The 144,179-nt window shown below is 39.5% G+C and overlaps 3 protein-coding genes across 3 annotated transcripts; all 3 read left to right on the top strand.

The window, feature by feature from the left end:
- The first annotated feature begins 44,276 nt into the window (after nucleotides 1-44,276).
- On the top strand, nucleotides 44,277-112,702 carry LOC139462295 (vesicular glutamate transporter 2-like). Its single transcript, XM_071243920.1, has 12 exons — nucleotides 44,277-44,597; nucleotides 80,891-81,173; nucleotides 81,796-81,914; nucleotides 82,504-82,618; nucleotides 82,758-82,845; nucleotides 84,493-84,579; nucleotides 86,543-86,679; nucleotides 87,764-87,913; nucleotides 89,598-89,727; nucleotides 99,586-99,696; nucleotides 108,268-108,413; nucleotides 110,038-112,702. Exons 1-12 carry the CDS (start codon nucleotides 44,509-44,511, stop codon nucleotides 110,377-110,379), a joined length of 1,797 nt encoding a protein of 598 aa, XP_071100021.1. The 5' UTR covers nucleotides 44,277-44,508; the 3' UTR covers nucleotides 110,380-112,702.
- Nucleotides 112,703-127,398: 14,696 nt separating this feature from the next.
- Nucleotides 127,399-127,965, top strand: LOC139461528 (cilia- and flagella-associated protein 251-like). The gene has a single exon (XM_071243011.1). It carries the CDS (start codon nucleotides 127,399-127,401, stop codon nucleotides 127,963-127,965), a length of 567 nt encoding a protein of 188 aa, XP_071099112.1.
- Nucleotides 127,966-128,029: 64 nt separating this feature from the next.
- LOC139461527 (ctenidin-3-like) lies at nucleotides 128,030-128,635 on the top strand. The gene has a single exon (XM_071243010.1). The coding sequence runs from the start codon at nucleotides 128,030-128,032 to the stop codon at nucleotides 128,633-128,635; it is 606 nt and encodes a 201-aa protein (XP_071099111.1).
- Nucleotides 128,636-144,179: the final 15,544 nt, after the last annotated feature.

The following is a 144,179-nucleotide window of genomic DNA, read 5'->3' as shown; positions in this document are numbered from 1 at the left end:
CCGAAGAAAGGCAGCTGTGCTTGTAAGAGGCGACTAACGGAATCTAGTGGTCATGCTCGCTGACTATGCATGGTCGCTGCATATCATCGTATCCTAATTACGTGGATTGATACTCATGATGTCAATCACTGGATTGTCTGGTCCAGACTCAATTATTTACAGACCGCCGTCATATAACCGTAATATTTCTAAGTGCCGCGTTAAACAACAAACAAACATAAAATACAATTCTTTTACGAGTTGCGTCCTCTATAGAGCATTCTTTAGTCATGCCGGCATCTTATCAGTGTGTTCGAATCCAAAAAACATACCCGTTCTCGTGGGTTTCACCAAAGTGCCAAACGTCAATGACCTGAACTCTACGTACTTCCCTTTCACATCAGGCCAACACGCCGTGGCATAACTGAAATACTGTTGAAAGCGTAGCTGAATCCGACTCACTCACTCACTACTGTGAAATCAACGGTAAATGCCTCAGGGGTGGTGGGGTAGCCTTGTGTTTGAAATGTTGTATCATAACTCTGAAGAACCGTAATCGTTTCCCAACGTGTATGCAATGTGTGAAGCCAATTGTTGGTGTCCCCCGCCTTGCTATGTAATGGGTGATTGTATATCTCAATTCACTCACTGCATATAATCTGCAAAGAGTTCAATAACCTTGTGTCATGATATGACTGAAATATTGCCGATTGGACTTTAAATGTTAACTCACTCACTCCATAGCCTTGTCTATGTCGAAACGACCGCCCAATAGGTTCTTCGCGTGCTTCAATATCAGCATGTGGAATTTAAATATTTGCATTGAAAACTCGTAATTCTTCAGTTACCGAAGTAAAGCCTTTTGACTAACATCAATACGTTTTGCTAAAAGAATCAAATTTTGATGTAAATTTGCATTGTAATATATCCAGTTTCAGACCACGAGTGTTGACATCTTGTCTGACTGTGAATCCTTTTCACACGTCAACTCATCGATCGTAGATATAACAATACAATGCCAGCTACACACGAACGGCTGTTTACTCTGCTGCAAGTCAATCGGATGTTCGGTGGAATGTAGATGAAATAAATTGCGAAAACAATCCATTTTCATTAAAATTTATTAGATTTTTCACTTTCCCCCAAACTACAGTGGACATGTTGAGTGTCAGGTTGCGTTTATTCAATGCCTCACTTATTTGCCATATTCCTGTTATCGGCGGCCATGTTAGAAGATGAAGTATTGGATCATGCCAGGTATATTAAGTGAGACAGGTTGAATTAAGTCACATGTCACGATTCAAGTCGAGTCAAGTATAGAGGGTTAATACACAACGAGTATCACAGACACACAAGCCATATAGATTTCACATTCTGAATTATTTACACAGTAACGTTTCGAAGCCACTTCCTGCTCCTTCATCGGGGAAGCTATACAAATCAGGCAAAGCTCTACAGATACATACGGGCAGACAGTTAACCAGATAACATGCAACAGAATACACTGTTTGGGTACAGTATTGTTAAAGTGGTAGTGGTGATTAACCATGTGTAGTTACAGATGAGTTCATCCTTTTTTAAGTCCGAGGCATTAGGCAGGATCATTCCTGGAGCTATGTTAATGAGTGCGTGGTTCATCTGATCTGGTTGATGGCTCCTTCCCCAGCTGTGGATGTTGGTCTGAGTGAGTGAGTGTGTATGGTTTTACGCCGCTTTTAGCAATATTCCAGTCATATCCCGGCGGGGCACACCAGAAATGGGCTGCTTTCATTGTACCCATGTCGGGAATCGAAAACGGGTCTTCTGCGTGACGAGCGAACGCTTTAACCACTTGGCTTCCCGACCGCCCCAGATGTTGCTCTGAAGACGGTCGATGGAATACTAGTACATGCCCATATCCTATGTCTCTTTGAATCATTAACTTTTAATGCCTTTCAGGCAAATATCAGTTCTGCACAAACGTTCTAACCTTCTTCAGAATCGTATATTATTATGAAAAAGCCAAATTTACATCAAATGATATTTTAAGGCAACTACGATAGATTACGTTTACTTCCTTATATGGTTTCACGCAATATTGACGGTGGTATTTACATAAGTTTATACCAGACAAACGAGAGTGAGTGAGTGAGTGAGTGAGTGAGTGAGCCCGTCCCCCTCGTAAATGTTTAGGATTACAGAGGACGCATGTTCGTAGAGAGTGGCTGTTTATCGATCTAGATATTGCTATTTAGTATTGGGTTACACAGTTAAAATATCAGGCCCAATTCCAATAAGCGATCTCAACGATACGACAGTCATAATCTGGGTTAAATTAAGAGAGTTACAGAGATAAAATCGATTTGTCGATGGGGGTCCATACCTGAATGCGTATCTATATAACCCGTCGGCGTGAGAAGCTCCTCACAATTTGACAAAACACTTTCCACAAGATGTATAACAAGAGGGATGATTTCAACCTTCCAATCGTCAACTTTCCCTTCATGTTGAGCAATATTCCAGCAGCTCCAGCCTTTGGTGTTCACATTTCACAACTTTTGAGATACAGTCGGGCATGCTCTTTCTACCAAGATTTCAATTTGTTTGATCAAGGTTACAACATTCAAGGCCTCAGTAAAGCTTTCAAAAGGTTTCATTGAATACATGTAGAGGTCATTTTCAAATTTGGCGCATTAGTGATAAAAATTATGTCCGAGGCAATTCTTCTTTTGACTTGTACCAAATGCTCCTGTGTTTTTCCAATCCTGTGAATAATTGACTTGCCCTTGCGTGTGTTTGTGACGGATGTCATCGGTGGGGCAGGATACGCTCACCCTTTCGCAAACACCTCATAGCATCACTATTTGATAGTGATTCATAAACATGTGCTTATGACATAGTCGGAATCGACTCTGCTTTATGCAGAGATTTCTATTGGATATGGGAAGGTTTTGTAGCTTTATGTACAAAATAGATAATCAACTCTCACCCGAATATCTTTGTATGCTTATTCGTAATACAGTTTCGGAAAACACAAATCATTACTTAAGGATAAATCTAAACTTCAAACAGTAAAGTGTAAAACAAAAAGCTTTCGCAGGTTTATTTATACCAGCCACAACACAACTTTGGAATATGCTACCAGAAAACCTGACGGGGACGGCGGCCGTTACACAATTACACAATTTAAGAACTTGCTACATGGAAGGGGAGGTAATGTTATACACTGGGATTTAATAATGGACACAGGTTGTCTCAAATTATTCACTGTCGCCTCAGGCTTGACTGCAGTGATCTTAACGCAATTCAGTATAATAGACATATATTGGATGCTACAACTTGTTCCTGCTTTACATTTCTTTTGTGTGTGTTCAAATTACTACATTCTTCGAAATGAAATATATTTTTACCAACCTGGTTACAAACAGTGCTATACGGTAACTCGTATTTGAGTAAGGAATATCAAATCAATATATTAAATTATATACAATATAATATATGGCAGATTCTCAATGAAGTAAAGGCATTAGTTAATATAAACAGCAGAAATATTTATCATATATACGACCCGTGAAGATCCGGGGTAGAATAGGTTTTCAGCAATCCATGCTTGCCGTAAAAGGTGACTATGCTTGTCGTAAGAGGCGACTAACGGGATCGGGTGGCCAGGCTCGCTGACTTGGTTGATGCATGTCATCGTTATCCCACTTGCGTAGATCAATGCTCATGATGTCAATCACTGAATAGTCTGGTCCAGACTCGGTTATTTACAGACCGCCGTCATATAGCTGGAATATTGCTGAGTGTGGCGTAAAACAACAAACAAACAATGTGTTCTTTGATAGGCATTTGAAGTTGGAGTACTTAGTAAGGATACTTCCAGGAATACAGCCCTTCTGTTTAACTAGGTAATGCAGAAGACTGCAGTGTTTGGGAGAATTCACGTTCTCCTTAAAGTTGTAGGTGGGTTGACAAGGCAGCGCAGGGAAACCCCATTCACTGTCTTGGCTGCGTGTTGAGGGTGAGCTGAGCCCTGAGCTGATTAACCTAACCAGCCTGTGCTAGGACCACCAAAACCCACTTTGCTGCATTTTTATTTTAATCTATAAATAATAATGATAGTAGTGGTAGTTTCAGTTGTAGTATTTCTCTCTTCTCGTACAGATGGTGTTGTCATCGATAAGGCTGCCGGAGACAGCGCTATCTTAGATTTCTGGGGTTATTTTTGTTTCCGTGTAAAGTTTCACTGTAGTCATTCATCCCAGAAATGCGGGGCTTACCGTGCAATACTCTAATGACATTTGCAGGTGTCTTTTGCGTGTGCCTAAGTACGGAATGAGTGCATTCCTAAGTCGTATGTTAATATCACGTTCATCAACGTTAATCGATAAAATGAGATTAAGGTTCTCGCGGTGCGGTTTTATCGTGCGGTTGGAGCTGCGACTGATACGTTACGTTCAGAGTGGCTAATGATGTTTTATCATCAACGACTGCGACAACCTCGTCGACCCATGTGTGCAGCAAGTATTTGTACGGTAGCTCCAAAGCCGGCTTAACATTTATATTTGCGTTTTTATGTTTTCTTTTCTTATTAATTTGATAATTATAATACAGGTCGAGCTATCATTAAAGAAGTTCGTAATTAAGATCATTTATGTAAAGGGCAGCTTGTTATGACAAAATTCGCAAAAGGTGAATGAGCATCTCCTCTGTTTTTATTTATGTCAGCGCTTTTAAACACATAAATGTTTTCTCTGGTGAGTGAAGCCATCGACTAAGGGTTTATGTTTACATAGTTGCAGGCCATATGGACTCATCCACCTGATTTAATTGCTTATCTGTGAAGATCCGGGGAAGAATTGGTCTTCTACAACCCATGCTTGCCGTAAAAGGCGACTATGCTTGTCGTAAGACGCGATTAACGGGATCGGGTGGTCAGGCTCGCTTACTTGGTTGATGCATGTCATCGTATCCCAATTGCAGGGATCGATGCTCATGATGCTAATTGCTGGATTGTCTGGTCCAAACTCGATTATTTACAGACCGCCGTCATATAGCTGGAATATTGCTGAGTGCGGCTTAAAACAACAAACTTTATGTTTTTGATTTAGAAGTTGGAGAACTAAGTAAGGATACACTCGTTGATAAAAATCGAAAAAAACACCTCGGCAAGTCTCGGAGTTTGTCCACTTTTATCAACTCGTGTTGATATATTTGATATCAAAAGACACTCGGATGAGATTCTATGTGTCTAATAGCATACAAAGTATAAGGGTGTACGAGTTGCATTTGCAGTTTCTAACGCCTTGTGTACATGGTGCAGTGGTAGCAGTGTCAGCCGTAGGTCTGTACGATGGACATATCATTGGTTTGAATCTCCTGCCAGTGGTGCTCGTACCCTTGTAAAGATATTAGCCCCTCCTGCCTCGCCATGACATCATTCTTGACTGTAGCGTTTAAACCCAAACAAATAAATCAAAACAATATCTACTTTTGATATATGCAGTCAGTGTAGTGTGTGATATTCTTCCCACGTATACTTATTATTATGCATATTTATAAGCGTGATCATATTGGGTATTTTACCATCTTTACTGTTAGTATGATACTTATATACTTATACTGAAAATGTGATAAACATTATTGATTAGTGTGTTAACATGGTAAATTCTTTATCGTATCTGAAAAAGCTGTATATGAAGAATTTTCTTGTCCTCTATATCCATCAATGTATACATGTAGGTGCCATTTGCAGAATAACCTCGAGTGATACATCTCCCAGTACAAGATGTGTGTCACTGACACATTCCATTAGATTTGTTTAGAGTCAGTCCACACTTTTACACATAACATATATAATGGGGTAACATCTCTGAATATTCACAAAAGTTGATAATTTGAAGATTGGTATTTTTATGTGCTTGAATATTGTCATCATCTTTGTCACTTTGAACCACTTCATCACTGTCTATGTCATTCGGAACATACTCATTCTCTCCATTTTCATCTTCATCAGAAGTACAATTATTTTCTATCAAAATTTTACTTCCTACCGATGCATGTAGAGTCCGTTTGGCTCGATGAAATGCAAAATTGGGAATATTCAAACAATGCATACCCTGTACACAACAATGTTGCAAATTGCACTTGGAGTAATTCCTGCTTTGCTGACAAAATAAATTGTAAAAATATCTACAGTATCTGCCGCTAAATGACATATATATTCTTATATTCTGTTGGATATCTTTATAACATTTGATATATTTCTTCAAAGTACATGTATTTCGTAAGACAACGGAAAATATATGTAAAGTAAGTAGTCTCCGACTGTGTTTCCAAAGCGTTGCCACAGTAACACCAGGTTAAAGTTTTATTTCAAAAAGACAAAGGGAGTTCTGAGATGAAGCATCAGTGTTATTAAGTATTGGTACGTGTGAGAGTAAACATCTATCTCTCTATAAGACTGAGGGGACACGATGGACAGTAATAATCAGTAACACGCCTCTGAAGGCTTCTCATATGACGCTCGCCAAGTCAAATGTCTTCTTTTCAAACTTGGTTGGCAAAGCTTCTTTCTACAATTAGTTAGTTTCCTTACCAAGTTCCTTTAGTTTGTCTGGATCTCTGCCATAGGCAGATGTACACACAGGCAAGGGACACAATACGGCATGCCTAGTAGGATTCTATTTCCTTTCTCCACACTGACATCGCTGTATCCAAACTCGCTAAATCGCTCTTTGCGCTTGGAAATCTGGAGAAATGACACTTTTGTACTTTTGTTTGATGAACTGGTACACACACACACGCACGCACGCACGCACGCACGCACGCACGCACGCACGCACACACGCACGCACGCACAGGACAGAATATCCAAGTTTGTGTCTTCAGCGAGAATAATGGAAATGACATCACCGTCATGTAGATTATGCACTGTACAAAACACAAAACAAATGGTGTACGTCTCTCCACGACAACATCACAGCTGCAGCTCGTCGATGTATAAGAGCTGGTTGAGGAATCAGGGTAGTTGTTGCGTTTTAGTTCATAAAGAAATCACATATGACTTTTAGGAGTGTAAATGTGAACTTTTTGTGGCTAATCAACATATCTTAGGTGTCCCCATCCGTATCATCCGGAGCTGTTCTGCTGTCAGTTTGGACATTCCTTTGTTGATGATGCGTATGCATGAGGGTACCCCCCGGTTCATGCGCAAATAAAACCTTTTGTGGTCCCTAGTTTAAATATGTCGTTCCCCGCGTACAAAGACGTTGTCACGGTTACTACAGTCCGGTTGTGTTCAGGTTATGGTTCTAGTATTGGTGAGGACGAATGGTCAAAGCAAAACTGGTCGGAAGAGCCGACTAATAATCATGAAGATTGTGTGACCTTGATAATTGTGTGTCATAGTGCCCCGGGGGCGGTCGGGTAGCCTAGTGGTTAAAGCGTTCGCTCGTCACGCCGAAGACCCGGGTTCGATTCCCGACATGGGTACAATGTGTGGAGCACATTTCTGGTGTCTCCCGCCGTGATATTGCTGGAAAATTGCTAAAAGCGGCGTAAAACCATACTCACTCACTCACTTATAGTGCCCCGAAGCCGTTGGGCGTTGTTCATGTTACCAACCGTTGGTTCACCCTGACATGGACAATCGGACGTCACATAGTTTATCCCAGTCGTCTAAGGCGCTGCGATTCGCTGTTCACAGTTGCGTCCCTTGGCCACGCCAGAAACTTATGATTGTGGGTTCGAATCCTGGTTCGCTCCGATTATGTTTCTAGGTTTGTCAGCACCATACCCGTGCTCGTGGGTTTCACCGAAGTGGTAAACGTCTGAGATCTGCATCACTTCGGGCCTTCCTCCCACATTAAGCTGATACGCCGTGATATAACTGGAATACCGTTAAAAGCAGCGTTAAACCCAACTCACTCACTCACTCACACACATAGATCTATTATGCTAACTTCGGTATAAAACACCCACGTACATTTCAACATATCTATTTGGGGATGACACGCGATGCAGGATCGGTAACACTGAGCAGTGCCTATTTTTGCAGGCTATGTTACATGACCAATTGTCAGTGTCATTGCCAACAAAATGTCTTTCTCCTCAGTATTTCTAATTGAATGACTGATGATATCACTGGTGAACGGTACTGTAATAACATACTTGTGCGGCAAGGGACGTGACAGACACGACATCTACTCCTGGGAACGACGTAAGCTCAGATAGTCGCCGTGGTCAACTATATCGACGTACGTATCACAGAACGTTTCACCTTCACTACCAGAGTTTCAGGGATAACATATACATCATCATAAATATCGATCTCGCAAGCTTTCTTCATGATACATTGCCTTGATGGAGACAAGGATTATATACGTACAGATTGTCCCTCGTTAATTTCCATATCTTGCCAGTTATCTTCCAGACACACAAGTTTTTGGCCGAGGTAAGACATAGTGCAGAAACAAAACATAGCAAGACTAATTATGGTGGTAATGATAACATGTATTAGTATAAATATATTTATCCATAATTCAAAGAATACTTGCTCAAAAATCCCTTCTGTTAAACGAAAAACCTACATGGACATTGTTCGTGTCGATTTCAAAATTGAAACAGTATGTTGACCAAGAAATCTGTACGTGAAAGAATTTAGTGTGAATCCAACAAACAACCAACAAATGGCATACAATCAACAATAGCATTACACAATTATCTAGGTTTACAAATCAATACATGCACAGCACTTACAATGGCAGTACACAATAGAATATATATATTCAATGGCAGTATCAAATGCAAAATATGATGGCAGTGGTTAGGCCAAAAGGTTCAGCGATAATGATGTTCACCTATCCGCAACAGTGGTCAAGTGTGCGAGACAGGCCTTGGCTGGGAATCTTCACACAAAAGCTGATCTTGATGTAATGTCTGATGTAATATGAGATTAAATGTGAGATGCGAGAGGCACGCTCTTGTCCACTTAGATACAGTCTAACTAGCTTCTGGAAATGTTCACACAGTGCAAGACCAGTGTAGCGGCACTAGCACATTACAGAATATTCCTCATTTCTAAAACGCTTTACATCCACTCATACTATTCCGAAAGTTTACAGATAATTCGAGCATCAAAATATAATAATTTCCTCACCACTGCTTACATTAAATAGTACTACATTAGTGACAAATAATCATTGCCCAAATACAATGCAATGAACCTCTACTGAGTTACAATCATTGTTTAACAATAATTTACAATGCCACACAATACGGTCAACAATATGCACATGAGTAGTGTTGCTACATGCTTGTGACGGGTGCCACTGGTGCAGGATACCCTCACCTTTTCACGAACACCTGGCGTCATAATTGATAGAGATTCATAAACGTTTTTGATTAGTCGGAATTGTTTAATGGACTCTGCTTTTAGGGTTTTGTCACTTTTGGATGGGGGCGAATTAGAACCCCTTGTCTTCAAATATGTGGATGAAGAATTGCGAATTAAACTACTGATGGTAAATGTCTGCTATCTAGAGTCTGTATCGAAACAAGAACAGCGTGGTTTATGAAATGTCACGATCACGCTAGTTACTTCTCAACAAAATAATTTCTTCTCACGGAGCATTCATAGGCACAATACCAAAGTCCTTTCTGCGCACAACGTTTCTCTATGGGTGTGTACTGAAATGGGTTCTTACATTCATCGGATCCCTGTTCGTGTCACAACAAAAGACGTTAAAAGATGGTACGTGTTGTTACCTTGCCTAGCGCCCGGCATGAAAGGAGTGTAAAAGGACTGGCCGGCTTGGAGCAATAAGTCTGCGTTTAGCATACATTGTTAAGCTGTTGCATGGTATCTCGGTGGGCTAACACTATAAAACAGTCCTTATTCGTACACGCAGCAACACAAACGTGCTTTCACGCAGCTATATATGTACAATAATCTTGGACGCTACGTTAAACCCCATTTCACCTCATCTCACCACGTGAATTGTACACGCAAGCACACACACGTTGCATTCACGTCGCTATAAAAGTACAATAATCTTGAACGCAACCAATTTCATATCACCTCACGTTATATTCATCACTGCTGAGCAACGTAATAAATATATTATATTTCCCTGCAAAATACGTTTTCATGAACTATGATATATAGATTCATTATGTAGGCGGATACATATTTGCAGCGGATGATAAAATAGATAAGAGGCCTCGCACATGTACACTGGGAGAAAACACAAAAAAGCTTGACGACCTTCACCTCCAGTTTCTTACATCCTTTTTTCGTGCGAGTTCAATCTTCCCCTGGAATCCCAATTCTCAGGAGTTTTCTTAATTTGACACCAACTCAAGTTAAAAACGTGCTCGGAGTTGATGTGTTGAAAGAAAAAAATCCACATGAAATGATTGAAAACCGCGATGGGCAATCAGACAAAGGTTTTGGCATTTTCCTTTCTAGACGATGACACCTTAGTGATTGTCTGAAGGTGGCAACTGCCCATATTCTCTTTATTCTGGCTTCTTATTACATTAGGAAATGGTCGTGATTACGTCTAGTTCCTTATACTAGGATACCCGCGTTATATACATCACGGTTTCTCAGGTCACTTCACACGTGGCGGAGACTAAATGTCTTCGACAAGTCATAAGTGCATGCTATTTTACAGTTCTATTACCCCAACGATACTGACGCCTTTTAGAGACAGCTCGTTGGCGTTTTAAACTTATTTACTTCCATATTTACATGCTTCTTTTATCCACTGTTCACAGGAATACAGTCAAACATGGCGAATCTTGGGTATAAATAGAGTTCTGAAACAATGGTAAATGTGTGATGTCGTTGGACGAACGCCAGATTCGGGTTCTTTTGATATGTTCTGTCTCCGTTGGCCAGGCGGTTCCGGTTCTTTTTAGATGAGTTTCCCTAAACACGTGGCGCCATTGGCATACACTCATCTCAAGACGTCCACGATTACATTTCAGACTTGTTACCATTTGTTTAAATTTGTTAAAATAAAGAAACTGTTGGATCACTAAGGACTCGATCACTAAAAACACTTCTCGTCCGCTTGACATCATCGCTTCATTTGCGGGTCGTTTACATGATAAGAAACGAAAAACAGAAAATAGACATGACTGCAAACTCAATATCAGACACGTTCCGTTTGAAAATACAGATCATGGACATGAAATATGTCGGCTTTAGGGGATTTGATATTCGTTGGGATATAACCAAAAATAACCAACACACACACACACACACACACAGATACATTACATTATTATTTTCCTTAATAACTCAAATGAACCATTTTGATGGCTGAAATTCAAATTCAAAATGTAAAGTTTGATTATGCCAAGTTGATATTTTGTCACTCCTAGTCGTGGGCGAATTGAAAATAATAGCAACATATTACTCAGTTACCCCAATTATGTAAATGTTCATTGAACCTCGGTAACGGCTGTTGAGTGGGAAAGAGCATACAGAAAGTAACTGGAATTTTGCCCACTTGTGAAATCAACACTCTGTCTAGCCAATCAGTTGCTCTTTAATGATTATTCTGAAAATTAACTCCAGTCAGACAAGATAGTGTGTTCTATGTCATTTAAATGGGAACCACGTGTCTACTGTAACCTGAACTAAACGTTTTTGTGCGTAGTTCAAAGCTATACATTGGCTACAGAACTATTGACCGCAAAATTCAATTAACAGAATACCTTGCGGGGGTCGGAAACAGACGGAGCGTGATTTTTCCATGGGGCGTTATATGCATGACATTTTTGCATAATTGTCGACAGAAATGGTCATGTTACAGGCAAGGGTTGTTTAAATATATTTCCACATTTAGATGTTACTTTATGTGTATAGTTTGTTTGTTGTTTAACGCCGCACTCAGCAATATTCCAGCTATATGACGGCGGTCTGTAAAATAACCGAGTCTGGGCCAGACAATCCAGTAATTGACATTATGAGCATCGATCTACGCAACTGGGATAACGATGACATGCATCAACCAAGTCAGCGAGCCTGACCACCTGATCCCGTTAGTCGCCTTTTACGACAAGCATAGTCGCCTTTTACGGCAAGTATGGGGTGCTGAAGACCTATAGGCTGAAATCAGTTTTCAGCCATAATTCGAGTTTCAAATCAATGACATAGTTTTAAGATTGTGACCGAAATGTTCACGTATCGGGAAACATTATTGGGAATATATTTATTTTATTTCGATTTTAAGTGACTACAAAATTGGTCGAACCTTCACAGCTGAGATCTTTTGGAAATCGACTCTCAAATATCTGTAACGTCGCCATTAAACAGGTTTTTTGACATTATTTTCCCTTGTTCGTTGGCTTCCAATTCCGTGGCTCGGGGTTTGGCGGGCAATGAAGAGGAGGCGGTATAGGGACCTTCGTCGAAATGCAGGAACAGCCAGAGAAATATTGACAAATGTTATATTTTAATTAGTATCTCGTACTTTTTTGGGTTGAGCCACATCCCGGATTCGAACCCACACCGCCAGAGTGGGGCACCTACTCCCCAGCACACAAAGTTAGCTATCTAACTCACGCAGGCACCGAGGCTTCTACAAAAGAGTCTAGTTCACGTGCTTTGTGTGTCCCTCTGACAAGTGTAAATTTACACTTGTCAGAGGGCTACACGAAGTACGATTAGGTGCCTCACTCTGGCGGTATAGGTTCGAATCCCGGACGGGACCCAAAAAAGTACGAGAATCTGTACTTTACAAAGAAAGCGTTATCCCCGATGTAACATTTGTTACATTTGACCATTTTCTAAATGGCATTGTGTGTTCACCTAGCACTACTGGCCGAAGGCCTCATTTAATAATTACACTGTTTTAAGTGAGCGAGTTGGAATCGACATCAGGCCTTCGGTGAGACTACCTCACTGCCGTTAAAGGTTTTCGCGTAATTCAGCGTAAAACACAGTTACAGCTTTGTCGGACGAAATGAGCAAATAAAGGATGATAACTTATCGGGGATCATAAAAAAATAGTCGGACTTCTAATAAAATCAGTTTTCTGTGTTCTGTTGTGGCGGCAAGGTGTCCCACAACCGCGTCATGCGACCCTCTAATCATCGGTTCGAATCCTCAATCCTAGGTTTCCATTTCCTTGCTCGTAACTTTCCATTCCCTTCCTCGTGGGTTTCCATTCCCTTGCTCGTGGGTTCGTTTCCTGGTTCGCGTGTATGGCGGTATAAGTGTCAAGCGCAGTAAACGTCTACGACCTGCGTCACTAAAGGATTTTCCCTAATATTAATCTGACACGCTCATATATAACGAGAATAATGTTCATGTAGCTTGAAACTCACATTGTTGCAGGTCAAATTCAACAATTGTTTTGTTTGTTTGTTTGTTGTTTAACGCCGAACACAGCAATATCCCAGCTATATGACGGCGGTCTGTAAATAATCGAGTTTGGACCAGACAATCCAGCATTTAGCATCATGAGCATCGATCCCTGCAATTGGGATACGATAACATGCATCAACCAAGTCAGCGAGCCTGACCACCCGATCCCGTTAATCGCGTCTTACGACAGGCATAGTCGCCTTTTACGGCAAGCATGGGTTGTGGAAGACCAATTCTTCCCCGGATCTTCACGGGTAAGCAATTAAATCAGGTGGATGAGTCCATATGGCCTGCAACTATGTAAACATAAACCCTTAGTCGATGGCTTCACTCACCAGAGAAAACATTTATGTGTTTAAAAGCGCTGACATAAATATAAACAGAGGAGATGCTCATTCACCTTTTGCGAATTTTGTCATAACAAGTTGCCCTTTACATAAATGATCTTAATTACGAACTTCTTTATGATAGCTCGACCTGTATTATAATTATCAAATTAATAAGAAAAGAAAACATAAAAACGCAAATATAAATGTTATGCCCGCTTTGGAGCTACCGTACAAATACCTGCCGCACACATGGGTCGACGAGGTTGTCGCAGTCGTTGATGATAAAACATCATTAGCCACTCTGAACGTAACGTATCAGTCGCAGCTCCAACCGCACGATAAAACCGCACCGCGAGAACCTAAATCTCATTTTATCGATCAACGTTGATGAACGTGATATTAACATACGACTTAGGAATGCACTCATTCCGTACTTAGGCACACGCAAAAGACACCTGCAAATGTCATTAGAGTAGTGCACGGTAAGCCCCGTATTTCTGGGATGAATGATTACAGTGAAACTTTACACGAAAAAGAAATAACCCCAGAAATCTAAGATAGCGCTGTCTCCGGCAGCCATTACCGGTGACAACACCATCTGTAAGTCACATACACTAGGAAGAGAGAAATACTACTGCTGCAACTACCACTACTATCATTATCATTTACAGATTAAAATTTAAAAAAAACCTCAGCAAAGTGGGTTTAGGTGGTCCTGGCACAGGCTGGTTATGTTCATCAGTAATACGAAAAATCCACCTTTTTCACTCATTATTACCATACTTGTTTATTTGATCATTTGATTATGTCACTTGGGTATATTATCACCCAAGTGTCAGAAAAAGCTGAACATATGTAACAATTTTGAGACTTTTATTTCCGAGTTCCCCTGTAGCTTATAATGGTATATGTTCAGTTCCAAATGCTTTTTACTTTCACGTCCTTTGAAGACAATATATTATATGTATCTTTGCAATAAGCCAAAATACCTTACATAATCTATTTCTGTATTCTGGCATCGTATTGTATTGTATTGTATTGTATTGTATTGTATTGTATTGTATTGTATTGTATTGTATTGTATTAATTTAGCCCAATTTAAAACCCGGGGCGATGATATGCTGAAACAGAAACTGAGATAAGAAAGTGGAAGACATGAGATAAATTGCTTTATATGTTACGATATACGAGAATTTCACAGAGTCCATGTACGATGTGTTCCTGAAATGTGTTCAGCATATGATAGTAGCAACTTCAAAGAGAGATTTCCCAATGACTTCGTGATACTAAGAACATCCTATTCATGTTTATTATAATACCAATGGGACTTATGTTAACATATAGAACACATTTGTGAGGAAATGTGTAGATTAACGGAAACCGTATACATTTATCAATGTTGAATATTTATACTACTTTTATTAAATTTTACCATTATGTCAGGTCCCAAATTAGTAAACGTATCTTGACATTGACATATGCTCAGAGTAACGGTGGTCGTGTTCTTATTAACATACTGTGATCGTTTAGAACTCCACAACTCAAACAAGATCATGAGCACAACACAATTAGCACCATGTATACCTATCAGTCTGTATAATACGCAATTGTAATCGCACAGAGGTCACAATTTGTCGGGGCGGTCGGGTAGCCTAATGGTTAAAGCGTTCGCTCGTCACGCCAAAGACCTGGGTTCGATTCCCGACAGGGGTACAATGTGTGAAGCCCATTTCTGGTGTCCCCTGCCGTGGTATTGCTGGAATACTGCTAAAAACGGCGTAAAACCATACTCACTCACTCACTCACTAACAATTTGTCACCGGTCATATATACGCCACCGTGTACGATACATTATAAACGTACTTAGGCAGTGCGTTTTTCTCTGATGACCAGCATATGTCTTCTGAATTGGTCCATGCTCTTCGAAACAACTTAAAAGTATATGATAATAAATGTTCCAGGAAGTTCCACGCAAACCACAACTGCTGTGAACCAATAATGGTCGACATAAATAGAAGGACGTCTTTGTCATGAAATTATGATCATTAAAACCTCTTATTTTGGAACAACTGAACCGTATACACAAGACTTAAAAAGATTTATGTTTAAAATATTACCTACACAATCAGCAGTGGATATTTCACACGGATCTCATTAGTTTCAATGCACGTGAACCATCTTATCTTAAATGTCACGATACAGATTGCGCTCGTTGAGACATTTATTATTCGACGTAATACATATTATCATAACCTTGTTCTTATGGTATACACGCAGAAGAACCTTGAGTACCGCTAAATATATTTATGCTTGTAATATGAAACTGTTTTTTGTTATTAACTTCCTGAAGTTCTTCCATTTATGGGATAAAAACTGATTGTGCGTCCCTCATATAACGTCCTGGTGCGGCTTCTAAAGATAACATGCATTTCTAGACAATTCATGGCTTTGTTGAAGAATATAAATGAAAAATAAAAGGAATTATTATTCCTTAATTGGTTTTGACATGCGTGTCTTTTGAAGTATTACATGGTTTATCATTCACGGCAACTCTTGTTTCCTGTGCCTGGAAACATTTCCGTGTAGTGTCTGATAACATCTTTGCATTGTGTCTCATGAACTGCTGCACGTGCTACTGCCTAACCTCATTTGTTTGAAGAAGTTGACGGCGATGGCGAGAATGATGATGATGATTATATGAATGTTTAATGTTGTGTGCTTGATGACCCTGCGGATAATATTGTGTTTCGTGCATGATAACAAGTGTGTCTAGTGCATGGTGACTGGATATTTGTTTTAGATTTATGTTGCTGGCAGCAGTGTTTGATACTATGACATCTTTGTGGTGCTTGGTTATTTCATTGTTTTGTGCTTGATGACATTATTGTATTGTGCTTGATGACTTTATTGTTTTGTGCTTGATCGGTTTATCGTTTTGTGCATGAGGACTTATTATTTTGTGTTTGATGACTTATTGTTTTGTGCTTGACGACTTATTGTTTTGTGCTTGATGACTTATTGTTTTGTACATGATCGGTTTCTTGTTTTGCGCATGAAGACTTATTGTTTTGTGTTCGAAGACGTTATTGTTTTTTGCTTGATGCCTTCCTTGTTTTGTTCACGATGGCTTTGCTGTTTTGTACACGAGGACTTTATTGTGTAGACCATGGCTGGCTATATTGTGAAGGGCTTGATGACCTTATAGTTTTGTGCATAATCACTATATTATTCAGTGCATGATAACTTTATTTTTCAGTGCATGGTAACTTTATTGTTCAGTGCATGATGACTTTATTGTTTAATGCTTGATGTCTTGACTGTTTTGTGCGTGACAACGTTATTGTTTAGTGCATGATGACTCAATATTTGTGTCTATCTGGTACCTGGAATTCCGTTTCCTGAATGTGTGGAAATTTCTTTTTTAACAATTCATTGCTCAGTGTTCTGCCCCCCTGCTGCTGCTGAAATACCCGAAGTCTGTCGTAAGGATTACGCGGGTGTCGATCCATCACTTCATTGTCTGGTTTGGCCGCATGGCAGGAGTACTATGCGTAGGCAGGCAACACACTTACTTTTTTGTACAAATGGGATGAGTGAAGGGTGCTCCCAATAAGGCAGGACACGGCTATTTGGCCACTTACGCACAACGGAAACTGTTTCGACGGACAATCGAGACTGGTTATTCTCTGGGTTTACGTGTTATATTTAGCGAGTAACCAAAGAGCAATAACATTACGGATTATCTGTCCCGAGTGAGCAAATAAATTCTCATTGACATTTTGAGAGAGAAATTTTTTAAAAAACATACGAAATGCAGAACTTGTAGTTTCATAGTAATACTGGATGGATGGTCCGACGAAGAAGACGTGTGCTGTTCACCCTGTCAACCACTAGATCAGATTCGATTGATCAAGGATCTACTTCAAGTGGCTGAACTATTCTTGGCTACGGTTTAGAACCTCATTGGCTCCATTACTCCATATATTTCTCAATAAATAAGAGAGTCAACAATCTAACGCCTTCCTTTCTCAAACAACTGGGTATCGTATAGCTTTCGCATGAATACCAGGTATAGAGGCTGAAAGGGTACTCACATCTGGTTCGATTTTCTCCCACATACTCATCTGTGCCCCTCGCTTTCATACATAAGGTATTGACTTACCTAATACGCTTAAAACCCTGTGTATTGATTGAATGGTGTTGCAGCTAGGTTAAAGATGAGGCACATTTTGCTTGTCTATTTTCAGTCTTATCTAGACTCACATTGCGTCCATCGAATCCTTTGTTATTTCAGATCATACAGGCTAACAACAAGTGCTTATTAAACATGGGTTGGGGGCGGATCACTTTACTAAATGTTCTGAATAAACAGGCATCAGAGTTTGATCAATTACAGCTAATTGATGTTGTGCACGAACGGTAAGACAGAAGGGAAGATTTGTGATATGACCACCTATTGATTTCACGATGCAGATACAACATCAGGGATATACCGGGATTGTATTTACCTCTCACGTTCAATCGTTAAGTACTAAAACTGAATTTCCTATGCGTGAGCGGGCATTTAAACAGAAGCAATTTGGTTATGGTCATGTCCGAGAAATCACAAAGCATTGTGATAAAGAATGACTTTACAGTCAGACTTTAATTACTCATTTTGCATTTTTAGTAAACAGATTTTCACTTTTGGAATGTACATATATATTTTGATGTTTTGGAAATGTTTCTATTGAGATAAGGTGGCTGTGTTTGCATGTGCGTGCGTGTGCGTGCGTTGGTGCGTGACTTCGTGCAAACGCTCGCATGTGTTTTCCCTCGTGTTATGTAAAGGGGATTCAGTGTGTATATGGATGTGTGTGTCGCAGTACGCATCCGTGAGTTTGGGGGTATCAGTCTGTGTACGGATATGTGTGTGTGTCTATGTGTTAGTGAGTGAGTGAGTGTGTGTGTGTATATATATGTGTGAGTGCGGGTGTGCCCGCGCGATCGTGCCCTATGCGGCCATACTGGTCATATTTCCATATTCTATTTGCAAATAAACAAGATAAAGGTATTTCCTCCCATCATAAATTTCCCTTACTTTAGTCAAGTATTCGTATTTCTTCAAAAGAGAAAAAGCAACGACTAGAAATCTCTGTACACTTAATTTTTTCCAATGTTCATTTTAATAATGTTATTAATATTATCTCTCAAAAAGAGGAACGACGAAGATCTTAATAACCTTGTACGTATATGTAAACACGCTGGTGTGTTGGAATATATACTTTGTTATCTACATGAAATTTCTTATTGCTGTATATGTATATGTATAGGGGAAATAGAACAATATATCTTTCGGCCATGGCGTACCATCTCGTAGTTGAAGCCTGGCTGGAGTGTTGTGTCATCTTACCCAGTCAATTCACATGTCATCATCAAGGTTCATGATTACATTATCCAATGGGAAGTGACATAAAAACACTGATGCTTCTGCGCTTAACAAATATCATCGTCATCGATAGAAAACAACTACTACAGTCGAATCTCTTTGTGTCGAACTTGGATGTATCGAATTCCCTGTTGTCCCGAACTTATTTTGAATCTCAAGTACCTGACTTAAGAATACAATTCCCCTGATGTCTCGAACCACGAATAACTACAACGAGGTTCGACTGTATATGAGTGTAGTAGTCTAAAAATTCTGTTCATTACGTACCTTCATTAATGTTGGTCAGAGCTGACTTACGATTAACTCTCTTCATAGTCCATTACTCAGGATTGTAACAGCAGTGGGTATATCGTTTGCGTTGAAACGGCTACAAAGCGTCGCCGCATGGAGTTATATCCCTTGGAAAGTGATTTGGACGTTAGGATATCGATATGTATGTTCCTCCATATGGTCTCAAGGACTGGGCCAACATCATGTGATGCTAAGTAGCCGAGGAATGCAACTGAAAAAGTAGCAAAATAAGTACTGGCATGCATTTGATTTTCGTCTCTGTGTCAAAATTTTCAAATGAGCAAGCGTTTCGTCAGAAAAGAACAGGAATCGATTTTTTAAATGTCTGCTTCACATGGAAATATACTGTAGGCTGTGCTTAGTGCTTTTAACTGGTGTACCGTCTATGTACAATCAATGTGTAAAGTCAGTCAAAATGTAAAATGACTGAAAGTTTACACTGATCTTTCCATTTAGTATAATATGATAACGAATACAAAAAAATATTTATTCTCTATGTCTGTACCCTGTGGCTAAAAATGATAGGATTAAAAGAAAACGAAAGTCAATTTTTTTGTTGTAATTTTTTTATAATTCTTTTTTCTTTTCTTTTTTCTTTTTTTTGGGGGGGGTCTTCATATCCCAGCATAACTAGTCAAATTTGACGTTTTCAGGTTCTTTGAAATTTTATAATTTTCAGTCAATCTGACGGGAAAATAATTGTAAAATGACTAAATTATGTTGGCATTTTCTAAATTTCTAAAGTGAAATTTCAGTCATTTTACACATTTACTGTAACACATACACTCTTCAAAATAGAATCGCACAGGTAGATGTTTAGTAAATGCATTTTACCTAATGAAGTCGATGTACTTGATTCAATATCATAGATACAAATATGAAATTTTGGAGCTCGATAGTCACATGATGTCGTTGTACAAAGGCAGTGAAAACTGTTCATTGTCATGTCACATAACTCAGTATCTCGTGTGACCGCGCTGGGCAGCAATCACGGCTCTGCGCGGCGTTCGGGTAGTCTAGTGTTTAAAGCGTTCGCTCGTCACGCCGACGACCCGGGGTCGATTCCCGACATGGGTGCAATGTGTAATGTTCATTTCTGGTGTCCCCCGCTGCGATATTGCTGGAATATTGCTAAAAGCGGCGTAAAACCATACTAACTCACTCTGCGCCATTCTGCTTGTAATGCATTGGTCAGTTGGTAGGAGTGTCTGTGGCGTGTTCTGACGTTGACGTACACGTCGATCGATCCCAGTGGTGTTCGATTGGGTTGAGATTTGGAGATCTCGACGGCCAGGGCAAGGCGTTAATGTTAACGTTATGAAGGTAGTCTACGGTGACACGAGCTGTGTACGGTAGAGCGTTGTCCTGTTGAAAGAAGGTTGACTTTGATTTATGTAGCGATTTACTGTCAAATTTCCCTGAACCACAACCAAGTCAGATCTCATGGTGTAGGACACTACCGCCACCGAAATTGTCGAATTCACGTACGTACACAATGTCATTTCGACGACGTTGTCTTCCATCTCGCCGGCGAAGAAGAAATCGTGATTCATCGCTAAACCACACTCGTCTCTATTGTCTCAAATTCGAAGGCTGTAACGTATGGCACTAACGCAAGCGTCGCTGTCGATTGATCTGTTGCAAAACAGGGACGATAACTGTTCTTCACGGTCGGATTCCAGCTTCGCGAAGAAGGTTCCTGAAGGTCTGGTTCGATATCCTCTTCAAACCAGGGATGCGTCCTGCATCATCCGTAGTTATGGCATTCCGATAACGTTGGTGGAACAGTCGAATGTAACGATCCTGTGCAGAGGTGGTAACTCTTGGTCGGCCGGTTCTCGGAAATGAACTGTGTGTATCGGTCCCAAAAATGGTGCTGTGATGGACGTTGAAGTGGTGTGCTAAAGAAGACTGCGATTCCCTTCTTTGGATACGTCATATAGCGATGATCCGATCGGCAGCGCTGAGTCTCGGCATTTTCGAACTTGCAATATGTTGACAATTGAATGACAAATTATTGGCTTATGCTTGCCCTTTTCTAGACACTATCTCGAGTTACGAATGCCATAACTTGCATAACGTGCATTTAGTTTTACTGTTTTACTCCATGACATTTTCAAACTAGTGTGAAAACAATGCCGTTTAAGACATTGCAAATCGACAATGGCTGCGTTTTGACATACGGTTTGTCGAATATCAGGCCACCATCATTTTCCAATAACATATATCCAGTTTATATACCGGATTTTTTGTGTAGTCAGGTTCAATAACTACATACTACCTGTGTGTTTCTTTTTTTTTGGAAGAGCGCATGTGACCTAGTCCCTGTGAACTTATATGTGTTCATTCGGATTGCAACACACAAAACTGCATTTCAATTACAATGTACTGTCATGAGAACTGCTTCTAGAACCCAATATCGCTTAAACAACTCCCGTTTATTTATGGTCTTGTTGTTGCATTGCTCGGTTGCAGTGGACATGTATCAAATGAAGACGTCTTTGATGCAAGGCGGTGTGGGTTGGTGTAAGGGAAACAGAGTAATACCATCGACTGTGCGTTGATTTCACCTTCACGAAAACATGTTACCAATTGTAAGAGCAGCTATAAGCGTGAGCTTCGTGACGTGATACCTGCCTTGAAGCCTTTCTGTTGTCAACATGAGAGAGGTCGTTCTAACGTGAAATTTAATATGATTGTAAGCCATGATCTCGAATTAGGAAACGTTTCTAAATTAATCTGGGGCACTAATAGATGCGTCGTTAGCTTTAACATCAATAGCTTATTAGTGTATATGTGTTAGACGTAAAGTTCAGAATAGTCACCTCCACGGATTGATACAAGCTGTGATATTAGTGATGGTTTTAGTAGTGTTTTGTCGTTGTAGAGGTTTTGGTCTTGAATCATTGATAACAACATTATTGTGAGAAGTCGTTGTTTCACCAGAAGAAAGTATCGTTATAGTAATATGAACTGTACAGCGTCATAGTTATACCATGGCCTGTCATCTGTATATTGGAGGAAAATCACCCACGTGTTACAAGTCCTAAACATTTACTCGCGAAGATCGGGAATAGTGTTGCCAAACCTGGAAACCTAGAACACACGCGCCTCAGTAGTAGTAGTAGTTTTATGAGAAGTAGTAGTGGTGGTGGTGGTGGTGGTAGTATTAGTAGAAGTGGGACATCAGGAACAGATAGAATAAATAAATTGAAGCGGCAAAACACTTTTCACATTCACACGAAATATCTGCTAAAGGAAGATTCGATTGTACGATTCTGACTATATCATGAGCATGTTTTTATGAATCACGATTCCATAGTGATGATACTAGGTGTTCGCGAAACATCCAACATCGACACAAATATATAAACCCTCACCCCCATAATAATGTTGACTGCTGTATACAACGCCATCGGCACACTCGTCTTTCAGAACAGATTCAGCTTGATGTCTTCCCCCAGGTACAACATTCTTCTTCAAACCAAATTTAGAACACGGTCACAAAACAAGGTTCAACATTCAACATCCTATAATGAGATAAATATCGGAAATATTCAATCATAAAACAAGAATGTAAATTATTGTGACCAAATGCAAATATCCTTCTTTTCCGGGAACGTTAAAAAAGGATGACATTATCAAACAGTAGCATATAATCATGTCCCGATTCCTTTTCAAAACTGTAAAAAGTTCACTGTAATTACAGGCAGATGGCTTTTCTAAATGGAGTCATTAAACATGAAGATGAAACAAAAACAGTAGCTCGCGACCATCTGCGGATAAAGCATTGTTTGTCCCCAGGCCAGGATCCGATATCAGTGCAATACATTAGAACATCAGTCTAAAGTGTAGGCTGGTATTTGTATCCGAATCAATAGATGAAGATGATTTCCTTGCATATTACCAGTATATATGAATATTAAATCAAATTGTTTATAAATTTCAAACATATTTAAGCGTGTACTGTAAAATGGTTGGGTTTCGCAAATACTTTTATATTAAATATTTAAATGTTCCCTGAATGGAATCCAAATGCCGTAGCAGGTAAAATGTTATGAATATTTTATCATAGAATCAATGTGATACACATTTTGAAGCATTCAAAAGCAATTACTCTATCTGAGAACCCTGCGAATCCGTTGTCTTGAAGCTGATGTTAATTCGTGTAGGTAGAAATAGAATGAAAATCACAAGAAATCATTGTATTTACAAATTTGATACATGTGAATTTCAATAGGTGAAAACTGAGGCGAGCATTGTCGGTTTCAGGTAAACATCTCTGACACTTTATACACAAAAATCCCCGTTCAGAAATAACGAGGCTACAATAAACCAGACTCCCTCTTTCTGAAAATACAGAGTAGGTATTATGCGACCAGAAAGGGTCAGCCTACATGTGTATCTCATAGCGCTCTATTCGTGTCCATTATACAAGCTGGTACGTTGCAACCGAAATGTACCTCACTCACTCACACACAGACTGATTTGGTGAAAACCGTCTTGATTAAGTTTAATCCAGCTTTTGATAGCACTGGTATGCTTAGCCCAGCAGACGACACTTCACGAGTTTGCATTTTGATCTGAATTATTTTTCCCACTTATCTTACATTCAATTACTCTGCACAACTGCAATGTCTATGTCCTAAATCTGTTGGACAACAAAAATGTCTTACCATTGTGCCATATTATTTGTGCAATTGAGGTAGAAAATGAGTAACTAATGTTAACAGTCTGTACAGGAAGTACTCCATTTTGTGCTACTTACCGAACAACTCATTTGCCTCCATACGGCCCTCTGCTGGCGCTTGAGATTCCAAGGGTATATTTTAAAACACTTTTTAATTAAAATTCTCAAGGGTGCCAATTTGGCATCCAGTTATTTCTTAAACGTATGAAATCAGCAATAAAACACTGTGGGACCTCAAATGCAAGGTCAGCATTGAAAATTGCTTTTAGCTACTAGACTGTTAAGGAGGTTATTTTCTTCCCTGTAAATTGTGTGAGTGTCGGCTACCGGTAGGGAAGGACATGCTTACCCTTTTCACGAACACCATTGACTTTCCGTGATCCATTCATATCATTTTCACCGCTATTTGCCTTTAACGAACAATTGAATCTAGGCGGATAATCGAGACTGGCGTTGACGTCTTAGTTTTAGGGGGAAAACAACGAGCAACAAGATAACGGATTATCTGTCCCGAGTCAACAAAACAAATGCTCATTGACAACTGAAGAGAGAAAATTCAAACATAAACGTACAAAATGTCAACTCCACGGATAAGCTTCACTTAAGGCAGCCTATTGCTTAGATGACGTCATGTCATCAATGTGTGACGTCACGAACAATGGATGACATCATATCGCATTTTGCTCAACAGTTAAGCATATGCATTATGATGTATTATGGCTTCAATTGACCAATCAGCTTTGAGAGTCTCTAAAATGCACACGTGCAACTATCGGAAAGTTATGACACATATTTCTACCCTGAGGATAATATAACATAGATTCCCATTTTCTTGTACCTAATCTACGCCCAAACTTTCCCACCATCCGGTAATGCTTACTAAGGGGGCGTGATGGAAGTCGTTAACTGGAATCTGTTCTCATTCAAAGGACAATCACATCCTGAGTTGTCTTGTTTCACGTGTGTAAAGTATATAAAACCAGATATTTAACAAATACATTGTATTTTGTATTGGCTGATAGTGTTTTCATAATGGGGGTGGTCACCTTCATCAGACACTGAAACGGACAAAGTCTGCTTGTTGAATGATGTACAATGGAGTGTTACATTTGTTCCAAAGGAGGACGTATCTATGCCCCTACACAACGGAGACATTGTATCTTGTTAGTATTGCTCCAAAAATGCAGTTTTACGTATACGAGAAATATAATTCCTTTTCTTTCAAGGTACAAAATTAAAATTTAAAACAAAGACAAAGAAACAGCATGCTAATATTACAGTGATAATAGTGATAAAACACTTCGTTTATTATTATTATTAATATTATTGTTGTTGTTGTTGTTGTGATAATTATCATTGTGATTATTTTTAGAGATTAAAATATAAAATGCCGCAAAGAGGGTTTGGGTGATCCTGGCACAGTCAGGCTGGTTAGGCTCATCATCAGCTCAGGGCCCTTGCCCCCTCTACACGCAGCCCCGACAGCCAATGGGACTTCTCCCAGGAAGCGCTGCCTAGTCAAACCCAACCATTACTTTTCGGAGAATGTGAAGACTCCCCAACACTGCAGCCTTCTGCATTACCCAAAATTGTCAGAAGGGCTGTATTCCTGGAAGCAAACCCGGGTACTCTACCAATGTCTGTCAACAGATCATTATTCACGTATACATACATGATTAAAAAACATTTTTTTTTTTAAATTTGTTGATGTTTGAAATCGATTTTTGATGCTTTGGCCTTTGAATGAACCGTCTTGCCCTACCACTGTTGCTGTTGCCATTGCTACACACAATTCAGACTTATCCTTGGATCATCGATATCAGTACAATGTAGGGCAACTTGATTACCACGCGTTGAACTTATAATATTACTTCAACAGGATTGACATTTATACAGCTAGCCTCGTAATGATGTGTTGCTACATCTAGTTTAACGACATCTAATGCCTGATATATAATATCAGACGAGAGTATTGAGCCTTCCAGGCTTTTAAGCCCACGTTTCAATTCTGAAATTGGCCTTTTGCTCTGTTTTTCTTTGTCAGACGCAATATAAGCTGCTAGGAGCTTGTCCAGCTATTTCGCCAACACCTGATGTCATCGTATTTAGATTATTGAAAATACTGCTTTGGAGTTTACATGTTCGATGAGTAAAGATGTTGATGGCAAATGTACACGAGAATGATGATGCTTCATGCCGTGTACAGTATATTAATTGTGAGATTGAATGCCGGATGAAACAGATTTGTTTGTTTGCTGTTTAACGCTCAATCGCCATTATTCCAGCAAAATGACGGCGGTCTGTAAATAATCGAGTCTGGACCAGACAATACAGTGATTTACATCATGAGCATCGATACGATGACAAATGGATGACGATGGGATACGATGACATGCATCCACCAAGTCAGTGAGTCTGACCACCCGATCCACAAGCAGAGCCAAAGTAACTGAGGTGAGGTGAGGTGAAATGGGGTTTAACGTCGCGTCCAAGATTATTGCACTTATATAGCGACGTGCATGTACGTGTGTGTGTGTTTGTGTGGCTACTTGTACTAGTCTGGACTGATGACGATTTATAGTGCTAGCTCACTGAGATGACAAATGGATGACAAATGGATGACGATGGGATACGATGACATGCATCCACCAAGTCAGTGAGTCTGACCACCCGATCCACAAGCAGAGCCAAAGTAACTGAGGTGAGGTGAGGTGAAATGGGGTTTAACGTCGCGTCCAAGATTATTGCACTTATATAGCGACGTGCATGTACGTGTGTGATGCTAGACGGTATGAGTTAATTTAACGCATCCTCGATAATCAAGGGTATGATAATTCCATTCTGTTAAGGGTCTGTTAGGACCCTGGACCCATTCGCTACTGTAGCTTCGTTTTGAGCTTCAAAGGGAGAGATGCGACAACTAATTGTCCAATCAAGTTACTAACATGACCGAAGTCAGAGCTGTGTCGGAGGTGGAAATGGTGACGCCAATGAAACGAATCTATTGTGGGGAATGGGTTACCGTATTTATCATTATAGAATGGAGATAACAATGCTTTGAACAGTATTTCGGTTATAAAACGGCGTGCCGGTTTTTCTTGGTGAAACGACTAACACGTACACGTTGTACACGATCACTGCGTCAATGAAACCTACGAGTATAGAGCAAGCGTCGTGGCAGCGTCTACTTTACATCGGGTTGTTTTTGGATTTGACACGGGGACCCGTGTGAGGATTACGGGTCCACACCGAGACCAAGGACGTTGAGTCAACTAAACTGGTCATTATTGGCTGTTTGTGTCGTCGTACCCTTACGCCCATATCGTCTCTCGTGTCGATGGTTTGCCTGGTCCATGAACATGCTGTCGAACATAGCCGGAATACACAAGAGATGTTACTGAACTTTCACCCACTCAAGGTTTATATAATACTGAAGCTGATATTTTCTCTAGGAGCAGATATGGTTTCAGCTACCAAATTACAGAGCCCGCTTCATATAATTAATGCAGAAATGATCACTGAAGTAATGATAACAAGTATACATTTGGGGTTTTACTGCAATGTTCGGTTGTTCCTGAATTATTTATGATATTCACCAGTGGGAATTACAATTCGGAGACTAGTTGTATTTCACATTCTTCATTATTCAGAAATATTTTGCAAATCAGCAAATACCTAATCGACTACAATTGAATTAAAAAGAACCAAGAAAAACCCACATGAAAGCGCATTTTCCTTAAGGGACGAACTGCAACATTTTATGATAAGCTTCTCTAAACGTTTCTGACAAAACCTGTTTTGCACTGTGGACTCAAGTGTCTAGATCATCCTAATTCTTATCATCAGATGGCAGGGTATGGCAAGGTACATGTAATTACATATCCTACTGTTTTGTAAATTAGACGTGTATTTTCATCTGACTACACGAACTGTCTAGCTCTGGTATTCCTCATAACTTGTTTGTATCATCGTAATGTCCAATCTGTGAGTGTGCCTTCAGGGTCCGATCTGGGCGGTGGGGTAGCCCAGTGGTTAAAGTGTTCGCTAGTCACGCCGAAAATCCGGGTTCGATTCCCCACATGGGTACAGTGTGTAAAGCCCATTACTGCCCATTACTGGTGTCCCCCGCCGTGATATTGCTGGAATATTGCTAAAAGCGGCGTAAAACCATGCTAACTAACTCACCCTGGGACCAATCAAATGAAAATACGAGTTTAGGAACAATGTTAGCTCACAACGACAATGGATTTCAATGAACTAGTCATCGGGCGTACCTACGTATGATTTTAGGGAACCGTCTGTGGCGTCTGGTTTAAAGTGGATAACTTGGGCACAAAATGAGCTCTTTAGAAAACTTTATGAAGATTAAACGATAGGGTTATGGAAATTAAGCTTGGACTTTGTTGCATAAATTCTACCAAAACCAACACGAAGTGTTGAAAACATGTCAAACGTGATTTTGTGTTTTTTAGAAAACATTTTAAGATATGTGATCGGCTGAGTGTGTGAGATGTGTTTTTGCTGTTATATCACGCCGTGTCAGCTTCATGTGGGAGGAAAAAGCCCGAGGTGATACCTCTCTCAGACGTTTACTACTTTTGTGAAACCCACGATCAAACACGACAAACAGGGATTAGACCAAACACTTATAGGTTTCTGGCACGCCTAATGGATGTAACTCTACATAACGAACTGCAGCGCTTAAGACGGTTGGACGACCTATGCCCCTTTATATCTGAGAAAGACCCTTTGACAGAGTTTGGTTTTCCTATAAGGTAAGGAAATTGGGCTTAAGGCAGTTTGGAAGAGTATTTCAGACCGAAGAGAACCGTTTCTTTGCTTTATGACGGTCATATGTAAATAATCGAGTCTTGACTGATATACTGAGTGAAGCCAAAACCAAAGCAATTGGGATACGAGGACATGCATCACCCAAACTAGGGAATCTGACCACCCGATCCCGTTAGTCGCCTCTTACGACAAGCATGGGTTGTTGAAGACCAATTCTGACTCGGATCTTCACGGGTCGAATAATCATTAGAGGAGACAGGTCACTATAATGTAAAACTTCATGAACCTGAACAGATAAAACTGATATTTCACTTTGCTCTCTGAAGCTTGCTTCAAGGATTTACAGACTATGATTAGTAATCAAAACCATAAAGAAACCATTAATGCCGACACCATTGTTGACGTGATGTGCAATGAATGGTTAAAGTTGAGAACACAGTTTTCATAATAGGATGCTTACATTCGTGTTTATACTAATCAGGGCGAATCAGAAATTCGGACCAACAGTCAAAGGATTTTGTCACGGCTAAGGGATGCAACTCTGAACAGCAATTTTGGGTACAAGGCTTCCCGTCCCCTGAGCATTCCCGTTGCAATACAAACATAACATACATGTACCTAAAACGTTTGACATTAAACAATACGTTTTCAGTCATTCTAATAGAATGAATCATAATATCTTTGATGTTAGAAAAGGTATTTTGGTGCAGTATTGATTGTTTTGTGTGGGTAGACAGTGCATTTTTTATCCCATGTAATCACAACACCTAATAACCCATAGTATACATTACTCATACGATAAGGAGTTAACAGTTTATGTAACGCCTACTCTGTCCAGGAGGATATAAAAGGCATCATATCATGAAGGGCATGAAAATAAAATCGTCCAGTGAGTGAGTGAGTGAGTGAAATTGTCCAAATTGTACCAATGTGGGGAATCGAATCGGGCCTTCAACGTGACAAGAGAACACTTTAACATCTAGACTACCCCACTGCCCTCACTTATTTCACCTATCACCTGAGCGGAGCTACCCACGGTCCCACCAACCATACGGTTTTTAATCTGGATACTGCTAATTATGCGATGTGTTTGTATTTCCGGAGATTTTGATATGTTCAAAATACCAGAGACTAAGTTTGACGTAATTCGTCAATCATTGTGCGCATTCACATTTTCTAACTGATCGAAATTTTTAGATCTATATATAATACCGAATGTATATTTTTAAAACAAACAAACAAACATATTTTTAGAGTTGACCTGCATAACATCTATAGCTCTTTTTAAAAACAAATTGAAACTTCCCGGGTTCGGTGTCTCTTCGGACTTTTGAACTGATCATCTCAGTAACGACAAGACCAACATTGAAAAAAGACACTAGACTGTGGCGTCTTGAGGCCATTTAAAGCAATAAAAGTTAGAGAAAATAATGGCAAACTTCTGAATTATATATAAACTTTCAGTCGTTTTCAGTTCCGTTTCTATGTATCATATATCGCTCAGTCATTGTGAGGACAAATTCGATTTGTAAATTAGGTTATATTCAAACCCTGTAGTGACTCGCTATTGGATAGATTACCTTGTCGCTATGATTGTATTAACATGTTCATAACTATCAATAGTCAATAACGTACATGCAGATATAATACCAAGATCAATTAAATGTATTGGAGCGTGAATGGATTAATTGTTTAAGTTATTGTAGACATGGCACTAGATACTGTTTATCAGACGCACTGTGACGACGGATTTCATTGACAAAACAATGACATGCATGTACATGTATATGTGCAGTTAGATTCAAATACCCGGTTATCACCGGTTGGACAGAATACGTTCACCTTTTCGCGAACACCTGGCATCGTCTCTATTTGACAGGGGGGCACGGGTGGCCCAATTGTCTAAGGCTCCGCGATTCGCACTGCAGAGTTGCGTCCCTTGGGTACGCCAGAAACTTATGATTGTGGGTTTAAATCCCGGTTCGCCCCGATTATGATTCTAGGTTTGTTAGCAACATACCCGTGCTCGTGGGTTTCACCGAAGTGGTAAACGTCTGAGACCTGCATCACTTCGGGCTTTCCTCCCACACTAACCTGACACGCCGTGATATATCTAGAATACTGTTAAAAGCGGCGTTAAACCAAACTCACTGACTCACTCTATTTGACAGTGATTCATAAACACATGCTCATGATTTGGTCGGAATCTGAAGTCGACTCTGCAGAGATTTCTTAAGAATATGGAAAGGATTTTGCCGCTTCTATTCTTTTCAATATATGTGTATAACTAACAAATGCGGCGTGATCGTTGGTATTTTATCAGACAGATGTAAAGGAGCACAGGTTTATTAAAATCTATTTCTCTTCTCTTAGGAAATATTTTATGTTATATTCGTCTTCAATCAGCAACTCATATCAGAGATTTAATTTGGTTTCTTCTTTCATAGTCTGGGACATAGGTGGGCAGGATATGCTCGCCTTTTTGCGAACACGTGGTGTCATCACTATTTGATAGTGATTCACAAACACGCTCATGATATAGTCAGAATCGTGCAGTCGACACTGCTTTTAGCAGAGACTTCTTATCCACAGAAAGGGTTTTATCGCTTTTATTCTCCATTTAACCGATGATCAATCGGTTTCTACCTTACATAGAGGTACATATGAAGGTGTATATACTGTATCTAAATCAATTTAACAATAAGCTGCGTGTATCTCAAAGGGGTAGGTGTGATACTGGGTCAGACGCACGTTTAGCAATGCACCTGTGCTGTAAGCCTCTCATTATGTGCAATATTGATTCCAAGCCGATACCAGAAGCTGTAAACCTGTTCTTCCTAAGCTCACGGGCAGTAATGGATGGCAGTAGGCCATCACGGTCGCGCAGTACACACAGTCTAGATCACCTTACACGTATACATGTGCATACAATGATTCCATTCTCAGCATCCAGGATGTTAAAGACTTGCCATGTGAAACATTTGTATGAAACGCATAGTTAGGGACGTACCATTTAACAATCGTGTGGGCTAGGTACAGACTGGGATGTTCGTTTGAGACAGACATACATTTTTAAGTAGGACACATTTGTTGGAACACTCAGCATATGAAGGGGTTGATGTATTTAATTCTATTGGGTACAAAACTGAAGACAGATATTTTTCAAAAATGTCAACCTGCTTCACAACCCAACCCACCCAACAATCAATGGTAGGTCCCTTACATTTACGACTGTGCTTATGTACGTATGTTCGTGCTACGAACATTCAACGACACATGTACGCAAGGGGCATTATATCAATATTGTGTTAATTGTTCTTAAACTGTCCCCATGTCAGTGTGTCCATGTGTGTATGACGTTGAATGAACGTGGTGGAATTTTTATGTACCTTACTTTATGTGTCGCGTCTTATGTTACCAAGTAGTGCAGAACGGACTCAGTTTTGATTAACTTTAACTTAAAGTGATTAATATTTAACGATACAATTGAGTTCATCACGGTGCTCTTGGAATACTTATGTTGTTCTGTCTCAAGTGTGTCTTTGTGTTGTGTCCTTGACGTTGTATCTTAAGCCTCTAATGAAAACTTCAGTTTTTATCGAGTGTGTGAGTTAGTGAGTGAGTGAGTGAGTGAGTGAGCGTTGTTCATCACCGTAATAATCCATTCGCGGCGATATGTGTCGAGAATACCAATAATATAACCATTTTATACAATGTCACAAACTTCAGGAAGTGTGTAATTGAAATTGCACGATGTTAACATTAAAAGTGTAGAGGGTTAAACATATGTTCATAATTTATGTTGTAATTTACAAGAGCTCCTGAACAATAATTGAATCAAATAGTTAAATTGACATTATATCCACGTTTTAACTAAAGTACATTAACAAAATGTCTTTTCTGTAGCGGCGACCTTCTCATTTTACAAAAAAATTAAAGTTTTCCAAGCATTCCAACTTAACTACCAAAATATGTACATAGATATACAATACGTAAATCAATGTCTATGGTCTGGACATAATGCAGACTCACCCAAGTAGATAATGAAGTCCCATTGTTGACGTATGGCGTAAGTATATGGTCACGTCATGCCTCACGAGATCGTAACTCAGTGAAGGAGATGAAGTCGTCATCATCAGTCCTGATTCATAGCCCCCACCACGATGTTTCTATTGCTTATTAATGACTGTAGTTACTTAGTTTCTCCAAACGGTTGACAAACCATCTGTATCGTTCTTGGGGAGGCTTACTCCTCTGGGACCAAGGGCCTGAACATGAACTCAATGACATTTAACAACAACGTGAGACCGGTTGAATAATAGTGTTAAGAACAGCCGAAATTAAGTTACATCTTTACCCAAGGACGTGACAATGATGTGGTTTTTGTTTTCTACATTTGGCTCCACATTGTGAAAAGGACGACTTTGACAGAAAATAGAATTTCGAGGAGGACAGAAAGGTAGGTGAGGCTGATGTACTTCTCTGGAGAATACTTGGAGGAGCTATGATGGATTGGCTGTCTCCTAAATCGGATCTAAGGAGCTTGATTGAATGCTAACATTAAATCTTTATTACCATGAAAAGCATGAATTATAACATTATTTTACTTTTCTGTGACGTTTACGTCAGTGTTGGTAACATGATATAAGATTGACACTTATAAAATATATCAATGATTCATATATACATGTATGTTTCCTTCTGTGTGTGTAACGTTGAAGTCCATTTCAAGTAACCGGAGTTGTACTCCAACGTCTGTATAAATATTCATTCAGCACATCAATTGGGGATCCATGTGTTACCAATTTTAAAATGTATTTATTACAAATGAACTGAAACTATCCTGTACATCTAGTTACCATAACTACTCGGATGATGAGCTATGCCATTGAGCCTATAATTTGATTTTTTTTCAAAAATACCAGTGATCATTTCACGCCATGTTGGCTTTATTGATATCACATTTATCCAATGTATAAATCCAGTGTAAATAGACATGGGACTTATATTATCTGATTGCGACTAAAATAGTTACTTAATCATAAGCCATCTCTACTAACAGCAGAGTCAATATCTTTGTAAGGTGAGGTGAAATGGGGTTTAATGTCGCGTCCAAGATTATTGCACTTATATAGCGACGTGTATGTGTGTGTGTGTGTGTGTGTGTGTGTGTGTGTGTGTGTGTGTGTGTGTGAGTGTGTGTGTGTGTGTGTGTGTGTGCTTGTACTAGTCCGGACTGATGCCGATTTATAGTGCTAGCTCACTGAGATACCATGCCGCAGTTTAACATGAATACCCCACTCAGACACAGTTTACTGACTCCGAGCCGACCAGTCCTTGTTTATAGCCCCTTAATGCCGAGCGCCAGACAGGGTAACAACAAGTACCATCTTTTAACGTCTTTTGGTATGACGTGTCCGGGGATCGAACCCCAGACCTTCCGCTCTACGGGCGGACGCTCTACCACTAGACCACGGAAGTGGTCCAATGTATTTGTAAGTATTGTATTTATTGTAAGTGAAATTAATACCATGTTGATTATCAAAAACTCAAATGATTTGATGTTTTGCAATCTCAGAAAATAACTAAGCTCAATTCTGTCAAAACCTATTATGTCACCTGTCCCAACTTCGTAGACTGCTATCCCACATGACAAACTTTAGGGAAATTCCTTGACCCATTGGCATTTGTCACAAGCTATGGTGACCATAGATATAGTTGCATCTCTATCTTCGGGACAGTAACTGTTACTGTGGATGTTACAATTATACCATTGGGGCTGAAGTACATCTGGGTATATACATTACACATTATTCATGGATAATGATTTAACCTCAGATCATGTCATGTTATTAACTATGATCAAAAGTGGTTTACAACCTGTATTAACATTTCCAGTTAAAGTTAGAGGCATCTTTTTTCAAAGCAGGATATCGCTTTGCAGATTACAAAAAAGAGATGGGTGTTGGGTGAAATAGGGGCGGCTGAGTAGTCTAGTGAATAAAGCGCTCAATCGTCTCGACCGGAAGCCCTGAGTCGATTCCCACTTGGGTACAATGAGTGAGTGAGTGAGTGAGTTGGGTTGGGTTTAACTCCGCTTTTAACAGTATTCCAGTACTGTTATATCCCTGCGTGTCAGCTTACTGTGGGAGGAAAGCCCGAAGTGATGCAGGTCTCAGACGTTTACCACTTTGGTGAAACCCACGAACACGGGTATGGTGCTGACAAACCTAGAAACATAATCGGGGCGAACCGGGATTCGAACCCACAACCATAGATCGCTGGCGCAACAAAGGGACGCAACTCTGCACAAGGAATGTAGCGCCTTAGACGACTGGGCCACACGTACCCCTTAAATGTCATCTGAAGGATACTGAGAAGACAATATGTGGAATACTGTATCTCCCCCCCCCCCCCCCCCCCCCTCCGTATTTTCAGATAAACAACTGGCTTACGTTTGCGTATTTGTGACGGATGCCCCCGTGGCGGTCAGGACATGCGCACCTATTCACAAACACCTGGTGCCATCACATTTGATGGTGATTCATAAACACATGCTCATGATTTTCTCGGATTTCTTATGATAATTGAAAGGAATTTGTTGCTTTAATATCCACATGCAATCTCCCGCACGTGCAAAATGATACATAAAAACATTTGTGTCAAATCACTAGCACGTGTAAAGAGTATAACAACAGAACGTGTGACAAGTCCCCTACACGCACTCGGAACAAGGAGTGATTTTTACGATACTGTTGACAAGCCGGCTGCATAAAGGTGACCAACATGTCTGAAGCAAGGACAACGGAGACACAGACCAGCATCTATCAAGTACTCACTGAAGAACAATCGATAATTTGAAGTTTATTTCAAAGTTACCTACATATACCACTTTAACACTGCCGTGGTGTCCCCGGCACCCCGTCCAGCCATACGACAAGATGTCAGATCAGATTTCACACACCGACTACTGGAACATTCTTTATAAATGTACGTTGATCAGGTCCATACGTATTTATCTCACTGAATCCCTGCAAACCATCTCTTCCCTTTGTTGCCCACTAAATAGATCTGGCATATAACCCGCTACTTAATTATGTCTCTCTTCAGTCACATATCACAAGTAGAGAGATCTGGCTCTCTTTGCTCCCGGGGCAGCCAATATCCTGTGGTGACTGTAAACGAATTTTCAGGAGTCAGATTAAGTTAACTAGAATTGCTGTCGCGAACAAGTGTGGGACTACCGTCTGAGATAAGCCGAATAGTAGGGATCGGAATAACAGTAGCGAGGGTGGCGTGAACTGACCTTCAGACTACTGCAGGATCGGTGTGGTGTATGTTTTTGTGTTACTGCCAGACACAGAATCTATCGCTTCAGAATGATGACCTTCAAGTCTGATTGAAAAAGGTAGACTATGTGCATAAGGTTTAGTCAACTTGAGAACTTCGACTGGTGCGGTGGGATGGCTTAGTTGGAAAACCGTTCGATCGTCACGCCGAGAACCCGATTTCGAATCTCTAAATGGGTACGTGTGTGACTCGCGGGATTCCTGGTTAAAATTGGCCCCCAGTAACGTATTCGTGTTGGAGGCAACTTGAACAGTTGATAGCAACATACATACAAATACAATTGTCCCTCCACCTTATGGCTTGAACACACAATACATCACCCACTCACCGATTTAAAGGTTGCCAAATATATAAACCCTTTTTGTAAATGGTTTTCGTTGTGGATTCATTACAAATGGACGTATTTCAGTGATTTAGATTTAGTTTAAAACGTTTCTGTAGAAGTTAATTTTCCCAACTATAAGTTGTGAACGTGCACAGGTTTGATTTGAGTTCACGATATGTGTTAGCCTGATAACATAAATTTCCTGAAACTATTATGTAGCCACAATCTTTAAATCAAGAATCCATCGTGCAAAGTATTCAAAATATGTCATTGATTATGACAGTTCCATGCATCATGTCTACAAGCGTGTTACGTAAGTCGACACATTCCATGGAATCCTCCAATACTGGAGTTACTCATTGGTCACAGTGTTGGCTCGTCACGCCGAAAACCCATTTTCAATTCCCCACAGTGTACAATATTTAAAGTCTAGAAAAAAGACAAGCGGCGTAAAACCAACCCCATCCACCCACGCAAGATGACACCTAATGAGCAGTGGACTACATATAACTTAAGGCGACCCTGTTATGAAGGATTATACAATAACTGAAAAAGGATAGTAGTGGTATCCTGTTAGTAAAACTATCGCGATCAGATCAGCAACTAAATGACACTGACGGCTTCATTCCCACCAACATTTACAGTACTGTGGAATTTCGCCATGTCGACGGTGAAGGTTGATTGTATAGCAAGGGAAATGAATAAGGGACAAATAATACACTTTGATGCCTGGGGCAACTAGATTAAATGAATTCATTGTGAGACGGCGATATAATTATTTAAATGTTTATGACTATTCATGATGTATTGCATTTATGTTATTGATGCCATGACGCGGTGATTGAACGTATGTCTAGCAATAACGGTGTGCATTGTCCGACAGGAATTTCTGTGTTCTGTTTCATTGACTCCCATTTTTAGTAATCTGCTTGAATCTAGCTCTGTTCGGGTTAATACAACGGTCGTCTGTTGTCCGGATATTTGACAGCGCTCGGAGCTACAGTTTATGTGTATGAAACACAGACAAAACAGATCCATCCACGTTGATCCTAATGTCGAAAAATCCATAGTCGCTGAGGTGAATACACTTTTCATCGAGAAAGCATGGGGCGTTTTCAAAATCCGTATTTCATTAATTCTAATTTAATTTGTTAAAATGCGACAGCTGTGACACACTGTGACACACGCTTACTCAAAAAGTTGTTCGTGTAAATGCATTAAGTGTATAAATGCATATTAAATGTCTGTACTGAACACTTAAACTTCCAGAAATCGTTTGTTTTTAAAACTTTGGTGCTTGCATATCCTTCGAGGATTGATCGAGGTCTAATATGTTTTCTGATCTAAAATCTAATCTAGCGTTATAAATATGTTCGAAAATATTTATTCACGACATCTCTCTTGGTAAACAGCTCTAAGAATATTCATACGTATGATGTACGCTAAAAATTGGAACATCTGAGAGTCCTGGGAATTCTGTCTCGAATTAATTCCCTAAACAGCGCATGTGGGCTGAGCACATTGCTACAGCAGAATGCATTTGCATTCCCCACGACAATCGTAAAACGTTCTTATCGGTTTACAGGGAATAGCCGTTGATCTATCACGACAATGAGATCCTACTTCTGTCAGTGCAAATTGACTTCAGTTGCTTATGTGGTTGGAGGGTGTTAGATGAATAATGTCCCGACTGAACTTCAACTGTGAATGTTTCTCCAGCGCCCATATTTCTATCACACCATTGACAATTAACGGCTCGCTGACGTGATTATTTCTTAACAGATCCATTCTGGAAATGTTTTTAATGTAAACATGACCATCGACAGTTGTTTTTTTAGTTACGAATCACAGAGGATCAAGGACTAAATGTTCTCTCTGTGTGTGATTAACATTGTTTCATGGTCTGCTGGGTGGCAAGTGTAAATTGAATGTTTTCACAATTTTTATAAGGGTGTCCAAGAGGAGGGAATCACGAAGTCTTCCATTAAAATGTGATATTAATTGGGTTGACTTTATCTGAATGATGTCTCTGTGGACTTCTGGCCATGGATGGCCCAGTCGTCTTAGGCGCCGCAATTCGCATTACAGAGTTGCCTCCCTTAGGCGTGTCAGAAACCTGTGATTTGAAATCCCACATTTGCCCTGATTATGTATTGTAGGGTTGTTCTCACCACACCGATGCTCGTGGGTTCAGCAAAGTAAAGGTTTGCGACGTGGAACAAAGCTAACACGCGGCGTGACACCAAAGTCACTCTGTGTACATAAAAACACAACTACTTTTTTAACATAATGGAAATATCATTTGTACAATAAAAAGGTTTGAATACAAATTTAGTGTTAGTTCTTATACATAAAAGTAACAAAAACATTTCCATTATCAAGAGAAAGTTCTGTCCATTGTACGATTCCGACTATATCATGAACATGTGTTAATAAATCACTACCAAAAAGTGATGATACCATGTGCTTGGTTAGCCAGGTTAGCGTATCCTGCCCCAGTAGTTAAAGCCACATTAAAAACAGTTCTTATTCAATCAGGTTTCAATCATTCTGGGTAGAATAGTCCAAATCCTAATTATATTTTCAATTTCCAAAACAAACCCAAACTACATTCATAATTATCACAAAACATACGTGAAGACTTCAAACCCAAGCAGCGGTCACAACAATAAATGCAACTTTGGAATGGTAAATATTCTTTAGAATACTCAGCCGGAAACAAATTTAGGATGCCAAAGTGTGTGGTCGGGGCTATTATGAGTATCGGTCGGGGGAGAGATACAAGCCTACTTTATGCTGCCTAAACAGCGTGACTCATTTCACAGTTTTATACCACGACTGGTGAACCCTCATTATCGAGGAATTCTACAAAGTAGAGGCTGTCTTAATACCCTTTTACTTCCTTATTCAAATAGGCCATGACTTCAATTTTGAGATCCTGATATCAGCTGAAACTTCTTTGAAGAAGTTGCAATGTCCAAATACATCACCGCCATAGAAGATGCTGCAGAGCCTGCAATCATTGGAGCATCTTCCTTTTAATTCCATAACACTGATGCAGGTGATAATTGTCCGGTGAAGTCGATTCCGTGATCCCTGAAATCAGATTTCCAATAATTGCTGGAGGGTCACATGGCGTTATCTTTAATTAATCAGCCTTTAGGTAGCCGAAACCATCCCCAAGCCGCCAGTCCTTTCAAATGAACAGTGCATAACATTGATGGCATCAAGATAGATGCCAAAGAAATATCATCACCCGAAAAGATTTATCTTCGGTACTCTCTGCCGGCGAATATACCTCACTACAATGATACTGATTACAATATTAAGGGTCTGTCTCAAAGATTTAAACTGTATTAAACTTGTTCCATTTTCGTTACAGCCACTAGGCGACTGTCAAGAGTGTTAAATAGTTCTTGTCCTAATCATGCAACTAAAGATGGAGACATTTCTACTCCTATCTACGTGTCTGAGTTGGTGACCGATGGCAAACTGCTCTGCTGGTGGTAATTTCGGCGAGACTAATTTTACTTTACAAATACTATCAATAATCAATATGTGATACCGAGGACCAATGATTGTTTTGTATTATTTTGGTCTAAACGTAGCCTGCGAGAAATCGGCTACCTCCTGCCTTCTTGTTTCTACAGACAGGATTCCGTAAATAAGTGTCTTGTTTGACTCTATTTTGGGGTATTTTTGGCTCGGAATCCTTATGTCCACAACTTCAAATCGGACAAGGAAACAACAAAAATGTTGTAATTTGACAACATATTTGGATAGTATATTTATAGGAATGCTGTTTCGGAGTTTCAAAAATGTGAAGAGGGTCGTTGAATTGCTGTATCTGATTCTTGACATATGAGTCGATAAATAAACTACGATTTGTAGGGAAATGTAAATGACATGTACTATCCGCTACTGACCACACTCCTACAGGGATTCTGCGAAAGAAATGGTCCCTAGTATCTCTCGCGTGTCGTAAGAGCCGACAGATTTGTCAGGCTCATTGACTTGGCTGATTGCGTGTCACCATGCACCGATGGCTTGCATCGTGCTCATACTTTCAGTCACTGGTTGGAGTCGTCAATACTCGAATATTTACTGGCCGCTGTGATATAGCTGGAATATTGATGTTCAAAAGCACTGACCACTCATTCAATGACTGCTAACATATGATAGTAATATATTATGCTATGACGTCATCCAACAGAGGCTGATATCGTCAGAATGTCCCTTTCCAGACATCGTGACTATCGACTTTGTATTTCCATTAAGACTTTTTCACTCACGTAAACACAGTTTCATGTACACAGGTAGTCGTCAAAGGCACCGTAATGTGGCATGTATGTTTGCATCACTTTACCATGACCCTATGATCAGATTCATCCTGACCATGACCACTGGTGTGTCTGCCCCATACCCGTGCTGCTGGGATACGCCACATTGGATGACCAGTACTCTCTACCTAATATGTATCTCTCATATGTATTAGAATTTAATACTGCTTATCAGTTGTTTTTAAAGTACTTATCCTTAGAGTTGTGTCACAGATGGATGTTCGTGTATGACAACTTCATCACATGACACACTGGACAATGCACCATGTAAGCAGTATCTCCCACGCTGAAGCAAGAAGTGAGTAACAGTGAGTGCACAACGGATGACACAAAAAAATTGCTTCATTCATTGTACCCAATTGGGGTACGGGTGGCTCCAGTCGCCTAAGGCGCCGCGATTCGCTGTGCAGAGTTGCGTCCCTTGGACACGCCAGAAACCTTTGAATTTGGGTTCGAATCCCGGTTAACCCCGATTCTGTTTCTGGTTTGTCAGCAACATACCCGTGCTCGTGGGTTTCACAGAAGAGGTAAACGTCTTTACATCACCTCGGGATTTCCTCCCACATTAAGCTGACACGCCGGGATATACCTGGAATACTGTTAAAAGCGGCGTTAAACCCAACTCACTCACTCACTCATTGTACCCAAGTGGGAATCGAACCAGGTCCTTCGGGCGAGACGATCGAGCGCTTTATTCACTAGACTACTCAGCCGCCCCTATTTCACCCAACACGATGATACGATGACATGCATCAACCAAGTCAGCGAGCCTGACCACCCAATCCCATTTGCCGCCTCTTACGACAAGCAAATTCGCTTTTTACGGCAAGCACGGGTTGCTGAAGACCAATTCTATCCCCGATCTTTACCGGTCCAAACAAGTAGTGATGATACCATGTGTTAGCGAAAGGGTACGTGTATCCTGTCCCACTGGTGACATTCAGCAGAAAAGCACGCAAAGGCAAGTCAATTGTTCACGTGATCAAACATGGTAACACAAATTGCATTAAACATATTTTAATCATAGATGAGTTAAGTATGGAAATTTCCTCCTAATATCAACGATTTTAAATCTTTGCTAAGACCTTGAATGACCCTGATCAAACAATTCTTGAGCAAATATCGTATGACGCTCTTTGATATATTCACAGGAGGAGCATTCTGTCTTGCACCTCAAAAGTTGTGAAATGTTGACTTCGGACTGTCTCAGAGATTTGAATTGTAATAAACTTGTTCCACTACTGGTTCGTGCGCTAAGCTTAGCCGTGTAAGCCAAAAGGCCACTATCAACAGAAGACAATTTAACTTGAGCTGGTGCCATATTGCTCGACATCAAGGGAAAGTTGTCTATTGGGGCAACTTGAGGGGGCACGGGTGGCCCAGGCGTCTAACGCGCCGCGATTCGCTGTGCAGTTGGGTTGAGTCCCTTGGCCCCGCCAGAAACCTATGATTGTGGGTGCAAATCCTGTTTCGCCCCCATTATGTTTCTAGGTCTGTCTGCACCATACCCGTGCTCGTGGGTTTCAACGAAGGGGTAAAGGTCTGAGACCTGCATCACTTCGGGCTTTCCTCCTACATTATCACAGTGATATAACTGGAATACTGTTAAAAGCGGCATTAAACCCAACTCACTCATCATTGGAACTTAATCCTTCTGACTCGTATGCATAAAGAAAGACATCAGCAAGAAGGCAGTTGATGCCCACCGGGGATGCCTACTGAAGAATATAGGCATTCTACAACACGATCTTTATGCCAGCTGTTCAAATATTAACAACTTATGGAAATCCTATTCCTGAACTGACCTCATTTGCCGTTTTCTTTAAACAGAACAAAACCATTTCCATAATCATAAACAAATCGCTCCTTAAAGCAGAGACCGTTGTCCGATTCCTACTTTATCATAAACAAGTGTGTTCAGATCACTATCAATTACCAGGCGTTCGAGAAACAGTGAGCGTATCATGCCCCGTCGGTGAAACCCGTCTTGATAAACCAATTCAGTTTAACCTTACAGTTTTCCTATTCGGATGTCCTTATATATTGGTCCTATATATGGGTTCAAGGTTTAAAATGTGTTTCCTCTTTTTACTCCCCTTTATAACATACATCAACCAGACCCGTGAAGATCCGGGGTAGAATAGGTCTTCAGCAACCCATGCTTGCCGTAAGATGCGACTATGCTTGTCGTAAGAGGCGACTAACGGGATCGGGTGGTCAGGCTCGCTGACTTGGTTGATACATGTCATTGTATCCCAATTGCATGGATCGATGCTCATAATGTCAATCACTGGATTGACAAACAACATACATCAACCAAACAATGGATGAAACCGCATGTATTAAAACTAATATCAATACTATTTGACATTAGTCTGTATTGTTTTATATCTTAATATTTGATTCTCTGTCCAAATGTTTCTAATGTTGAGTCATCTTTGAAAACCTCCACGTCCTTTACTGATAGATCCTAAAAGTTCTTGAATCAAGCCTTTATCCTGTATATGATCAGCTCATTTCCTTAACTACTTCAATTCAATTGCTCATTTTAGGACAGCAAGAACATTCCCTTGCATATTTGATTGAACAGCTTCTCTGTAATAACCATTACCGAACCTACGGATGCCAACGTCCATTGTTAAGAACTAAACGAGCTAGTGGAAGAGTACTTAGTTTAGTAGACTAGCTTTCAAAACATATAAAGAATCTAAATAGATCTTGCCAGGGGCCATGATATTGGCTGCAAGAAGACCACGTAAAGTTTCATTGACTCTTTGCTTTAGCTACAAATTGATCGCAATCGACAAGGAAAATGAGAATTGTCACTTTAAATCCTGCCACTCCTGAGCTAAAAGCACTGCAGCCTCAGCGAAACTGCATTGTCGTGTTTTGTCACCGACAAAAAAAGTTAGTCGATAATTCTTGCCTGGAAGGGAACACCTTTGCCTGACAATGTTTATATATAGAGGTCTGTGATAATAATGACTGCAGTCGGAATTGCTGTATGTACACTTGGCTCAAACAGTGTTCAACTGTCAAAGTCACTCAACCGAGTTCAGCCTCATATCGATTAGTTATTGTACATTTCTCATTGTACAACAAGCGATCTCGTCCGTTCAAGATCAGCACCATTGACATAAAAGTCCGATCTGAGGGAACCGGCCCGCCATTCCATCACACTCTCGGCTCGTCTGCATTGTCCGCGGAAAATTCAATTTACTAATGGGCTCTTGGGAACGGTAGGAGCTTTCATGCCGATGTGGAATTAACAATGCCAGCGAGCCCACGGTTTGGCGTGCTGGTATGACGACATTCCTTGCTTAGCAGGAGAACCCACATCCGACTAAATTATTCAAAAGTCAATCTTCATTCTGATTGGTCGTCGGCTCCGGCAGGTAGATCGTCTGCTCAAATACGTGTATGGCGAATGCGCTTGTTCGTAGTGGCAGCGACTTTTTGATCACTTTACCCTAGGTGTTTGCTACGGCCACAGGTGTGGAGGAAGCGAAAGACAAGTCTTTCTGAGGAACTTAATGTGAGGTGTGGCAAAATTGGAGAAAATATTACTTCCAACGGAGTGGAACAGATTGGTCTGGTTCCTTTAGAACCAAAAAAGACCAAGATGCCCTTCGGAAATTTTGAAAACCTGAAAGGAAAGGTCCTACAACCCCCTAAGGATGCGGCCCATTTGGCGAAAATGTCCTTTCAGAGGTAAGTCAAGACGATGAAATAGTTAGGGAACTTGGCGACCTGAAGTCTAAAACTTTCAAAGTGAATAAAAAAAGTTTGCGAGATTTGGACATCTGATACTGGGAGCGTTCACAGTTTACCAAATTTAATTACGATAAAGTGATTTTTAACTGTGTTAATAACACAACTGCTAATGTCATGAAATATGCCATTTAACTTGTGGTTAAGAATCAGATAATATTCATCAAACTCTAACTTAACGGTTGACAAGACACAACGGTCCCACAACTGGCCAACACCCATTGGTGATACAACATGATATTTTGACCAAATCTTGTTGCTCGTTTGTGAAGATGATTATATACTGGGCAACGTATAGAATAGGACATTAAGTGCACATGCAACATGTTGTTTTGTGTGTGCATAACCATGTTAATGTTTAGTCTGGTGTTTGAGCACACACATGTGCCCTTTCAATCCTGCCGGAACTAGACATTCCGCTTTGATACCAGGTGGTATTCACAATTTAAAGACTGCTTTCTAACCAGTTCAGTTTGTATGCTTTTCACAGTCGACTCATCCCTGTTATTGTAGCTACAAGATGCAACAGTGACGTGTAATTCAAAACCTCAGACTCCAATCTACTTCATGTACATGTATGCTAGCAGGTCCCTTGAGAGATTGAATACATAGACGGTATCTCTGCTCTACTTTATCTGCTAATGTTACATATTCACGCAGCTCATAATGGCTTTGAAATGCATTATGGAAATCATGTTGCACAACTTAATGGTAAACACCAAGCATACAAGAAGGATAATTACATTTTATTTCTTTTGTAAATCTTAGATTATTTCAAACCAAGAATTTATTATCCATGTTTTATGCCAAAAGTAACCCAATGCTCTATGTAATTTACACGTTTTAGATAAAATAATCCTTTAAAGACATTTAATAGAACCATAGCTGTCAGGCATCACTGTAAGGCCGGCACTACTATTGCGAGACGTGGTCAGTTGTAGTAACGTATGATAAAGCCTGGCACGATCAGATGAAAAGGTTTCTACCTACTTACACTCAGATGAAATGCCAGCACCTGATAATACCATGCCTATTGCCATGGTAACTGTGCTATATAAGCTAAACTTTCCGAACCTATTAAATATGAAGCAGAAACGCATATGTTGTAATATACACGAAAGATTGGAGCGATATATAGGTGGCGCTTAGATTGTATTTTTGTATAATATTATTCACAATATGTTTACAAATGTCAAATGTGATTTGCAAAGACACAAAAAAGACACAGTGTGATGTATAATGTCAAAAACGTGATCTAAAAGGCGCTCGGTTTCTTCTTCCACGTTCTTGCTACATTTGATGCACGTATGATCGAGAATGATGGCCGTATGTAAATTGTTCTGGGAAATAGATGACTATGAAATTATCATCTTTCCAGGCATGGAAACCAGATGTGAACTGAGCACCAGAGAGACGTTTCAATTTCATCGGCAGTTTAATTTCACGACTCATCCACCACGCCAATATAGAAAGTCATTCATTCCCCGATATAGTAACAACTGCTAATTCAGAGAAACACATGTCTGTGCACTATCCTTCCCAAAATCTGTTATAATAGCGCATGTGTGTGTAGAATACATGGAATTTTGTCATTTTCTAAATCATCTGATCATTCCTATCTTAAATATACAACGTCAACGCCTGAGGATAATCAGTCTCGATTATCTGCCGGAATACATTCCATTATATGAATGTATCACTGAAAATCAGTGAAGACACCAGGTGTTTGCAGAAAGAGTAATCCCGCGGCTTTTGCATGTAATGTTATGGTTTGGATTCTTATGGAAACACAATCAACAAAATACGACGTACCAATACTATTACAAATATAACAGCAGCTATGTCCACACAAATCATCTACAGCAACAGTTACAATTTAAATTGTATGATATGTTTGAACGAGAGCAACAAATACAAAATTATTACGCTTGCTGTCACATGCTTCTGACCTATGCATACACTATGTAACTATCTATCTATGGATGCAACATAAAATATTAAAGTTGAAGCCAGTTATGATTGATCTTCATTAAATGAACGCCCTACCCCGACCTGTATATGCGGGAATATGACGAAGTAACCATGGTTTCAATTTCTCATGGGAAAATGTTTGTTCCATGACAATGGAGCGGCCGTGAAGCGGCTTTCATATGTAAACCCTATACAGTACTAGGAGAAAATATAGTCGCGCAGCGTTTAGATAATAAGGACGCCTGGAAAGTTCTTGCAGTGATGAATAATATATCATGATCTCAACATTCACCATGTAGTTTATGTTCTATTCCAAAGTACAGGTATATTAAGCTTAAGGAGAGTTCAAAATGTCATCTTCGTTTCCGAATATATGCTGTTTCATATAAGATACTGGATAAATGTGACAGGAAAACACAGTTATGAAATCTCGTGACGTCACTGTTAAACCATATGTCGTCAGATACAACCCTCGATTACATGTCAACGTACCTGCTAATATACGAATTATACTTTTTTTCAGGATAAAGATGAACAGAATGCATACCTAATTTGAAAAATAAAAAAATAAACAATATGAACTGTTTTAGAGATTGTGAACAGATAAATATTCAAATCACTGTCCTGTGCGTCATACTCGCAGAAGCACGACCATTTACATTTCATCGAACATAGCAGTCGTCTCATTACTTATGTCATTGTGGTTGTCCTGTGACCCAAATGTGGAATATCTGTATGGGTCAATAACCATGAGGTAAAAGTATTCAATCATTAGCACAGGCATTCAACCCTGTCTCAATAGTCACGTTAATTTCACCACTCTTGTAACGGTTAACATGTTCTCATAAAGTCATCAGCTAATACTCTGTTGGACCATGCGGTAATTATACATTGTTTGCGTGTAGGTCCCTAGGGTTAAGTTATCTGTGGCAGCGAGGTCATGTCACTGCTTTTAAAAAAAAGCTCTTTTAACTTGCTGAAAGTGACGCGAACGGCATGAACTATCTAATCCCCTATTGGGCCATTCTGTATAAAGTTGGCATGATTAGTTTATGTGTTCATGGGGTTAAGTTATCGATGCTACTGAGATCATTTCACTGTTCCTAAAATGTTAAAACAATGAAACTCACGCAAACGACCGGATCATACAAAACCATAATAAATTGATCACTCTATCCTTTCGGGGACATGTCGGCATGTGATCTGATGTTTTGCATCTCTCTATGCATAGTTTGTATCTGTGGAACTGAAATCCCTAGTTATGATCCTGGAACTGCCATCATCATATCAGTGTCGTTGTCTTTCTTCACACATAGTAATATTGAAACCACCATATTAACTTTTAAATACCCCCCTCCTTTCCTAGTTAATGCTAGTAGGTATCATTAAAATCAAATAACTGTATTGAGTTAGGAAATTGCCCAAATATGGGTAACAAGTACTTTTGGTGCCATAAATTCCAATATGCGTTAATGCCCATTTGTTCAGAAAACATATAAAATGTGCAAGAAATGTCTGTCAAAAGCAGAGTCGATTGTACGATTCCGACTATATCATGAGCATATGTTTATAAATCACTATAAGAAAAGTGACGACACCAGGTGTTCGCGAAAAGGTGCGCGTATCCCACCCCTTTTCAAGAATTAAGTCATTTCTATTCAATGGCATTTCATCATGTAATGTAATGTATTTAAATATAACATTTAAGGACACAATTATAGTGGCATAAAAAAAGTTCTAAACATGTGCGTACGTATAAACTTCAGGAAAGGAATAATGTCGGAATTGGGTTGCTAATCACCTCTAAACCATAGCTTTTTACTATCCCGTATTAATACTATACATGTCAGAATTATACTGATGGCGAACATACCATTCTCGATCTTAACCATGTTTAAGCAAAACACACAGTTATGTTCCTTGATAACGGTAAAAAAATGCATCTGGGGTAGCAGTCCCCATCTTTAACAATTACCCCCAGCACTTAACATTTGTGCAAGACAACAACATGTTATTTGCCAGAAAATATGACAGTATTATCATACCTTCAGTTGTCTCTGGCTATGTCTTGCTTATTTCTGACAAAGGAAGATCTGTAAATTACGCTTCGATTGACAGGGAAAAATGTATTTTTCAAGGCATATGAGTTTGGCACTAAGTGGCAGTACTGGGGTTGTGTGTCATTATATAATGAATACAGTAACGCCCCGGGCAAATCACTTATCGTATTGTGTCTTTTAGAAAACGTTGTTATAGAGACGGACTTTATTTTGGACAACGTTATGACCACAAGGGCCTCTATAGGGGACCTTGAGCACATCGGGAATAGAGGGACCTGCTTTGACCAGCTGTTGCTTGCAATTTAATGGTCAGTTACAGAGATCAGCCAGACAAGTAAGAAATCCCGAGCACGGCACTATAATTGGCAGTACCCATTGAAGAAATGTCAGACCCACGATGGTCTAAATGTCGATGTGAATAACTGGTTCTGTCATGAGGGTCCACCTTGCATAAAAAATACTTAATACCGTGTCGTGAATCAAATGAGCAGAATATACACTTGCCTGGACTTCCACTGTTTCTTATTCTAGTCTGCTTTCCACATTTCTTCTATTCCTTGTTGATTAATGACACTGCTATGGTCCACCCCTCAAAGGGTTACTAGGTTAATAATATCCATGTGATTGCTACTGTTTATTACGCTCCCTCTAATTATGTTGTGTATAGTATTACTCAGTTGTCTTTTGTTGTACTGTGGAAACTCTATGAAATCAAGTTGATGTTATATTAGAATTTCTTCAATGTGTCACTCCACTGGACCTGTACGCAAATGATTCAAAATCAACTTAAGCATAGTATAGAATCATACACGATTAACAGTGATACCCTTAAATATAAGCGAACTCATTTTTAAGGTGTATTTCATTTCCGCTAACACAGTTTGAAATCAAAATTTCATTTTTCGGGAAATATTGATTAGGATGGTATTTATTAAATCCAGTAGATGTTTTAATTGGTTACTACAATTACTATTTTCAGTAACCACACAGAAAAGGTACATTGCCTTATAAAGAGTGTACATGCTGCGAGTGTACATGCTGCGATAGTGTATCTGTTGCTGTGTCGACAGGAAACCAGTTCTAAAACTTCTTAGATTTAACTCATCCATGAATTTTTAAAATGTTTCCATGGAAACCGGGGAAACCGTCAGCCGAAGCTTCTAATAGAATTATGGTCTGACGATTGTGCATATAGCTAGAGAAAACAATGAACGACAGGAAGACCTGGGAATTGTAGTCACACGGCACGCCCGCCTGGAAAGAACATTCTTTGCTGCGTAGAACGTATCATAAATTATTGGTGTATTTTGATCTATGGACAATTTGTTTTGTCTTAACTGAGGCCAAGGTATCCCAAAGTCAGGCAATGACAAATACAAGTAATCAAAGGATGATTTTCTGTTCACATTTAGTCTCCCCACATCAATAATACTGTTGAATTTGCTCGATCAAGCCAAGTATTCTATGAAAGATGTATAACCAACCTTGACCTTCAGACAGGAAGTTAAACGTCAGTCTCGATTTGATATTTTCAATTTCCGTTTATGAGGACATAACACAAGAACACCTGCCCCTTTATCAGCATTAACGTCGATTCAACTAGCAATAGCAGAGAATATTTACATACCGCAGAAGCAAGTCGTTCCTAGTTTTGGTTCAGTAGCGGCTATATTTGACGGATAAATATCCTTCTATTTCAATACTCAATAAGTTCAATGCGGTCATGTTTGTTCTTCTGGTACACTGACATGATCTCATGGCGCTTTCAAAAACCACGCACGGTTCTTTGTGTGGGAAACGGTGTAAGTTTACAGTAACCATGACAAAATACCCGGCATGCATTGTGCAGAAAGCAGGTATAAATTCAGAACGTTGAATGATGGACGTGGTATTAATTATTTGTTTCAAATCCAAAATCAATAATCATAATGTCTTTTTCTACGTGTTATCAAAATGTTTGTCGCCTCCTGTTCAGACGGATATATTACAAGTCAAATCCCTTGGGACATAGTTCCGTCAAAGTTAAATGCATTTGCTTCGTATTCACGGAAGCATTTAAAATTTCTTCTTTATGTTTGTCACACTTCACACTAAAGGTTACGTTACAGTCAGTTCGGATATACTATTGGTTACTCTCAATAACCGAAGTTCATGCACTAGCGGTTGATGTAAATGAATTGACAATCTCAGCAAGATAATGCAAGGACGTCAATAAACAAATACTATTTTGCTATCAGGTAAGTCCTAATCTTTTAGCCTCTGCATGAAATTATCGATATAATATATAAAGCCATTAGCTCCATGGAAGGCTTTTACGTTGGAAGGAAATGAAAGTTTTAAGTAAATTAAACACAGACAGTAGATGTTAGCGGCATCGATGAAACATTGATTGCCGTGTTGTATTTGGGTTTATGTTTTTGTTAATGCACGAATCGTATGAAGATCACAAAGAGTAGCTCTCTGAAGCTCCCATGTTGCTGCATTTCAGCTTAAGCATGGTTAATTTGTTTTTTTGTTGTAACGCCGATGAATACTGGTTATTCAGCTTTTGCAAGAAACAAACCATTGTTTAGTGCTCTATCTTTCACAAACCACACCTTCCATTGTGTGCGTTGCTTTTAAACGCCATAGACATTGGGAAAGCTTGTACAATCACAACAAATCATTTCGATATAAAATAGGTTCTATGTTCAGTTGAAATAAGTTGTCTGGCCTACATTAATATTTGTTCTTGAGCAAACACCTTTATATGTTAACCCTAAATGTTCAAAGTCAAGCTGTAAAAGATGTTTTGTTTCCTATTTAACGTCGCACTCAGCAACATTCCAAAATATGTAACTAAAAAGATAATTATATACCTAAATGTTGGTTGGCAGTAACTCAAGAAAAACTATATTCCGACAAACCCTTATTTTAGTTATGACTGTCCATTATTATTTTTGACATAATATAATTAGTTGTTTGCATTTTTATTTTGGGTGTAATTAATTTGCACTGTAACCCGCATTAACTTCATGAAACCTCATTGGTTATTAATGCCAGAAACAGTAACCGTTGGTTGTACATTTATTGGTCTTGCAACGTCAACTCACACTCCCAAAGAAACTCATTCCCTCTGTCGACAATATGATTAATGGACAAAGGTGATAGATTAATAATGAGTATACTTCCCAGTGCCTTTTACCGACACTCGCACATTGAACTGGCATGTGATAACAAACTGATACGCTTATGGCTATTAAAGCAGTATCACGGTGTGTGGGACTTTCAGGGGTGGAGACATCCTCTACACTTTCATTTCCTAATAGTACTTGTGGTCTTAAAAAGGCTTAAGAGTCCACAGTAAATTGCAATGTGAGCATGTACCCTGTGCCTGAATGCCACATTGAAGATGGAATGATAGCAATGAATAATTGATAGCACATGGCTAATTAATTACCTGAAAGGGCATCAATTTAATCAACGCTCCTTACACTGAATAGAAGCCAAACATGTTCAGCAAATCACGTGATGTTGTTCCTGTGCGATGAACTCGAGAACACATAAGGTAGCAAAATGAGCTCTGGCCCTTCCGGCGCTAAATGGTATTTTGACATGCAAGTTGGACAGGCAGAGATGCATCATTAAGAATAGATTTCGATCATAACAATAGCTTTTGCAAGTATATTTTTGCTACTCTAGATAGATTCACTTGCTGTGGTGTTTTAGAGTTGTTTGAAAATACAATTAATTTTTCGGAATGGTTTAGGTTACGCTTACATTCCTAAAGTGGATTGATGGATATCAAGGTAAACTGATCTGAAATTCATGTGTCAACGCACAATATTGTATATCAAACATGCACGAAATAGGGCACATGCTATATATGTATATGTAAACCAATACATAATGTAAATATAAAACGCATAGAATATCTGTAAAAACTGGTACCATTGTGCCTAAATGGCAAAATATCTTGGTGAAAATTATATGAATTGATCACTTAAAATCATTGCTGACACCAGGTGTTCGCGAAAAATGTAAGCATGTGCAGTTCTACCGAAAGCACTCGCCACGCACACAATTTACTTTAAAAAGGAAGTGTTTGTAGCTGACGTCATACAACAGAACATCAGTCGTTCAGTAACATCTTTTCACACATACGACTAAACTACAAACCGGTGAAAGTTGTTCTGTTTGTCATTATGTGTCAGCTGATATGAAACTTTGGTTTGAAACATACACGCCGCAGCATCAGTGATTGATTGCGAGTGTCCTTTCACGCGAGTTCACACAGAATGGACTCGACAATTGGATCTTTTGAGCCAAGACTTTCAAAGGACTTGAATTATCAATTGTCTTTAGTTCTCAACGGTCCTTTACTAAATTGGGATATGTACGTACAGACAAATTACAACTGACCGTGTCATTACGTCTGTGGTGCAAATTCTACACGTTCAGAGGACATTAGCGACATTTGTCTTCATTTATGATTGCACTCCTCTTTGCTGTCTTCTTACTCCTGACCGTGGCCTTACGCATGAGATAGGTCACGTAGCGACAGTGGTTGCTTGCCGATGGAGTGTTTGTGGGCTTATTAGCTTAATTTGCACCTCAGCGTTGGTTGCAGCGGATGTGGGATGACTTGCGGTCCAAACACATCTCCTCGCCTCGGAATTCATAATGGCAATTATTTCGATTGTGGGATCTTGCCGATCTCCAAAGGCCAAAGAATAATTGCTTTGAAGCCATTCATATCACAATAACGTACACAAAGTGCACTCGTCTAGCCCGTGATTAATTAGATAAAATTATGCAGTTTTCTCAAAGGTTTCTAAGATTTCAGGACCGTGTCAGTGTAATCAAGTCGATGTGTCTAAAGGTGCGTCCGATTTCAAAGGAAGCTCGGTAGGCGGCCTTGACAACCGACATTTCTCTCCTGCTCGTGCTAACGTTTGTTCACTTCATAATCAAGTCAAAGATGGAAGTGGCGGCAAAAGAAGCGATGCTTTTATTCCTAATCTTACGTATTTGAATACGAAGGTAGAATCTTCAGCAGCAGTCGTCTGTATTTGACTGGTCGCATTGTCTTTCCTGTGGAGCTGATGGGTCGTCTGATACAGGGGGATAGGGGTAAATCCTCTTAACCTTGCTGTCATCGTACAGCTTGACAGCCATCAGGCAAGGTAATCTGTCATCATGGTCTTTCAAGACTGAAATTACCCCCCGATTACTGCGGATTCCCTCTGTGTAGAGCCCGGTCCAGTTGGAAGTGTGTTGAGAAGATCTGACTCCCTACTCTTAGATTGACGGATGTTTAATGGAAGGATTTGTTCTGTTGGTGTCATGAAATGAAGTATACCAGCGCATCCTGTCATCTAGGAGGAAATTGTTATGAATTGTCCCCAGTTATTACCTTAACATGCTCCAAAACTGGCTCTCAAGCATCGGGAGCCATTTTACGACCCCGTCAAAACACCAGTGCACATTTATTCCTAATCGAACGAACGAAGTACTAAATGTCTTTGAGTCTAACAGAAATCTAGAGACTTTGTGTCTGAGAGGCCTCGAAGCTTTGTGAAAAGGAGAATTCTATAAACGTAAGAACTAGGATGTTTTCGATATAAATTCGATTTTTTTCTTCATTAATACGATACTAGTGGTACGGAATTCCAGAATAACTCGAAAGGGCATATTTCATTAGACGTGTAGTAATAAAGAGGATATATTTGGAACGGAAAAGGGTAATACCTCTGAAAGCTCCAGCTGTTGTAACTGATGCCAACCAACAATGTTAAAAATACATTAATTATCATCAGTATGTTATCCTGTTTCATGGAGGTATGTCTATAAAACATGAAATCAGATATGGGTTACTTTTCTGATACGTTATTACATGGTGGAACATACTCTTTAGCCCACTGAATTCTGAACCCATTAAATCATCACCAAGAAAAATTCACTTTCAGTGAATTGTAAAGGTTATCCAGCAATCGAAACAATAGCACCTAATACACCGCCTCCTACTTGATAGTTCTGTTGAAATGTGAATGATCAGTGACAAATTGTACATTCAACGTTGTCATGGCACGCAAACACACCGTCACAAGACACATCAGGGGCCCTTTGAGGTTATTGATCGATGCTGCACAAGCTTACCAAAAACCCGTTCACATACTTTCTTGTAGGTTCAAGACATTTATACGTTCTTGGAAGTTAATAATTAAACACTTTCAGGGATAGGTCGTTTATGAGTTGTCATCTCATTTTTTCTTGGGTTGTTTTTGGTTGTGTTCGGCAACAATGCAAGTGTGTAAGAGAATAAAGCTGAGTGTAATATGTGCTTCAAGTGGGTAGTAAAAGTGGAAAACATAGACGCTGTGAAGATTTAAATAATGAACCAACATGCAATTTCTGATTCAAGAACTGACATGGAGTACATGCAAACACTGGCCAAAAGGGGCATTAAACATGCGAATTTCTTGTTAACCTTTTCATTGCTCACACGTTCGTAATTTGAAACCCACATACAAAAAATAAAGTAGAATGAATTTGAATTTCAAGCGGAGAGACTTTTTAAAGGATTGAATTGGAAGACCGTCAATTTAAAACAAAGTGCATGTATAGCCCTCAGTGAGAATTTATAAATACAGGTGTCTACCAAACAATGAGTGGTCGAGTGCCCTGGGGTTCACACTTGCTGTAAACAGTTATATCACGGCATGGAAGCATGATGTTGGATTACAGAGACGCAAGTCGTAGACAATTACCACTCTAGTGAAATCCATAAAACGGCTATGGTGCTATCAGACCAACAATCACGAACGAGACAATCCTGGGATTTGGTACATGATTGGCTTGAGCTAAGGATGTAACAGTGACCAGCACAATACATGTCATCTTAGACCTCTGGGTCATTCCATGCCCTTAAATCTTCTCAAAGTAACGAATCTGTTTGCTCCCCTGAATACACTGCAGTATTATAGACCACTGGGCCACCTTCCTCCCTGTACGTCGATACAAGAGGGGCATTACAACTGGGCTGTACATCCATCTACCTCTCTTCTTCCTGGTATGCCTGTTCCACAAGAGATAATCTTAACCGATGTAGCTATGTGCAAGTCTATCCATATAATCCCCCCCTCTTACAGAGGTCCTTCCTGTCTCGTCATGTTCCAGTTAAAAAGGTTTCATTAAGGTTGTCTGAAGAAAGCTTTCTCTCTTATGCAGCTAACAATCCAGGCTTCTGTCTACGGCGAATAACAAGAACCTCTTAACGAACAGTGTAGCTCCACGGAAAGGTCAGGGTCGTTTATCAAGGGTAATGGCGTAACGCTGCTGTTGACGTTAACACATACATGTACAATTGGTAAAACGCTTCTCAGACATACTTAATTAGTACTCCGACTATAGGTTAACACCAGTAGTCTATATGCGGATGTCTCCGAGTTATGGCGGAAAGATAACGGACGAAAGCGTAAAATCCGATTCATTCAACAAACAGTATGCAAATGACACCGTTTTACTTTTCAAGGAATAAGACAGACCTTTTTCACTCTCCACGTTGTCCCTACAACAAAGACAGAACAACAGCAATGCTTTAATTCTGAAACTAGAACTTATTGTTCCCAGATCTACGTAACAATATAAAGCAAAATATACATATATAATGAATTCATTATCAACACAATGTTGCCACTTGCCACAAATCCCTGAGTAAAAATTTGATAGATTAAGTGTTAAACGTGTTAAACGTGTTGATTGTTCAATTAATCTGCATATCAAATTGTCATAGTGGTATGAAATATGTAATTCATATAAATTAGTCGTTCATATCATCAGATTTTGTTTTCTTATATCCACTATGGTAATTCCAATACTATGTCCATTATAAAAATCACATGCCATATCGTTTGTACTAATATTTTACGTTTTGATATGCATATTTATGTAAATACCCGATGGTAAAACTGTGTTTTGTTTGTGATAGGGAAAGAGATTAAAGTATACATAGAGATATTATCACTATCACCAGAAATATTCACAGCATTACAACACTAGTGGTTGAAAGAACCACAGGCATCTAAAACACAGAGATAGATATACGTGAATTATGGCCACTCTTGCACGTTGATGCCATCACGAACATACGATGTATAAGCCATACGCAAGATGGAGGTGGTTCTCAGCAGTTATTATGGTATGATATGAAACATACTCTTAAACACACTGATTATCTGATTATTATTATTATCAAAAGATACATAATCATATTTTGCAAATATTAACCTTCCAAAGTATGCATTTTCGTTGAACTATGATAACTGAAAAATATACAGCCTGGCTCCACAGACAAATGATGCCACACTTGTCTTCAACATGCCTCTTTAGCCTATGGACTGAATTCTGCCTCTCAGACGAACCGATATGCAAGAACGAGCCCATCAAAACGCCGAAGAGTGGATCTTGAATTTTCTTGGAACCAATTTCCAAGTCCCTCTTGGGAAAAAGCCTAGCACTGAACGACCAATAGATGTCCATTTTTCTGGGTTGGATTAACGTTAGTGACAATATCAATTAACATGTGGTAGGGAGAACCCTGTCAGGCTTCTGGAGGCAGCGTTCCCATGATACGAACAAGTACTCCCGAGACGTATTGGGTGGCCCAAAATTGATCCAACTTCTCTCATCGTTTGCAAATGGTTTTACAATATTGGCAGAGACAAAGAATAAATGGTAAATAGTCTAGTCTGCAAGTCACGGGCTGGTTTGATTCTTCAACAATGGGCATTGCTCTCTTCGTGTGGTTTCATCGCTGTAGCCGATAGGATATCAATATAGGATATACTGGCTATTTGTAGTTTGCTTCACAGGCCATTTGAAATTTTATGTTCTGCGTTATATCCTCATGGTAAATCTTTCAGTTCATCTTTTGATATGATGGATCTTGAATGTGGTTTTAGTTTCGTTATGCCCATGTGAAGCGTTTTGATAGGAACGTACAGTGTATCAAATAATTGTTGCATATATATTTTTAAATGGATATGTTCAAGATAACCCCAAATTGATTTATTCTCCTAAGATGTTCTTTAAGGAAACATTGCTGAGTTATTTTAGTATGAGGCATGTGTGTAAATGGAGGAGAATGACCACATACGCTGTGTGGCGTATCTAATTCAAGCTGATTGGCTCATTGTATAAATGCAGTATTTACCCATGTCACTGACCCTAACATGGTGTCTCATTCACGGAAGATGAATAAATAAAATATTATCCTCGGGACTGTATTATTAACTGCGTTTCTGTCATGTTGGTTTTGTGTAAACATGGGAATTGATTATGTGGCGGATACGGATTCAGGCAAGAGAAAAGTGCCAAAATATTGATGACTTTTCAAGTGAAGGATCCGGACTTAAAGTGCTTTGACACTGATTAAAGAATGAGTGAATTTGGGTTTGGTCGGGAGAGGTTTAGGAAAGGACTTGTGTTCAGGACTTTAACTCTTATTGATTTATGAAAAGGACTGGAAGTCTAAATTGAGAGCAGTTGAAATTACCAAATCATTAAAAGAATATCAACTATAATTGAAATTGGAGTTTCCCGCTGTAGAAGTCTCCTGAGAATATTCTGTGATAATATAATGACATTTAGATCTAATAACGTTGGTTAACTTGAATGATCTGTTTTCATTTACATCGTTTTTATTACAATTCATATATTCCAGGACCAAAGCTCATCAAGAACTCTTCGACATGTCCTTGGGATATGTTGCAAATGTTAAAATTTTCTGTTTGAACTTCACAGCATTTTGCTAAGGCTGGCTTTGAATATTAATTGGACGAAATTGCGTATTCATTGACCGGTGTAATAATGTACATCGTAGATATACCCTTTCATTTAAATGTTAGGCTCAGCATTAGGTAATTGTCAAGCTGGCTTTCATCTCATGATAACAGTCGTCTTGCACAACACGATCGGCAAAGGTGATCGGCGTTTCATGTAAATATACGCATTCTATTTCAATTTTACATCGCATAGACAGGGCTGTGAATTTCAATCGAGATACTGCGTGTTATGATGCCCTTAATTCAATAGGTATTCTGATGTTGGGAATATATATTTGGCAGTCGCTATGTTATTTAGTTAAACATCCCATCATAGCACCCCTGAGACAGAATGCCAGTACACTGTGTTATTTGATGCAGTAACCCTACGCAGCCAAGAGAATAATCCCACATCAACACCATATCCGCTTCTTTCATCTTTCCGGGCAAGACCTTATTATCAAGAATTGGATGTATGGAACGATGCTGCACATGAATTTTCGTGTTTATTCTGATATTTTTTCTTTAAGTTGATAGCTGATATATTAAGTAACCCTAACACATCAATACACGACTATAAGTATGTACATAAAAACAAGTTCTTCACCCCAAGTTCTTCTGTTAAAGTCTAAATGTTATCTTCGCATTGTCCGTGTCGTCAATCAAGAAAGGAAACGTCTCACAGACTGAAACTGAATTCCAGTTCATTTTCATATGTTTATCATAATGAACTAGTTTATCTTTTAACTAACCCTTTATGTCACTGTCATGCAATTGCAAGTGTTTGCTGGCCAGATGGTATATGGAATCCCAAATGGCTCCCGGACCTTTCTGACAGACTAGCATCAGAAGGGTTAATGAGACATGTTCTTGCCCGAGGAAGTTCTGCTTACTATCAGTCGGAATAATTGATTAGGGGAGGGGAACACCCGCTCTAAATTAAATAACTCTACTCTATCTAAATGAAATTTCCTCAGCTGTTGTTCTGTCCGCAAGCCCAGCAATGGCCCAGACTTAATCCTTGAACAGTGGGATGAGGATGAATTATTTATCGTTGTGTGAGCATGGACTTGTGGAGCGTTTGGACCTGACAGTCACATCACTATCGGAGGGAAGGTGTTGGGCGAAAATGTGGTATCCCTGATTAGATATTTATCAAACATTTTCCAAGATTGGAGGATTTCTTTGAAATATTGATTTCGATTTCGGTTGAGTGTGTTTGTTTAGCGGATAAAATGAAATTTCTTGGAGATTTCTCAGCAAGGGGATTAGCTCTCTCTGTTATCGAATGAAAGCTGTACTTTCTAAAAGAAATGTAATATTTGTTTTAGCAAGTTAAGTACATATATTTTGTGTGTGTTGCTTTTGTACACTTGAATGGATTTGTTATTTGCATGATTTTTTCTGTATTTCTTTCATGAATATTAATTGACATTATGTAACATATTTCAAATTATTAAATGATGTCATCCAATGATATAATAATATATATAAGAAAGTGACAAAACTCTTTCCATATTCATATGAAATCTCTGCCAAAAGCACAGTCGATTGTACGATTCCGACTCTGTCATGAGCATGTGTTTTTGAATCACTATCAAATAGCGATGACACCAGGTGTTAGCTAAACGATGAGAGTGTCCTGTCCCACCGGTGGCATCCGTCACAAACACGATTAAAGGCCAAATGGTCACCTGGAAAAACACGGAAACATATGTTTCTTATCAAAATAGGGAATAGCTTCGGACATAGATGCGTCAAATTTGGAGATGTCCTCCGCTCTTTAAAATCGTAGCAGAAAGAGCAGGCTCGATTGTACCTCAAAAGGTGTGAAATGTAGACACCAAAGGATTGAGCTGCAGGAATATTGCTCAACATAAAGGGAAAGTAGACAATTAGAAAGTTGAAGTCGTCCGCCTTGCCACACAGTCTTGTAACATGCAATAATTATGACAAACCATATGCACCTGTCGCAGTTTCTGGTTGTTCAAGTGAGAATGTCATGAAGTGCACCATACGCAGGTCATAGGAGAGGAAGAAGGGTGACTCAGTAGCAGAGCAGTTTCCTCCCTTACTCCTTACCAGGATTCAGTGATCGTGACATTGACTACTGCAATGTTTCAACTGAAATAATGTTTTCACGACATGCATGTACTCTATATTCCTCTATGATAATATTTTACATGTTAATGCGAAAACATTTCCATATAGTTCAAGATTACAGTCAGAGGTAATTTACTTCATGTTTACAGTCATGCATTAAGTTTAACCTTCCCATGACCTATAGAACCGCCTTGAAACTGGAGCCAACATGTTCTCAACACGCACAGAAACGCCAGTCAGGGGTCGATAATTGTTTTCAAGAGCCTCCTGTCAGTATGAGTTTACGATCTATATAAATTATTCACGAGCGTTTCTATTTTCTTACCTGAAATTCGCTCATTGGTGTTGATACCTTGCATGCTCTCGTAAAACAGTCCCCCAGAGTATACCTTGTACATTCATGACGTCAATGCCAGTCAGCCCACCCGTGAAAGTCACTCCTTCGATTACGTTTTCGATAAGTGTAAAACACCGGCCTGTGTATTTGCACGATATAGTGGCATTACGTTATCGAATTATTTTTACTTGTTTTAAAGAGTTTCAGTGCAGTTTGGGCTTGGTTTCTTTTGGAACATCAAATTACAATCTTTGGCTTTTGTCGTCGATCTACTCACATACCTTAACATGGTATTCCCCAAAGGAGGTGTAATGAGTTGGATATTGACAGCTGAACTTTGGGAACTGATGTATTGTTTTCTATAACAAGACGGGATGTGAAAACGTATTGTCCTTGGAAACACAATCATTAATGTATGTGGACTGGTTACAGGACTCAAACTATGGATATACCAATGCCCTATCGATGTCTATCTCCGTTATTTATGAAAATTTGTCATGCACAAACGAAAACAGGACTAAATCCGCATTCACACCAGTTAGAATTAAAATTCCATTTTCAACATAGTCCTCTACTGAATTATACTTGGGGTGTTAACACACGTGTATGAACCGAGGATGCCAGAGTGCGTTCTACAACACCTCATCTTTTATACATCAGCGACAGTGACTGCTTGTGTTCACTGCCCCCTGGAGAGCCCTGTGTAGATCCAAGATAACGCACGCTTGTCTTCAAAGGTTGTCAGGGTGAGGTTCAATGGGATGTGTGTGGTGTGAACAAGAAGACTTCTAAACCGTGAACCGCCTGAAAGGGTTCATCCCAATCTCTCTCTCTCTCTCTCTCTCTCTCTCTCTCTCTCTCTCTCTCTCTCTCTCTCTCTCTCTCCATATCTGTCATGTCTCTCGCTCATCCTACTTAAAGAAAAGGGACACAACTCATCACTGTAGCAATCATGTTATGTAAGCCTGGTCCGTTCTAACTAATTACTGCGCCGTCATATTGTGAAAATATAGCGCCCTTGTCTCAGCATGGTCCGCCATGATTAAGTCTGGCATAGACGAGAAGCAATCTGAGATTGCGAATTAAGTCTGCCAGTTACCGTCCTCTTAGGTGACATGTTAAGCACCTGTGTCCTACCCACAACACACTGAATTTAGATGTGCTAATACGCACTGGCAAATGTTGAGTAATATCCTCGTTAAGTGTCTGGCACAACACAAGACCAGAATAGAGCCGTATTGTCCCATCCTCTGCACACGTTTGCGTAAAACAACGTCTACAGATCACTCTGATTTATTTATCTACATTGCCCTCATATATCAGTCCATAATATAGTTTTGATATTCTGAACATATTTCAAAATCATCATTCTGATCACCGTATTATTGGGTCGTGTAAACATCAATGATGCTTCGTAAATCTAATCTGATTTTATGGTTAAAATACAGCATCTATGTCAATATGGCCTCTGTCTCGGAGCACGGTTTCATACGCCGCAATTCCATAGTGCTGAAGCTGTCATTGTAATTATTTCTAGGTAGTGGTTTATGCAGAAGTTCCTATTCAACCCACGCATTCGTGCTTTAAGTTGTCGAGACGTTGAGTACCCTTGAACATATGCATGGGAATGTGCATGGAGTTCTGATAAAGAGGTCACACTGCTCCAGGGAAGCATAGAACTGCTGTCACCAACAGCGTATGCGAGTTGTAATTTGTTGCTAAGGTGATTGTGGATTCATCAAGAGATTTACCAACACTCGCTACTATGAAAAGCAATATGATCTTTTGTAGCTACTCCATGGACCAGAATGGCTGAGTGTATGAATTGTGTGCCAGTGAATATATGTCTTCTTTATGTCCTTCTGCAATCTGAAGGATAAAGTGCTTCAACTTTGCTGATGAAGCACATCTCAAAATCTCATTGAACTCAATCAGCGCGCTCATCGATATTTAATCAGCCCCGTGACGTTGCATCATTTCCATTCTGTAATCACGAAATTAATTAACCTCCACTAATTATTTATTGATCACGGTGATTGTGAAATGTACCAGACGTGTGTCCGTGAGTGACACCATGTTGATATCATGTGATGACAAGCCCTTCGTGAAACCAAGGTGAACAAAGAGACTACTGCTCGTTTTACTCTTGTGACATTTCAACTGAATGAAACCAAATTGATTCCTGGACGTTACAGCACATGAACCAAAGATCAGGTGTTTTCTACAACAGAAATAATCTCAGCACGATGTTCCGTCGACATTGTCAGGTGTGCTCTCTCTCCCGGAGATGTACAGCACGGGATACGGCGGAAGCATCGGTTGGCCATCTGTGAAGGCGCATGCACTGATGACTAAGATCTACCATGATCATACCGTTGTTATTTTTTTTTCTAAAACCACATTATCACACAAAGGATCTTTGTAAGCATCATTAATGTAAACTCACAGCCATTTTATTTTCCGGTTTGGGGTTTCTTGCTTTACACAAGTGTGGAGATGTAGCATAATGGTTAAAGCTTTCCCTCGTCACGAAGAATATCCAGGTTCGATTCACCACATTGGCACGATGTACGAAGCCCATTTTGGATATTATGGCAATGCTGCTAAATGCTGTTAAACCCATTTCAAGTGTGTCCCGCCGTCATATTGATAGACAAATGCACTCGCCCTTGCCATAGCAACAACGCACGCAGACATGAAACGCCCGCATAAAACGTTACGTCAGTGATTGTGCAACTGTAAATAAACCAAAGTTACATTCAAAGGAACAACGTATTGATATTAAGTACACAGTTCTGTGATGTTCACTTAATATGAATAGCTTGAAAACCAGTATTTCCTTAGTGAAGGTGTGTGTAGGTATGCCCAAATGAACGGCCCACACACTTCGTGGTGGTAATGAGGTCAATCAATTATTCATTGTTCGTTTTCATGAGTGTCTTTTGTTCTTTGCATTGAATGGTGCATCTACAGTGAAAATAAGCTAAACACACAGGCTAGGCTGATCCAGAGGCATTTACTTTCTGATGCACTGTCCATATGAGCCGTTTTTGTCATCGCACTGTATCTTTGTCACTTCGTGGGAACTCATAAATAGATAACAATACGTTCTTTATATTGTAAATATTGGCATAGCTTTCGATTTTGAATCTGTTTGTGCAAACACGCGGGCGTTCAGCCAAGGGGCAATGCATTACGTAGACATCGGTACCAAAGTCAGACTCGACATGAACGCGCTGGGATTGATCAAGCAAACAGAATGCTTTCCGAACCAATAGCATGCCTTTTCTCAAGTGACAGGCGAAACCAGTCGATAAAAGAGTCGCTAACAGTCCATTAACAGTGTATTGAAAAGATGGATCGATTTTTGCAAGACATTTAACATAAATGCGTTACTTACAAAACCATTAGAAGGACCGTGTTTGTATAGCGAATATGCATTTATTCATCATCGTTTTATTATGTTAGAAGCGTCTTTATATTAGACGGATGTCGTCAGCGTGTTGGTGCTTCCGGTTACAAAGGTAATTGCCGTATGCGGGACTACTCTGCTTCGCCTCTCAATTACCAGAGTGCAATACTGGCCAAAGAGTGCATGCCTCGTCAAAATGAAACGCAATAAAGTGGAAATACTGCTTTCTTCCTACACTCCCGCAGTACTCTGAACTTAATACGTTATCGTAAGGAACTACATGTCACATCCTGAATTTCTAACTGCTACACGTGCCGTTCAAGGGTTCTGTGCATACCCGGAGATAGTTTGATCGACTCCTTTCGGATATGCTTAATCATAAACGCTCTGGTCAATTGTCTTATCTCAATGGACATTTTTTAGATCGCGATTAGGAGGAAAGGAGATTTAATCGCTGCAGTACTGCTCTTTGTATTCTGACTTCCCGTGACTGCTCGCTCAACTTCCTTTTGATGCGGAGATCAAACAGACAGTTTATTGTCCCGTGTAATGTGTTGGTTCAGTTGACAGTCATTTTCCTCCGGTGGAGCTCATAATAACAAGATGAAAAAACAGAAACAAGGCAGCGCATTAGGTATACAATGGATAATGCTGGTAGTTGTGGGTGTTTATTACACGATGGCCATAAATTTTCATTGTAAGGCTTTTAGACCTTATATGATGCGCCGATAAATAACGTTGGAGACACAGGAAACAACGATCAGTTTGTTGTAATTAGAATAAAAAGAAGTAAATATCTTTAGTTTTCATTAACTCCTCATTCAGTTCAGATAAGCTCGAGGGGACGGTGTCATTATCTTAAGGTTATTATGGCCTAATGGAAACTAACTGCAATGCTTTATTTACGATCCGATATGTTTATGATCGTAACGTTAAGCAGTGGTTTGGCCTCGTTCCCAGAACATATTTATTTTTCTTTCAAAGAAGGCTGGTTGCGACTCGATAGGTTTCGTCGTTAAGCTTCTTTTTCTGCGTCATCCCTTCAAGATAACAGCGTTTACAGCGTAAGAATTAATGATGTTTTACATTAACTACTAGATTATCAATGAGGCAGAAAAAGATAAGGTTCCTTTTCGCTAACGTTGTGCAAAGCTATTCCAAGGAAAAACAAAATATATCTAGCGTGAAATTTAATAGTGCATTTCACCACAAAAAGGACATTACCTAACGTCCCCTAAAGAGAATAGCCTTTACCTGTACGCAGAGATACATTTGCAATAACAAAAATTCCAGTTGTTTTTATCCTTGATGCAAAAAAATGTTTATCCAGATATTTATCAACTGCAAAGATTATTAATAAACCTCATTTTGCTTTCGATACACAAACTTCTTCCTAAATAAACGTCTATAACTTTTTGACTTTGAAGAAGCATATATAGTCTACTTCTTTCTCTTATTGTATAGGGGGCACGGGTGGCCCAGTCGTCTAAGGCGCCGCGATTCGCTGTGCAGAGTTGCGTCTCTTGGGCACGCCAGAAACCTATGATTGTGGGTTCGAATCCCGGTTCGCCCCGATTATATTTCTAGGTTTGTCAGCACCATACCCGTGCTCGTGGGTTTCACCGAAGTGGTAAACGTCTGAGACCTGCATCACTTCGGGCTTTCCTCCCACATTAAGCTGACACGCCGTGATATAACTGGAATAATGTTAAAAGCGGCGTTAACCCCAACTCACTCACTCACTCTTATTGTATAATAAAGATTTACTTTATCAAGTTAACTCAAGAACTTGAATAAAATATTTCAATGGAGAATAATGTTTACTTACTTATTAGGCACTTTCTAATCGACACTCACACAGAGTGGACGTACTGCCTACATTATCTAACAATACCACGAGTGCAGTGTATATTGTTTTGCACTACCATAAACCCAAACCCTGTCAACACACATTCAAAGTCAGTGCATATTAAAATATCCGTATTTACATTCATTCTATAATTATAAAAAAAAAATCGAAAAATTACAAAAGTGACCTAAAGTTCTGTTCCGGAATTGACTTGTCTTTACATCCAACATCACTGCCGTCTCCCAAAAGTCAGCAATGAACCTTTCTGTAAATACATCAAGCGTACAGCATGCATGTATCACTTCACACCAGTCTGTGGGACTTCAGAAAAAAGCTTTTAACGAGTATGAGCAGAGCATATAGACAACAAGTCTCTGATCAATAAAAGCCTGTCTCTCTGGCACGGCTGTAACCAACAGACCATGTACACAAGCGTTGTGTCCAACATTGCTATAAAAGTCAACGAACAAAGGAGATTGTTTTTCTTATTTGACATTATCATTGTATCGATTGCCTTGCCTTTTGTTCTCCCAATGCCTAGTTCCTGGATGGACACAGATAACCAATGTTTCTTTAGCAGTTCATCTGCAGAGAACATGATCTATGTGACGACATATGCTGCTTCGGATGACAGTTTACTTAAGGGCAATGATTTATGAAAGATTAGTGTGACATTTGAACGCGATCATAACAGCCTAGATAGTTATTGTTCATTATGTGAACATACAAATGATATTTATGCAAACGATTATTGAACTTCTTCGAGGAGGTTTTAATAGCAGACTGGCACCAACTATTAGCATGCATTTCGTTTTTAGCTGGTTGTTTATTGTCCTGTCGATCCATACCATCGTGCTATTATATCCGCACATGCAATGGCTCAGTTGACAAAATTGATTGCAATGGTTTCAGCAGGAACTACGCGAATAGAAATATAAACAAAAGCAATCCTGACTGGCATTGAGTCTTTAAAGGTCATCGTATATCATATATCATTCGCGCGGATATCAACAGACGTTAGAGGAATATAATATGTCTACGTTAATAAATTTCTTTTTTACTTCCTCTCACAATTACCGTCTTCCTCGTGCTTTATTTAGTTCTTATTCGTCCACAAACAAGCACTGTCAAGCAAACTCCTGCGAGACAATCTTCCCCTCAGAAGTGTTCAATGGCCATTTTCACAGAATCATAACATAGTGCAATATTAACACCCAAAGGCCCACACACTACAGAAATACATTTTGACTTGTTAAACAGGCATTTCCATCTAAACAGCGACTCTAAAAGTATCATGTTTACTATGAACAGTGCCAGGATATTTTCATTTATGAATGTCGGAAATCCGATTAAACGTGATCCATCCCGCTGATTTATCCCCAAACTTCCGACTTAGGCCGCGTCTTTCACTAATAAACACCGCGAGAACGTAAGCCGATTTACTCCTAATCTCTTATGAGGTGTCTTCCGCGATAGAACAAGGGTCTAATAAAAACAGGGCAGTGGATTCCCTGAGGGCTGGGATTTCTATATTGATTTCATGTTTGTATCAGCGTGTACACTAGATTCCACATGTCCATAAGTGCATTATTCTTTTCAAGTTTTAATCCGACCTCACTGCACTATGTTAGAGCATAAATTGTGAGTATGGCTTATTGCCGCTATTAGCAATATTCCAGTAATATCACGGCAGTGGAAAGCAGATGTGGGTTTCATACAATGCACCCGTGCTGCTGAGGGAACCTAGACAGTCGGCGTGACGGCCAGCTGATAACCATTGGGCCACTCAGCCACCCCAGAGCAAAACTATACATGTATGCATTTCAAACCCGGTTTAAATTTTGACATAATTGTGCTTCGATACAAAGGATGTCATTAAATAAATAGAATGTTGTATGTTTCCAACATGTTTTTCTGATCATAACATCAATATAAGTTCAGCACTATCTCCTAGAGCCTATGTTTAGTGAGTGAGTTATGATAGTTTTACGCCGCTTTTAGCAATAGTCCAGCAATGTCACGGCGGAGGACACCAGAAATAGAAAAGGCTTCACACATTGTACCCATATGGGGAATTGATCCCGGGTGTTCGGCGTGACGAGCGAATGGTAAAACGGGGGCGGGGGTCGAACCCGACCCTTCCGCTGTCTGGGCAGACGCTCTATCCACAAAACCACCGAGGCGGGTGCCTCTTATAAAAAACAAAAATAACTGAACATCTCACTCTAACTTGTATAAATTATACGAACACGGTTCCATCAACAAACTCAAACCTGGTTCCATCCCCAGCCGAATTAAACACCATTACATCTCAAAAGAAAAAGAGTTTCGAAATATATATCCCTAAGACATCACATTCAGAGGATCTAAAACATGATTATGAAAGCTTTGTCTTTGAGTATATGAACTCCACGGTAAAACAGTTACGTGTGTACCGTTCAAGTTGTCAACATGGCCTGATATGGTCATCACACAAAATGAACGATGTTTACCGTAACCATGAAGATTAATTAATTTCAAAAAGGAAAAGACGCAACTAGAAGTGACAATGAGACAGTGCAGGACAGATTGATGGTAGGCGATGACTGGGGATGAGCTTCTCAGGTTGATAGTCACACCGGCTAGACGTGTCTTTGTCAATATGCCACACATGATGCCACGACCTGACGGCCAGGGGAAGGGATCCTACTGGAATGGCCATCCTTACTTATCACACACACACTCATAAACACAGGGAATGTGACCGTCGGTTTTCAACTTAATTCATTTGTAGACAACTTTAGTAGTTGCAGATCTTTAAATAGCCTAAGTTGGAGGTTCCATAAAAGTGGCAGTTCCTGGAAAAGGATCTGTAAAGGCTTAAAGACATTTTCAGATAATTCCGACGATCGTTTAATCTCCTAAAGGACAATCTCCACCCTGGAGCGGTAGTGGCCAGTGTCTGTATACATTACTATTGTGCAGTAGCAACGGATATCTAAATTCAAAACGTCAGCGTTAGAGAATAATCAGTCTCGAGGATCTGTCGAAACAGATTCCATTGCGCGCAAAAGGCAATAGGGTGATGTAAATTTTGGAATGGATCACTGAAAATCAGTGATGACTCCAGGTGTTAGCATGTCCTGCCCTACCGATTGGAATCAGTACCAGGGTGCGGTAGTGACCAATGTCTGAGTAATCAGTACCAGGGTGCGGTAGTGACCAATGTCTGAGTAATCAGTACCAGGGTGCGATAGTGACCAATGTCTGAGTAATCAGTACAGGGTGCGATAGTGACCAATGTGTGAGTAATCAGTACCAGTGTGCGATAGTGACCAATGTCTGAGTAATCATGACCAGGATGCGGTTGTGACCAATGTCTGAGTAATCAGTACCAGGGTGCAGTAGTGACCAATGTCTGAGTAATCATGACCACAGTGCGGTAGTGAACAATGTCTGAGTAATCAGTACCAGAGTGCGGTAGTGACCAATGTCTGAGTAATCAGTACCAGGGTGCGATAGTGACCAATGTCTGAGTAATCAGTACCACAGTGCGGTAGTGAACAATGTCTGAGTAATCAGTAGCAGAGTGCGGAAGTGACCAATGTCTGAGTAATCAGTACCACAGTGCGGTAGTGAACAATGTCTGAGTAATCAGTAGCAGAGTGCGGAAGTGACCAATGTCTGAGTAATCAGTACCAGGGTGCGGTAGTGACCAATGTCGGAGTAATCATGACCACGGTGCGGTAATGACAAATGTCTGAGTAATCAGTACCAGGTTGCGGTAGTGACCAATGTCTGAGTAATCACGACCACGGTGCGGTAATGACAAATGTCTGAGTAATCAGTACCAGGGTGCGGTAGTGACCAATGTCTGAGTAATCAGTACCAGAGTGCGATAGTGACCAATGTCTGAGTAATCATGACCACAGTGCGATAATGACCAATGTCTGAGTAATCATGACCACGGTGCGGTAGTGACCAATGTCTGAGTAATCATGACCACGGTGCGGTAGTGACCAATGTCTGAGTAATCAGTACCAGGGTGCGCTAGTGACCAATATATGAGTAATCAGTCCCAGGGGATCTCTTTCCCCGTGTCAGCGGACATCTTATTATCAGCTATTTGAAAGAAATTGGTCTAAATAATAAATTGTATGTATGTATGTGAATAATTAAATGCTTGTTTTTAAATTTGGTGTGATGCTTTTATCAACTGACATTACTGAAGGCTCTGTTAAGAGGTTAAAGTATCGTAAAATTATTGTCCCCCTGGGAGACACGTAATCAACCAGTATTTTTAAGCCAACTCATTTCCGAGTAGTTTTTAATAATGGCTAGCACTGTGCACAACCACCAGTAGCTAAAAGTAATGACGTAAATCCTGCTGGGTATCATGCAGGAAGCAGAGGTACTGTAAGTCCCCATGGTCCCCAGCGAGGTGGCCTAGCTTTGGTTACTGGTGGCCTATAGCCCGTGTTTTAAAACTGTATACATGGTATTGTAATGCTCAAATATGTTACATAAATTGTTTTTAAATATTACTTTGCATAAATTACTCAATTGTGAATTTGTTAACTTGGTCTCGTCGCTATATGGCTGAAACAATGCCGATGCAAGGTTAATTATTAACTCACTCAGTCAGTCCCAGTGTATGGTAGTTTAGTATCATGGATAAAATTTGTATTTTGAAATTGTGAAATTTTTAGATACTAGGGAGAGGGCAGTGTAAGATGGAAGAAGTTGTCCCCCAATCCCGTTCACTTGTTGGGAATAAAATATGTGTATATCATAAATCAATGGTGCGGCAGTGACCGATATCTGAGTGAGTATTCCCATGGTGCGGTTGTGACCAGTGTCTGAGTATTGTTTCTGTCGGTCTTTTGGTTGATGTCCGAATGTTCCTTATGCGTGAGTGATTGAGTTGGGTTTAACGCCGCTTTTAACAATATTCCAGTTATATCGCGGCGTGTCTGCTTAATGTGGGAGAAAAGCCCGAAGTGATGCAGGTCTCAGACCTTTACCGCTTCGGTGAAACCCACGAGCACGGGTATGGTGCTGACAAACCTAGAAACATAATCGGGGCGAACCGGGATTCAAACCCACAATCATAGGTTTCTGGCGTGTCCAATGGACGCAACTCTGCACAGCGAATCGCGGCGCCTTAGACGACTGGGCCACCCGTGCCCCCGAATGTACCTTATGAACCGGGTGGGACAGTTGCTGTTACGAAAACTTCATGACGGGATAACGGTGGTTTATGGGAGATCCTTTAAATACTTTGCAAAGTTGTGTAATTTTAGTCGAAGGTTGGTAATAACTTCCGTGGTTGTTTTAACCGTTTGTTCAACAAACGCTACAATAGTTATGTTAGAAGTAGTTTGTTTGTTTATTGTTTAACGCCGCACTCAGCAATATTCCAGCGGTAATATATGACGGCGGTCTGTAAATAATCGAGTCTGGACAAGACAATCCAGTGATTGACTTAAGCATCGATCCACGCAATTGGGATACGATGATATGCATCAACCAAATCAACGAGCCTGACAACCTGATCCCGTTAGTCGCCTCTTACGAAAAACATGGGTTGCTCGAGACATATTCTACCCCGGATCTTAACGGGTCTTTAGAAGTTGTGACAGTAGTAACAGTAAAACTAGCAGTCGCCACTGAAGAATTACTTTTTTTCAAAAACAGTTATCCATTTTGTAAAAGCTTGTAATAACTGTCGATTCGATCACTCAGTTTTTCTCATTTACTCCCCGGTCCAAATAACTTTTATTCGTTAATCTAAACATGCAATATCCAGTTCAATATTTCAATCAAGTATCACACGAGTAAGGAGCATGTTCAAATAGACATGCAAAGGAGACTGACAGTGTGTACCATCCTCTCGTGCTATCATTTTGCATAAACATGTCAGCATATCAACTCTTAGGCAATACTCTATTCATATATAATGTTCTAATACACATTTATCGGTAATATTGACGGTTTCATACTCACACACAGATGCGCTATTAAAAGCCCCTTGGCAGACATTCAAAAGCCATTTCATCTATTTACATTAGATTTGAGTATGGCTACAAACGAAATTGGAATCTCTGGACACGAATGCAGAAAAAGCTATCGGGCTGCAATATGCAGGCAGAGAGTGCAAAAACTCTCCCAGATGTGCTTTTTGTCTACAGCCCCATCTGGATTGGTAATAGAAACGAGAGTGACATTGGTTCTTAGTTTGAACAAGGATTTCCATCTCTTAAAGCTGAGATGACATCTCCAATCGTCCCTTGTCATAACGTTCGGACATGACATACTTCATCACTGCTCAAGAAGAAGCAATGCTGACTGTACAGAGGGAGCTGAACGCGAGGACGATTCTTATTTCTCAGCTTCTTCAGATATTACTGGCCTTGACACAGGACACTCGTGCTTAGGTAAATTATTCACCCCACGTTCACCGTTATGAAGGAATATGCCCTCGGTATCACATGAATACATGTTTACTGTGATAACATTTTCCTCCTTTGAAAGAATATGGACACTTTATTACAAAATGACTAGCCGAGGATATTGCAGCGACAGAGAAGCCATTTATTGGAGATCAAAGGAATACATGGGTGGGCATTCACATACAGTTTTTGTGGCAATATGATATGGCTTCCGATTTAAAATAAAATCGTCTCGATTAACCTACATGTATTTGCAGCATATATGTATCAGCTGTGACGTGTCAGTAATAAGAATCGTAAGCATTTCTCCATCATACATATATAACTGCAGAATGATAATAGTCATGAGTCTATACTTCGCCTTGCAACAAAATCTGATGATTATGCGAGTTAAACCAAAGTATTAAGCCAAAGACTATGTTATCCAAAACAAGAAGGAATTAACAAGCCTATTTTAATGTAAGAAAATAAACAATAGTCCACAGAGAACAGTGGTCAGAGGACAGTGATGTATCATTTTGATTAAAAAAGAGAGAAAGAAAAAATCTTGTCTCACCTAAGCCTTTAAATTAGGCCTCTAGGGAGGCAGCGAGTACCTTATGTGTTCAATTTTCAAGACAGTTCATCCACATGACAAAAGTCGTGGCAGAACCGATATGTCATCGGTAAATTATCTATAAAAAGATGGAGTCATGAATTTCCGCTCTGAAATGCTTCGTCCCCGAACGATAGCGAACGTGAGATGTTAAAGATAAAATTGTCTTGGGAAAACAAGATCCAAACGTATGGAGCCGTTTTACGTTCTTTAGGTATTGTAGTCTTTTGAAGATTCCATCTTAGGTTCCTCTCAGTATCAAAGGCTATTCTGATGTATGTTGATACATGCATCAGGATTAGAAATCAATAGATAATGGTTATTCCTCTGCATAAGCCTGCTCACCAGATGCCACAAATCCAAAATCCAAAATAATCTAACTATGAATCTACTTTTCACCAGATGTATTCTGCTGCTTAAAAAGGCATCAAAATGTATTTAAGAATCTGCTGATCATCAACTACATTTGCACAAACCTATTCAACAACATCCTGTTTAAATATGTCTTTTCAAGACACAGGAAAGACGGTAACTCAGATTCCAATTAACATCACCCGAGGCAATGATGTGATATACTTTTTTTCTGAAAGCTAATAACGTCAAAGATAATTTTCCTTCGTTTAATGTCATGTCCATATTTATGGTGTTCCTTCCAGTAACTCATGGTTCTGTTTGATCTTTTTGCCAAAAGCCATAACAATAAAATCTAATTAGGTAAACTAGATTTGAAATAAACTAACAAGAATTATCTAATCAAATTTCCGAATACAGACAGAAACTATTTTAACATATATTTACGACAAACACTTAACAACTACATTTTACGGCCCAGAATCAGTAAGGCATGAGACGTTGAAACTTTCTGTGATGTGCTCCAAACATATGGGTTTTGTTTTGAGTTTCAATATGCCCAATGCATTAACAATTTCATAAAGTGTTTCATCTTCAGGCATTGAGTTTGAAAACCCTGTCAGTATTTGATTAATGTTCCTCTCATTCAAGGTGTTGTTTTAGCTTTGTAATTTGTAATCTCATTTATTCTACCAAACTGACAACGATTGTCAAAAACAAACGCACGGGAAATAAAAATCGAATTATTGATTTTCTGTGAAAAGGAAGTCAGAAAGAAATAGATGGATAACTAAAATTTAATCACGTGGGATACGAATTTGCTTTTAGAAAGATCACGTCACATGAAAATAAATATCAAAATACTTATTAATAACAAATGAAGCATATTAATTAAAATGTAGAATGATTGTTTTTAAATTCATCCAAAGTTACTGATGCCAATGTGCTTGGTGGTGTGTTCCTGGTGCCGTCTTTCTACCTCACATAATACCTAGTTTAGGTCCCGACCATGTGCGGCAAACAAGTGAGATTAATATTTGTTTAAGATGTGCACACGTCCACTTAAACAAGACAGATCTGTCTTGAATCAAAAGGGATACTAAGTAAGCGCGTATATTTCAAACACAAAAAACGCCGAAGTAAAGTCACGAACTCTGAGAATAAACTGATAAGAAATACCAAACACAGAAAATGGGAAATCTAAAGACGTTGAAAGACACTGGTAGAGAGAGGTTTACCAACATCTAGATTGAGGAGAGGAAAAGGGTCATACATTGCAATCCAGGGTTTGGCTTCTGTCAGCAAAATCAGCTTCCCAAAATGATGTGAAAATCATTTTGTCATAAATATTCTCTCGCTTATCTCTACCTAGAAGCTGTGCAAATTTTGATATTTTTTACAGCTTTGTCCCTTAAATCTGTCAAGTTGAAATGAGGAATGTATCGAAATGTATCATTTTCTAATCAAAAGAGTACAGCATCAATGTTTTCCTTGTCGTTGGCGAGTTGTTTCAGCAAGTGATTTATACACGGTATCAGTATAAATTGCGGTGTGGTTTGTGAGCTGCTTGTTTGGGTGCCAAGTGTACTGATAGCTCTCACCAGCATATTGTCATAAATCACCTGGGACTTCCAGAATAGAGAGGTCTTAACGCCGATCCACTAAAACAAATATTTGGAATATTGTGAATGAATGCCGCATGAATTGAGTTCTTTTCATCAGTTAATCTAAATGTTTTTGCGTAGGTTATGGAATATTCATCTCCACAGAGTCATTCACCGAGTAGTATGTGTCGTCCTCGGGAGAATCCGTTATCCAATTTTTGCACGGGATTACTCTCACTGGTCACTGACACAAAGGGTATGCGCTCACATTGCAATAATATTTGCAAAGCTCTTGTTTCGTTTTCCAAATCAGATTACAAACCGACCTCCATTAGAACATATTTGGTTTCTACATAACAAGCTGCAGGCAATACCGGAGTTAATATGTAAAAAGCAATGTGATGTCCTTCGTCGTGTCAGTTTAACATTGGAGTGTAAAGGTTGCATGATGAGATGTGTGTTTGTCAACGATACCATGGCTTATGTTTACTCTAGAACACACCACTATAGCTGTCATTCATATATGTGGTAAAATGTGTATTTTGAGGCTTCAAACGTAAGAAAAAAATTTTGTTCAAGATTGTGATTGTAATAAAATATAATCACCCGTGGCGTTCCTAGTTGGAATTTGGGCCCGAATGGATCGGATGATTGGGCTCGGTGACTTGGTTGACAGCGTGTCATCGTAACCGGACGGCGTGGATCGTTGATCATAATATCAATCACTGAATTATGTTGCCCAGACTCGACTATTTACAGCCGACGTTATATAGCTGGAATAATGTTGAATGCGGCGTTAAACAATAAACACGCACTAACACGTAATAGACCGTATATTTATTGGTGTCTATCAATTGTGTCGTTTGATTTCAGAATTTCAACGGCTGTTATCATGCCTTTGGTCGAGTACTTTATAACAGTTGTATAAAACTAGTTTAACCGTTACCCCCTTGATTGAGGTGTACTTTCCCATACATAAATATTGCACATGAAATAATGTTTCTAAGACCAGATCTTTCTCAATAAGCTAAGTAGTTTTACCTAAAACGATTATATCCTCTGTTACATATACACTGCTACACTTGCGCCTACCCATATGTATTTTACCAATACCAACTCTGCCTAGTTTGTTGCTCTAATAATTGTACTGCCTTCATCAAAATCACCTTCTAACTTTACACGTGACATTTGACGTTTGCAAAACTGTAACACTTGCGTGTCGGCCTTTCTAATGCAATCAATCCTGTCTGTTGGCAGTGACAATTCATCCGCTCACATCTAACCAGTTTATTATATAAAAGCATTTAATCAGAACCTTTTCCGCATGGTTTCTCATTCATGCAAAGTCATCGTAAACCAGATTGGTTACCCTGACAACTGAGGTACACAAATATTGCGACCTGATCAAAAATAATTATTTCAATGTTTTTCTTCTGACTCTCGTCTTTGAAATCTGTCTATCATTTTTGATATCATCAGCCATGATTTTCCGTTCAAGTTTGGCTTCTTCACGTTTATATTGAGTTTGAAGCTGACGCTAATAATATTTATGAAATAATGCAATTGAAGTAGTAGTTCAAAGTTGTCACTTTGTTCTTTATGTCCGTTATTCAGTTATGGCCTGATAAGACTCGTACGTGGTACGAGTTGAAAGCGCTAGCCAATTAAAACTGTGTTCGATCTTACTCCACTTATCTAATTATTACTATATTGTGCCTGAGAGTGAGAACTTTGCTTTGCTTTATATATATTACAAGATGAAACAATCGACATAATTTCATGTATTCAAATGGATATTATGGTAACGTTAGTTACTGTATATAGATAAAATAAGAACTGATGTGACTAAGGAAGATGTGTCCTGCCATGCTGGTAGCTGTGATCAGTTCCTTTCATTGGAACGTAGATTATGGGTGTGGTCCATTGTCACTGATTTGTGACTTGATCGCCCAGTTGTCACCAATGACAAGATAATAATGTGATCTTTAAACTCTCTTATTGTATCAATTGACACCCAAGTGTGATACATGTCTAGACGTAACATATCAACGTAACGTAAACTGAAGTATGACACACATATGCACCTGCAAATATGTTAAGCTTCTTATAACATATTCAGTTTTATTAAATTTGTATATTTTAACCTTTTTGTAATGTTCTGAAATACAGAAACTGAAACGAGTTCTCTAGAGCGTTTTTTGTCCAGATCAATAGTTATTTGACTTCCTTGTCACTTGATTTCTTTGCTTCTTTGTGCCATATGGAATCGCCAAGTACCTGCGAGGACCATGCAGTGGTCTGGTACCAACTACCGAGGTGCTATCAGTGGTATCTTGGGCATTTATCACAATTAGCTACCTCCAAAAGACACATGGAATTTCGGGACATGACGATAAAGAATGGGTGGTATCAATCTGTTTTCCGAACTGTTTTATTGGCATTCTAGAAGTTGGTGAGTAAATAAGAAAACGTTCTACTTAATGGATGACAACTTCTAAATGGGACCATTTAGCTAGGAGGGGGACACCACTGCTAAATGCAGTAACCAGAAGCTGTTTTCCATACAGTTGTAGCTTCTTATATTTTTCTCACTGTTTACATGCATGCACAAGCCTATCTTAAGTTCTTCAAAATATAGTCATAATCATTTATAAATATTGCTGTTAATGTAAGGTTGCTAAATAATCATAAAGAAGAAATTGTGCACATTATTTCCAATACTGTTTAACCCTACAGCTAAACTCTTCCGAAGGCTTTTCATTAAAATCAGCAATTGAGTATGACTAAAAAATACTTTGCAGAAATTCTGCTTATTTATCCCTTTCTTTAAACCACCCTAATGTACTGGAATTAAATCGACTTCATTATTATCATTTCATAACCCTATTTTCTGCCCACTTCAATGTCGTTTCAGCGCTTCTGTCTCTAATGCTTTCTCCTGAATGACACTCTAAGAGGCTTTTACAAATCTTCTTTGTTTTGCTACAATCTAGCACCGTCACTGTCAACGTTTGCATTGATGGCGCAAAGATTGCGTGAGGTCACCCTTGCTGCTTTGTCTTCTCCTGCACGACGTGTCGACTTTGGTCGTTCCCGTCGTCAGCTAATTGTTATATGTCCTTGAGCGCCCATGCTTTAACGTTGTGCCTGACTCGAGAGATTGATGGAAGACGAATGATAGAAACGAGTTAGCTTCAGCTGATTTTGTGTATGCACACTGAAAATAAAGGTCACGTTATGTGTGTTCAGAACATATTTACATTATTGATGGCTACATTAGCTTTGATGTCGATGTTAGATTTTATTTTATATAATGATATAAAACAAACTTGAAATATGCCATTATCGTTACTGAGGAATCCATAGACACCAGGGATTGATCTTGAGAGTTGAAACGATGTTCTGTTTATTTTTTCAAAATCATGATATAAAATCGGCATCTTCTTTAAAATGTGTAATTAGAAAACTATACATAATATATTTTTCAGGAACGGACGTTTACATATAAAAAAATATTATAATTCTTGAATAGATTTTATTTTTTATGCAGCATACAAAGTATAACACATAAGGACTGTATATATTTTTATCCAAACTGAGGCAACCCATGTTGTAAAATACATTGTGAAATGATATATCCTTCTAAACATTAAGGTCCCTTAAGGTTCATCTCATGGTGATGTGTTTTCTGCGAGATGTTAATACAGTCGATATTAGCTCCTATTCTGGTCGATAAATTGAAACACGAGAAGTCTGTTTGATTGCTTTGCTTCGCCGTTCTGACTCTGCGCGTATCAGTTAATATAGTTGGACCAATGCATGATCACCATTTGTAGGAAATTCTTAATCGGAAAACTCTTTTGTTGGGTCTTGGGTTGACTGTAGGGAATTGGTTTGCAATAAACTACAAAGTAAGGGTTTTAATGGAAGTATCACCGTGTTATGTATCACTAATCTCCCCTTATCGCTATCACTTATCACTGTCTACACCAGTCTCAAGTTCTACGAATGTACAATTACTACAATCCAGTTGTATTCTTACTCCAAACGTATAATTTACCTTTGACTGAGGTAATATTACTAACGCAAATAAACAATTCCAAGAAACTGCAGACGGAAATAACGTTAGGAATATGGTAATATGAAATCAATATTATGACTATAATTATCAGAAGTGACTGCTGAAAAGGTGCATGTACAGTGCATTAAAAATCCTGGGTTGAATATTGATTTGTTTCTGTTGTGGTGTAAAAATAGACAGATAATTCATTTTTTAGAGTCTTATGAATGTTCAATGATAATAGCATATACTGAAAAAAAAATAGTCAGGGGCCATGTATATTTTAGTGATTTGTTTTGTAGTGAAGAATTGAGTTTCTTGAAATGTGTACGGTACATAAAAATAGTTTATGATCCTTCATATTTTGTTCGACCCGTGAAGATTCCGGGGAGGAATAGGTCTTCAACAACCCATGCTTGCCGTAAAAGGCGACTATGCTTGTCGTAAGAGGCGACTAGCTGGATCGGGTGGTCAGGCTCGGTGACTTGGTTGATGCATGTCATCGATCCCAATTGCGTGGATCGATGCTCATGATATCAATCACTGGATGGCCTGGTCCAGACTCGATTATTTACAGACAGCCGTCATATAGCTGGAATATTGCTGAGTGCGGCGTTAAACAACAAACCAACCAACCAAATCATATTTTGTTCAATATAGTAAACGTTTGTGCTCAGGTCATATGAATATGCTCTACATGGCTATTCAAAGGAACATATTATACGTATGCATACAAAACTGACTACTACAACTACATGGAATTGCTCGATCCTTTAATAACCGTCTTCGCCATGCTTGTCGTTTTGACATTGAGATCAATCCATAGTACGGCCCAGAATAGGTTGAGGTCGTCATGGAAAATAATATATACAAATTTCTTTTGAATATTCACGTATACAGCCTTTGCATATCCAGGCCAACAATCCCTGATCTTGTCCTTTTTGATAAATCCAATGAATTCATTTATGTCATTAATTTTTTCTGTACCCTTTGACCCTATTGTGATTGCCAAGATTCAGGAAAGACATCGCTTTCGAAATGTCACGCTTGTATCCCAAGTACCAAGATGTTCGACTCCCAATTGTTCTCGGTGCCTTAGGTTTGGTACCTCCCAATCTGCTGACAGACATTAGGAGAGTACCCGGGTTTGCTACAAGAATACAGCCCTTCTGACAATCTGGGTAATGCAGAAGGCTGCAGTGTTAGGGAGTCTTCACATTCTACGAAAGGCTCTCGGTGGGTTTGACTAGGCAGCGCGTCCTGGGAGAAGTCCCGTTCGCTGTCTGGGCTGCGTGTAGAGGGGGCAAGGGCCCTGAGCTGATAATCAGCCTAACCAGCCTGACTGTGCCAGGATCACCCAAACCCTCTTTGCTGCATTTTTATTTTAATCTGACCATAATAATTTTTAAAAATTCATAATTATATGCGACTTAAAAGGATGGGTATACTCATTACAACCCCGGTCAACTGAATTTTCAATTGCATTCTCAGCTCCCGGGGAACCATACGACCCCAGTTGCCCGTAGTGCTATACATCGTGGGGCTGCAAACTAAAACATTGAGCGCGTCACATTAAGCACGCTTCCAACTGAAACTCATTATAATAGATTATGTTTTGACATTGTTCGTTGTCTGAACAGTGATTTCATATTTTCAGGATGTTGGGGAAACAGCAAGATGAAAAATCTTTAGTCAAATATGACGAACTGGATGAGGTTTATTCAGAGGAAGATGATCCGGAGAAGAAATCCAAACCCGCTTTCAAGTGTAGCTGCTGCAGATGCAACTGTGCCAAGCGATATCTTATTGCTATCCTCAGTAGCATCGGATTCATTTTATCATTTGGTATTCGGTGCAACTTAGGAGTTGCAATCTTGAAAATGACAAAGAACGAAAGTGTCGACTTGGATGGAGATGGAACAATTAGACAAAATGAATCGGTAATTTGATTGATGAAATTCTATCGGTAATTCTAAATAATATAAGTAATACACTACCTTGTTGACAATAATAACAAAAAGATTAATATGATTGAAATACACGTCCGAGTGCCAAGTATCATCCTCGATCATACAGGGTATGATATTGGCATTTTATTACAGTAAATACCCTGGACCCACAGCTTCCGTACGATTCTAAACATAAAAAATGTTCTTATAAGTGCGAGAAATTATGTTTTGTAAGACAGGAGAAAATAGATGGTGACATCACTTTCGAAAAGAGGATTTGATAGCGAATGGGTCCTGGTGTTTGTCATTACAAAATGAAGATATAATGCTCTGGATAACCGAGGATGTCCAAGCGTAGCATATTACACCATAAGTGAGAGGATCCGGTTTGGTGCATATGTACCAGACGAAATAATGTCATTTTTTAAATTGTATGTATCAGGTTCTATAGTTTTCTCACAAACGTATTCGGTGGCTAAAATAATACAGATTTGATTTCAAAATCAAATCACCCACTCATAAAAGCGTTATACATGACATACGCTAAACACTGTTTGGTCTCTTCAAATGATTGTACTGTATACCTGTGTTTAATCGAGCGTTCTTGTTTCAGGAACCAGAGTTTAGTTGGACGCCAGAAACAGTTGGTGTTGTGGATAGCTCTTTTTTCTGGGGATACATAGTTACGCAGGTACCAGGAGGGTATCTGGCATCCAGATTGCCAGCCAACAGGTAACAATCCTTTAACTACCCCGTGGTTACATAATACTTGTGATAGTGGACGACAGACTAGCCTTATGGTTGAAGCACTCGCTCGTGTCGCCTAATCCTGGGTTCAGAACTTCACGTGGGTACAATGTGTAATGTCCATTCATGGTGCCTCCGCCGTGAACTGTCTGGAATATTGCAAAAGGCGACTTAAAAACGAACATATCATTTGTGAAAAGGGGAATAAATGACCGTAAGATGTAAATGCGCCGCAATTGGTTGTGTTAAGTACCATCCCTGCCAGCATCCGCTGATCCAAAGATTAGCCCCAATAATGATCCTTGATCAGCGCCATGCAGATGCCTGCTTCGTCACTTTGACCTTCGCTCCTACTATGAAGCTAGCTGACATGTTGCGATTCAACGATGCTTTAAATCCTACTTCCTCAGGTTACTGAAGTTGTTTCCCAGTACAAATGACGTACGATTATAGGGGAATTTTCATACTGCAAACATACTCTAATGAATAGAAACTTAGGTAAATATTGAAATCTAGTTCATATCTACCAGTTACCATTACTCAGAATATAATTTAACCTATTTTATTTTTCCAGATTATTTGGCATGGCTATAGGCCTATCAGCATGTCTGAATATGTTACTACCAGCAGCTGCTAAAGTACACTATGGTCTGGTTATATCAGTACGAATCCTACAAGGATTAGTTGAGGTACGTTTTTGTTCTTACTAGTACTCATCGTAAGTGCCTTACGTGCGTTTTGAAAATAATCATCGTAAATAATAACACACCAATACATGTTGACAAATAGAAATGTGTAATATTGTTAGTTTGATTCTGTGTGTTGCAGGGTGTGACATACCCATCGTGTCACGGTATTTGGCGACACTGGGCCCCACCCTTAGAGCGATCCATGCTAGCCACTATATCATTTTGTGGTAAGTGCAATTCAATGTTAGTTCTAAATAATTTTTAGATAAGAACCTTACATCCTTATGGAACACACATTTACATGATTTTCCATGTTAGCCCTACAACTTTTTCTGAAAAGCACATTTTCATTTTACCCGCTACACCCTTTCCGATAAGAATATCTTCACGTCAGCCACAATACCTTTCTCACAAGCACATTTCATGTTAAACCTACATGCCTTATAAAACACACATTCCACATGACACCTTTACATAATTTCCTGCGGAGAACATTTTAATGTTAGCCGCTACACCATTCTCTGAAAAGCACATTCCATGTATGTGAATGGCCAGCTCCTTTCTGAGCACATTTTCACCTCAGCCACTACATCCATTCTCTGAAAAGCACATTCCATGTATGTTAATGGACAGCTCCTTTCTGAGCACATTTTCACGTCAGCCACTACATCCATTCTCACAAGCACGTTTCATGATGACCCTACATCCCTTGTAGAAAGCACATTTCCATGTCACCCACTACGGAGTTTTCTGCTAACACATTTTCCTGTTAACTGCTATCTATTTTCTGGAAAGCACATTTCTATGTAAACTGCTACATCATTTTGTGATAAGTACATATCCTTGTTAGCCGCGAAAGCATTCGTGGTAAGGACATATCCATTTAAATAACAAACTCATTTTGCAGAACAACATATTACCCGCTAGGTAACTTAAGTGCGTGTAAGTACATATCCATTTAAGTAGCAAGCTCATTTTCGTGTAAGTACATACCTATGTCAACTAGAACCCTTGCGTTATCAATGGCATTGTTCATATAAGGTACTCTTCAAACCATAAACATGGGTAGTGTACAATAGAATATCATTTCAAAAGGAAACAAAAGAAACACGGGCTGACCGTCTCAGGGTCCTTAGGCAGTTGTACCGCCCTACTACGGCCATCACACCACGTCGACTTGTCCCTTAACAATATCGTCTCCCACCGTACAACATGGACGCTATTTTGAATCTAAATGTCACGGCTAACATAGACACCATGAACATGTCTCATTGGACATCGATCTTTCAGCAGTCATTGTTATCTTAATACGAAAATAAAATTCATACGACCTCTTACAAGCACTTGGTGACGAGATGTTGATGGCTTAAGTTAGAAGTGGCTTTCGTCAAGGACTTCTGATATTGAACTACTCATCGCTTCTGAATGTATCATTTTTAAAAATCTTGGATGCTAATCGTATGTCAAACATACGACATATGTAATCGATTTACGTGACAGTTAAACGTGTGTATATTGCATGGAATGTCATGCTAAGGGCAAAAGTTGTCTTCGTCGTGTTAAACCACTCTCCTCCAGAACGGCATCATGCTCGATGTAATTATCCCAACTTGAAGACCTTCAATCAAAGTCACCCTCCCACATAACAGTTCTAAATCCCCTTCATCAAAATATATTTTGGTTATCCATGGAATTCAATAGTTCTTCCAGTGCTGTACCAGCTGGAGTTATATAACGTTACTGTTGACGTGTGACGTGAGATCAGACATGACACCGAAGCCCACTTTCGATTTCGAAATGCAAAGTTTCCGGCTGTAAATTAGTCGATGCCAGTTTGCATTCATTCTCTCAGCCTCTACCCATTGATTTTTCAGGGTCGTACGCGGGTGCCGTTCTCGGCATGCCGTTATCGGCGGTCCTCACCGAGTACCTAGGATGGCAATCGGGATTTTACGTGTTCGGTAAGCTTTTCCCAGTTTCCGACTTCGTGTCCTCTTCAATAAACCTCAGCAAGAGCCAGACCGGCTGCTTGATTAGACTACCATCATCCTTTAGCAGGGGCCATTGTAGAGTCTCGCCTTTAATGTGTAATTCTCTAAGTGTATTTCCCCGCGGAATAGCCTACTGTAGTAAAACTGACATTTAGCCAAATGAAAGCTTAATCTGAGCTATTTTCAAGGAGAACTGTAAAGTCAACAAAGGAAAAGAGGGTTGACTTGTTTGTGATTGGGACGGTGTACGTTAAATGACGTTTTAGACGTTGCCCAATGAAGCGTGGTCTTCAATCAGACCTGCCCATTGTCACGATCACTCTCGTTTAAACATGTTGTGTGTCTTGACACATCGCTTGATCGAAATATCGATACGTTGTTATTGATGATAGCTTTCGAAACCCAGTTCGATTGAAAGATATCTGATGGGAAGAGCATTAATACAGTTTACAGCGTCAATCACAGTCGGCTTTGACTAATAAAGCGAAATTGAAAACTCACATTTAATTTATTTTATTGAAAAGCAGAATCTGGTCATTTTAGACGGACAATATGATTTCTCGAGCAGAATAATGCACGGCTGTCATTACGAAATTCCTCCCTGATGAAGTAGTGTCCATGGACCAGTGATGCAGATTGTTGGAAATACAAGTTTCTATTACAGTTTATTTATTACCTTAGGGGATGCTTTCTCTAAGAGCATTATGTCCAAACACATTTACATTGTGGCGATCTCCGGAGCTATGGCATATAAATAACATTTGACACTTTTCTTAATCAAATAAAATACCGAATTGAATGGAAGGTCCCGACAATGGAATTTGCAATATCACTGCATATTCAATACGCGATACAAAATACGAATAAAAATATTCTGCAGGCAATATTTTTCTTCCCCAAAATCGAACAGATTTATCGGGAAACAATTCAGATCAAGTCGAGTGGTATGAAACTGTTCATATAACTCCGATTTATTAGAAATGATTCACCCTGAAGGAATTTGATTTCCAACAAATTAACATATTAATTTAGAATGGTATTCTTGCCCAGAGTAGCAAAAAAATTCTTTTATATATAAAACAAACACTTCAAAATATTTATAGTTCAGTATAATGAATATATTTGGAGATGTGTTTATGAAATTGTGTTCTCAGTCTTCACTACAAAGAGAATATTCCAAAAATATTCATGATCCCTATCTTTTTGGTTCAGTGTATAATGCGAATATATGAACATACGTACTTTATCCACATGGTTTAAAATAGGGAAATTACCCGATGACCCCAGCAACCCTGTTGTTATGCTGACGTCACATGGCATTGTTTCGCCGATGTATCTTGCAACTAACTTCACAAACTATGTCATAGGGTATTGTGACGACTACATCATAGGGTATTGTGACGTGTTTGTAAACTTTGAGGTCTAGGACCCCGGTCCACAAAGCGATCGCAGCGCAACGACAGTCGTAAGTCTATGTTAAAGCTTGGGAGGGGAATCACTTTAACGCATCGATGTTTTTTTGGAACGGACCCCTAAAGCCCTCGCATGGTCTTAAATTAATACGTGTCAACTTTTGATATGTTTGCAGTATTATTCCGTTAAACTCTATTTGATTATGCTGTTGATCGTGTAGACGTCTGTCTATTTACACACGTTAGTAACATTTAAAAAAATATAAACGGCAAATAATAAATAAAATACTGAATGAAATTACGTGTTATAACGTAAAAGTAGCTGTGACGTCACATGATAAGTATCATTGTTTTATATCAACATGCAGTGGTAGACGCTGTACCGTTAAGAAACCTCGACATCATAAGAAAGATTGGAATACATTTCAATATACCACTGCCCTCCTGTGTATAACACTGCGGGAGTTGTACATTTCACCGCATATAGGTGTATATTTCACCGCATTATCTCTCTGTTACAGGTGTGTTAGGTGCAATATGGTCTGTTATATGGTGGTTCTTTTCATTCGAAAGACCGGGAGTACATCCTACCATCACAGACGAGGAGAAGATCTACATCGAAACCTCCATCGGAGAAAACACATCTATCATCAATAAGGTTGGTATTGAGGCACCGTTGTACAACAGTTCCATAGCAAATCAGCGTCTTGGAACTGGAGCGGTCATTGTTGTATATTGTTTATTTTGATATTCTGAGTGTTTCGGGGTTCGAATCCCGGTTAGCCGATAATGTATCTAGTACTGTCAGCACCATACCTGTACTCGTCTTTTGCGCTAAAGTGTCCTTCATATCTTGACAAGCCGGGATATAACTGAATACTGTTCAAAGCGGCGTCAAACTAACTCACTCACTCATCGACTCGTATGATGAGATGCCACATGGCCACTTGCAGATTACTACCATGCATTGGACACGCAATGGCATGGTAGCTACTTACTTCAGTACCTCATTACATATATTAGTGTTTTGACATTGGTTAATGCACCATGGTGTTCTAATGGTGGCTAGCCCAGTGGTTAAAGTGTTCGCTCGTCACGCCGAAGGCCCGGGTTCGATTCCCTACAGGTTTACAATGTGTGGAGCCCATTTTTATGTCCTCACTAACACACTATAACACCATTAACAACAATAACAATAACAATATTACTAATAATGTTGTAAAATGTTTATAAATAACAATCATAATAACTATATTGCAAAGAGTATGACTCCACATACCGACAGGCTCAAATGGACGTTTGTGCATTCAAACGCATTCGCAAGACTGGGTATTATACACGTTTCATTCTTAGTGAGTGAGCAACTAATAATATCTGCTGAACGAAAGACATCAAGGGACTCGAGAAATGGTGATCTAAAAAGGGCGATCGACAACATCAGGATATTGATATTGCTAATCTAGGATGATTTTGTTCATTAGTTTGTGTGTTTGTTGTTTGACGCCGAATATTCTAGCTGGACCAACCAAACCAGTGATTGACACGAGCATATCTTCGTAATTAGGATAGTATTACGAAAACATGCATCAACCAGCCACCCAGCCTTGATCACTGGATCCCTTTAGTTGCCTCTTTCGACAAGCATGGGTTGGCGAAGACCAATTCTAACCCGGGTCTTCATGTGTTTGCCTAGTTTGAACCATATGGATATTATAATAACATCTTTGTACTTCTTTCCGCAGAGCCATAAGACCCCATGGCTCAAGTTTTTCACGTCGATGCCGGTGTATGCCATCATGGTGGCAAACTTCTGCCGAAGCTGGACTTTCTATCTCCTTATCATCAGCCAGCCCACATACTTCCTCAAGGTTTTCGGCTTTGAGATTGACAAGGTACTGTCTACCTCCATTTTGTTCAGTTGAAGTAAGAATTGATGTCGTTGAACGTGACTGGGTTACTGAAAGTCCAATTAAATAGTTCTGTTTTGATACCCAAGGGTAACCTATTCAGTAAGATGGTTAAAAGCAATATATATTAACGTCGATTTGTGATTGAATTTAAGGTGTTGACATATAGCCAATATCTCGACTGGAATTAATATGAATAACATGAAAGAATGATTAAAAATTATTTTCCCTAAATTCATCAGTGTAAGACACAAAAGGTTGACTGTTCGATATTATCGGCTACCGGGTGATTCGGTGATAAGAGCGTTGTGGTAAAAACTTCACCAGGTCACGCAGAAAACCGGTTGGATCACAACATCCTTAATATTGCTTGGTTTAGTTAGCCACAAATACAAAAGAAAGTATACATTATTTGGTTGTGAATTGATTTTCATATCTTGCGAAAGAAAATTGAAACTGGTTGAAAACGATTGCCCCAAAACACCCAACAGGTTGAAAGTTTCTGACTCTTAGAAGTCCGCGTATTTTGAGAAACATGATATACATGTGTAGTTGGTATAAAAAGCAAGCGGTTGTATCCCAAAACATATATGAAAGCATGTGAAAGCACGCAAGAAATATGCCAAGGGTATCAGCAGAACGCTGATGGAGCTACGCGGGTACATATTGCAAGAACATTCTGGTACAGCCGACTGACCACTGGCAGACTATCTACCACCAGACTGTCCACCCACAGGAGAGGCATGCCCCAAAGCTGTAGACCACGTGTCCCCACAAAAGGACGGGTATCTGCGCACGTTTTATCTGCGCAACTGCTTTATGAAGGGACAAGGACCCCGCCGCATCAGCAGAATATTAGGTACTGCAGGCATTCGAAATCCCGGAAGGGCCTTGAGCCGTCGATAGCGGTAAAATAGACGTCAGTGGTCGCGAACGAGTTTGGTCAAGGGTTCAGTTCAGAGACGAGAGCAGGTTCAATGGTCGTATTCGGGTGCATCGACCGAGAGCTGAACGAATGGATCTTGGATGCATCCAAGATGTTCATATTTTGTAGGCGGTGGTGTGGGTGGGATTTGTGGAATTGACGTTTTGTCATCATCTATCGAATGTGAACGTCCAAAGTTACAGGGATGCAATTCTGCAGCCAGTTGTCCTTCTCCCAGAAGACAACCACAAGACATACCTTTCCGACAGGACAATGTCAGGCACCACACTTATCGAATATTCCAGGACATTCTCATCATCATTAATGCATCCGTGTTGCTCTCAACGATAACCCATACCTGGTAGCCGAGAAGCTTTATCAGACTTCCATCATCTAGTTTGTTCGTGATAAGTGATAGTAATGATCCCAGTTGTATCTGGTTACTTACTAAAGAGCTACACCAATGTGCATGCACAACTGCAACCGATGAAGAATCAAGAACTTACTATAAATAATGAAATATCGAAAAGGTTATTTTAATTTTATATAGTTGTACATAGGTCAGGAACACGTTCAACAAAGCTCTGAGACAAGCGTACGCAAATGGTTTAGATATGCCTACAATAAAAATTAAAATTTATTTATTGCCGATTTGAAAGAGAAGAATTGGTGCAAATCGAAAACAAGGATTATTATTATTATTCCCGACGAACAAAAAAAAACAATGTTTGTTTTATTTTCCAGAGCGGCACCCTGTCTGCTTTGCCCCATCTGGTGATGGCTATCATCGTCCCTATAGGGGGGCAGCTGGCTGACTTTCTGCGTCGCAGGATTCTCACAACAACTGTTGTTAGGAAAATCTTCAACTGCGGAGGTAAGGAGTTTCAGTGTTAGCTCGTCATGGTTCGTTCCGGTCTTTAGGCTGGCGTGGAACTCGTCTGAATGTCTTGTACAGCAGGTTCTAAAGTAACGTTCAAACCAACGTCAAGTACACCTACAAGAAGTATGCCACAATTGGTTATTTGATATTACGTAATGTTCAACCCAACGTCAAGTACAACCACAAGACGTACGCCACAATTGGTTGTTTGATATTACGTAACGTTCAACCCAACGTCAAGTACACCCAAAGGAAGTATGCCATAATGAGTTTTTTAATATTACGTTACGTTAAAACCAACGTCAAGTACACCCAAAGGAAGTATGCCACAATTGGTTATTTGATATTACGTAACGTTCAACCCAACGTCAAGTACACCCACAAGAAGTATGCCACAATTGGTTATTTGTTATTACGTAACGTTCAACCCAACGTCAAGTACACCCACAAGAAGTATGCCACAATTGGTTGTTTGTCATTACGTAACGTTCAACCCAACGTCAAGTACACCCACAAGAAGTATGCCATAATTGGTTATTTGGTATGACGTAACGTTCAATCCAACGTCAAGTACACCTACAAGAAGTATGCTACAATTGGTTATTTGTTATCACGTAGCGTTCAGCCCAGCGTCAAGAATACACATCGGACGAACGCATGAATAGGTTGCTTGATGTGACGTAACGTCCATCCCAAAGACAAGTGCACACATCAGAAGAACGCATGAATAAATAATTGCGTGTAATAACGTAACGTTCAACCAAGCGAAAAGTGCGGTACTGGATAACAAAAACGTATATTTTATGTTAATCGGGTTCTATAGGTGGAGCAGGACATACTAACATTTTTTTGTTGAACACCCGGTGTCATTATTAATTTCTGGGGATGCATTCCGATCATTTCCATAACTATTTTGCCATCAACGCCCAGTGGAATGAATCTGTTTGGGCAGATAATCGAGATCTGATTATTTTCTGGAGGAAGAAAACAAATTTGTTCCACCGAAAGCAACACTTATAAAACAGTGTCTGACCTTCAATGTAGAGCCAACAATAACGTTCCACCGAAAATAACTTGCGAGTCTACCTATATCTCCGACATGGTCGTTATACGTATCATCATCACAGAGTTGTTAAAGTTTCAACTAAACTTTGTGGAGGCGAAAAGGACATAAATTTAATGTGTTTTCAATTCAGAGCAATGTAAAAGTTCATTTGAATCTGAACACTTTGTGCACAAGATCTTACTCTCTTTGAAGATGACATTCTCAAAAGGTGAAGATGACATTCCCAAAATAGACATACATAAACCTAACCTACCATTTCAAAATAACTGTCTGAACAATTCGAATTCATCTGTTGAAGTTACGCAAGGCAGGATCCAAAGCTCTCATAATAATCCAGTATGATTCCGTTTACGCATCTTCGCGAAACTGATAAACTTTCAAATTCTCGGATGGAGCATCTAATAAGCCCGGTGTACCATGTCCTCAGAGTGAAGTCCGATCACTTTGAGCAGTCCATTATTAATCATCATTAACCGTAATGCCGTGCCCTGTTCCCTAAGTCTCTTTCTTTGCCTGTTCATCTGGATGTGAGAGAGACTACAAAAGCATTCAAGACATGCATTTTAGGAAAGGTAATCGGATTTTCTCTTGGCGTGTTCTGGCTTGCCTGCCACCCCCAATCCGTAACTTTAATCATATCAAACCCAAGCGTGCGTGTTTACCTTTAAGACATGGGCTTTTGTGGCATGCGCGTGGAAGGACTATATACCGCCCATCGACACAATCAATTTTTAAAGTCAATCGCCGCCTCCATTCTCATTAAAACGAGGCTCTGGGACTCAGATCGAGGTTGCTGCCAAATCTCCAATGGGTTTGGTTATCACGCTAAGGCTTAGACACGTCAGGACCAAAGACATCAGACCGTGCTTATATCAAAGCGATAGTTTCCTGAATCGAGCTTAGCTTTCAATAATTTAATTGAATTATTTCGTTATCGAACCAGGAGTACCGCCAAGGAGAGAAGCATTCTGACTGGAGAGTCTTTAGAAGAGTAGTTTAATCGGGACATCGCTCTGTGGGTGGCTGGGACAGTTGGCTCTGTCTGTTGATGTTACGGCACGGTGTCAGTGGGAACCAAACGTGGGTTTCATTACAATGTTTTCAGGCATCGTAGAAACTCTCAATCAAGCTGCATGTGTCCACTTTTAATCAAAATAAATCTTATCCTAATGGATCCTTCGGACACCGTCTCATTTTCTAATGACTCTCCAGCGTGACAGGTTTGACATAAATACACCGTGCCCATCTCCCTAAGCAGGCAGAATAAATATTAAAAAATGATCATTTAGGTAAGTGTCTGTACCTAATATTGACCTGGGGTTAGTGGAAAAAATACTTATATTTATAGATAAAGGATTAAATAATTTTTAAACAGATAGAACTGGCAATTTAAGTAGTATTTGTTTGATATTTTACGCAGAACTTGGCAAAATTCTATCTACTTGTAACTGCGACAGAAAAACCAATGGTTGATATTATGAGCAACGTCCCAAGCTGCCGGGTGTGGTTGCACGCAACCAAATCACCGAGTCTTTACACTCGTCGACGAACCTACGTTACTGGGGACCAATAATTCTCATTGATAACACAATTTGAACATGGCGAATGGCATCTATAGACCTTTTATATTTATACAAGACAGTTTCTTATGTCGATGACACTGTTACGAGGATTCGGACGCCATACTCAAATCTGCTTTAGCTAATTACCCATATGCAAATGAAGCTCTAAACAAGTCTCCTGTTCATGCAGGCTATACACACGTATGAACAGTATTATATTATAGGACATACCAAAATTAATCAAGAGCGATACCAATACAGTTAATATCCTGCTTCAGAGTGAGTGGGTGAGTGAGTATGGTTTTACACCAGAAATGGGCTTCACACATTGTACCCATGTCGGGAATCGAACCCTGGTCATCGGCGTGAGGAGCGAACGCTTCAACCACTAGGCTACCCGACCGCCCGACCTTCTCCATAACACACTGTATAATTCTCTAAAAGATAAAGTCAAACATATTTTAGCACTTGCTGGGGTGGGGAACACCTGGTATCATCACTATTTGATAGTGATTCATAAACACATGCTCATGATATAGTCGGAATGGTACAATGGACTCTGCTTTTATCAGGAATATTATGGATATGTCGTTTGCCTATCTTGTGCACCTTTAAAACACGTAAATGCTGTGACCTATGCCCAAAGCCCCAGGGGTCCATTCTCTCGGTCCGTTGGTGTCTAGACGAGTCAGAAGTTTGTTCATCTGATAATCAGTGATACACAGTCCTTGGGAGCCGTTGAGGAGGCGTTGTCCGCTCCACATTCTTCAAATGGATGTACTGCGTGACAGAATATTCATTTACGAAAAGAGGAGTCAGGAAATAGGCATGTCCATTAAACATTGTCATACTGTGTATATTTCCCTCCTCACGACTACGTGATTCTGAAGTGATACCAAGTTGTCACGGTACACATCGATGTATTTTATACATGTGAGAAGACATTGTGATTGATAGGGGAGTAATGTGTTTTATTGGGGTTTTAAGCTTTCCACGCTTTATATCTTGATTAACTGGGATGTGGGTGGGGAGCTGTTGTTTTTTGTGTATGTTTTGTAGTTAGGTGGGTGGGCGGGTTTGTTTCCTGTTTGATTGTTTCTGCGTTTAATTGCTTGACCAGACTTAGGTTTGAAGTAGTAATTGCAATTAATTTAAGTTTCATTTATCAAATGTAGGACTATTTTTTTTATTTGGTAATAATAATGTACAAAAATGTCATTAGCGTCGATGGAATAGCCTAGTGGTTAAAGCGTTCGCTCGTCACGGGTTCGATTCCCTACTTGGGTACGATGGCTGAAGCCCATTTCTGGTGTCCCCATTCATTCATCTTCATAATTACTTCAAATATTGAAAATAAGAAAAACAGGATAGAATTCAAAGACGGTGGGTTTTTTTCAGAATACGTGCGTGAATAGTAATTTTTAAAAAAATTATTTTTTTCATGAAATAATCCTTTGGTGACGTGTCATCAGCTACTCGCCCAAACAAAAAACTTGCGATATATCATTGGAAAAACGTCGCCAATGATACACAGAAAGGACCTTCTTTTATCTTTTACGCTGATCATTTGTCAAGAATCCTTCTGAACTGTCTAGTATTTTTTCTTGCGTGCTGATGCCGTGCGTTTTTTGTGTGTCTAATGAATCTTCTCTGTGGATGGTCCGCGTTCGCCGCGGGCGGTTTGGAGCTAGCACCCTAGACCGGATATTACTCGCTTGCTAATTTGAACACTGCTAATTAAAGCACGCGTGATAAATTGTGAGAACACATGCTGGGGGTGAATTAGAACTCATCAGCTGATGAGATGCCATGAATGCACTAACATCAACAAACAGAGCCATACGATTCTAATTCGATCAGTTTTGAATCTCGCGGTAGGTAAAATTATTCCGTGACCAAAGTCGCCATGCGCGCCTACACAGTTTTTTGTTCATGGCGGCCATGTTTACGTTACGAAAGATTAGAAGGCATAATGGTTGACTCGTGTACCCCGGAGCATTAAGCTAATTAATCTGGTTGGAGAAAATCATTTTACTGTGATGAGACGCCTAAAAGCAGAAGGTTTGGCTAATTTGAGGAGTAGGGTGCTGAGGAAATTGTAATGACGTAATTATCTTCGCAGAAAACAGCATTAGTGGAATGGGGTTATTTGCCAGTTTATTCCTTTCATTCAAACATGTAATGGCTTTGCATAGCGAATTAAAATTGTAAGTGACTTAAATTATATATTGTCACACATGTATAAGCAAAAAAAAGCTTTTTAAGTACAAATTATTACAAAACAGAAAAAAAACATAATTACATTTTTTTTTAAATAGAGACTATGACGTCATTTCTTTTTAAAAAACACCATTCGTTACTATGGGAACGGTGGTTCCTTGTGGGTTGAATCGCACTTTGACAATTGTAATCCAAATAGATAATTTATCGTATCTCTGAAACATATGAAAGTATTCATTTGTTATTATTTTGTTGCTGTTCTCCATCAACTTCTTGTTATCAAGCGCTCCTGTTTTGGAATTCGATCTTCTTAATATATGCTAATACATTTCATAGTAAGTGAATATTGTTTTATGTGGCAATCGGCAATGTAATATAGCTCTGTACGACGATCTTCAAATAACCGATTCTAACAAACAAACCAGTGGACGATGGCATTAACAACTTAACGATACAACCAAACACAGGTAAACTAACGAATCCATCTGATCCCCGACTGCTCAAATGAAGTTAAAGAACACCCGATATTTTCATGTGACTATAATTTATCTGTCATGACATGATGGATTAGCTATAGCTAGATGAAAAAAAACGAGTGTTCTTTAACTTCTTTTGAATAGTATAATTAATAGGTTCATACGACAAACGTTGTGTAGTCGGTACTTGTGGGATGGGATCCAAATTCTTTTCTATGTCATGATGGGGACTATCCGATAGCCAAGCATATGGTTTGCAGGGCCTAAGAATTGCTCAGTGAATTGTTCCCGAGTGCAACTTCCCACAAGTGTTTCTTTGTAAAGTACTTTCACCGTCATTCTATAACAGTTTAGTGTCGCCCAACCATATATGCAATCATCCACTGCCATATTTATATGGTACTGTTCACATAATAAATCCCGGGATCGCACAATTAAATCCGAAAATGTAAATATAAAACATGAACGCCAGAGACTTTCCGACGAAACAGATTCTATTGGTGTAAGAGGCAAAATAGTGGTGACAATAATATGACGCGATCTCTGAAAATTAGTGTTTGTTCGCCGAACTGAGCAATATTCCAGCTATATGTCGACAGTCTGTAAATAATCGAGTCATGGCCAGACAATCCAGTGATTGACATCATGAGCATATATCACGCAAGTCAGCGAGACCTGATTACCCGATCCCGTTAGTCGCCTCTTACAACAAGCATAGTCGCCTTTTACGGCAAGGATGGGTTCCGGAAGACCTATTCTACCCCGGATCTTCACAGGTCAACAAAACCATTGAAACTAGTGACTCCCCAGCATTTAACTTGAATAGAATGTGTTCTATTGACTTGCCTTTGTATGTGTTTGTGACGGGTGCCACCGGTAGGGCAGGATACGTTCACTTTTTCACCCGCTCCCTTTAGTCATCTCTTACGTCAGGCATAGTCGCCTTTTACGGCATGCATGGTTTGCTGAAGACCTATTCTTCCCCGGAACAGGTCTGAAACTCAGTGATGACACAAGGTCTTCACGAACAGGGTGAGCATGTCCTTCCCTCCCAAGAGCACCCGCCATTTACACAAGTTGCATAACAATTTATGTGTCTGTTCCTCTACAATTAAATGTCCCTCTCGAGAGCTTACCCCAACCCCGCACCGAACATTTGATATTCTGAGGGCAGGAGTCGGGGAACAGGAGGCATCATGGATAACAAGAAATTATAAGAAAGGTAGGGCGGGACAACTTCGGAATGGCCAGGAGTCCGAACTTGACCACACAGAAGGAAGCGCGCTACAAAAACATGTTTTATATCATTGGAAAGATACGAATCCAAATAATGTGTGTACACATGTTTACAAGCTCAAAAATTGGCTCAGAAAATGCATTACTGCAGAAATTTCTGGCCGAAAAAAAAATTTCTGCAGAAATTTCTTGCAGTATTTTTTTTTCTGTAGAAATTTCTGGAAGTATTTTTTTTCTACAGAAATAACTGGCAGAATTTATTTATTCCTGCAGTAATATTTAGCAGGATTATTTTAATTCAGGAGAAACAAGGTTTCAATCATTGGATAGTTTAATCTGGAGTTGCTTTAAATGACCTTTTTTTCCCAAAACAAACATTTTTAAAGAAAATTATAAAAAGGGACATTGCACACTTGATAATCTGGGTACAATGTGGGTTAAACAAATTATTTAATTACTCGTTTTAGGGAAATATGTAATGGTCAGTCCCAAAGTACCAGCCAACCTTGATTCTGCAGTAATCCCGGACAGGTAATTGGGAGTACCTGAAGCCAATCACTTCATATTGCTGCGGTTTGTTTAAATACAATTTGTAAGGGACAGGGACAACCACGAGGTCTGGGAATACACCTCAGATTGTGTCAGCTTCAGGCCAAGCGATACAGGAAAAGAAAGGCCATGTAAATTAGTATAGGGATAATCTGATTAGTTTCTATTAATGTCCGTGTTTACCTTACCAACACAAGAACACGGGGAATTAATTACGAATCGATTTGTTGTATGTACTGTGACACTATCAACATGTCCCTTTGTGGTAGCCAGGATGATTGTGTTTATGGACGCTGCAGTACTGGTGACCTGGTATCTGAACCCAGTGGCATCTCTCCTGACATGGCATTATGATGATTAGCGCAGGGAGCAGTTGAAGGGTTAATATACTTAACTCACCTCTAAAATTAATTGTGATAATGTCTCCCCAAAGAGAATTTCAGAACGAAAAACACAGCAATCGTAAAATAATTCATAACTTTAATCGAAACAACGACAGTTTGGGAGCATAAGCATCACATCATGCCAGGATTGTTTTCCAACTCTCACCGTCGTTCTGGTGTTTAGTCTAATGTACTAACAAAACTGATGCTGTTTCTTTTTAGGGGCAATACGACGATAAGAGCTGTTATTTATTGAAAAATTGAATTTAACTGATGAATAAAGGCAGCCAACGTCTCGCCCACGTATTTGGGACCACGTATATTGGATCAAATATATGGGACCGCGTATATGGGACCACGTATTTGGGACCACGTATATATGGGATCACATATATGGAACCACGTATATTGGATCAAATATATGGGACAGCGTATATGGGACCACGTATTTGGGACCACGAATATATGGGATCACATATATGGGACCACGCATATGGGACCGCGTATATGGGACCACGTATTTGGGACCACGTATATATGGGATCACATATATGGGACGACGCATATGGGACAGCGTATATGGGACCACGTATTTGGGACCACGTATATATGGGATCACATATATGGGACGACGCATATGGGACCGCGTATATGGGACCACGTATATGGTTGGTTGGTTTGTTGTTTAACGCCGCACTCAGCAATATTCCAGATATATGACGGCAGTCTGTAAATATGGGGTCACATATATGGGACCACGCGTTTGGGATCACATAAATGGGACCACGCATATGGGACCGCGTATATGGGACCACGTATATGGGACCGCGTACATGGTACCACGCATATAGGACCGCGTATATGAGACCACGTATTTGGGACCGTGTATATATGGGATCACATATATGGGACCACGAGTTTGGGATAACGTATATATGGGATCACAGACGTGGGACCACGCACATGGGACCGCGTATTTGGGTCCAAGTATTTGGGACAATTTATATGGGATCAACTATATGGGATCACATATATGGGACCATGTCTTTGGGACCACGTATTTGGCACGACGTATATGGTTATAGGGCTGGCAGATAAAGGATCATAATCGAGAAGTCTGCAATATTTTAGAATATTTTAGTGGAATATTAAAGATGACTCATAAAAACGTCAAAATGTTTCTCCCTGCTTATGCATCCTTTGTTTAGAACTATATTTAACAATGCATACCAGTTGATAGATATAAAAATGTAGGTTCACAGAACCCTTTTCTCTCTGTCGAACTTGATAGTTTAGAAGCTTAATATGATCATTTCAAGCTTGAAATAGAATCCACACCCCATAAAAACAAAAATATAGTTTAAGTCGGGAGGTTTCGTCAGTTCCGATGAATAAATATCAGTTTGTTGTAGTCTTCTCCTGGATAATTCTTTCTTAGAAAATGTTCACTGGATATACAAACATATAATTTCCACGTAAGCTCTGGAATCAGTCAACTCACAAATAGCCGCAAGTTGGCTGTCGGGCTCCCGGATGCTTCTCGTCAGATTCAACCTTCATCTGCCCCGAAATATCAGACTGCAACATAAATTACCCCTTCTTTCTGCGTTTATCTGTCTGCCAATCCGTCCACTATTATAAGTGACCCCCGTGGCTACCTAATCCTCGTGAGTAGCTTGCGATAACCGTTATCAACCTCCCTGACACCAACGCCGCTGTGTTGCCGCTCTATACACTGAATGCTAAATTACATCGACACACAGCCATATGCTTTCATGATTGATGTCCGAAATCATACACTGCCACACAAAAACTTGGAGTTGCAAATAGATTCTTCAGTGTACACGAGAACTGAATCTCGAAACAGAATGTGTGTCATTTTTTTAAGGGAATGTATTCTCCGCAGGTAATTACTACTGATAACTTGTGTACTGAAAAACAGATGACCGATAAATTTCCGTCATTAATGTCTAACGCCCTACTGCCACACAAACCCGACACCGTAAAAAGAACTTAATTGTCACACATAAAACTTTATATATCATCTTTGTGCAAATATTATTTTGATGCGTTTCAAGCAGATCTGAGAAGTATCAAAATACAATGCTTGAAAAAATGGTTCTTAGCAATATGATGCCATATTTATTTATGACGTGTGCTGTTAGTTTTGTGAGAACCAAAACTCTTTTAACCCCATGTGTGTTGAGATCAAAGGCCTTCACTCAACTTCTTGCATAAGATTTACGATAGTTCTAATTCATAGGGAAATCATATGAATTCAAGTGTTGTAAAATTAGTCACTCGAGATTACATCACAACACTTTGATGTTTCATCGCCATTTCGTTGTCGTCTGTTTCAGGATTCGGGATGGAGGCTGTGTTCCTATTGGGCGTTGGCTTCACCCGTGACACAGCCACTTCAGTAGTCTGCCTCACCTTAGCCGTCGGATTCAGTGGATTTGCCATTTCCGGTAAGGTTTTATTTGCAATGAATTCAACAAACAGTATCTCTAGGTTTACATTACATCGAATCCTTTCCTTGCACACGCCGTCGATCTGGAAATCGGTTTCCAATTGAAGAAAAAACGTATGTGGATAACAATCAGTGTGTGTTGTCACTTTGATAACACCACCGTGACATCACTTCAAAGAAACGCAATCCCTTTGTTCACCATACGGGGAATGACATGCGTTTAAAGAGTTCAGTATTAGAATTAGCACAGTACCGTAATTTATACAAAAAGGGATCTTATTTGGCAAATACTGATAAGAAGGGGAAATATTTGATGGTTCTATTTCATAAAATGCAATTGGAAAGTCCGAAGATACTCATTTATGTGAAGCCTTTTTGAACAGAAAAGCCAAACTGCATTTTAATGATGCCAGTGGCCCATCAGTCTACAGAATCTGAATGTTCTATATGCTCTGTGTGGATAAGAGTCTTAGAGGCAGGTCGAGTGTGTGGGTGACGCAGTAGCTTGAGTAATGTCTAAACATTCCATCATCTACACACTCAATTTAATGAAAAAAACACCCTTTTACAATCTTCATCAAAGTTAAAAAGTTTTTTCTGAAGTTTGCCTCCTTGAAAGAGTCCACTTTTGGCAAAATCTGCGTTTCATTAGCAAATCAATTGGAGATAAGGGCTTGGGGGACAGGGTTAGAATTTTCATAATCATGATTTGATGGTATTTTCCGGAAAAGCTGGCCCCTCTCGTTGAAATGCCAGATTAATCCCTCCACTCTACCCTTTTAAGTGAAAACTGTTTCATTTGGACTGATTGCCAGAACGATTTTCCGCAAATATTTGCTACTGCGAAGGTTTTAACACTATTACCCGTTAATCTGGACATAAAACCCTTTTTGTCCACCAGTCTACAGAATATGAGGGACGTCAGAGGATTTCTTTGTGGCTAGGGATGATGAGACGGGGAGCAGATAAAGCCCTGCCCTCAGTGTTGGTTGAAGGTATTAGTGATCAATAGGGAAAGAATCGGGCTCGCTGACGGCCGATAAAAGGTTTATTGAAATATACGATAAGAGGCAGACCACGCCATCAGCCCTTGATAAACAGCTTCCTGATATATTGCTGTCTTGTGCCGGAGGATGAGACTACACATCCGGATATGATGTAAAAGGACGAAGACTGACTATATAATGTTCTTGAGAATGTACGTATCCTCTTCTAGTTGGTGGCTAATGTTTGTCAATCGGAACAATAGAAGTGTGAGGAAACTGGGGCACGTCAATATACATGAATACGGACCAGCCTACTATTATTGATGTATAAAGGTTATATTTTGATACTAAATTAAACGTAAAGTATTGCACCATCATACCAAAGGTCAAGGAACGGATTTGGCTTTGAAAATGGTTCATACAAGTAGGACATGTCAAGGTGAATGATAAGTTGGATTTTACATGTTGGATGAGTTTATTTGGAGTGTTGTCCATCATGGTGAATCGTCATCGATTAGAATAACTCATACACATTAAAAATGTATACCTAACTATACAATTGTCAAAGCCGGGTTAAATAACCAAAAACAAACACAAAAGTCCATAATACATATCTCAAATCAAACAGCAGTTACCGTTTGATCAATATAGAGTTGATAATAGGTATTAAGTCTATGGTTTTAATAATTGAAAAATGTATCGATATTTGAAACGGTAGAAGTTCCATGGATTGTCTGGTTTTAGTGATATTTCTACTAATCCTTTGTCTGCGGCTATTTCAACCGCTCATGTGCCGTCTCGACTGGTGTATCCCAAATCAAACACGTAACGTATAGTGTAAAATGTCAAGCAGCCATCATATAGCTAAAACGTACTTAAACTACAGAAGACTGCCCAGATCAGCTAGACACCTTTGTTTGATACGCGATCATATCTAAACGATATGATCACGTTGGTTGGAACCTCAACCGCCTCAAGGTTCGTGATGGAGATATTTCCCACGAACAGACATCGATTAGAGTTGTCAGAAGTCAGCTACACTCTATAGGTTACTCTTGGGCAAACAATGAAAAGTGCGAAACCGTCATTTTCTCCATATTGAGGATGTCAATAGTAATCTGAGGCTTTCTATTCCGATCTTGACAACTTTGGAACAATAACCTGAATTGCTCCGTGGTAATCGCACTCCATTCCAGCTACGTGTGACTAGCTCTCAGCATGACACTATCACTGGCATGGTTTTAAATGAAATATACAATGCCGACTTTTGCAAACATGGTTTTTGAATATATTATAAGGGTTACTTTCATCCAAATGGGTTTTGAAGGAAATATGCAATGAATGTTATTAATAAAATATACAATGGGCACTTTCACCTTTATGTTCTTAATCGAATATGCAATGGATACATTCACAGCATGTTTTCAAATGAAATATACAATGGGCACTTTCATCACAGTGTTAATGGAAGTATACAGACACTTCAATCGGCGTGTTTTTAAATGAAATATACCATGGACATTTTCAACGGCATGTTTTTATATGAAATATACAATTGGCACGTTCACCGGTATTTCTTAAAATGCAATATATAATGGACACTTTCATCGGTATGATTTTATAGGAAATATACAAATGGACACTTTCATCTCGGTGTTAATGGAAGTATACAATGGACACTTTCACCAGCATGTCTTTAAATGCAATATATAATGGACACTTTCATCGGCGTGTTTTTAAATGAAATATACAATGGACATTTTCAACGGCATGTTTTTATATGAAATATACAATTGGCACGTTCACCGGTATTTCTTAAAATGCAATATATAATGGACACTTTCATCGGTATGATTTTAAAGGAAATATACAATGGACACTTTCACCAGCATGTCTTTAAATGCAATATATAATGGACACTTTCATCGGTATGTTTTTAAATGAAATGTACAATAGACAGTTTCAACGGCATGTTTTTCAATGATATATACAATTCACACTATCAGTGGTATGTTTTACTGAAATATACCATGGACACTTTCTAATGCATCTTGTTAAATAAAATCAACAATGGACGCGTTCACCGCCATGTTTTTTAACTGAAATACAAAATGGACACTTTGATCGGCATGTTGTTAAATTAAATATACAATGGACACGTTTACTGGCATTTATTTCAGGTATGTACAATGTGAAATTCGTCAGCAAAGTTGTTACATATAAAGTTATGTTTAACAATTTTGATAAATGCATATCTTTATGTTCACCCCTGTACAATCGAATAACATTCGAATATATATTCCCAATTGTCACATTTCGCATTGCCATATAGCTTATATAACTGTTTTTTTACAGTTATCAATAATTCATTAAACGATAAATGCCTTATGTAAAGAGACATTATGAGACCTGAAACTGCGAGGAAGCTACTAAAATGCCAATTCCTATTGACATATTATTTCTTATTACCAACATACATCCCAAATCCTGACAACCCAGTGTATTATGTGGCTATTTTCAATTAGATGCCTATTGGCATGTAAAACACGTTTCAATCGAAGAAACAATAAAGAAGGGGAAATCTTTTGTGAACAAACCATAAACGTCTCCATGCAGATGAAGAACAGTCCTCACAAGCTTTGTTTCACTCAATCACACTTATTAACCAATAAAGTGGCGTACGGCAAGGTGGCCAAACCAGTACAGGCTCAATATATGTTCATATCCCGGGCAATTATAAATCAATGCGTAGCACGTGTGGATGGGTGATATATTTTGCATGTCTGGTGAGAAATTGATGATGATTAGTGAGATTTTATGATTCTCTGGCAGAGCAGATTACCCAGTGCTCCGGGAGTGCGGCAAAATGTGATGTTTATTGCTTCAGCAAGTTTAATTCATCATAAAATGCGATCAGAGGAGGAGGGTCATCTACTCCGCCTAAAATTGATTCTTTTGCAGAAATAAAAAGACAGTTATCAGGTTTTGTCTAAACTCTAGGGTTAGTCCGCTCCCTGTCACTGTTTTTAGGCTCGTTTGACCAACGACAACCGAGAATAGGGATGGAAGCTCAGATGAGAGAAGACCTATTTAATGCTTGACTGCTTTCAAATTGGCAGTGCCACCGCTTCAAGGAAGATATAGTTGCTCTTCGCATTTACTACAGCTGCCAACGTTGAGAAACAAGAAGGCAGGGCTTGACTATTAATAATCAGTATCATTCGATACATGTCATTTTGGTTGAATATTACTTTCCTAGTACATGTTTTTGCTCCATCATCAACGCACCGATGTATGAAATATTCCATTAGTTAAAAAACACAGCCTGTTATCATTCAAAAAGCTTTCCAAAATCCTTCCAAATCTTGAAATGAATTAAGCGAGGCTTGAAAATAACCAATAATCCATGGTGTTTAGGTGAGGGGATAACATGTGGAAATTAGAGATTTATTTCGAATAAAGATCTTGTTTGAAACTTCACATGATTGATAAGAAGTGTGTTCGTCATAATCCTTCAACTAGCTTAACATTGTCCAAAACCTTGTGTCGAAAAGAACAACATATTAAACGAACTCTTTGGCATTTCTGCCATACGATGTTTATGTTTATGTTGCTTGTTAGTGAGTGTGAGTGAGTGAGTGAGTTGGGTTTAACGCCGCTTTTAACAGTATTCCAGTTATATCGCGTTAGCTTAATGTGGGAGGAAAGCCCGAAGTGATGCAGGTTTCAGACGTTTACTACTTCGGCGAAACCCACGAGCATGGGAATGGTGCTGATAAACCTAGAAACATAATCGGGGCGAACTGGGATTCGAAACCATAATCATAGGTTTCTGGCGTGACGAAGGGACGCAGCTCTGCACAGCGAATCGTGGCGCCCTAGTAGTAGTAGTAGTAGTAGTAGTAGTAGTAGTAGTAGTAGTAGCTTGACATTTGTTCCATACGATTGTAAGGTTTCCTGTTGGCTAAAAAAAAGTTTACTAGTTTATAAGAATATTGATTTCAAGGATTATTTTTATTGTTGAACAGAAATAATTGTAACCATGTTATTGTACTTACTAACACCAAAACGACATCTATCTGTGTTTTTAGAAACCAAGAGAGGGTAGAACGCGGGGAAAAACTGAATTAATCGCCCTCAGGCGAAGACCTATGATACGTTAAAGGCAGAAAGAGACCTAATTACATTTTCACGAAAAGAAATAAATCATTTCCTTGATTTCTTTTATGCAAACATATGCGTGTTAACTACCTGGCTGTTAGAATAGCCTGATTATGTTGCACTTGCTTGTTCCGTTCTTATTGACACGTAAATTACACGTTTTCTGTGTGACTACAGTATCACAAGAAACACTCCTCTTGTTTTGTAAGAAAACTGATGTTAGAGCGCGTGTCCCTGTTGCATGTGATGGTGAAATCAGCAACTGTCAATGACCTCTTATGGCGCTGGATCTATTTCACTGAACAAATACTAAGTCTGCACTCAATTTCATGTTGATGAAATGCGTCTTTATCCAGGCATCTTATCCTGGGTGAGATAACTGCAATCTACAAGCTCTGCTGCAATCAACAGCTGCTATCAACAACATTAATCTGTACATTCTACACCAAAACCACTTAGAGTCTCGGCGATTGATTTTACGCTTGTCGATATCAGGGAGCTTTGCTTTGATAATTACAGGCAAATACCATGATCGAATGTTCGATTTTGCTATTGTCTCTGATACAGACACTAAAGATTAACACATTAAGGGTTAATAGATTGACGACACAGTTGTATTGCCCTGCATGACTGGTGTTCCATGACATTGCACTGAAAGGGTATGATTACCCAAAGTAGGCAACATTTCACAGACGTTCATACATATAGCAATTGAAATAATGATGTGGATGTCAATCATTTGGTCGTGACATGCATGTACATTTCAAGCGGAAATCTGTGCCTGTGTTCTGAACAGATTGTTGATTGTTCGTGTATTGGTAACAACACCAGTGAGTTATCGATTATCACTGATCACATGAATCTGTATTGACATAACCTAAAGCTATTGGAATATGTCAATGCTCCAGTTTTCGGTCAGAAACGGGTCAAATGAAAACTGACATTATTGACTCATTATAAAATCCAATAATGCTATGTCTTTGTCCAGAGAAAATTGAAGATAGGCTAACCCAGAGGACAGAGCGTTCTCTAGTTTTACATGTTTTTCTTGGACCTGAAATGGACACAAATTGTGAAGACCATTCGCCGTGAGTGAGTGAGTTTCTCACCGCTTTGTTAACTGTACCAGGTTTAGTGAGGATAATAACAGTAAGCGCCATTAACCCATTGTAACCAAGTCGCTAAAAAAACGAGCGATTCAAAACTCGGCCCCATAACATCAAGTGGACGATTTCAAAGAATGTATTTGGTAAACGTGCACTAAGTCATGCATACTAATTTCGTCTTCTTACTAACCGGATGAACATGACATTTATTGTTATGATGACTTCATCATTAATCATTCCACTTTTCTTATTGTGATCTTGGATACGTCAATGTTCAACACTCTTCCACGTGAGTCATACCTAGGAACGCATAACCATGATATAGACGTATCTGCTTTCGACAAATATTAATATTTTACTACGTATCCGAGATTATAAAGTATGGATGAATATACGTGGTCTTTGTGTTCAGTTTCAAATTCTTCATTGTAGTCTAACTCCAGTGCTCTGGCATCCTAACTAAAATAGTGTCGGGATAACACTGTAGATAAAATATAAGACTTAGAAAAAGATACTCTGTTTAATATCACCATTGAATGTGGACGGATATCACCAAGATATATTATAATGACGCACACCATTATTGAAATAGCTTTGCAAGTCTGTATTTCGTGGTATATGAAGACTTCTAAAGCTAAATCGTCATGTTTCCTCCTCAGATATTCTATAAATGTAGTTGTATTCCTTATTCCTATGTATAACATATATCAGGGCTATATATAATTATTTTAGCCATTGGCTATTTACTCACAAGTTATCAATTGTATAGGGTATTGATAGGTTTTTTATATTCATTGGGTTTAGTCTAATGGGTATTTTACACCAATGAGAGGACGGTCTTTTTAGACTTCTGTTTTAAGTGACTACTAATTTGTATATGTTTGTGTGCTGTCCCAAGTGTATTTGGTTGGTTGGTTGGTTGGTTGTTTAACGCCGCACTCAGCAATATTCCATCTATAGGACGGCGGTCTGTCATTAATCGAGTCTGGACCAGACAATCCAGTGATTGATATCATGAGCATCGATCCACGCAATTGGGATCGATGACATGCATCAACCAAGTCAGCGAACCTGACCACCATTAGTCGCCTCTTACGACAAGCATAGTCGCCTCCAAGTGTGTAATATGTCACGCAAACTCACAACAGCGATTTCATGTCTAATTAACAACAAGCAAGAGGTAGCGCCTTTTTATGCATTGCGTACTGAAGGAGAGGTTTTTTGTGGTGGATGCACTTGATCAGTAGATAAAGATCACTAAAGGAATAGATGCAGACAAGTTTTAGAGGATACACTAGGTAATAATGCAGAGATTGAAATTGTTTTCATTACTTTACATGTTTTGGTCATAGTGAATACAAGTGACAAAACCTTTTCCATAATAGTAGGAAATCTCTGCTAAAAGCAGAGTCTATTTTACGATCCGGACGATATCATAAGCTGTGTTTATAAATCAAGTCTGACTGAAAGCATATATTAATCATCCAACACCACTCAAAACCCAATTTAGTCAGCTTTTAGTACAAGCATGGGGTACCAGTAATCCCCCGCAGCAGTAGAAGCAAATAGTTCTGGTCACCCTTCAAAACCAATAATGCATTTGTGGTCATGGATTATATAACAATACAGTGGTATGAATTACCTACTTGAGTCTCTTGGTGAAGATACAGTAAACTACGGTTATAACGAACTCAAAGGGACTACTAATTTTAGTTCGTTATAACCGTTATTCGTTATAAGCACATATACAGTATAACTACAGCAAATTGTCGGGACTAAAACGTTAGTTCGTTATATCCGTTAGTTCGTTATAAGCGTGTTTGTTATAACCGTAGTTTACTGTATATCCAAGGACTACTCCATCTAGACTCCCGACCAAGAGTACAACTGCTCACTTACTTCTTGCATCCACAATTGCCATGTTTGACATATTCTACCGTCATGCGGATTGAAACACACGTTTTGGAATGTTTTCCAACTCTGTTGTTGACCAATACGTTGGATTCCTTTAGTTTCTTTAATGTGATCCATTCGTGAAATGTCCACAAATGTTTGTGCCCTTTACGCCCAGTGGAATCTGTTTCGGTGGGTAATCGAGACTGGTTATTCTTAGGCGTTAACATTTTATGTTTACATACACTGAACAAAAATGGTATGGATCATGAAATATTTTTTTTTATGTGGAATATACTATTGTGCGCTTAATCTTCACTACAAAAACATGACCCCCAAAATATTCATGATCCCTTACTTTTTCGTGCAGTATATATGTATACACTGGCTTATCTGAAATTAACTGAATATGCTCATTTTCAGGTTTCAACGTGAACCACCTTGACATTGCCCCGCGGTACGCCAGTATCTTGATGGGGCTCTCCAACAGCGTGGGGACGCTGTCGGGGATGTTGTGCCCGATTGTCGTGCAGTACGTCACAAAGGGCCAGGACAAGTCTCCTGCAGAGGTACGTCAGACCAGATCGACAGTTCCTCTGTTTGCTCAAACTGGGATTCTGTGGTGTGTTCAAACACCAATCAGCCTCAGTCCACCAATGTAAATAGGGGAACGTGGATATGACCTTGTACTACTATGGAGACTACTGCAAAGCTATCCACAGGAAACTAACAGGGCATTGTTTCTTTCTTGGGGCGATTTTGGCAAACGTTGATGCTTTATGTGACATATTGTTCCATTGATATAGCCTTTTATCACTCCAAACTGGCTTACAGGAGATATTGCTGTAATGAAATTCGGTTACCTTGACGTCACTATTAAATGACATCACGAATTTCTCTGCCACCGAAGCTGGTTAGACGTACTGTTTACACTCAAGACACATGTTATTACTGTTTACAAACTGAAAAAAAAAGTTGGAAAGATGAATTTGAATGATAAATAGAATCTCACCCTTGTGTTTTTAGACATAAAATATATCCAATTCATAGATAAACGTTTTAAAAAATATATGGCAAGCATGGGAGTCTTAAACTGTTATCAACTCGTGTTGATATATTTGATATCAAAAGACACTCGAGTGAAATTCTCTATTTACGTTCAGCAGAAATAAAATACATCTTGATTAATCAAATCTGAGTTGACAGTTGTCAGTGTTTGGATGAAATGAATTTTAATTTGCTGGGACTGCCAGTTTGAACGAGCATAGCCCCCTTTAATTGTAATCGTTCAAGAATTGAGGACAACAAAATGTGTGCTTTCAAACAAGGGAACATCATATGTAGAATATGGTACAGCCATAGTTTTTCATAACTTCTAGTCACACACAAGGAATTCGTCAGCAACGTGGGGACATACCATTTCACAGAAAAAAAAAGTATCCAGCTTAAGTAGGATGCAAATTCGGTTTGAGAGTTTTCATCGCAAACTACCGTACAAATATCAGATAATGATGTTATCTACAGGAAAACTTTTCGACATAACGGTATGTTAAAAATATCAATAATACAAACTGCAGTGCGCACTGTCACGAGCTCAGATATACTACAAGTGGAACAATAACTTGATTAGGCCACATGTGCTGCAACTGTTACCGGAACATGGCCACGTAATTAAATTTAAAACATCCAAAGTGTAAAAACGTCGAGAAATTTGTCTCGCATCAATGAGATGAGTTTCCCAGGGGACGAAACAGAGGACTTGGGAGTTACATGAAATAGTTGCTTTCAGGTTGTCGGTATGAACATGTGCAAAATAATTAAGGTCGATATGTTTCAATTTCAATAACGTGTTGTTTCTTGAAGCAGTATCAGTTTAGCGTTTTGGTGCATGTGAATACTTCGAGACGATAAATTGTTCAAAAAAAGTTTCGTGACAGCCGAGAGGCAAAGTATTCAAAAAGTATATTGCTCTTTATAGATAGCACAACTTTCGTTGTTATAACTTTTGGACTTCGAAAGTCACACTGTGAATGCTTGAACTGAATTAAGGATGTTACCAATAGCACTGAAAGAAAGAAATTGAAATCCCTAGTCACCACCGTCTTCAATGATACTACAGTATCAAAAATGAAACTATGAATTACGTTTTAAATTTTTATAACGGGTTTTATAATTGTTGGTATGTTGTTGCAGGCGGCTCAGGAATGGCAGACGGTGTTCTTGATTGCCAGCATCATACACTTCTGCGGAGTCGTATTCTACGCAATCTTTGCCTCCGGAGAAAAACAGCCTTGGGCAGACCCTCCAACTGAGGAGACCTGGCGCCCAGAACACACCCTGACTGACGACGGGAATGCATGGAAATACCAAACCTACGGTTCTACAACTCATGGATATGAGGGGGAAGTGAACACTGCCTGCAATGGGGGTCCCGTACCCCCTCCTTATAGTCCCGTGTATGAGACTAAGGAGCAACTCGTTCAGAAGGAACAGAGAGATCGCTATATGGCTGATGGAAATGAACGAGATTTCTAAAGTAGTAGATGATTTCATTTGTCATTTTATTCCACATCGTAGGTCATAGGAATATTGGCATGCGCTGTAGGTCGAAGGACTTAAGGGAAGATTAAATTTCAAGTAATGGATACTGGTTCAAGGTCATGTCAGGAACAGCATGGCAGGTTGAAAAGGATCTGGCCGGGTGACTGTCGGTATAGCAATCGAGGGTTGTTCATTTCATTAGGTGTAACTGAATCATACGTTCACGATACGAGATTGATGGTGTCCTTGTGCAAACAGTGTGGATAACGAAGCTTGGCAACAAAAACATCGAACAATAACAATCCAGGGAATTCACAGCAATGAAAGAAGGGGATGGATTTGCGTCCAATCCAATCACGATCCCAGTACGAGAGTCGGCCAACATGCCCGAGAATATGATTAGGCCAAACACAACTCTGCAGAAAATCAAATTTGTACGACAAGAAGATGCTTTAAACCACATCATGATAAATCATCATCGACCATGCTCGTCAAATGAAAAATGTGATCACGTGACTATCCAAGATGGCGGCTATCGGGATCAGGTGGCCGCCGTAGTTGCGTATCTCCTATTAACGTCTATTTTCCGAGAGACAAGCTTTCTTTGGACATCTTACATGGCCGCTCTAATCACACTTTCTAATTCAATTTACCCAAATCGCTCTGGGTAATATCTTTGAGCAACTGTATAACCCAATGGCTAATGTTTTCCCTCTGGCCAGATGCCCGAATATAAAATGGGATTGGACCTCAACACGGTCCAGGATTGAGTTGATTACATTTTGAGCTAAATTTGATGACGGTGGAAGAAAGAGAACGCACATTTCAAGTTGAGGGTTGTAAATTAGGTTAGGAAGAGTTATCTAGCTGTTTCCACAGAGAAAGGGGAGAACTGATCATGTGTCTACGACCAAAATCAATACTCAGTGGTAACATATACTGTAGGCCGGTATAAATGGAATAGGGAACATCAAAAATATGGAATGACAAGGAAAGGGAAATGAGTAGTATTCAGACCAATGAAGTTACGTTTGTATTGCTAATAATTGTTGATTTTTAAAATGCTGAATTTCGTTTAATGAATTTGATTATAAGTGTTACTTGTGATTTCGCTTCAGGTGTTTGTGATAATGTTTCTTAGGTAGAAAACAAACTTTTAATGTACAATTGGATTAATTTGATAGGAAATATTTATTCAAGCGAGACAGCGGTTTCTTTCTATTTGTTGAACTGTTAATTGATTTAGATTTGATTCATTTAGAAATACTGTGATTGAGATATATGGATTATAATTATACTGCAACATTTAGAACGTGAAACAATTTCATCAGTACTTAAACGTTTTTCAGTATATGCTTGCGGGTATAATTTCTATCTAAAGTTTCCTTTTCAGAAATTTACGTCAGATGTAAAATATCTAACGCATACAAAATTGAAGAACATTTATATATTTGATTAACTAACACTTATAATTGATCTCTTAAAAAAGGAATCTTTTATGTAAATAACATGTATGTACATAATGATTTTGAGCGGCAAGCTGACTCATAATCGTAAACATGTTGAGTTTAAATTGTTTGAATATTTATTAGGGGTTTGTACCAAGCTACAAGTGATTTCTTTGTGTCTTACGCGTATTCTAATCTGTGATATTAAACTTATCCCTTCAAATGCATAAAGATATACATTGTCTACGATGCAGATATATGTACTGTTTTCTTTATGTTACCTCCTCAAAATCAATCAAGGTTGTTTTGAAATGCAAAAAGCAAATTTCAAAATTACAATTTCAAAGTCTATTTACAAAAGTATTAACGAAATATATTTCATGGTTGTGTTTACAAATTAAATCACGTCTTGATCTGTTGCATTAGTAGTTGTGTTTGTATGATAGTAAATGGATAGATCTTTTAGCACCTGTGTAGATGAAAAATTTGAATGTACCATGTTCTATTTGAATATCCATCATGATAGATAAAAAGAATACCATCGTCATTTTTTCACAATGTTTTGTTACACGCTTCATAGGCTGTGGTGAGAATGGCGATGTGAGAGCAGTATAACCACCTTCTCTATACTTCTTCTATCATAGATGTTTCATGTGGAAATACTCACCCATATTAGGTAGGTGTTGATGTATATTGCAGATTCATTCATGTCAATCACTATGTGTAAATATTGTTAGCATACATAGCTATTACCTCCTTGTTAATAATACAACCCGATTGATGAGTTGTTTGCAAACGATACTTTGAAGTAGTAGAAAGGGCGCAAGTAAATAAACCAACAAGAGCAATTAAATTGGTAAATAAACCAATTGGCATGACATGTTGATATCTGTTTTCCTTTCATGTCCAGATCGTTATTGTGTCACGCATGGGCAGTTAGTCTCCCGATCAGAGTCATCAATATCAATCACGGTGATATTTAACATTGTTTACAGAGTGACACGAAATAAATCCTGAACAGGCAACAGTCACATCTCCAGGCTCTGTGCGAGCCACGGAGGACTGTATGACACGAAAGCAATCACATTTCATCCGCCCCGACTCACATTTCGAAAATTATAATACAAAACCCTTGAACATTATAAAGAATAAAATCACGATATAGAATTAATTATGGTCAGAAAAGACCTGCAAAACCTTTAGATATTGACCTTCAACAGTCACATGAGCGGTTGACATGAGTGAGTGAGTTGGGTTTAACGCCGCTTTTAACAGTATTCCAGTTAAATCACGGTGTGTCAGCTTAATGTGGGAGGAAATCCCGAAGTGATGCAGGTCGTTGACATGAAATAACATAAGATACGTAACTTCTTGCAACGTTAACATAGGTTATTGAAACTTTATATTTAAAGATGTCTTAAACAATAACATGAATAGAGGCCGTGATATATCTCGTATCATTTACTATGTGAGATTCGTAATACGTTTATAACGAACTCGCTTATAAATTATAACCAACTGACGGATATAACGAACTGGTTTGTTTTGGGTGCCGGCCAATGTATGCTGTACATATGCCTATAACGAACTACGGTAATAACGAATTAGAACTAGTGGTCCCTTTGAGTTCGTTATAACCTTAGTTTACTTTGTACATAAAACGCCAACGCCAGAAAAAACCAGACTCGATAATATACATATGCTAACGATAATTTCGCAATCGCACAATGGACACGATATATCCTATGATTATGGAAATGTTTTTGTCAAAAATAAATTAATTGATAAGACAGTAACATAACAGAATGACATGCAATAATAAGCCTAGAAATATACACAGTTAAAGCTGATGACAGACTTGCCTAGCAACAAGCATAAAGTGCTACATGAGATTATTAGCAACGTGAAAATCAGAGATTGACAAACATCAGTGATATAAGAGATGTATTATTAACAAGGATATCAGCGAGTGATCAGCAGCAATGACATAAGATATTGATAAATAACGTTCATGTCAGAGAGTGACACGCATCGTTGATACAAGACATTTGTTAGCAACAGGGATATCAGAGTTTGACTAGCAACAAAACATTAAGAGATTGACAAGTAATGTATCGATAGGAGAGTCACTTACAACAATGTCAGGATACATTGACTGGCAGCAATTGACCACAACATGCCAGATATTGACTGGCTAGAAAGGTATCAGAGAGTGACCAACAACGGATATGTGACATATTGGCTAAGGCTGAGATTGACTGTCATCAGATCTATAAGATTTGTCAACTACTATGTATACGATATTGACAAGCAACAGATCTATGAAAGATTTACATGCTACAGTGACGGTCCAGCGATAGGTGAGGTGAGGTGAAATTGGGTTTAACGTCGCGTCCAAGATTATTGCACTTATATAGCGACGTGCATGCACGTGTATGTGTGTGTGTGGCTGCTTGTACTGGCCCGGATTGATGCCGATTTATAGTGCTAGCACACTGAGATATCATGCCGCAGTTTAACATGGATACCCCACTCCGACACAATATACTGACTCCGAGCTGACCAGTCCTTGTTTTAGCCCTTTAATGCCGAGCGCCAGACAGGGTAACAACAAGTACCACGGTCTAGCAATAAGAGTTTGCTAGCTAAAGATGTATAAAGACTGACCAGCAAAGGACGTATGCAAGAATGACTAGCTACTTTAAATATGAGATTAACCAGCCACAACGATATCATATATTGACTAGCAATACATGTGTGTGAGATTGACTTGTAACAGTGATATCAGATATTGACTATCAGCAATGCCACAATAGATTGACTAGCAACTTGATATAAAAGATTGACTTTCTACTGTGCATATAGCTTGACCAGCAACTTCATAATTGGTGTGTAGATTGCAATATAAGATATCGTTTAGCAACGGTGATACAATTTTGGATTGACTAGCAATTGTGATATCATACTTAGACAAGCAACAGTGATCTAAGAGATTGACTAGCAACAGAGATCTAAGAGATTGACAAGTAACGATGATAAAAAATATAGATTGACTAGCAACGGTGATATCATACAAAGACTAGAAACTAAACTAAACTGACTAGCAACTGTGATATAAGAGATTGACTAGCAACAGTAGTATAAGAGATTGACTAGCAACAGTAGTATAAGAGATTGACTAGCAACAGCAATATTAGAGATTGACCAGCAAAATGGCCAAAGAGATTGACTAGCAACACCAATAGGAAAGACTGACTAGCAACTGTGATATAAGAGATTGACTAGTAACAGTGACATGATAGACGGACTAGCAAGAGTCATATAAATGTTAGACTGACTAGGAAATGTGTTATAAGAGATTGATTAGCAACAGTAATCAATCTCTTATAAACTGACTATCAACTGTGATATAAGAGATTGTCTAGCAACAAACATATGATAGACTGACTAGCAACCATGATAGAAGAATTGACTAGCAACAGTGATAAAAGAGACTGACTAGCAACAGTTATATGATAGACGGACTAGCATATGTGATATGAGATTGACTGGTAACAATAATATGATCGACTGACTAGCGACGGTGGGATGGTAGCCGGACTAGCAACAATAATATGTTAGTTTCAGCTGCTACAGATAGTTCACACATCTCTTTACACGGTAGTGTCATTTTCAAAAAGCAATTTCACGTAAAGATTGAACCAATCATAATCCTGTCAAAAATACGGTCCGCCTTCTGAAAAAATTTACTAGTCTTTTAAGAGTAAATTTTGCGTTGTTCTGTATAAATCATTCAGTGAAAATCCTTTGGGATTTCTTTTCAGTGCTCCCAGCTAAAGTTTTCATTCTCTATATTGTGATTTATAGGAGAACATCCACATTCTTTTTCCTCTGGGCTTTTATTCAATTACGTTCTCGGGTCCTCTTTGAGTTGTGGTTTAATGCTTCAATTATCATGAAATAAAACTTTATATTAATTTCGGAGCAAAACATCGATTTCCATTCGTTTTAGGGAATGACCACGTGTGATTTGATCAAATTCCCACCTACAAATAAGATCACTCATTTGGATTTATTCGCGTCTGTCCGTAACATTAATGAAATGCGATTGTCCCCCGACAGGCAAATTGAAATTTATCGTGTTTTTACAAGAAAATCCCCTTTCGTTCTGACGTCATAAAGAAGCTGAGAAAAATCCTAAATCTCCTTTTGGATGGAGAAGTGCTGTCATTGAAATCCTCAAGCGAGGTCATCTGCTTCGTAAATTACTGTAAAACTAAGGAAGTGCGAAAACATTTAAGGTTCCACGGGTTATAAATCAGGGGTATACTTGTTTATTCACTGTTGCTGAAATTAACATCTTCACCTACATGTGCGGTGGGTTACTTTGAGCTAAAGCACCTTTCTCTTCAAAACCGCTTGGTTCATCATTTCATAAAAAATTAAGCACTTTAACCCGAGAAAAGCTATGGACCGCTTACAGTTTATTTAAACAAAATAATAATTGTTAAAAGAATAATAATAATAATAATAATAATAATAATAATAATAATAATAATCCTTCGCTTGGATGAAGTCGGATGGCCTGAAAAGTGAAACAGAAGGCTCCAGGCCAGTCACTTACCACTTGAAACAGTCAAAATGTAAATATGAAATGTAGATTATGCAATGAATTTAACGATACTGTCCAACACATTTTCTACGGATGCCCGGCACAAACACAGTATTAAGCGACATGATAGTGTGGCTCGATCCTTTTCCCGCCGTCTTCGCTATGCTTGAGGTTTTCACACAGAGGTCCATCCATGGTACGACCCAGAATAATTAGAGGGCGTCATGGGAAATGATAAATACAAAATTCTTTAGATTAGGCCCGTATACAGCCTCAGGGCTATCCAGGCCAACAAACCTGATCTTGTCCTTTTTGATAAATCAATGAAATCATTTATATCACTGAATTTTCTGTCCCTTTTGACACTAATGTGATTGACAAGAATCGGGAAAAACATGGCAAATATGCAGACCTCGCTTTCGAATTTTGTAACTTGTGCCATATGTTCTCGTGTTTTAGTCACGTGCCCCATAGACTTGTCAGTTTTGTGACGAGTGGCACCCGTGGGTCAGGATACGCTGACATGTTCGCGATAACCTGGCACATAGATCGGTATATGGTCTCTACCTGGCATCATCACTATTTGAGAGCGATTCCAAAATACATGCACCTGATTATGAATCGTTCCTTTCTCTGCGAGCATCGGGAGGACCATTCAGTGTTCTCATACCATCTGTACCAGTGAAGATCCGGGTTAGAATTGGTTTGTAGCAACCCATGCTTGCCGTGGAAGCGACTGTGCTTGTCGTAGGAGACGACGAACGGGATTGGGTGGTCAGGCTCATTGACTTGGTTGATGCATGCCATCGTACCCCAACTGCGTTGATCGATGCTCATGATGCTAATCACTGGATTGCCTGGTCCAGACTCGACTATTTACAGACCGCTGGAATAATGCTGAGTTCGGCGTTAAACAACAGACAAACAAACAGAATCGCACACCATTTGCCCAGGTCGTATCGCTGGTAACTTTGATATTTTCCAAAATTAAATCAACGTAAACATTTCCGATAGATTGAGCTGCGGGGAATGTGTAAATAAAGATTGGATAGTGCTCAAGTGCTTTCAAGGTGTATACCAAAAGGTCTTTTGCTTTCCCTTTCGCTTTCTAACCATGCAACTCCTCGCAGGCGACGGTCAATTTAGAGTCAAGCTGGTTCCTTCGATGGCTGCTACAACAGAGGGAACATCTCCGCCAGACTAAGGGATGCAATTGCTAACACACATACTCCCACTTTGATATTTTAGATCTAATTTCAGCAATCGCCCCAAATTACGATCAAGTATGGCTGACGGTCACGTCACCTAGTGTAACGCTTGGGGCCTACCTGATCACACTACAGTCGTTTAAAAGTATTTGGTGACGTCTTAATTCGCGCTGGGGAGTGCGGTCAGCAAAATTTCAACCTATCAAGTAATTTGCGGATACGAATATAAATGTCTCAAGAGAGATCAGAGGTAGTTTTTAAGCAGTGTGTCATCTATTTAAGAATTACGCGTTCGGGGTTCATGTCTAGCGTTCATGTTGGTTAATTTCTCCGAATGGAGATAAGTATTTTGGGTTATTTAGTGACAGTTTGTTGATTTTGTTGGTGGTTTTCCTGTTCATAATGCAATTTGGTAAACCTTCCTCTCGTTTATTGCATATGTTTCTATTTTTCATTTGCACTAGGACTGTGAAGATCCGGGCTAGAATGGGTCTTCAGCAACCCATGCTTGCCGTAAAAGCGACTATGCTTGTTTCAAGAGGCGACTAACGGGATCTGGGGGTCAGGCTCGCTGACTTGGTTGATGCATGTCATCGATCCTAATTGCGTGGATCGATGCTCATGTTGTCAGTCACAGGATTGTCTGGTCCAGACTCGATTATGTACAGACCGCCGTCATATAGCTGGGATATTGCTGTGTGCGGTAAACAACAAACAAACAATTGCAAAATCTATACACTAGAATTTAGAATTTTACACTCATGTATTTATTAAGGTTACACTGATGCAGACATAGTTAGACATAGGTTAGACATTCTAACCCGGACACACTTATGTATATATAGTTACGCAAAAACATGTAAAGTTATACCAATGAATATAGTTACAGTTATATATACAGTCACATTTCAATATATATTATTTATGAAGTCGCATTAATACATATGAATGTAGTCACAGTAAACATACTATTGTAAATACATGTGTCTGCCATCAACACCAGTTTTAATCACGTTAAAACAGATAATCCTAAAAATAAAAATAATAATAATTAAAATCAATTTTATTGAGAAATGCACACGCTAAACGTGATGTTACAAGTTGAGCATAAAATCGGTTTTTTTATTATGCAGTCTATTCATCAAGGAAATCATTTCCTTAAATAAAATAACTCGACTCACGCAATGGGTAAAAATAACAGCTAGATATCTGTTAAAAGGACATTTCTTCAGCACAGCTCGCTGCGCTGACATGTAAACCCCATGGCGCTTCTATTAAAAAAATCGATTAATTTTTGCGTTTCATATTATAAGCATTCTATCGCTTTATTTTTTCTATAGTATCATCCATAACACAATTTCTCCCAACTCTGACCCATGAGCTAGATGAGAAGATGCGGGAACGCACGGTGTCTTTCTATACTATAATGCTTTGACGGTGGCTGCGGGGGTCCCTATTTGTGATTGATTTTACCTAAAAGGGACTTTATATCAGAAAATAGACCATCGGTTAATTAAATCGGTTAGGCGCTGGTAGATTCCTCTCAGCTAATATTCTTCAGTTTTATTACAAAGGCCGTAGGCATCGCCACGGGCCAGATTCGCTAGATCCGGTGAAAGTGAAGAATAATGAATTGAAACGCTCGTTATGAGAGTATTCTCAAAATGATCAGAAAATCCTGTCATGGATTCAGTTTGGGTTTCTTTGGCTGAAGCCTCAGAGCATGTCTCGCATTACATGTGTCAAACGATGATGATCCGTCGTAATAAGAGATGTAGTGGGATTCAGTGACTCATTGTTCCTGGAAGGATAACAGGTAAAGCGCGTGATTGAAATTCAAGGTCACAACACATGAACTAAATGTTTCTTTTTTGTCTTCTGCCAAGGACAGAAAAGCATAAAAAAAAAATTCTTCTTCACAAAAAATTTTAATAACAATCTCATGTATAGTTTCATCAACCTTAGAGGACCACTGGTCAGAGATACCTTAATGTTAAAGAGAGATGCAACTTGTTCCCTTTGAATGGAATCGTTTAACGTTCATGAATAATTTCCATCTATATTAATCAGTAATTAGGTATTTCGGAGAGTTCTTAATTAGTTGGTAGTTTTACCTGTATAACTTAAGCAGCAGGGATGCCTTCTACCCATAGACATTCCAGTCTCATTTTCCTGGACGAAGAAGCAGGGTGTCCTTGGCATGATAAATAAAACATATTTTATTCTGAACGTACAGTAGTAGCGCTAGGTATTGATTGTGGTAATAAGACAATACAGTACTGTGGTGATTACTTCAGAAGGGCGTGGTGGTATATGAGTGCGGTGAGATCGGATGGGCGCGGTGAAAAAACAGTCAGGTCGTAACATTATAACACGATACACAAACCGAATACCAGATGGGAGTATGCCGTATAGAGTCTTGCCGCGGTGTGAACAGTTCAAGGGTCGTAGTTGCAGAGTCAGTGCTTGCAGTGGAGGAGAGGGTAGTAGTAGACGTTGAGACAGTGGTGAATTGGTGGTAGCAGTCGTAGTTAACCGGTATGGAAGGTTGGGATCCACTGGTTTTCAGTGATCCATTTATATACTTATTTTGCCGTTCAGGCCCATGAAATATGTTATAATCTGCGGATAATCAAGACTGGTGATTCTCTGGCGTTGGCATTCTATATTCAATGGACGAAAATGTTTATACGTAGTTTTGATTGTTGTCAGTTGTTACATCATGGCAGTAGACTAACTAGTTATGGCATGGTGTTAGTTTTGATGACAGTGGCAGTAATAGACACATGGCTTCACGGAGTAGTTGTGGCATGGCGTTAGCAATGATGGCATTAGCAGTAATAGACACATGGCTTCACGGAGTAGTTGTGGCATGGCGTTAGCAATGATGGCATTAGCAATAATAGACTCAGGGCTTCACGAAATAGTTGTGGCATGGCGTTAGCAATGATGGCATTAGCAATAATAGACACATGGCTTCACGGAGTAGTTGTGACATGGCGTTAGCAATGATGGCATTAGCAGTAATAGACACATGACTTCACGGAGTAGTTGTGGCATGGCGTTAGCAATGATGGCATTAGCAGTAGTAGACACAGGGCTTCACGGAGTAGTTGTGGCATGGCGTTAGCAATGATGGCATTAGCAGTAGTAGACACATGGCTTCACGAAGTAGTTGTGGCATGGCGTTAGCAATGATGGCATTAGCAGTAGTAGACACATGGCTTCACGGAGTAGTTTCGGCATGGCGTTAGCAATGATGGCATTAGCAGTAGTAGACACATGGCTTCACGGAGTAGTTGTGGCATGGCGTTAGCAATGATGGCATTAGCAGTAGTAGACACATGGCTTCACGAAGTACTTGTGGCATGGCGTTAGCAATGATGACATTAGCAGTAATAGACACAGGGCTTCACGGAGTAGTTGTGGCATGGCGTTAGCAATGATGGCATTAGCAGTAGTAGACACAGGGCTTCACGGAGTAGTTGTGACATGGCGTTAGCAATGATGGCATTAGCAGTAGTAGACACGGGGCTTCACGGAGTACTTGTGGCATGGCGTTAGCAATGATGATATTAGCAGTAATAGACACAGGGCTTCACGGAGTAGTTGTGGCATGGTGTTAGCAATGATGGCATTAGCAGTAATAGACACATGGCTTCACGGAGTAGTTGTGGCATGGCGTTAGCAATGATGACATTAGCAGTAATAGACACAGGGCTTCACGGAGTAGTTGTGGCATGGCGTTAGCAATGATGGCATTAGCAGTAGTAGACACAGGGCTTCACGAAGTAGTTGTGGCATGGCGTTAGCAATGATGGCATTAGCAGTAGTATACACAGAGCTTCACGGAGTAGTTGTGGCATGGCGTTAGCAATGATGGCATTAGCAGTAGTAGACACATGGCTTCACATAGTAGTGGTGGCATGGCGTTAGCAATGATGGCATTAGCAGTAGTAGACCCAGGGCTTCACATAGTAGTGGTGGCATGGCTTTAGCAATGATGGCATTAGCAGTAGTAGACACAGGGCTTCACATAGTAGTGGTGGCATGGCGTTAGCAATGATGGCATTAGCAGTAGCAGACCATGGCTTTACGAAGTGGCTGTAATGATTAACGGTAGTTGTAGCATGGCAATAGTAATGATGGAATTTGCAGTAGTAAACATATGGTATAAGGAAGTAGTCGTGAAGATTAACTATTTATAGCATAGTGTTAGTTTTGATGTGGGTAGTAGTAGTAGACACATGGCTTAGAGAAGCAGTCATAATGGTTAGCAGTATTTCTGGCATGGACCTAGTGCCGATAATACTGTCAGTAGGAGAAACATGTCCTGAAGAGGTAGTTGTAATGTAACAGTAATTATATATTGATCCTTTTGGTGAATTGATCACGGTAAAAGTGCTGAAAAATCCAGATTCTGGAAGAATCTATGATTGGAGCCAAACACCACCAGCCGACTCTGGCGCCTCAGTCTACTGCATCATCTTAACATTCTGATTTTTTGGCCAATTTGCAGTATTTCGGTCCTACAACGATAGCCTCATGGATCTATTGTTGAGAAACATTATTTCAGATCATTGCACGGTCACGAAAAGAATGATTTACCCATCTTAGAGTAAGTTCCAGCCATTTTCATGAATCCTCCAAAACGAAGTCCTAAGGAACTTGGAAGTGACTTTTGAGCGCAATAAATCAATCAGCCTTGCAATGGAGACTTTATTCAATTAATTCCTTAATAACAAGTAACGTAATCCCACCGAAGCTCAGCGTCATGAGACACGATGTTATGTCAGAATGATTCATACCCGGGCCTCTGAAGTACTGCAAACCAGGAAGACCCTCATTTATCACGTTCTGTAGCCTAAGCATGCTCTGTGAATTGCACAACAAGAGTAAAATAACTGTAAACATATTAAGGATATAGATTTGTCAATGTATCTAAACTATCCCTTAATGAATATTCCCGGCAACATAAATGCTTGTTGGTATCAAAACATTCTATTAGAGGCATTCAGAATAAATCACAAGGACACAGATGCATCGCAAATATACCTTTATGAATATTCCCGGAAGTATATATGATCGTTGATATCAAAACATTCTTATCAGAAGCATTCAGTAGGAATCAGAAGGACTCAGATTCGATTCTCCTGATGCAGTACAGCCTTAAGGGAACGGCCATTTCACAGTTCTTGGAAGTTTGTTTGAAACCTAGGGATTATTCACCGAGTGTGTTTCCGTGTCGTATATATCAACATGTTTGAAATAAAAAGCCAGCCTTTGGCATATATACTACCCATCAAAAGTTTAGACTCACTGAAACCACTCACTATATCGCGTAGGAAAATCGTATTTGTGAAAGCTAACAATAAAAAATAACAAAATCATTCATTTAGGTCTTCAAATCCATGTTCAGAAGGACGTGTGCATTGGTGATTAGTGAACCAGAATGCCGTATTGGCTAGTACCATACAAAAGTGAAATTGCAAAAGTTAATAACGGGTATGACCACCCCTGGCTCTAACACAGGCATTGCATCGACGTTGCATACCACGAATGAACAGTCCAATCTGCCGCTGGGGAATGCATAACAATGCATTGCGAAGTTGGCGAAGGTTTGCAGGGGGAGGAACTCTGGCATAAACACGCCGTCCCAGCAGATCCCAAACATGCTCAATGGGGTTCACATCGGGCGATAATGTTGGCCAATCCATTCGATTCACCCTATTTTGTTGTAAACAAGCTGTCGCGATGCGAGCTCTGTGAGGCCTGGCATTATCATCTTGGAAAACCGCGTGACCTGGCATGGCCCTTAAGAAAGGAAGCACAATGGGAATGATGATCTCGTCCCTGTATCTCTGCCAAGTCAGATTTCCTTCCAGTACCAGTAAATCAGTTCTTCCAGTCATGGTGATACCTCCCCAGACCATAACGGATTCACCTCCAAACCGATCGTGATCCACAACAGCAACGTCAGCGTACCGCTCTCCCTGACGTAGACAGGGATCCGACCATCGTTGAAATGCAGATTGAACCGTGATTCGTCGGAGAAGAGTACCCTTGCCCATCTGCGGGGACCTCAGCGTAAATGTCCATTTGCCCAATTCAGTCTGTTCTGACGGTGGCGTGGTGTATGAGGGGGTCTTAGAGCTGGACGACGTGCCCGCAGTCCGTAGTGACGTAATCGGCGGCGTATTGTTGATACAGATACACGTCGTCCTGTAGCTTGTTGGAAAGCATTATTGGCTGCTGTGGCTGTAATGTGTCTGCCCCTGAGAACCAGCAAACAGACGTATCGGTCATCTTGCTGTGATGTTACCCTGGGCCTAAGCGACCTGGGTCGATCCTGGACGGAGTTGGTCTGTTGAAAGCGTACCCAGAGTTTGGAAACTGCCTTTTGGGATACGCCAAGACGTCTGGCAACATACCGTTGTGATCTGCCATATTGTAGCAGTGCCAAGGCTTGATGTCGTTGCTCAATACGGAGACTTCTCCCTCTACCCATGCTTGCATCAAAGAAGAATTTCTCCACTAACTCAGGGGAGCCAACTGCAATCCTTATAAAGAAATTGCTGCTAAAACACGTGCATTATCGTGCAGGTGAAAAGCTGCGTTTTGATGTGAAGTTTTGTTTAATTTGTCAATTAATGAACGCTAAACCCTAATCTTTTCACCGTTACAGATTTGGTTTTACGCCACATCAGTTCATGTGTTAACAGTACCTGTAAAAAGTTTAGAATATTTAGCATTATCTGGTTTGGAACAGTTGAGTATAGTGAGTGGCTACATTTACACTGGTGAGTCTAAACTTTTGATGGGTAGTGGTCCTTGCTTCCAGACATGCATGTTTTGCCCTGATCAGAGAGCCAGCCAAAACAAAAATTTGTATAGTTATTTTTGTTTATTTATTTATATTTTTATTTATTATTATGGGGAGGCGTTTTCTAATCATTCCACGCTTTCATTCGATTTGTTCGCGTAAAGAATGCTATCAATGTCTGCACATATATTGTCTCTCATTTCTCTTATGGTGGAAATAAAATCATGAAATAATGAGCTGATAGGTCTCAAATGCAAATAATCAATGTGGTTTTTTTAACACAACCGTGGAAATCCTCATAGGTCAATCAGAGGTTTCTATTCAAAATAACCACCGTTGATTGAAACACCTGATTTGATTAATCTAATATGTATAGAAAATTGCTAATTTCTCCATCATTGTCTGTTAACACTATGAAGTGTTTTCTTGTGGCAGTTTTATATGTTTTCGGTGTAGTGTAGTGTAGTGTAGTGTAGTGTTGTTTCCAATAGATTTTAGGGGTCGAAGAAACCTAGAAGTGGCCATTCGTGGAACTCTTTACAGTGTTCTCTCGGTCTAATGGGAACTGTTTTATTCTACCCTGTTGCAACTTCATAGCTTTTGCTGAAACGCACCGTCAGTATGTTGGACAGACTGCATCTGGCCTCTAGGCGCCTATGACATAGCAAATGTTTCATTATCAAAGTAGCATCCCTTTGATTTCCGTGACTGCATCTCCATCAGAACAGCGACATGACCCTACTAATGAGTATTCGATTAGATAAATTGCTGTACACATTGTGTAATGTTACGAATATACAACTGAACTTTTATTCGCGAATCTTCTGTCTCGTCTGACTAGGGAGTGACTGATACGAACACTTTGATTAATCATTTATTAACAAATGGAACACGTCTACTATCTATGGCAATAATTATCTAGCGTCTGTCGAAGCAATTTAATTGTATCCAGCAGCCTCGGACACGGACCGAACGTTGTATCGACTACCCAATGATTGAAATGTCATTCAGATTGCAGCGAATCTCATTGAGATGATTGTAGGAAGATTGACAAGAATTTCTTTAAATCACTCACCTATTTACTCAGTGACTGATTGGAATTTGGTTTACCAGGAAAGGCCCTATAGGTCGGCTGCTGCCTTAGAATCGTTGGACCAGTGCGATGAGAAGATTCTGTTGACTTAAAAGAAAAAAAGGGATTCTACAAATGAAACCAAATTTTCTGTGCGACAATCCCGTAGTGGTTTGAATAATTATCAGCCACGACTTCAAAGTTGGAACTTGGTAATAGGACATGAAAACGCGGAATTAAAACTGGCAGGTCCATTTTTCCTCCATTAAAGCTGTGGTGCGTATCTGTGAAGAAAGTCGAGTTTTATCGACGCCTTAATCAAGCCATTACCGAACAAAAGCCTGGGAGAAATTTAACAGGAATTTGAGATTCGCTAGAGAAACAAAACAGAACAAAAAGATTCGATTTTTGCATTGGTCGCCAGAGCCTGAGAGTCAGACAAGGCAGGAAGGTAGCGCTAACATAGAATGGAAGGGCGAAGACTGCTTGTTCCATGATAATGGTTTTTTCAGCAGCTTGCTGCACATGATTGAGCCTCATTATCTCAGACCACTTTATAATATAAAGTATTTCGTACAAATTGATCCTAAACCCTAATAATTTCACGATTGTCGCCTCGTTTGTAAACTTTGAAATGATAAATAATTTGATGCGATTGCATTTGCAATTACGGAATATAGTTCTTCTTTAAATCGAATTACTACTGGTAACTTTCCTACATGCAAAACGCCTGGCTGTGTGTTCTGTGCCGTCCCTCGGGGATTTATTTCGCTCTTAAATTCGGCATATAATCAAGCATTACTCTTCTGCTTGTCACTTCAACCTTCCTGATTATTCAGTCACGTCACTTTTTCAAGGACAACACTTGCTGATAAACTCCAATATTGTCAATCATTGAGCTTCATTTAACTTATCATCATATAAAATCATTTAATGAGTTTGTTTAATAAATAAGAAGTATGAATACAAATTGTGGTTTTTAGACAATGATCAAACTAAATGCAATTGTGAAATACCTACATTAATTATTTTTGTGGTAATAACGGTACTGAAAAGTTTTCACTGCATCCATATCAGTTCATTTTAACTAATCACTTAAAGTGGGAGGAAAGCTGAAATCGACCTAGCACGCACACGTTTACTATATTTAAGAAAAGTGACGAATCTGAGACTCATACCGACAACTCTGTATAATGAAGACTTATATAAGGAGGCGGATGTGGAGGAGGAAGAGTAGGGGGCGGAGGTGGGGTGGGGGGAAGAGCAGAAGCTGGTGCAGGAAGTGAAAGAGCAGGCGGGAGTGGATGGGGTGGAGGGGCAGGAAGAGCATGAGGAGTTGGAGGGGATTGATGGGGAGGAATAGCAGGAGGAGGAAGAAGAGCAGGAGGGGGAAGGAAGAGGAGGAGGAATAGCAGGAGGGTGGAGGAGAGAGAGGGGCTAAAGGGGTAGAAAGGCAGGAGGCGAAGGAGGCAGGAAGAGCAGGAGGAGAAGGAAGAGGAGGAGAAGGAAGCGCAGGATGGGTGGAGGGACAGGAAGAGCAAGAGGAGAAGAAGCAGGATGGTGGAGGGACAGGAAGAGCAGGAGGAGGAGGTGGAAGAGTAGGAGGAGGAGAAGGAAGAGCAGGAGGGGTGGAGGATGAGGAGAAGGAAGAGCAGGAGGGGCGGAGGGGCAGGAAGAGCAGGAGGTAATGGAAGAGAAGGAAGAGCAGGAGGAGATGGAAGAGCAGGAGGAGTTTGATTGACAGGAAGAGCAGGAGGGGTGGAAGAGAAGAAGGAGCAAGAGGAGGTGGAAGACAATGAAGAGCAGGAAGCGGTAGAAGAGCAGGAGGATGGAGGGGCAGGAAGAGCATGATGAGTTGGAAGCGAAGGAAGAGCAGGAGGAGATGGAAGAGCGGGGGTGGAAGAGGAGGGGGAATAGAAGGAAGAGCAGAAGGGGTGGAAGATAAGGAAGAAAAGGGGGTGGAGGGGCAGGAAAGGCAAGAGCGAATGGAAGAGAAAGAAGAGCAGAAGGGTGTGGAAGAGAACGGAAGAGCAGGAGGAGGTGGAAGAGAAAGAAGAGCAAGGACAGGAAGAGCAGGAAGGGTGGAAAAGAAGGAAGAGCAGGAGGGGTGGAGGGACGGGAATAGAAGGAAGAGCAGGGGTGGAAGAGAAAGGAGAGCAGAAGGGTGTGCAAGAGCAGGGGGAGGTGGAAGAGGAGGAGAAGCAAGGGCAGGAAGAGCAGGAGGGGTGGAAGATAAGGAAGAAAAGGGGGTGGAGGGGCAGGAAAGGCAAGAGCGAATGGAAAAGAAAGAAGAGCAGGAGGAGGTGGAAGAGAAGGAGAAGCAAGGGCTGGAAGAGCAGGAGGGGATGGAAAAGAAGGAAGAGCAGAAGGGTGCGGAAGAGAAGGAAGAGCAGGAGAGGGAAGAGCAGGAGGGGTAGGAGGAAGGAAGAGCAGGAGGGAGAGATAGTAGGGCAGGATGGGTGGAGGGGCTGGAAGAGCAGGATGAGGGGGAAGAGAAGGAAGAGCAGGAGGAGGTGGGATAGAAGGAAGAGCAGGAAGGGATTGGAGAGAAGGAAGCGAAGGAGGAGGGGGAGTAGTAGAAAGAGCCGAAGGGATGGAAGAGAAGGAAAAGCAGGGGATGGAGGGGCAGGAAGAGCAGGAGGGAATGGAAGAGAAGGAAAAGCAGGGGATGGAGGGGCAGGAAGAGCAGGAGGGAATGGAAGAGAAGGAAGTGAAGATAGCGCAGGAGAAGGTGGAGGAGCAGGAAGCGAAGGAGGAGGGGGAGTAGTAGAAAGAGCCGAAGGGATGGAAGAGAAGGAAAAGCAGGGGATGGAGGGGCAGGAAGAGCAGGAGGGAATGGAAGTGAAGGAAAAGCAGGAGGAGGTGGAGGGGCAGGACGGGGAAGAGGAGGGGAATAGAAGGAAGAGCAGAAGGGGTGGAAGAGACGGAAGAGCAGGAGGAGGTGGAGGGGCAGGGGGAATAGAGGGAAGAGCAGGAGGGGGTGGAAGAGAAAGGGGAACAGGAGGGGTGGAGGGGCAGGAAGAGCAAGAGGGGGAGGGGCAGGAAGAGCAGGAGGAGGTGGAAGAGAAGGAAGAGCAGGAGGGGTGAAAGAGAAGGAAGAGCAGGGGGGATGAAGGGGCAGGAAGGGCAGAGGGTGGAAGAGAATGAAGAGCAGGGGGGGTGGGAGAGAAGGAAGAGCAGGGGAGGGATCGAAGAGACGGAAGAGCAGGAGGAGGTGAAGGGGCAGAAAGAGCAGGAGGGGTTGGAGGGGGGGAGCTTAGAGGAGATGGAGGAGGAGGAGAATAATGAAGGAAAAGTAATGTTATGTATCAGTTCACATTTATGATTATTGAGAGTGCAGGGGTGTAAATCTTAGACGCCACAATCCGCTGTGCTGAAATGCGTCCAGATCTATGTTCATGGGTTCGAATCCCAGATTCGCCGTTATTATGTTTCTAGATTTGTCTGATCCATCGAATTTGGTAAACATGTACATCTAAGGCGTGCGGCCTTTCCTCCCATCGAGCTGACATACTGGAACCAGATGTTGCAAAAAGGTGAGCATATCCCGTCCCCCGCCGCAGTCTGCAGTGCAGAGTTGTGTCCCTTTATGCACGCACGAAACCTATGGCAGGATCCTCTATATCTCGATAGCCGAGTTACGATAATACTCGAGTCATAATATTCGCAAAAGGTAGTAAACTGGGATGGAAAAGGCCAAAAGTGGTATAAATGAATCAAACCATAATCTGTCATCAACACCTATCAAATTTTATTCTTATTTAGATAATGTTCACATTTTCTGGACCATCCTTTATATTCCGATGAGATCACTGATCTTAGACCATTTATCTACAATCCATTTACGTTTATTGCCCAACAAACACTTTTTATGACCCCAGCTTTTTAAAGCTTTTTAAACTTGAAATATCAAGTTAAACATAATTCTAACCAAAGTGTAAAAATCCTACTTCTAGAGATCTGAACTCAACTTTTGAATAAAATTCTTCCATCACCAAGAGCGATTACTAAAAGCCAGGCTTTCTCCTTTTTCAGTATACGTAAGCCCAAGGGACAGTATTCCATCATACACATACTTGCTAGAGCTTGGTAATTGAATTCCAATGGTATCGCGATTTTTCTTTCCTGAGCGTCTATCCCCACAGCCGCATGATGAATGTGTTGTTCACCCGGGAATCTGATGATCACAGTCCAAGACCCATAACTGACGACCAACGATGTTTGTCTTCGCCATGGGACACCACCAAACGATGGCTTGAAATAATTCTTCTATCGCTAAAACGTCTTGGTTTTCTCGAGGGACCCTGGTTGTGGTATGTTACGAGATACGGGTTTATGGTTAACGTTATATGATATCTCCGAAGAGATAAGAATTGGTCGACGATTTGGCGTTTACAGTGTCAGTGCAGAAATGATGACTCTAGCATTCAGCTGTGACTGAGGAGGTCGTTGGAAGGCATAATAATGGAATCTCGTTAGACGCGATCTCAGCCGTTATAGTTCCTAGAACAGCCACACAACCAAAGAGGTATTTAAATTTTGTGGTTTAAGTTTGACGAGACTAAGGATGGATTCTTATGTCTGTGTTCAGGTGGAAAAGGTATTGTCATTACGTCGATACTGAACAGAACATCCACTGTACCAAAACTGTAATTAAATTTAGTGGTTCAAATGAGAAAAGATACAATTATAATAGAATATTTCAGTTTCGTTGAGGAAGTTAATTTGGGTATAAAATTGATCTTATTATTACTTTATATTCTTCAATATTTCGGTTAAGTTCATTGCTTTCATGACATTCAATTTATATTACAATTATTTATCAATATGTAGTTGTCATACGCGTTCTACGCATCTTGCTGGGATTCGAACCGAGTACCTTTACACCAGGAGGCGGATACTGTGTTCTGTGGACAAAGAAAAACTCAGCACACCATTAAAAGGATGATATTTGACAAGGTTAAACGCCCTGTGAGCCAGAGTGAGTGAGTGAGTATGGTTTTATGCCGCTTTTAGCAATATTCCAGCAATATCACGGCGGGGAACACCAGAAATGGGCTTCACACATTGTACCCATATCGGGAATCGAACCCGGGTCTTCGGCGTGACGAGACAACGCTTTAACCACTAGGCTACCCGACCGCCCCCTGTGAGCCAGAATGCAAGCACGTGCAAAGCCTAAACTCTAATCTCCTCGTTGGTAATGCAACAGCAATGTCACATTTAGAATGCAAGAAGTAAAAGTGGGTGAGTGAGTGGGGTTTATCGCCGATTTGAACAGTATGCCAGTTACATCACATTGTGTCAGCTGAATTTGGGAGGAAAGCCCGAAGTGATGCAGGTCTCAGACGCTTTCCACTTTGATGAAAACCACGAGCACAGGCAGTAGAGAATGAGCTTTTGAAGTGCGGGTTGATAATGTTTATGACATTTCCAGGATTATAGACAAGAAAACAGGACGTTGGAGACTAATTACGTCTGTCTTTTGTTTCAAATTACAATAGGAAAATGGGACCAATGGTCTGTGTTGATGTCATCACTAACCTTTAAATGAAGTTTAAAGTTTTCATTTCCAAAAATAATCAACAATAATCAAAATGTTTAAAAGGTCATCTCTGAATTCCTGATGGATCTCCCTACAATTTGAGTTGACAATGATCAATAATACAGAACAAATAGCTCAATTATGTTAACATCAAAGTCCTATATTCTATGGTGATTTAAAGGCTACTCATCACCATATCAATGGTATACGTTGCCATTATGTAGTTAAACATCTAACAGGTTACTGTTTGGGTACATTACTGAACATATACTAGTATACAAATTATGAAGTTGTAAACAATTACACTATCTACCAACAGCAGTGCTGGGGTAGTTTAATTCTACACAATTACACTACCTACCAACAGCAGTGCTGGGGTAGTTTAATTCCGCACAATTACACTACCTACCAACAGTAGTGCTGGTGTGGTTTAATTCTACACAATGACACTACCTCCCAACAGCAGTGCTGGGGTGGTTAAATTCCACACAATAACGTTATCAATCAACAGCAGCGCTGGGAAGTTTAATTGCACACAATAACGCTATCAACCAAAAGCAGTGCTGGGGTAGTTTGATTCTGCACAGCTACACTACCTACCAACAGCAGTGCTTGGATAGTTTAATTCCACACACTAATGATATCTGCCAACCGAAGTGCTGAGATTATGTACATGAACATGTACTCTATTATACGATCTACCAACATCACTATGCTATGGTGATATGACTGTACCCAACCATGCTTTCTGCCGACAAGTGTGGTGAGGTTTCCACTTGTAAAGCTGGAGATATTGCGTTGTACGCAGCAAACACACAATAAACCACCTGCAGTGCTGAAGATACATATGACTTTGTACTATTGCCACGACATTCTGTCAGCGTGTAACACCGCATGTCCACTTGTACTGATGTGAATCGCTATATTCATAAAATAAATAAAATATACATAAAATAAATTCATATAAATACACATTCAACCAGTATTTATGATGAAGACTTGCATTGGTGCACTATCAGTCCACAGTATTACAATATCCAATCGCCGTCATATAGCTGGAATATTGCTGAGTGCGGCGTAAAACAGCAAACCAACCAACCAACAATATCCAAGTGCACATGTACCATGATTGGTACTGATGGCGCTGACGCTGAAGTACTGATGCTGAAGACACGTGATTGTGTACATCACAAATAATTCATCCTGGTGAAGGAATGTATATGCATAGTGTTACATTATCAATGAGAATCTTTGATGTTCTGTGTGCGAAAATGTGTTTCGCCTGAACGCAATTTCCATGACAATGTAGCATTTATGGATTAAAATGCTTCAGGCGTTACAGCCAAATCCCCCAGAGGATTGTAAACGATGTGCTAGGTGCAAACAACGGTTTTGAACTTAGGTAATGGGATTTTATACCGAAAAGTTGTTTTCACATACTGTGTTACAACCTCGATCAGTTTTTCTTATGTGGTGAATGTTATTTTGATCATTGACCATACAGTTATATTTGTCATACAAGTCAATGTTAAACATGGCAGCATAATATTGACAAGTGCTTTATATAGTCATAAAACTGGGATCACGTAAACTGTTTGATACATCGGTAAAGTAATGACATCGACAAACAAAGCAGAACGATCAAACGAGTAAGGTTGGTAATTAGTTTCGCAAATGATCACTGATAATGGGTCTTTAAAAAGACATCATTCCCAAGTGTGCTTTGCCCCTTTGATAAGCTTCTATGCTAACTTTATGAAAAAGTCGATCAGTTTATTTTACCCTTGACATATAATTGGATTATGGAATCGTGACAGATATTCCCACATAAAACAACGCAGTTTCTATTTGTGATCCATTTATCTCCATGTGTTACATGTTGTGACAATGAGAACATTGGTATTTGCCTGACCCTGTTTAAGTGTCCAATCGTTCTGTTCATTTCACCCAAGTGATGAAACCGACATCTTCACTCGTGAAAACGGTCATTGTGAATTTCATAAGCTGTCAATCATGAAGTAGAGAGAAAAGTTTGAACGACACTTCCGTCATGGCGTGCAGGTGTTGAAAGGCGGATGGAGAAGCTAATTTCAGACAAAGGATGATCTCTTGCAACCTTAAAGCCCTCAATCAAATATGATAGAATGCATCGTTTACTGCGTTCGTGGATGTTACATGCATTTTTACCGCTGAATAATGAGCGTTTGAGTTTTGCATGACAGTTATGAAGTATTCGAGATAAGTCGAAGTGACAGCCCGAACTAACAAACGACCATGCATTGGCAAACTGGACTGATTTGATTGTTAAAAAAAATGTGCAAAATAGAGCACCGCGATTATTGTTCTTTAGCGCATTCTGCACTTAAATGTAACCTTTTCAAAGCGGTCAATACAACCACATTCCTATAAGACCTTAATCAATAGCAGAAGACGATAAATTTGATATTTTATTTCAATCCCATAGAAATACAAGTTTACCTCAACTGTTAATTGGATTGGCATGTCAGGACATAAAAATAGGTTAAGTCTTCAACTTCAAGCCCTGGTGACACCTTTCATAACTAAGATAGTACGGCTAGCTATGTGCTAAGAGAGACAGTTTCCGAGTAAAAGCATTCAAAAATGATAATCAGGTTGTATATATTATTTTTGATTGTTTTGTTTTCGTTTGTACTTGTTTTGTATCACAAAATGGGAAGGCCATATCGTAAGTTTGCTCCAAGCCATTGCGTGTGTGATTTTACGTGTCTATCGTATGGGACGACTTTCTTAGGGGAGCGACAAAATTCGTTTTTGCTTACATGTTGAACATGTGTATATATGTGTATGACGTATTACAGACATTGCGTATATATTCTTATGCAATAACAAGGTACATCGAGATTCTCTAAATCTCTTTTATCTCTTAATTAGCACATAGCGTCTCTCGCGCATGAGTGTCATTTGATTGGAGGGCTTTTCGAGTGCCTTATCATTCGAATCTCATTCAAAAGGAAGTTTTGGGAACGAAAGATCCATGGTATTTATCAAAATAACTTGGAGATATAACTGACTTATCGATGAAGCTACATTAAAACAGATCTCTAACCTCGCCACTTATATTTACATATGCGTGGAACTACTTTTATTCATTTTGCACTAATGATTTAATTGATAACTTAGATTGACACGGCCTGGGAGTCGTGTAAAAATATGGCAATATGAGCGCCCTACGCCGGAAGATAATAATAACACTCGTTATTCCCAGAATGTTTGACATTAACAGCATGCTTGGATTTCCTGAAGACAAAATCTGATGATCTCCTTATAATAACTACAATATTATATTTTTTCGAGGGGGCGGGTTCTCAAATGTAACTTGAGCGATATTCTATGATTAATCACTTCCCTGGTGCGAGAAAATTATGCATCTTGCGTGAAATTAGACTGACATGTTCAATATAATTGATCAGGTGGTTAGACTTGGTGAAATGCATGTCATCTTACTCCAACGATGTGACAGGTTGCGCATAATATCAATCACTGGTTCGTTTGGTCCAGACTCGATTAATCACAGACCGCCATCATTAATGAACGACAAACAACAAACACAGGTATCTTGAGTTACAAATAATATCAAAATTATATATTTGCCTTTAGCTGCATGGAATCCGTCGTTGCTTCTCTTCTCTAAAGAAATGTATTATGTTACATTCGTCTTCAATCAGGCACTCATATAAGACTTTTGGTTTCTTCTTCTTTCATATTCTAGGATACGCCGACCTATTCGCGAACATCTGGTATCATCACTATTTGATTGTGATTCATAAACACATGCTCATGATATATTCTGAATCATAGAAATCGACTCTGCTTTTAGCAGAGATTTCTTATAAATATGGACAGGGTTGTGCCGCTTCAGTTTATTTCAATATATGTGCATGTCTAACAAATGCCTGTGATCGTTGATATTTAGGAGATGTATAGGAGAACAGGTTTATTTAAATCTATTTCATGTATCAATATCATATATATCCACATACTGATTCATTCGATGGAGTGAGTATGGTTTTACGCCGCCTTTAGCAATATTCCTGCAATATCACGGCGGGGGACACCAGAAATGGGCTTCACACAATGTACCCATGTCGGGAATCGAACCCGGGTCTTCGGCGTGACGAGCGAACGCTTTAACCACTAGGCTGCCCGACCGCCACTCATTCGATTGAAGTTTTAGACATAGATACTAACCGCAAATTCCTTTCCATAATAAATAGATTTTACGATTCCGACTACATTATAAGCATTTTCAAAACGTGACTGCACCAGGTGCTCGCCAAAAGATGAGCTTATAAAACCCGTCACACACACATGCATAGGCACGTCAAGTGTCTACCTGAACAAACACGGGAACATGGTACAAGTCAAAATAGGGAATTGCATCGGACATCATTTCTGGCACTAGTGCGTCAAATGTGAAATTGTCTCCACATGCAAAACATTTACAAACACTAATAGATTTCCCTTATGATTGTCATCACTGACCATACTCATATTTAATGCGTGAAAGTATTCTAGGCTATCTGTACGTCGTTACGTTTTGCCCCTAACCGAGGTGGTTGGATAGCCTAGTGGTTAAAGCGTCCGTAGGCCCGGGTTCGATTCCCCACATGGGTACAATGTGTGATGCCCATTTCTGGTGTCCCCCGCCGTCATATTGCTGGAATATTGCTAAAAGCGGCGTAAAACAATACTCCCTCACTCTGTCCCTAATCATCATGGACATACGTTCAGGAAAACAAGTAAATTATCCCAGCAAAATCCTATTTCAATGTCCTGCAGTAACGATTTCACTTTCTAAAATAAACTGTGGTCAGAAGATAATCGTAGTTCTAAATAATGAATAAAAGCCACAAAACCCTTTCCATAAACATAAGAAATGGCTGCTAAAAGTCCATTGTTCTATTCCGACAATATCATGAGCTCCACCAAATAGTGATGACACAAGGTGTTCGCGTCAATGCATTCTCTATTGTAGACAAACTGCAGTTATAAAGTCACCAGATATGCGTTTAATATCCCAGAAAAAAAGATAGTCCCAAAGTCAGCAGATATATACATGCACTAGTGTCCATATAAATTGGAGTTTTTAATCAGCTGATATGCGTTCACTACCCATGGACATCCGGATCAATATAGCTATTCTTTAAGCTTTAACACAGTACAACCTCTGCCAGAACATTGTGTCAGGAATTATGTTGTTTAGATGTGGTTTCGCACCCTGGCAGCTGGAAGTCAAGGATGCGGAATGTGTATTTCCTTATCGAATAATTGCACGTGTATGGCTGATTTGTCTTCCTTTCATAAAAGTTTCAAAATCTAATTTTCATTTATGGGTATTGTGTTATTGGAGAGGCATCTATATCGATTTCGCTCTGAAAGCCGGTCCAGGGGCACGGGGGTTTCTCATTATCAAGAAAACCATCTCCTGAAATAGTCCAAAAACTCAAACAATGTTTAACCTTTGAAATATTTGAGAGGAATCTTCAAACTATTCATCGATGATGGCTGAATTCACATTACAGGGTTAAAGGGGTAAGTGAACGATGAGTGAGTGAGTGAGTGAGTGAGTGAGTGAGTGAGTGAGTGAGTTGGTGGGTGTATGGGTGAGTGAGTGGGTGGGTGGGTGGGTGGGTGGGTGTTTGGGTGAGTGAGTGTGTGAGTGAGTATTGCTTAACGCCGCATCAGCAGCTTTGCACGTCATTCGCGATCGCATTAAAGGAAATATCGCCCATAAACTCTTTGATCCCTAGGTCGTGTCTAACGAGAAACTATCAGAGCGCAAGATGAGTAACTTTCTCAATTTCCCCCTATAACAAGTCAAACGAAGCCTGACACATCAAACACAGCATGAAACAAAGTGTTAAAAGCTTCATACATAGTTACACCTCTTCCTTTACACCTGATACCAATAGATGCGCCCAGGAGACGAAGAAACGATGGTCACATGATCAGTTTCTTTAACGCTTGTCATCACATTAGTCGTTGAATGTGTTCCACTTTTTCTCATCCGATTCATGTGGAAATATCTGGTACTCTTTCTGTTATTAAGTCGAGGCATCACACAAACGTACTGCCTTGGGTATTACAAAACGTTTTCCGTTGTTTCAGAAAAGAAACTTAAACCAACTAAGGTTTATTGTACAAGTAGTTGCCGTATAGATTATTCTTGAGAAATATGGAATTAGTAAGCCAGTTTCTTTTTCTCAAATATAAGTATTGATCATGTTTTTACAAAAGGTTCATTAATGGAAACTATCGCTACCATATCTTTTTACTGGATGCATAATTAGTGTTTGTATAAAAAAATTACACAGGTTATAATAGAGAAAATAATCACCATCATGATAATAATGATATTAGGTCATTGTTCAAATTGTGTTTGAAGCTATTCTATTTTCCTAATGTCCCTGCGCTGTGTTTGTTATAGTAGAACATGTACCCAAAATATTGTATTTATTCATCTGAGCGAAGGTTCCAGGCTTCAAAAGAGAAAAGCAAATGGATCATTATTGTTATACAAATGTGTCAAAATTAATCCAAAATGAATCCGTCTTTACTAAACCTCTACAACATTTCTGTTTTATGTATTTGTTTGTTTGTTTGCTTTTTTAAAGCCGACCTTCAGTTATATAATATTACAGCTACCCGGATTGAGTGAAAGGTTCTGAGAGTCATATAGAAAGATTTCACATAAAGACATTAAAATGAATTATTTTTAAACATAATCCCCTTCCTCAGTGATACACTTTTTACCAGTTTCGTAAAAGTCTGTCTCTTGATTGTCCAAAAACGTTCGCCACAGCTGCAATGACGTCGACGTTGTGATCGAAACTGGTTCCGAGTCGAGCTTTCTTCATGTTTGGGAACAGATGGAAGTCTGATGGAGCCAGATCAGGAGAATAAGGTGGGTTCTGAAGGAGCCATAATTTAATTCCGTAGTGGCCTCAAAAGTGTAGCATCATATGTCCGTTTATTGTCTGGCCTGTTGGATAGTCCACCATGATGACACCCTCGGCATACCAGAACCTTTCCAGCTCATGGGACAGTTTTTGCCTTCTTTGGTGGTGACGATGTCAAATGCTTTCACTTTTTTACTGTTTGGATACAGGCTGGAAGTGATATCCAACGGCACAAATCGTTGCAAGAATATTTCTGGGTCAGCTTCAAACAGCGCTGGGTTATCCCGAAACATGTTGTGCATTGTGCGTTTTACCAGATGTCGGAAGCTTTGGAACCGAACGAGCAGATACTTTCTTCAATGCTAATGTTTCTGTAATAATTGAATGTACTCTCCTGTGAAATGCCTACTGAACTAGCAATATGATGCTCAGTCATTCGCCAATCTCATTAAAATCAGATCTTAGTTTTCGCTACCGCTGAACAAATAGCTGAGAACATCCATATTATGGGTCATGTCGCACCGATGTTTTGCGAACTTTAACAGACCAATGGAATGAGTGACAAGAAGTCAACATTAGCCAATTAGAAGGCAGCTTTCTCGTGCTTTACGACACTAGTTTCAAACTTGCGACTACGCTTCGAAACATATTTTGACAAATTCTCGATTTATATATTGGAAGTCTGAACGAAAGAACATTCTGGAATGGGTAATAGATTCCCTAGATTGTATGGATTCAGTCATAAAGTCCTGCATTAAATTTTTCGAGGCAGAATGTTTAGAAAAGACATTCCATCTGTCACTAGCCTGATCTGGTAACCGATGCTATGATTGGTCGAATGAAAGGTCGCTCTGACCGTTTAGCGGTAGCGTGAACTAAGATCTGATTTTAATTAGATTGAGTCATTCGCCAGTCGGTCATCACAATAACCGTGGATTATCTGGATCATTTCTGGTGTTGCTGACGCGACTGACCTTCCAGGACGTGGGTTGTACCTGCCATGCTTAAAGTCTGCTGCCTACCCCTTTACCACTGCCATATGAAGAGGTAGCCTAGCCTTGTGATTACTGCACATTGCTCAAGCATTTCCCCTTTCGAAAGTTCACGGATCCCTGCTATATTTAGAGCGAAACTATTTGCTTAACTGACTCATGTTCTTGTGGATATTCCTCTGTGACATTATGCGGAGTTCATTAAAAAGAGTTCATCATTATGCAATGCTATCAACTCTACTCCCCCTTTCATTAGCATTACTTGCTAAAACTCTGTAGCGCCATGAGCATTAACTTGGTGAATGGAATCTGGCGCAGTATAAATGGACTTATTATTATTATTATTATTATTATTATTATTATTATTATTAATGCCTTGTATGTAAACCTCAGCACTTAGGGGCCGCCCATTTGATATTTGGAGGAGGGATCGGGGCGGAGGGATCTGGGATTTTATCCAAAATAATAAGTTGTTGAGAAAATTCTTGAACAAAATAATTATGCATCTGACTGTTGTGTTTGTGAGGAGCGTGATGGATTTAACTTCAAACTGTCTAATAGTGTTTACTATAATTACTGTTTAAGATATATACACAGTAGAATATATTTTTGCATCTACATTTTTTCTAAATTGTGATTGATTGCCGTATCGCTTTCCTGAACTCTTAAATACAGAATGGTCCATAGACTTTAGCGTTAGCGTTAGCGTGAGCTTTAAGTGGTCAAAAATAAGCTAAACTATTTTTTTTGACCTTGATAAAGATATCCCACCATAGTGAGTATTGATTTGACGCTAATAAAAGAAGAACTTCTTGGCAAAATCTCAGAGTATTCTCGACTCATACTGATATATTTGTTAACAATAGGACTCTAATGACTTTTCAAAGTATCTCTAACAGAACACAAAATGCACATTTCATATCAAATAGACACCAAATAACGGCAATGTATAAATTTGGAATTTCTTAATATAACTTGAATTGTAAATGATGCTGTATGTCAGAACTGCCAAGATGATCTAACTGAAGATGACCATCACGTTTTCTTTATCTGTAAGGTATTCCCATGTTGAACATAAACTGAAAAATACCATATTATCACTAATACGGCAATATATCTACGCAATGTGTCCAACCCTCGATATTGTAAAGAAAGTATTGACTACATGTGCTGTTAAATGTTACTTAGTTGAGTATTGCCAGGTTGGAGGTGTAGCGTTCATACGTTTGATTCCCTACATGGGTACAATGTTTGTAGCCAATTTCTGGTGTCCCCTGCAGTGATATTACTGGAATATTGCTCATAGGGACGTAAACTCATACCCACTCAATCAATCAATCAATCAATCAATCACTTGTATGAAACTGTATGAAGGATGGAACGACTGAAGGAAACACATCTAGTATGTCATTACACAAGACCTTCAGCCTCATCTACATATTCCACTTAACGCAAAGTAAGTAGTTCAGACACGGGACAGATAATCTGTTATTCACCGTCTCAAGCATGTAATTATCCATGTCACTCACAATCTTTTTCCTGAAAATAATGTACAATGTGTGTTATTTTTAATGGAGGCATCCGCTCAGTCAGAGCGATGTCACAAAAGGAACTTCTATGACGTAACGAACAATGAATGATGTCATATTTGATATCGCGTCACGTTGTTATGAGGCTCAAACAATGAATCAAACCATGAACGGCTCAGTGCAAATTTCCGAAAATAATTACACCTCCGTGGATATTCAGATATAATATTCATGATATGCTGTTCTTGTCAAAATAACATGTTTTTCTCATCGAGTAACCTCACAAAATTGATATTTAATCTTTTTCAGGTGAAGAGATTTGATGAACATCATATTTGACAAGAAAGGCATAACCAGAGGACTTGACGTAATAGTATTAGTGTGATATCATGTTTGTTTCACAGCCACAAGATGTCAAGTAGAGATAAGGCTTGATACTGATTTGATATTGATTACTGATCACGTCAATATTCAGTAATCGACAATAAATATTTTGTGTTATCAGAATTGCAGCTGTTTGCTGCACGCTTCAAATTTCAAGGCATCAAATAGTTAGTTACAACCGCAAACATAAATCAAACATGCTTCCACGTAAGAATATTTGGTTTACATTCCAATCCTTTCCGCCTTCACTACTAACACGCTCATAGACATCAAAACTTTACCTGCTGTTCAATAATCACGTTTTTTTATGTTAGAAGTTGATACAAACGTCAAAGCAATGTCTTAAAAACCAGAAATGTGATACATGTAATCCAGTGTTTTGGTAGTTTTCTTCAGTCGTACGAGCACCACACTTCTGTGAGCTTCAAGAGCGACATGGAGTATGTACACAATCTACGTCTGCAGTCAAGAACGTACTGAAACCGGATCAAAAGGGAAAGTTTGGTCAACTGCCTCTACAAAAGGCTTTAGAAAATCTTAAGAACGGTGGAAAAAACGCACGTGTAGCTGTGTGCGTCATCTTCCCGAACGTTTTTCCACTGTTGATACATGTGACATAATTATTTTCGACATAAAACAAAATATTCTTTTAAGAAAAACGTCTCTTTGTACAAGGCTAAACATTCAAATACAGAATAATTATTTTTTCGTCAAAGACATCTTATCTAAAAATATCTTGTATAAATCCTATTAAAGTTTACAATGTATGAGTGTTTGTGTACAAATTCAGAAAAGTCGTTTAGTTTAGTGGAGTGGGAAAACGCAAAAGTGATGGTTATGAAGAGTAGTTTTGAAGGCAGTGTAAGAACAGGATTTCAAGGCCGTTGTCGTTTCTGTCTGTTTGTACATAACTATACATACAAATGTTTTGTGTTGGAACTGTTTCTGAACGTATATCCGCTGTTTGTAAAAAGGATCACCGAAAACCAAGTGTCCGCACAGACACACACATACATGCATGTCGCGATAAAGGTGCAATAATCTTGAATGCAGCAATAAACACCACCACAACTTTGACACAACTGAATGGGTTTATGGAACCACTGTTTCTTCAAACCAAACTAGAGTTCACAAACGTTATGAACTTCAACGAACGAATAAAAACAAAACATGTTAATGACAGATTTGCCTCTGCCCCATAAACTTCTGAGGGGAGGGGAATTACTACTGCCTCTCAGGTTGCTATTTCCATATTTGTATCATCGATTCTCTGGTGAAGATGTTAAGACACCCTGGATCACTGCAATTACGTTTCGTATGATTCACTTTTGAAAATAGAAGTATACAAGTAAACCTTCTGACAAGGATTAAAAGAGGGATTTTGCGTTACTTGTATAATAACTTCATGAATATTATGGCTATCATACAGATACATTGCGAAATTCCTAATGTAACTGTAATTTCTTTTTTAAAAAATGAAGTTAATACATTCCGAAACGTAGCAGTGCATTAGGTTAAGACTGTGTTGGTGCAAGAAAGATATTTCAAATTTCAAGAGCGATGGGGTAGCCTAGTGGTTAAAATATTCGCTTTTTACAATAAAGGTCCTGCTTCCATTCCCTTCATGGGTACGTGTGAAGCAAATTTCAGGTGTCGGTCGTGATATTGATGGAATAAGATTCTTTAAACGGCATAAAACTACACTCACCGAGTCTATTAATTCACAGTGATCCGTACAATTGACTCTTCTTTTAGCATAAATTTCTTATGGAGGGTTTCATCGCTTTTATTTGTCTTATGTTTGCGCTTGCATGTGACAGAAAGGGATGCATCAGGCACACAACTATGGCATTGACATTTTTATTGCATATGGCACAGACATTTTATCACGCAAGTAACACTCCCTCGTTCGTGGCATGGTCATTCTAACTATGTTATATATCCAGCCGTACCCTCTAAAATCAATATTGATCCTTGAATGATACGATATGTCTGTACAAAAGATGCATTCACCGTATAAGTCACAAAGGACAAGATTACAACACAACTGTTTCATGAGGTAACTGTCACATCAAACCACGCGCTTTCGATCTTTTATCCATTTAAATCTGTTCTGTGCAGGTTGAGACAACCATTCTTGCCTGGACTGTGGATAACAATATTGTAACTCAAAACATTTCACTTTATTTTATACCAGAAACACAACTGGCATCTTCACGACTGAATCCGGTCGTTGCGCATTTCATAAGCTGTCAATCATCAAGTCCACAGAAGAAGTTTGAACGCCACTTCCGCCATGGCGTGCAGGTGTTGAAAGGCGGATTGAGAAGCTAATTTAGAGACAAAGGGGGATCTCTTGCAACCTTAAAGCCCTCAATCAAATATGATAGAATGCATCGTGTACTTCCTTCGTGGATGTTGTGAGCACTTCTTACTTGTGAATAATGAACGTTGAAGTTTGGATTGACACTTAGGAAATATTCGTGATAAGTCGAAACGACAATCAGAACTGGCCAACGACCAAGCTGTGGCAAACTAGGGTGAGTTTTATCTTAATAAATGTCAGGTTTCAAAAGAAATCATAGCTATTATTTCCTCCATGGTAATTATGACGCTCTCCACATTCCCTTTGTTCTTCATATAAAGCGCTCACACGGAGCTAGCAATTTATTCAGCGTCAGTAATTCTGACCTTCTTTAAGAATGAATTTATCAATTGAGTTTATTGAGGAATTCGGATTGGAATATACAATCTCTCTGATGGAATAGTCATTTTGCCTTTATTTTCTTGCAGTAACAGAATTAGGTTTTTATTTGAATGAGCATAATCGTCATTTGGAATGAACATAAATCAAAAATCTTTTTGTATTTAGCTACATACAATTGTGCCTGATGTGTAAACATGTCCTATAACACTAATATTGTCTTACATTGGATATTTCAACAACAGACTAATTTGTCATCATACATCAGCATCCAGTAAACCTATCGAAAGAACCTGTGACTTTTAACATCCTTTGATAACAATGGAGCCTCAAGGGAGACATTATCGAGCCGAAAGTTCACCAACTTTCTAATCTGAACAACATGACTCTTTAACCAAATGACGCAAAATAAACATGACATAAAACAGCCCATGGAAGGCGTTGATACATAGCTTACAAATTACAGTCCTCTTCTGGCACCTCACACGAACGTCAGGGTTCGAGAAGGGATAAACGAAAGTGCGTTTAACTATGTT

Source organism: Haliotis cracherodii, unplaced genomic scaffold (genome assembly GCF_022045235.1).
Source record: "Haliotis cracherodii isolate W230 unplaced genomic scaffold, xgHalCrac1.p SCAF_15, whole genome shotgun sequence".
NCBI classification, from domain to species: Eukaryota; Metazoa; Mollusca; class Gastropoda; order Lepetellida; family Haliotidae; genus Haliotis; species Haliotis cracherodii.
This window is presented reverse-complemented; position numbering and strand designations above follow the sequence as displayed.

What these genes read in the sequence shown, in the direction of transcription:
- LOC139462295 (XM_071243920.1), top strand. Translation starts at nt 44,509, where the DNA reads ATGCCCTTCGGAAATTTTGAAAACCTGAAAGGAAAGGTCCTACAACCC. An exon ending in TCCTACAAGGATTAGTTGAG is followed by an intron (nt 82,619 to 82,757) that starts GTACGTTTTTGT and finishes TGTGTGTTGCAG; the next exon opens with GGTGTGACATACCCATCGTG. An exon ending in AGCCACTATATCATTTTGTG is followed by an intron (nt 82,846 to 84,492) that starts GTAAGTGCAATT and finishes TTGATTTTTCAG; the next exon opens with GGTCGTACGCGGGTGCCGTT.
- LOC139461528 (XM_071243011.1), top strand. Translation starts at nt 127,399, where the DNA reads ATGAGTTGGAAGCGAAGGAAGAGCAGGAGGAGATGGAAGAGCGGGGGT.
- LOC139461527 (XM_071243010.1), top strand. Translation starts at nt 128,030, where the DNA reads ATGAGGGGGAAGAGAAGGAAGAGCAGGAGGAGGTGGGATAGAAGGAAG.